The sequence below is a fragment of the Oncorhynchus kisutch genome, unplaced genomic scaffold, assembly GCF_002021735.2.
Source record: "Oncorhynchus kisutch isolate 150728-3 unplaced genomic scaffold, Okis_V2 Okis06b-Okis10b_hom, whole genome shotgun sequence".
In the NCBI taxonomy this organism is placed as follows: domain Eukaryota; kingdom Metazoa; phylum Chordata; class Actinopteri; order Salmoniformes; family Salmonidae; genus Oncorhynchus; species Oncorhynchus kisutch.
The window spans coordinates 22,165,286-22,309,464 of NW_022261983.1; the positions used below are offsets into that span (position 1 = coordinate 22,165,286).

Genomic DNA, 144,179 nt, shown 5'->3' on the forward strand with positions numbered 1-144,179 from the left:
TTCAAACAGAGTAATATGACAATAATACAAACATTAAAGGTATTCAAATAGTATATTTAGTGTAAACCAGAGACAAGCGTCCAGACTCAATGGATGGTCATAAAAAAAAGGCGTTGATCACAAATCTTCATAGTAAAATAACACTTCCTTGGCTTTTCAGCCGCTCCCAGAACCTGAACGTAAAGGACCAGTGCACCTCTATGTGGCCTCCCACTGATGATGACCTCACAGCCTGATCCTCGGTGTTTGGCCCTCCACCTCTATGTGGCCTCCCACTGATGATGACCTCACAGCCTGAACCTCGGTGTTTGGCCCTCCACCTCTATGTGGCCTCCCACTGATGATGACATCACAGCCTGATCCTCGGTGTTTGGCCCTCCACCTCTATGTGGCCTCCCACTGATGATGACATCACAGCCTGATCCTCGGTGTTTGGCCCTCCACCTCTATGTGGCCTCCCACTGATGATGACATCACAGCCTGAACCTCAGTGTTTGGCCCTCCACCTCTATGTGGCCTCCCACTGATGATGACATCACAGCCTGAACCTCAGTGTTTGGACCTCCACCTCTATGTGGCCTCCCACTGATGATGACATCACAGCCTGATCCTCGGTGTTTGGCCCTCCACCTCTATGTGGCCTCCCACTGTTGATGACATCACATCCTGATCCTCGGTGTTTGGCCCTCCACCTCTATGTGGCCTCCCACTGATGATGACATCACAGCCTGAACCTCAGTGTTTGGCCCTCCACCTCTATGTGGCCTCCCACTGATGATGACATCACAGCCTGAACCTCAGTGTTTGGCCCTCCACCTCTATGTGGCCTCCCACTGATGATGACATCACAGCCTGATCCTCGGTGTTTGGCCCTCCACCTCTATGTGGCCTCCCACTGATGATGACATCACAGCCTGAACCTCAGTGTTTGGCCCTCCACCTCTATGTGGCCTCCCACTGATGATGACATCACAGCCTGAACCTCAGTGTTTGGCCCTCCACCTCTATGTGGCCTCCCACTGATGATGACATCACAGCCTGATCCTCGGTGTTTGGCCCTCCTCAGTCAGAATTACGAGAAGAGCATACAAATCATTTTGATCATGTTTTTGGTTTTGTTGTGCAGACCCTCGAAAAAATGAAACTCTCAAGGCGAACAGCGTCTAGTTAGCATCCATCTGTCGTAACTGTGGTGGGGACCGGAGAAGAGGAACACATAAATAACGGTACCCCCTGTATATAGCCTCCACATTGACCCCCTGTATATAGCCTCCACATTGACCCCCTGTATATAGCCTCCACATTGACCCCCTGTATATAGCCTCCACATTGACCCCCTGTATATAGCCTCCACATTGACCCCCTGTATAAAGCCTCCACACTGACCCCCTGTATATAGCCTCCACATTGACCCCCTGTATATAGCCTCCACATTGACCCCCTGTATAAAGCCTCCACATTGACCCCCTGTATAAAGCCTCCACATTGACCCCCTGTATAAAGCCTCCACATTGACCCCCTGTATAAAGCCTCCACATTGACCCCCTGTATATAGCCTCCACATTGACCCCCTGTATAAAGCCTCCACATTGACCCCCTGTATAAAGCCTCCACATTGACCCCCTGTATAAAGCCTCCACATTGACCCCCTGTATATAGTCTCCACATTGACCCCCTGTATAAAAGTTGTAATTCAGCATTTCACTGTGAGATCCTGTTGTAATTCAGCATTTCACTGTGAGATCCTGTTGTATTCAGCATTTCACTGTGAGATCCTGTTGTATTCAGCATTTCACTGTGAGATCCTGTTGTATTCAGCATTTCACTGTGAGATCCTGTTGTAATTCAGCATTTCACTGTGAGATCCTGTTGTAATTCAGCATTTCACTGTGAGATCCTGTTGTAATTCAGCATTTCACTGTGAGATCCTGTTGTATTCAGCATTTCACTGTGAGATCCTGTTGTAATTCAGCATTTCACTGTGAGATCCTGTTGTATTCAGCATTTCACTGTGAGATCCTGTTGTATTCAGCATTTCACTGTGAGATCCTGTTGTATTCAGCATTTCACTGTGAGATCCTGTTGTATTCGGAGCGTGTGCCAAATACAATTTGATTTGATGCTAGCAAGCACATGAATTCCCACTACTTTTAACAGTCGAGACAAAAGTAGTGAGATTAACCACAGAGATAATATATCTGTCTGGTTTCCCGGATATAGATTAAGCCTAGTCTAAAGGCTGTCTATATGAAGCAGATATAGATTAAGCCTAGTCCAAAGGCCGTCTGTATGGTCCAAAGGCCGTCTATATGAAGATGATATAGATTAAACCTGGTCTGGATGAAGATGATATAGATTAAGCCTGGTCTAAAGGCCGTCTGTATGGTCTAAAGGCTGTCTGTATGAAGATGATATAGATTAAGCCTGGTCTAAAGGCCGTCTGTATGGTCCAAAGGCCATCTGTATGAAGATGATATAGATTAAGCCTAGTCTAACGGCCGTCTGTATGAAGCAGATATAGATTAAACCTGGTCCAAAGGCTGTCTATATGAAGCAGATATAGATTAAGCATCGTCCAAAGGCTGTCTATATGAAGATGATATAGATTAAGCCTAGTCTAAAGGCCGTCTGTATGGTCCAAAGGTCGTCTGTATGAAGCAGATATAGATTAAGCCTAGTCCAAAGGCCGTCTGTATGGTCCAAAGGCCGTCTATATGAAGATTATATAGATTAAGCCTGGTCTAAAGGCTGTCTGGATGAAGCATCTTAAAGTAGGAGTGCTGATTGATGGTCAGCTTCCCCCTTTTTAGATCCCAATAAATACGGTTATATGGACAGGGGGACCTGATCCTAGATCAGCACTCCTACTCTGAGACACATGATACAAAGCCCCATGGAGCAACAATCGGTTTCCCTATTGAACATGCTATTTAAATGCAGTACTAGTCTTAAATCGGTGTCCGGGAAACTGGCCTTAAATGTTGTCAGCAACGTAGCGCTGGTTAAAGGAGCAGTCTGCAGTTCAAACTGGCCTTAAATGTTGTCAGCAACGTAGCGCTGGTTAAAGGCGCAGTCTGCAGTTCAAACTGGCCTTAAATGTTGTCAGCAACGTAGCGCTGGTTAAAGGCGCAGTCTGCAGTTCAAACTGGCCTTAAATGTTGTCAGCAACGTAGCGCTGGTTAAAGGCGCAGTCTGCAGTTCAAACTGGCCTTAAATGTTGTCAGCAACGTAGCGCTGGTTAAAGGAGCAGTCTGCAGTTCAAACTGGCCTTAAATGTTGTCAGCAACGTAGCGCTGGTTAAAGGCGCAGTCTGCAGTTCAAACTGGCCTTAAATGTTGTCAGCAACGTAGCGCTGGTTAAAGGAGCAGTCTGCAGTTCAAACTAGAGGTCGGCCGGTTAATTAGGGCCAATTTCATGTTTTCATAACAAATCGATAATCAGCATTTTTGGAGGCCGATTATGGCCGTGATTACATTCAATTCCATGAGGAGACTGAGTGGCAGGCTGACCACCTGTTACGCGAGTGCAGTAGGAGCCAAGGTAAGTTGCTAGCTAGCATTAAACTTATCTTATAAAAAAAACAATCAATCTCCACATAATCACTAGTTAACTACACATGGTTGATGATATAGGCTAGGTTAACTAGTTAACTAGGTTAACTAGCTTGTCCTGCGTTGCATATAATCAATGCCGTGCCTGTTAATTTATCATCGAATCACAGCCTACTTCGCCAAACATGGGATGATTTAACAAAAGCACAATCGTTGCACGAATGTACCCAACCATAAACATCAATGCCTTTAATAAAATCAATACACAGAAGTATATATTTTTAAACCTTCATATTTAGTTAAAATAAATTAATGTTAGCAGGCAATATTAACTAGGGATATGGTGTCACTTCTCTTGCGTTCATTGCACGCAGAGTCAGGGTATATGCAACCGAGTGGGCCGCCTGGCTCGTTGCCAACTAATTTGTCAGAATTTTACATAATTATGACAGAACATTGAAGGTTGTGTAATGTAACAGCAATATTTAGACTTAGGGTTGCCACCCGTTTGATAAAATACGAAACGGTTTCGTATTTCACTGAAAGAATAAACATGTTGTTTTCTACCTGATAGTTTCTGGATTTGTTAATGACCAAAGGCTCGTATTTCTGTGTTTATTATATTATAATGAAGTCTATGATCTGATATTTGATAGAGCAGTCTGACTGAGAGGTGGTAGGAGGCAGCAGGCTCGTAGGCATTCATTCAAGCTTTACTGCTTTTTACCAGCAGCTCTTAGCAATGCTTGAACCACAGAGCTGTTTATGACTTCAAGCCAATCAACTCCTGAGATTAGGCTGGCAATACTCAAGTGCCTATTAGAACATCCAATAGTCAAAGGTATATGAAATACAAATGGTATAGAGGGAAATAGTCAACACGTCATAATTCCTATAACTGGGAATATTGAAGAACTGGGAATGTTGAACCACCAGCTTTCATATGTTCTCATGTTCTGAGCAAGAAACTTAAACGTTAGCTTTCTTACATGGCACATATTGCACTTTTACTTTCTTCTCCAACACTGTGTTTTTGCGTTATTTAAACCAAATTGAACATGTTTCACTATTTATTTGAGACTAAATAGATTTTATTGATGTATTATATTAAGTTAAAATAAGTGTTCATTCAGCATCGTTGTAATTGTCATTATTACAAATATTACCACACTCATATATATATATAAAAATCGTCCGATTAATCGGTATCGGCTTGTTTTGGTCCTCCAATAATTGTATCGCCGTTGAAAATGGAAGATTTCCCATTTAAAGGTGCCAGTACTGCCAGTGAGGTCTCTCCAGATCGCTCTCAACTCTAGGTAGGCCTAGAGGTATGGGTCTCTCCAGATCACTCTCAACTCTAGGTAGGCCTAGAGGTATGGGTCTCTCCAGATCACTCTCAACTCTAGGTAGGCCTAGAGGTATGGGTCTCTCCAGATCACTCTCAACTCTAGGTAGGCCTAGAGGTATGGGTCTCTCCAGATCACTCTCAACTCTAGGTAGGCCTAGAGGCATGGGTCTCTCCAGATCACTCTCAACTCTAGGTAGGACTAGAGGCATGGGTCTCTCCACTCTGGGTAGAGGCATGGGTCTCTCTACTCTAGGAGCTGGCCTGGGCCTTCCCGTCCTGGGTGATTGGTTCGGTATGTCCGCGCTGGACGACTGCTTAGGCCTGCCTAGCTGGCGGGTCGGTCCGATGGGCTTGGGAGCGTGGGTCCTCTGGTGCTGCCGGAGCCCCTGTAGATAGTAGAAACTCTTCCCGCACTCCTCACACTGATGGGGCTTCTCTCCCGTGTGGACTCTGAGGTGAACCTTGAGGTCAAATTCTCTGAAGTAACTCTTCCCACAGACAGAGCAGAGGTGGCTCTTCTGTCCGGTGTGCATACGGAAGTGACATGTAAGTTGGGACTGTTGCTTGAATCTCTTTCCGCACTCGGGGCAAAGGTGAGGTCTCTCTCCCCGGTGAGCGCTCTCGTGCTTCTTCAGCCCTTCTTCTGTGATGAAGCCCTTCCCACACTCAGTGCATTGGTAAGGCCTCTCCCCAGTGTGCATTCGCATGTGGATCTTAACGTAGTAATTACTGCGGAACCTCTTGCCACAGTCAGGGCAGGGGAAAGGCTTCTTGTTGTTGTGAGCCAACCGGTGTTCTTCCAACTGTGCCTTCTCAGAGAACTGCTCCCCACACAGCGAGCAGAAGAAAGAGGCCTTCTCTCCGCTGTCCTGAGACGTCATGTGTTTCTGCGCTGGCGGTAGATCTGGACAGTTGAAGTTCTCCTGAGCTGCTGATGCGGCGACGGTGTGATTCCCCTGGTGGTGTTCAGGACCTCTTGATGTAGAGGGACCTAACCCACCAGCGGACAACAAACTGGGGTTCCCGTCTGCAGGGACGATAAAAGGTTGACATTTAGGTTGTGGCACCAAACCGGACCCCTATTCCCTATATCAGGGCTCTCCAACCCTGTTCCCAGAGAGATACCCTCCTGTAGGTTTTAACTCCAACCCTGTTCCCGGAGAGATACCCTCCTGTAGGTTTTAAATCCAACCCTGTTCCTGGGTAAAAGCTGCAGGAGGGTAGCTCTCCAAGAACATGGTTGGAGTTAAAACCTACAGGAAGGTAGCTCTCCAGGAACAGGGTTGGAGTGAAAACCTACAGGAAGGTAGCTCTCCAAGAACATGGTTGGAGTGAAAACCTACAGGAAGGTAGCTCTCCAAGAACATGGTTGGAGTGAAAACCTACAGGAAGGTAGCTCTCCAGGAACAGGGTTGGAGTGAAAACCTACAGGAAGGTAGCTCTCCAGGAACAGGGTTGGAGATAAAACCTACAGGAGGGTGTCTCTCCAGGAACAGAGTTGGAGTTGTACCTTCAGTACAGTGCCTTCAGTACAGTGTCTTCAGTACAGTGCCTTCAGGAAGTATTCACACCACCCCAACATCAACATACAGTACAGTGCCTTCAGTACAGTGCCTTCTGGAAGTATTCACACCCCCTTCGACTTTTCCCACATGTTGTTGTGTTACTGCCTGAATTTAAAATGGAGACACGTGAGATGTTGTGTGACTGGCCTACACACAACACCCCATGATGTCAGAGTAATGACGTCATGTTTTTAGAAGTTCTTATAAATTCATTAAAAATGAAAAGCTGAAATGTCTTGAGTCAGTGAAGTGTTCAGTCCCTTTGTTATGCAAGACTAAATCAGTTCAGGAGTAAAAATGTGCTTTAACAAGTCCCATAATACATTGCATGGACTCCCTCTGTTTGCAATAATAGTGTTTAACATGATTTTTGAAGGACTACCTCATCTCTGTACCTCACACATACAATTATCTGTAAGGTCCCTCAGTCGAGCAGTGAATTTCAACCACAGATTCAACCACAAAGACCAGGGAGGTTTTCCAATGCCTCGCAAAGAAGGGCCCCTATTGGTTGATGGGTAAACATCAAAAAGCAGACACTGAATATCCCTTTGAGCAGGGTGAAGTTATGAATTACACTTTGAATTTTTTGTGTGTTTTTTTTAGTATTTTGTGTTTTTAATTAACCATAAAAAGAAAAGAAAAATTAAACCCATTTCAATCCCACCTTGTAACACAATGTTGGAAAAAGGTCAAGGGGTTTGAATCCTTTCTGGAGACACTGAACGTGGACCACAACATCAGCATCCGCTCTCACCTCTGTGTGTTTTCATGTGTGTTTTCAGGTTTCCTGGCTGAGTGAAACCCTTTCCGCACAGGGAGCAACAGTACGGTTTCTCCCCGGTGTGGATTCTCACGTGCAACTTCAGCTTGGACGCGTCGGATAGTTCTTTGCCACAGGTCGGACATCGGTGAGTCCTCTTCCCTCTCCCTCGCCTCTGTCCTGTAGTTGGACCTGCTGTCTCACCAGAGAACACACCCAGACTCTCCTCTGGAACAAACACACAGTCTATCTCAAACGGGACCCTATTTTTTTAACCTTTATTTAACTAGGCAAGTCAGTTAAGAACAAATTCTTATTTTCAATGACGGCCTAGGAACAGTGGGTTAACTGGTCTAGGAACAGTGGGTTAACTGGCCTAGGTACAGTGGGTTAACTGGCCTAGGAACAGTGGGTTAACTGCCTGTTCAGGGGCAGAACGACAGATTTGTACCTTGTCAGCTCGGGGATTTGAACTTGCAACCTTTCGGTTACTAGTCCAACTCTCTAACCACTAGGCTACCCTGCCGCCCCAGGGTGCACTACCTTTGACAAGAGCCTATGGGCCCCTAGTGTGCACTACGTAGGGAATAGGGTGCCATAGGGCCCTGGTCTAAAGTAGTGCACTACAGAGGGAATAGGGTGCCATAGGGCCCTGGTCTAAAGTAGTGCACTACGTAGGGAATAGGGTGCCATTTGAGGCACAACCTACTCACAGTGAATTCACTAGTAGCCCGTCAGAAAGGCTATATAATAGTGCTACAGTCATGACGTAAGACGTTGTGCGTCTCCATCACAGGCTCTCTTACCGGCGTGCTCCTCCTGATGTCTCCGCAGCAGCTCTCTTACCATCTACTGTATCTTGCCTATGCCGCTCTGTACCATCACTCACTCATATATCTTTATGTACATATTCTTTATCCCCTTACACTTGTGTGTATAAGGTGGTAGTTTTGGAATTGTTAGCTAGATTACTTGTTGGTTATTACTGTCATTGTCGGAACTAGAAGCACAAGCATTTCGCTACACTCGCATTAACATCTGCTAACCATGTGTATGTGACCAATAAAATTTGATTTGATTTGATTTGTTACCCGCGTGCTCCTCCTGATGTCTCTGCAGCAGCTCCTGGTTGTCGAACGGCGTTCCACACACGTAGCAGTTGTAATCTAGATGTGTCTGCAGGTGTAGCAACAGCTCATATTCCCGGGGGAATCCCTCTCCACATTTAAAGCAGCGACGGTTGTTAAACCTCTTGGCTTTCGGTCGCTTCTGTTTGCCTTCTTTGATGCTGGTCTTCCGTTTGACCGGTTGTTTCTTCTGGTGTTTTCTCTGTGGTCCTGATGCAGAGGGACCACCGCCACCGGTCTTGGCTGTGTGACCAAAGAGAATGGGTTTAAAGGTCAAATACATTGTCCGTCGCCCCAAATGGCACGCTATATTCCCTATTTAGGGCACTACCTTTTGAACAGAGCCCTATATAGGGGACAGGATGCAATTTATAACGCAGCCAAAGTAACAGGCTATAGTTGAATGATGTTCTGTTGACAGGGTGCCATTTTAAAACCTATCCAAATTACCAGGCTATATAGTTGAATGATGTTCTGTTGACAGGGTGCCATTTTAAAACACATCCAAATTACCAGGCTATATTGTTGAATGATGTTCTGTTGACATTCTACCTCCACTTACCAAGACGAAGAGCAGGTTTCCAACTGGCGTCGTCTTCTTCAGAATTACCCGAACCATCAACGTTCACCTCTTCTTCTTCCTCCTCCTCCTCTTCCTCCTCTTCTTCTTCAGCTCTGGCCTTCAACCGAGGTGTTTGACTGAACGCCTTGCTGCCATGGCTTGGATCAGGACCCTGGGCCTCTATAGCTTTGGGTCTGGATTGGTCACCAGGATCCTACAATGAAAACACAAGTCATTCTTGGTTAACAGTCAGTAGTAACATAATGTTTGTTGTGGGGTTTCCCAGGGCAACGTTCAACCTCGGCTGCCTTTCTGTTCCTTGTCAAACAGGAAGTGGAGATTTTGAGTGGCGGTTGGCTAAATCAAATCAAAGGTATTTATATAGCCCTTCGTACATCAGCTGATGTCTCAAAGTGCTGGACAGAAACCCAGCCTAAAACCCCAAACAGCAAACAATGCAGGTGTAGAAGCACGGTGGCTAGGAAAAACTCCCTAGAAAGGACTCCCTAAAACTCCCTATAAATCTATGCCTAACTTTAACCTAACCCCTATCCATTCTAACCATAAACCCAAACCAATTCCATAAACGTCTAGATTTTAAAGTGACCCCCCCCCCCCCCCCCCCCCCCCCCAAGACAAAACCTGAAAGCGACAGCATCAGCTCACAGCAAACCAAAGCACATACCTTTCTGATGAGGGATGTAGGAAGACCACTTCCTCCACTGCCGTAGCGAGGACCTGTGGGGATGGGTGGGGTTGGTTCCACTATAGGCTTCCCAGGGTGCAACTGCTGCATGTGTGACCGGATGCCTGCTCTGTACCTGTAGCTCTTGCCACACTCGTGGCACTGGTAGGGCTTCTCTCCAGAGTGGACTCTGAGATGCACCCGGAGGTCGAACTCTCTGGCAAAACTCTTCCCACACAGGAAGCAGAGATGGCTCCTCTCTCCGGTGTGGATCTTGAAGTGACAGGTCAACTGGGATTGTTGTTTGAAACACTTGCCACACGCAGGGCATCGGTACGGTCTCTCTCCTCGGTGAGCGCTCTCGTGCTTCTTGAGCCCCTCCGCTGACAGGAAGGTCTTATCACACTGGGCGCAGTGGTAAGAGATCTTCCCACTGTGGATCTTCCGGTGGATCTTGATGTAACTCTTGCTGGAGAATCTCTTCCCACAGTCTGGACAGGGGTAAGGTTTCTCTGGTTTCTCATGGGAGTGGGCGATCATCAGGTGATCATCCAGAAGGCCTTTCTGAGAGAACTCTGCCCCGCAGAGAGGGCACTGCGGATTAGACTGGTTCTCTACAGTGTGAGTTCTCATGTGTATCTGTAGAGTTGATGGAGTTTGGCATTCCTCTCCTATTGGCTTAGCTGTGTGGTTGTCATGGTATTGGTCAGGGACTCCTATTGGTTTAGCTTTGCGGTTGTCATGGTATTGGTCCAGGACTCCTATTGGCTTAGCTGTGTGGTTGTCATGGTATTGGTCAGGGACTCCTATTGGTTTAGCTGTGCGGTTGTCATGGTATTGGTCCAGAACTCCTATTGGCTTAGCTGTGTGGTTGTGATGGTATTGGTCCGGGACACCTATTGGCTTAGCTGTGTGGTTGTCATGGTATTGGTCCAGAACGCCTATTGGCTTAGCTGTGTGGTTGTCATGGTATTGGTCTGGGACACCTATTGTAGGAAGCCTCTCCACGATGTCAGGCCAGAAACTGGGATTCCTGACTTCTCCTGCATGGGAGAAGATAGTGTTAGTTCATGTTAAGTCTAAACAGACAATGACTGGGGTCAGGACAATACCAGTATCACCCTACTCAGATAATGACTGGGGTCAGGGCAATACCAGTATCACCCTACTCAGATAATGACTGGGGTCAGGACAATACCAGTATCACCCTACTCAGATAATGACTGGGGTCAGGACGATATTTATTAATTATTCACACTTCTTTAGTCACACCTTCTGTCTGACACCTCTTCTCTTTAGTCACACCTTCTGCCCACACTGACACCTCTTTAGTCACACCTTCTGCCTGACACCTCTTTAGTCACACCTTCTGTCTGACACCTCTTCTCTTTAGCCACACCTTCTGCCTGACACCTCTTTAGTCACACCTTCTGCCTGACACCTCTTTAGTCACACCTTCTGCCTGACACCTCTTTAGTCACACCTTCTGCCTGACACCTCTTTAGTCACACCTTCTGTCTGACACCTCTTCTCTTTAGTCACACCTTCTGCCTGACACCTCTTTAGTCACACCTTCTGCCTGACACCTCTTTAGTCACACCTTATGCCTGACACCTCTTTAGTCACACCTTCTGCCTGACACCTCTTTAGTCACACCTTCTGCCTGACACCTCTTTAGTCACACCTTCTGCCTGACACCTCTTTAGTCACACCTTCTGCCTGACACCTCTTTAGTCACACCTTCTGTCTGACACCTCTTCTCTTTAGTCACACCTTCTGCCTGACACCTCTTTAGCCACACCTTCTGTCTGACACCTCTTTAGTCACACCTTCTGCCTGACACCTCTTTAGTCACACCTTCTGCCTGACACCTTTTTAGCCACACCTTCTGTCTGACACCTCTTTAGCCACACCTTCTGTCTGACACCTCTTTAGCCACACCTTCTGCCTGACACCTCTTTAGTCACACCTTCTGCCTGACACCTCTTTAGTCACACCTTCTGCCTGACACCTCTTTAGTCACACCTTCTGCCTGACACCTCTTTAGTCACACCTTCTGCCTGACACCTCTTTAGTCACACCTTCTGCCTGACACCTCTTTAGTCACACCTTCTGCCTGACACCTCTTTAGTCACACCTTCTGCCTGACACCTCTTTAGTCACACCTTCTGCCTGACACCTCTTTAGTCACACCTTCAGTCTGACACCTCTTCTCTTTAGTCACACCTTCTGCCTGACACCTCTTTAGCCACACCTTCTTTCTGACACCTCTTTAGCCACACATTCTGTCTGACACCTCTTTAGCCACACCTTCTGCCTGACACCTCTTTAGCCACACCTTCTGTCTGACACCTCTTTAGTCACACCTTCTGCCTGACACCTCTTTAGTCACACCTTCTGCCTGACACCTCTTTAGTCACACCTTCTGCCTGACACCTCTTCTCTTTAGTCACACCTTCTGCCCACACTGACACCTCTTTAGTCACACCTTCTGCCTGACACCTCTTTAGTCACACCTTCTGCCTGACACCTCTTTAGTCACACCTTGTGCCTGACACCTCTTTAGTCACACCTTCTGCCTGACACCTCTTTAGTCACACCTTCTGTCTGACACCTCTTCTCTTTAGTCACACCTTCTGCCTGACACCTCTTTAGCCACACCTTCTGTCTGACACCTCTTTAGTCACACCTTCTGCCTGACACCTCTTTAGTCACACCTTCTGCCTGACACCTTTTTAGCCACACCTTCTGCCTGACACCTTTTTAGCCACACCTTCTGTCTGACACCTCTTTAGCCACACCTTCTGTCTGACACCTCTTTAGCCACACCTTCTGCCTGACACCTCTTTAGTCACACCTTCTGCCTGACACCTCTTTAGTCACACCTTCTGCCTGACACCTCTTTAGCCACACCTTCTGTCTGACACCTCTTTAGTCACACCTTCTGCCTGACACCTCTTTAGTCACACCTTCTGCCTGACACCTCTTTAGCCACACCTTCTGTCTGACACCTCTTTAGCCACACCTTCTGTCTGACACCTCTTTAGCCACACCTTCTGTCTGACACCTCTTTAGCCACACCTTCTGCCTGACACCTCTTTAGCCACACCTTCTGTCTGACACCTCTTTAGTCAAACCTTCTGTCTGACACCTCTTCTCTTTAGTCACATCTTCTGTCTGACACCTTTATTCCACTAGGCAAATCAATTTCCAGAGTTGGGTCAACTGGGCAGATGTACGACTTCCCACCTTTTAAAGAGGACAAAGATATTTCCAGAGTTGGGTCAACTGGTCAGATGTACGACTTCTCACCTTTTAAAGAGGACAAAGATATTTCCAAAGTTCGGTCAACTGGGCAGATGTACGACTTCTCACCTTTGTGCACACTCTGGTGTATTTTCAGGTTTCCTTTCTGAGCGAATCTCTTCCCGCACACAGAGCACTGGAAAGGCTTCTCTCCCGTGTGTATCCGCTCGTGCATCATCAGTTTATGTGCATCGGATGCTTCGTATCCACACGTTGAGCAGCGGTGAACCTTCTTGGTTTTGAACATGGTCGTTCCATCTATATGAATGGTCTGGTGTAAGAGCATGTCGTAGACGCGGGAGAATCCCTCTCCACATTTAAAGCAGCGGTGGGTCATCTTGGCTTTCTTCTGCTTCGGATTCTTTTCCTTCTTCGGTTTCTCTTTTTTCTTCGGTTGCTTTTGTTCTGGACTCTTCTTCCGTTTGGTCGCCCGTGTCTTCTCTTTCTCCTGGTGTTGTCGTTCCACCGCTCCTGGTGTTGAGGTAGTTCCCTCACTACCGTGGCAGGAATTAGGACTCATTCCTGTGGAGAGAAGAGAGTTCAGTGGGTCAGTATGGGTAGAGTTCCCTCACTACCGTGGCAGGAACTAGGACTCATTCCTGTGGAGAGAAGAGAGTTCAGTGGGTCAGTATGGGTAGAGTTCCCTCACTACCGTGGCAGGAGGTAGGACTCATCAGTATGGGTAGAGTTCCCTCACTACCGTGGCATGAGGTAGGACTAATCAGTACGGGTAGAGTTCCCTCACTACCGTGGCAGGAGGTAGGACTCATCGGTATGAGTAGAGTTCCCTCACTACCGTGGCAGGAGGTAGGACTCATCAGTATGGGTAGAGTTCCCTCCCTACCGTGGCAGGAGGTAGGACTCATCAGTATGGGTAGAGTTCCCTCCCTACCGTGGCAGGAGGTAGGACTCATCAGTATGGGTAGAGTTCCCCTCTACCGTGGCAGGAGGTAGGACTCATCAGTATGAGTAGAGTTCCCTAACTACCGTGGCAGGAGGTAGGACTCATCAGTATGAGTAGAGTTCCCTAACTACCGTGGCAGGAGGTAGGACTCATCAGTATGAGTAGAGTTCCCTAACTACTGTGGCAGGAGGTAGGACTCATCAGTATGAGTAGAGTTCCCTCCCTACCGTGGCAGGAGGTAGGACTCATCAGTATGGGTAGAGTTCCCTCCCTACCGTGGCAGGAGGTAGGACTCATCAGTATGGGTAGAGTTCCCTCACTACCGTGGCAGGAGGTAGGACTCATCAGTATGGGTAGAGTTCCCTCCCTACCGTGGCAGGAGGTAGGACTCATCAGTATGGGTAGAGTTCCCTCCCTACTGTGGCAGGAGGTAGGACTCATCAGTATGAGTAGAGTTCCCTAACTACCGTGGCAGGAGGTAGGACTCATTACACTACCGTGGCAGGAAGTAGGACTCATCAGTATGGGTAGAGTTCCCTCACTACCGTGGCAGGAGGCAGGACTCATCAGTCTGGGTAGAGTTCCCTCACTACCGTGGCAGGAGGTAGGACTCATCAGTATGGGTAGAGTTCCCTCACTACCGTGGCAGGAGGCAGGACTCATCAGTACGAGTAGAGTTCCCTCCCTACCGTGGCAGGAGGCAGGACTCATCAGTCTGGGTAGAGTTCCCTCACTACCGTGGCAGGAGGTAGGACTCATCAGTATGGGTAGAGTTCCCTAACTACCGTGGCATGTAGCGTACATGCTAATGTGTGAAAACAGTGACCACGCATTCCCTATAAAGGGGATAGGGTGCCATTTGGGATGAACATGTTCTTTAACTCACCTTTCTGTCATCACTTGTAAACAGGATATGTTTACATATCTTACATTACTCATCTAATATGTATCTACTGTATTCTATTCTACTGTACTCTATCCTACTGTATCCTATTCTACTGTATCCTATTCTACTGTATTCTATTCTACTGTATTCTATTCTACTGTATCCTATCCTACTGTATCTTAGTCTATGTATTACTCATCTCATATGTATCTACTGTATTCTATCCTATCCTACTGTATCTTAGTCTATGTATTACTCATCTAATATGTATCTACTGTATTCTATCCTACTGTATCCTATTCTACTGTATCCTATTCTACTGTATTCTATTCTATGTATTACTCATCTCATATGTATCTACTGTATTCTATTCTACTGTATCCTATTCTACTGTATCTTAGTCTATGTATTACTCATCTCATATGTATCTACTGTATTCTATTCTACTGTATTCTATTCTACTGTATTCTATTCTACTGTATCTTAGTCTATGTATTACTCATCTCATATGTATATACTGTATTCTATCCTACTGTATTCTATCCTATTCTACTGTATCTTAGTCTATGTATTACTCATATCATATGTATCTACTGTATTCTATCCTACTGTATCCTATTCTACTGTATCTTAGTCTATGTATTACTCATCTCATATGTATCTACTGTATTATATCCTACTGTATTCTATTCTACTGTATTCTATTCTACTGTATTCTATTCTACTGTATCTTAGTCTATGCATTACTCATCTCATATGTATCTACTGTATCCTATTCTACTGTATCTTAGTCTATGTATTACTCATCTCATATGTATCTACTGTATTCTATCCTATCCTACTGTATCTTAGTCTATGTATTACTCATCTCATATGTATCTACTGTATTCTATCCTATCCTACTGTATCTTAGTCTATGTATTACTCATCTCATATGTATCTACTGTATTCTATCCTATCCTACTGTATCTTAGTCTATGTATTTCTCATCTCATATGTATCTACTGTATTCTATCCTATCCTACTGTATCTTAGTCTATGTATTACTCATCTCATATGTATCTACTGTATTCTATCCTATCCTACTGTATCTTAGTCTATGTATTACTCATCTCATATGTATCTACTGTATTCTATCCTATCCTACTGTATCTTAGTCTATACATTACTCATCTAATATGTATATACTGTATTCTATACTATTCTACTTTATTCTATACTATTCTACTGTATTCTATTCTACTGTCTTAGTCTATGCATTACTCATCTCATATGTATATACTGTATCCTATTCTACTGTATCTTAGTCTATGCATTACTCATCTCATATGTATATACTGTATTCTATTCTACTGTATATTAGTCTATGCCGCTCTGACATTGCTCGTCCATATATATATATATTCTTAATTCCATTCCTTTAGATTGTGTTAGATATGACTTGTTATATACTACTGCACTGTTGGGAGCTAGAAACACAAGCATTTCACTACACCTGCAGTAACATCTGCTAACCGTGTGTATGTGACCAATAACATCTGATAACCCTGTGTATGTGACCAATAACATCTGCTAACCCTGTGTATGTGACCAATAACATATTCTAACCATGTGTATGTGACCAATAACATCTGCTAACTGTGTGTATGTGACCAATAACATCTGCTAACTGTGTGTATGTGACCAATAACATCTGCTAACCGTGTGTATGTGACCAATAACATCTGCTAACCTTGTGTATGTGACCAATAACATCTGCTAACCATGTGTATGTGACCAATAACATCTGCTAACCATGTGTATGTGACCAATAACATCTGCTAACTGTGTGTATGTGACCAATAACATCTGATAACCGTGTGTATGTGACCAATAACATCTGATAACCCTGTGTATGTGACCAATAACATCTGCTAACCCTGTGTATGTGACCAATAACATCTGATAACCCTGTGTATGTGACCAATAACATCTGCTAACCCTGTGTATGTGACCAATAACATCTGCTAACCCTGTGTATGTGACCAATAACATATTCTAACCATGTGTATGTGACCAATAACATCTGCTAACCGTGTGTATGTGACCAATAACATCTGCTAACCTTGTGTATGTGACCAATAACATCTGCTAACTGTGTGTATGTGACCAATAACATCTGATAACCATGTGTATGTGACCAATAACATCTGCTAACCGTGTGTATGTGACCAATAACATCTGCTAACCATGTGTATGTGACCAATAACATCTGCTAACTGTGTGTATGTGACCAATAACATCTGATAACCATGTGTATGTGACCAATAACATCTGCTAACCGTGTGTATGTGACCAATAACATCTGCTAACCACGTGTATGTGACCAATAACATGTGATTTGACTTTGACTTTACCAAGATGAGGAGTATCCCAGGAAGCTTGTTCTACTACAGAATTCAACAGATCACCAACTTCCTCTTCCTCCCCTTCCTCCTCCTCTTCTTCATCTTCACCCTCTTCTTCCTCTTCCACCTCCCACTCTTCTTCTTCTTCCTCCTCTTCTTCTTCATCCTCTTCCTCCTCTTCTTCTTCCTCCTCCTCTTCAATATGAATGTTCATCCCAGGTGTTTGAGTGATGTCCTCCTCATGTCTTTGGTCAGGGCCCAGAGACTCGGTCGACCTCGATTGACCCCCAGGATCCTAGAAGAAAGACGGGACTGTTTCTAGTAAAGTTACCATGGAAACCATGTTGGAACAAAAACTGGTTCAATAGAACAGTGAAATCTATAATAATAATGTTTATAATGGTAACAATATCTCCTATTACAATGTTTGTTATTATTGTCTCCCACCTTGTTGATGTTTGATGTAGGGGGACTTCCTCCTTCACTACCAGAGTCACGGACAGGACTCTCACCTGTAGAGAGAGGTTGGTATTATGGGTTATAATGAGACTACCAGGACTCCTGTAGAGAGAGGTTGGTATTATGGGTTATAATGAGACTACCAGAGTCATGGACAGGACTCTCACCTGTAGAGAGAGGTTGGTATTATGGGTTATAATGAGACTACCAGGACTCTCTCCTGTAGAGAGAGGTTGGTATTATGGGTTATAATGAGACTACCAGGACTCCTGTAGAGATAGGTTGGTATTATGGGTTATAATGAGACTACCAGGACTCCTGTAGAGAGAGGTTGGTATTATGGGTTATAATGAGACTACCAGGACTCCTGTAGAGAGAGGTTGGTATTATGGGTTATAATGAGACTACCATGACTCCTGTAGAGAGAGGTTGGTATTATGGGTTATAATGAGACTACCATGACTCCTGTAGAGAGAGGTTGGTATTATGGGTTATAATGAGACTACCATGACTCCTGTAGAGAGAGGTTGGTATTATGGGTTATAATGAGACTACCAGAGTCATGGACAGGACTCTCTCCTGTAGGGAGAGGTTGGTATTATGGGTTATAATGAGACTACCAGGACTCCTGTAGAGATAGGTTGGTATTATGGGTTATAATGAGACTACCAGAGTCATGGACAGGACTCTCACCTGTAGAGAGAGGTTGGTATTATGGGTTATAATGAGACTACCAGGACTCTCTCCTGTAGAGAGAGGTTGGTATTATGGGTTATAATGAGACTACCAGGACTCCTGTAGAGATAGGTTGGTATTATGGGTTATAATGAGACTACCAGGACTCCTGTAGAGAGAGGTTGGTATTATGGGTTATAATGAGACTACCAGGACTCCTGTAGAGAGAGGTTGGTATTATGGGTTATAATGAGACTACCATGACTCCTGTAGAGAGAGGTTGGTATTATGGGTTATAATGAGACTACCAGAGTCATGGACAGGACTCTCTCCTGTAGGGAGAGGTTGGTATTATGGGTTATAATGAGACTACCAGGACTCCTGTAGAGATAGGTTGGTATTATGGGTTATAATGAGACTACCAGGACTCCTGTAGAGAGAGGTTGGTATTATGGGTTATAATGAGACTAACAGGACTCTTGTAGAGAGAGGTTGGTATTATGGGTTAGACCAGGGGTCTGTGTTAGACTCAGGCCCCCTGGGAGGGGGGGGGCATTTCCAGCATTGGGGGGGACCCCTCCCCCGGACACGCCATGTCTATTTCTATGGGCACCAGCACTGTTCATGACACACACCGTTCACACACCTCTTGGTGGTGGAGAGGATTTTGCAGGTTTAAAGTGTATTTCCTGCAGTTCTACACATTTTGTCATCGGGGAGCAGGGAACATTTTGCAGTATTGAAGTCATGTCTAATGTGTATTCATGTGATTTCTGAGTGACTCAAACATGGCATCAAAATCTATGAGCTAAAAAATCGTTAGCTGACATGGGCTAGTTGACCAGGACATTTCAGACCAGTTATAAATATCTCTCTAAGGTCTATAATGACTAACATGACAAGAGGAACTGAACGATGAACTGCCCAGTTTCTACATTGCACCCTGTGCATTCTACTATTACAACTTTCAAGAGTACGTTTAAAGCCGGACTGAGTTCCTTAAAACCACCGGGTTAGATAATGAGTCAGACTATTACTGTGTAACTGGAGAACAGTCAGCGTTCTACCTCCACTTACTATGTTGAACAGAACCCCAGTCAACTAAAGAACAGAGATCTACATCCACTTACTATGTTGAACAGAACCCCAGTCAACTAAAGAACAGAGTTCTGCCTCCACTTACTATGTTGAACAGAACCCCAGTCAACTAAAGAACAGAGTTCTGCCTCCACTTACTATGTTGAACAGAACCCCAGTCAACTAAAGAACAGAGTTCTGCCTCCACTTACTATGTTGAACAGAACCCCAGTCAACTAAAGAACAGAGTTCTACCTCTACTTACTATGTTGAACAGAACCCCAGTCAACTAAAGAACAGAGTTCTGCCTTCACTTACTATGTTGAACAGAACCCCAGTCAACTAAAGAACAGAGTTCTGCCTCCACTTACTATGTTGAACAGAACCCCAGTCAACTAAAGAACAGAGTTCTACCTCTACTTACTATGTTGAACAGAACCCCAGTCAACTAAAGAACAGAGTTCTACCTCTACTTACTATGTTGAACAGAACCCCAGTCAACTAAAGAACAGAGTTCTACCTCCACTCACTATGTTGATCAGAACCCCAGTCAACTAAAGAACACTACCTCTACTTACTATGTTGAACAGAACCCCAGTCAACTAAAGAACAGAGTTCTACCTCCACTTACTATGTTGAACAGAATCCCAGTCAACTAAAGAACAGAGTTCTACCTCTACTTACTATGTTGAACAGAATCCCAGTCAACTTCTTCTCCATCAGAATTAATCAGCCCTCCAACTTCCTCTGCATTATCCGTCGCCCCTTCTCCATCCTCCTCTTCCTTCTCCTCTTCCTCCTCCTCTTCCTTCTCCTCTTCGACTTTAGCCTTCAGCCCCAGTGTTTGACAGAGGTCCTGTAGGTTATCAGATACCATCTGCTGCCCCTGTGATGTGTTCTCCTCCTCAAAGTGGATGGGTTTCTCTGCTTCTGTTGTGTGTGACCTCTGGTGCAATTTCAAACTTATTTTTGTCGCAAAATTCTTCCCACAGTCGGGGCAGGGGTATGGCTTCTTTCCCGTGTGGATTCTCACGTGGATCTGTAGAGACGATGAATTTTTAAAATGTTTCCCACATTCTGAGCAGCAGTGAGACGACGTCTTAGTTTTGTGATTCTCCTGGTGTTGTTCAGGTTCTGCTGCTGATGCAGAGAGACTCTCCTCTACTTTTTTGCTGTGCGATTGCTGGTGTATTTCTTTACAACTTAGCGAGTCCGGTTTCTCTCCTGTGTGTTGCAGCTGGTGTCTTTTCAAGGATGTACAGAAGGTGAACCTTTTGTCACACTCGGAGCAGGCGTACGGCTTCTCTCCAGTGTGCAGTTTCTGGTGTTGTTTAAGATATGCTTTCTGAGTGAAGCCCTTCCTACAGACGGAACAGGAGAAAGGCTTCTCTCCTGTGTGGGAGAGCTGGTGGGCAGTCAGGTTGGCTTTCTGGGTGAAGCACTTGCCACAAACAGAGCAGGAGAAAGGTTTCTCACCAGTGTGCACTAGCATGTGTTGGTTCAAATTTCCCTTTTGGTTGAAGCTCTTCTCACACACGGAACATTTGTAAGACTTCTCCCCGGTGTGTTTCAGCTCATGTGATTTCAAGGTGTGTAGATAAGTATAACTCTTCCCACACACGGAGCAAGAGTGAGGTTTTTCTCCCGTGTGTGTCAGCAGGTGTCTGCGTAGTTTGTAAGCGCTAGAGAACTCTCTTCCACACTCCAGGCAGCAGTTCTTTGCCTGTTCAGGATCTCCCGATATAGAGGGACTGCCCTCCCCATTAGAACAGTGGAACCGCTGGTGTGTCTTCAGATGTTCCTCCCGAGTGAAACTCTTCCCACAGTCAGAACAGAAGCAGGGCCTCTCTCCTGTGTGAGTCAGAAGGTGTCGTTGTAGTTTAGATGGACATGGGAACTCCTTCCCACAGTCCAGGCAGCTGTAGCTCTTCCTGGGTTTGGGACTGGTCTTCTTCTCTCCTGTGTGTGTTGTGTTACGATGTTTTCTTAGATAATGCTGGGTAGGGAACTCCTCTCCACACTCTCTGCAGCTGTGTGTGTTCTTGGCTGTGTGATTGTCCTCCTGTTGTTCAGGTTCTCCTGAGGTAGAACTTGTCCCCTCACTGTCAGAGTGACGGCTGGAACTCTCTCCTGTCTCTCCTGTGGGGATATAGGAAGAGTCTGATCAGGTTTGCTCGAGTGGAAACCAAAGGGGTGTATTCATTAGTGTACACTGAAGCAAACAAAAACAAGTGTTTCTTATAGTCTCTTTCCCTGTTTCGGCCATTAGGCTCCTGGTGAGTACATCCCAGCTTGTAAGTGTTGCACTGTTTTGTTAAAACTGTACATAAACAACACAGTCAGATCATTTAAACATTCAGTCTGCCTCATCCTCCACCTACTAAAGTTAACGAAAATCTCTCAACCCGACTTACCTCTCAATCTTAGAAAGTCACTGAAGTAGTCAAGGCTCCTAGGTACCATCTCTGGGCCGCTGGTTCTCTGGTCACCATGGACACAGTCAGGAACCAGTAGGTTTGGCTGGGGTTCATCAAAATCCTGATTTTAAAATGTACAGTCAGAGATAGGCCTAGAAGATAATGTGATGTCATTGGTTTTGGTTTTGGTCTTAATAACGAACTGACTTGATAAAATAGTCCTTACTACTTGACAAATGTATATCAACTTCTACAAATGACAAGCTAACCTTGAACAAGACATTGACAATGGAGTTTACTAAAGCAGAGCTATGTATTTACATAACTAGCTAACCAGCTATATCTATACCTGCTGTATATATGGCTTTGGGCTCAAGCAAAACATGCTTTAGTTTCAGGGCAACTAGCTAGCTTAAGCTCACTTCTCACCTCATACATTGTGTGAGCCGAAGCGACAACAAAAAAATAGCCGAGAAAACGTGGTTCTCTGGCTGTAACAAGCAATCAGTTCAAATGTTGCTTTGCTAAGAGAAATCACAGCTGTTTTGCAAAAATAGATAGCAGGCTAAGTTAGCATAGCATACTGAGCTAGCTAACGGTCCTTAGCTAGCTAATAATGTTAGCTTAACTTGTCGTTTGTAACTTCACGTCTGTCTGGTTTAATAGTTCCATATCTACGTCACAGGATGGAAATAATCTACGCCAATTATAGGGAAGATATATTTGTAAATAACTACAGCTACAATGCTTTTGAGTAAGGTTTATCTATGCAGGCTAGCTAATGTTGACAGAACCGCCTAGAACTACTGCCGGGGCAGCAGCTAACCCGGAAGTTGATGCCGTCACTGGACGCCATTCCACATAGTTTGGATATGGCCATTCTTTGATTGCGTTAACGGTGAGGGGAGAATGGGGAAATGTTTCAATAAATCAGGTCATTAAAACATTAGGTATTGGCTTTGTCCAAACGGTGTAGTTAGCTAGTTGTTACGGTTGCATAACTGTTAGCTAGGTAACGTTTCATCATCAGACAGCTTCATTTTTAGCTTGGTACTGTTGGCTAGCTAATAGCTCCTGCGAACTAATTTGAAGCTCTGCTCAAACAGAGTCGATGTAGGAGTAAAACGACGATAGTTTTCTATTTGGTAAATAAAGGCAGAGTGACTGTACATATAATCAATGAGTTACTGTTGTACCTAATGTTCGTGTTACACTAGTCAACGTTAGTTCGCTTCAATACAAGCCCTCGTTGTGGGAACCTTGACATTTCATGTATATCTTACAAAAATATTTTTATTGTCATTAATATTTGTTTTATTATATTGTTCTATTAAGTAAAAATGAAATAGTGACAGTTAAAAGTCAACGTTTCACGGACTTGACAAATATAGAATGTCACTATACATAATGCACGCCTGTATAAAATGTTTTTGTTTTACACCATATGTCCTATTTACACAGGTGACCTCACAAGGGATTCCACAGATGACCTCACAAGGGATTCCACAGGTGACCTCACAAGGGATTCCACAGGTGACCTCACAAGGGATTCCACAGATGACCTCACAAGGGATTCCACAGGTGACCTCACAAGAGATTCCACAGGTGAACTCACAAGGGATTCCACAGATGACCTCACAAGGGATTCCACAGGTGACCTCACAAGGGATTCCACAGATAACCTCACAAGGGATTCCACTGTTCTGGTGACAGGACCCTGAAATTGTCTTTGACAGAGACTCATAATGCAGCACTTCCCGAGGCTCCCAGTGTGGAAGGAGATATAGGAGACCTGTGAATACACAGGAGAGAGACACACCTCACACTAGTGACAGCTCCATTCAATAGCAAGTTGTCATTTTTATTTTTACAACAAAAACAAAAAAACATTCTAACTCTGCTGAGACAAAATGAGTTCAGAGAAGGAAGCGTTGATGGATGAAATCGAAAAGAGTTTATGGAATTTAACTGAGGACAATTTACGTTACCTGTGTGAACGTCATGGCAAAGATGGATCTGAAATTAAAGGGATGAATCATCGCTTATTAAGGCGTAAGGTCATGGAGGAAATGTGGGACAATACGGATTCAATGAAATCAGAGGAGCAGGGAATGTCTTGGTTAGTCCAACTGAAAGAGGACATCAGGAGGACACAGGAGGAGGGTAGCAGTGCACTCATGAGTCCCAGCCAATCGGAGGATGTAGACCGCAATGAAGAACACAACAAGGGGGGCAGGGATTGGTTGCCGAGCAATGGACTGACAGCGGAACCCTTGCATCCCAGCCAATGTGATGATGATGCTGTAGACTGCGATGAAGAATGGAATGAAGAGGGAGGAGCTGGGTTGCTTAGCAACACACCAGACCAGAGTAAATTAAAGAGGCACATCAGATCGCACACTGTTGAACAACACACAGTGAATCCCTCAGTGAAACCTCACCACTGCTCAGATTGTGGGAAACAGTTCATTGTCAAATCAAGCCTTAAACATCACCGGCTAGTTTTTCACACAGATCACCCTCACCGCTGTGGTCAATGTAAGAAGAGCTTCATAACTGCAGGAAGGCTAGAATCGCACACAAAAACACGACACCCACCAAGTGATCCTCTGAAGAACCCACACGTGTGCTCTAAATGCGGTAGGGCATTCCCTGTGGCTGCCAGTCTTAAGAGACACCTGAGAACTCATACTGGGGAGAAACCGTACGTCTGCCCCCAGTGTGGAAAGGACTACAGTGACTGTGGAAACTTGAGGAAACACATGAGAAGAACTCACCCAGTAGAGGAGATGGTTGTGGAGAGTTTCGCCACTCAGAGGAGCATCCCTACAGGGAATGTGGAGGAAATGCAGGACAATACGGATTCAATTAAATCGGAGGAGCAGGGAACATCTTGGTCACTCCAACTGAAAGAGGACCTCAAAGGGATACAGGAGAATGGTAGCGTTGTACCCATCAGTCCCAGCCAATCCGATGACGATGGTGCTGATGACGACGATGATGATGACGATGATGCTGTAGACTGCAACGTTAAGGACAGGGATTGGTTGCCTAGCAACGGACTGAAGGCGGAGCCCATGAGTCCCAGCCAATCCGATGACGCTGTAGACTGGGACGAGGAGGACAGGGATTGGATGGCTAGCGATGGGCTGGAGGTGGAGTTGTCTCCAGAGAGACACACACCAGAGCAGAGAGTGAGAGAGGTGAGTACTTAAATTCCTGTTAAACATTATCTTTTAGAAATCAGCATTCTTTTAAAACACAGACCATAAAGTGTTTTAAACCATTTCCCCATTTGTGTTTTTATATTGAAAGTCAACCGTTTTTTAAACCATTTCCCCTGCTTTTTATATTGAAAGTCAACCGTTTTTTAAACCATTTCCCCTGCTTTTTATATTGAAAGTCAACCGTTTTTTAAACCATTTCCCCTGCTTTTTATATTGAAAGTCAACCATTTTTTAAAACAATTCCCCTGCTTTTTATATTGAAAGTCAAGTGTTTTTTCTTCAACATAGTGATCAATAGACATGCAACTACAGTTTTAATTCACATGCATTCCATCAGATGCCAACTGAAGCTATTTGGCTTCAGCAGCCACACAAGTAAATGAGCTTACACTAAAAAAACAAGGTATATTTTACCAAAACGATGCACGGCCAACATATTTATAATGTTTATCATAGAAAGAATGGAGCCAGATACATTTCCTGATGTTTTGCTTTGAAGTTCATCTTTAAGCATTGTAACTGAACTGAAGCACACAGCAGTCAGAGTGGTGGAATGTAATTGGTCAAGACGAGAGAACGAAGAAATTTCATCCGATTGCAGAAGTGCAACTTTAAGCACAAAAAAATGTGTCCGTTTTTTTAAATTCATGATTTGGAGTGAAAGTTTTACAAAAAAAAACGCAAAACGAGATATTTTTTTCTGCGTTTTTATCTTTCCTTTTATGCGTGAAGAACGGCGTTAATGCGACCTCTGCTTGAAGTGTGTTTCAGTTTTCCTTGAATCCTCGTTGATTCCTGGACCTCCTCCTGTAAATGCATTGGAGAAGGTTCTAGGTTATTTCTCTTTATCCTCCAATGTATTTTAAGAAGGATGCCGAGTCGACAGATGAGAGGACTCAAGGAAAGACGGTTGATTTTCTCTGAAAAAATGACTTGACTGGCTGGAGAGTGTTTCCCGCCTTGATTCATTCCATCTCTATTTTTTATGATTTTCTAGGACAAACCTCCCCCGCCCCCCTTTGCCCTCCCAGAGTCCCCGGTAGCGGTCCCCGGTGCCTCTCCCGGTAGCGCCTTATTGTGCGGTCTGAAGAGGGTGTCCGTGCGGCTGGTCGACTGCAGGAAGACACCGGGGCAGAGTAGTCATATAATACACAAGACAACACAGACGGGAGAGAAACCCCACAGCTGGTCTAATGCTGAACAACACAAAACCCTCTCAGGAGACAGGCCTGGCTCCCATATCTGTGATCACTGTGGGAAGAATTTTGTCACAGCTACAAATCTGAAAACACATTTACCGTGTCTGTCTGGAGAGAAACCTTACATGTGCTCTGAATGCGGAAAGAGATTCACGCAGGCCGGCTGTCTTAAGAGACACCTGAGAACTCATACTGGGGAGAAACCGTACGTCTGTCCTATGTGTGGGAAGGCTTGTACTGATTCTGGAAACTTAAAGAGACACATCAGAAAAACTCACCCAGGAGAGGAGGTCATTGTGAAGAGACTTGCCTATCAGAAGAGCGTTCGTAATGCTAAAGAATACAAACAAGCCCACTCCGGAGATGGCTCTCATATCTGTGATCACTGTGGTAAGAATTTTACCACAGCAAGAAGTCTAAAACTACACATACAGTCCCTGCAGAGAAGGAGAGAGAACTTGACTGCAGAGAAAGCTCATGTGTGCTCTGAATGTGGAAAGGGCTTCCATCAGGCTGGAAGTCTTAAGAGACACCTGAGAACTCATACTGGGGAGAAACCGTACGTCTGCCATCATTGTGGGAAGGCTTGCAGTGATTCTGGAAACTTACAGAAACACATCAAAAGTCACATGGGTAAACAACACACAGTGAAACCTTACCTCTGCTCTGAATGTGGGAAACAGTTCATTGGAAAACAAAGCCTTGAACATCACCGGGAGGTTTTTCACACAGATCACCCTCACCGCTGTGGTCAATGTAAGAAGAGCTTCATAACTGCAGCAAGATTGGAATCGCACATAAAAACACGACACCCGCCAAGTGATCCTCTGAAGAATCCACACGTGTGCTTGGAATGCGGAAGGGGATTCCCTGTGGCCGCCAGTCTTAAAAGACACCTGAGAATCCATACTGGGGAGAAACCGTACTCCTGCCCTCAGTGTGGAAACAGTTACAATGATCGTGGAAATTTAAAGAAACACATCAGAACTCACACAGAAGAGAAACCCTACCACTGCTCGGTGTGTGGGATGAAGTTTCGTCATACAAAAACGTTACAACGGCATCACCAGGAGAACCACAAGGGGGAGACACTGGGTCCCATCCACAGACACCAAGACCCTCTTCCATGCCCCCACTGCGGGGAGGAGTTCTCATCCAAGGCTCTTCTGAAGGATCATCTACGGACCCACTCTAGCCGGGTTCACTGCTCCCGATGCGACAAGACCTTCTCCACTAAAAGTAACTTACTGGTTCATCAGCGGATACACACTGGAGAGAGGCCTTACCTTTGCCCTCAGTGTGGGAAGAGTTTTTCTCTGGCAGGGAGTTTAAAACTTCATCTCCGGATTCATGCAGGTGAGAAACCTTACTGCTGTACTTACTGTGACAAGAGATTCACAAGTAAGAGTCACTGCAATCTTCATCTGCGAATCCACACTGGAGAGAAGCCGTACCAATGCCCTGACTGCGGGAGGTGTTTCGCTGACGGGAATGTCCTGAAAAACCACAGGCGGACCCACACAGGAGAGAAACCGTTCCAGTGCCGCTTGTGTGATAAAGCCTTCGCCCAGTTGAGCAGTCTGAAGAAACATCAGGAGACACACAGGCAAACTCAGCCTGTCTCTGTCCCAAGACTCCCTAATCCCTACCCACCACCCAATCAGCATGTCCCTTATCCCTACCCATCACAGATTCAATGGTAACCTGGTTTACACCTTACCAAGTTGTCCGGTGTCCTGTTACCTAGTGACCTATCTGTTACCTGGTGACCTATCTGTTACCTGGTGACCTATCTGTTACCTGGTGACCTATCTGTTACCTGGTGACCTATCTGTTACCTGGTGACCTATCTGTTACCTGGTGACCTATCTGTTACCTGGTGACCTATCTGTTACCTGGTGACCTATCTGTTACCTGGTAACCTATCTGTTACCTGGTAACCTATCTGTTACCAGGTCCCAGATAGGAAGGATGCATTTCTAACGTATTGGGACAGGATCCTAGACTCAGTCTGTCCCAAAACCCAACCTACTCATGCACTCAGTGAATGGTAAGCTTGCTTAAACCTGTCCAATCCCTTGTAGATAACTAGATGGAAATGAATTGAAGGATCCATTTTCTTTTCTTTTGTTATGATTTTATTGAGGCAGGTTTGCAGTCAGGCCAACTAACCTAAGGCCAGTCTCCTGGGTTGGAGACGGTGAGTAGAGAGATGTGTGGCACATGCAGTCATTGAGGATTGCTATGCTGTATATAGAGCTTGGAATAGAATGGTATTTTGTCCATCTGTCTCAAAATAATGATTTTGATCAAAGTTCATATTTTATCTCCAGAGTTTTTTGTATTCACAGTTGATATTTGGATATGTTGTTCATTTTTAAAAAGTGTTTAAAAATCATGGCCGAACCTCAACTGGTGGAAATAAAATGGTGACAAGGATATGTTGTTGGGGTAATTATTTTTCTAATTCTTTGAGTAGTTAGTTTTATGCATAAATAAGGGTCCTAGGCAGGGGTCAAAGTTAGCCGGTGTGCTCTGGTACCGCGACCTGGAAAATAAATAGTGGGGGTACACCGTACCGGTAAAATGTGAACCAATCACAATCATTTCTAAGAAATGCCAAGAAAATTACACCATTATTTAACAATACCGCATGTCAGCTGCATGAAAATGAGTGATTTGACTTGAAAACTGGCAGTAAAACCCTCAAAATTGCATTGTAATTCCGCGAGAACACTAAAATGTTGCCGAAGCGGCACGTACAACAGTGGATGCATCAATTCAGGCGACAGGTGTCCTGGGCCTAATGACCACAACTGATTAACTCTTTATATTCTTCAAATTGTGGCTGTTTGGATGCTGGAATTCTTTTGTGAAAATCAAATTTTATTTATCACTTGTGCCGAATACAACTTGACAGTGAAATGCTTTAATTACAAACCTTTCCCAACGATGCAGAGTTTAAAAAATAAATAACATAGTAACAAGGAATAATAGATAAGCTACAGTTTATACAGGCAGTACTAGATCAATGTGGAGCTATATACAGGCAGTACCAGATCAATGTGGAGCTATATACAGGCAGTACTAGATCAATATACAGGCAGTACTAGATCAATGTGGAGCTATATACAGGGAGTACCCGACCAATGTGGAGCTATATACAGGCAGTACCAGATCAATGTGGAGCTATATACAGGCAGTACCAGATCAATGTGGAGCTATATACAGGCAGTACCAGATCAATGTGGAGCTATATACAGGGAGTACCAGATCAATGTGGAGCTATATACAGGCAGTACCAGTACCAGATCAATGTGGAGCTATATACAGGCAGTACTAGATCAATATACAGGCAGTACTAGATCAATGTGGAGCTATATACAGGCAGTACTAGATCAATATACAGGCAGTATTAGATCAATGTGGAGCTATATACAGGCAGTACCAGATCAATGTGGAGCTATATACAGGCAGTACTAGATCAATATACAGGCAGTACTAGATCAATGTGGAGCTATATACAGGCAGTACTAGATCAATGTGGAGCTATATACAGGCAGTACCAGATCAATGTGGAGCTATATACAGGCAGTACCAGATCAATATACAGGGAGTACTAGATCAATGTGGAGCTATATACAGGCAGTACTAGATCAATGTGGAGCTATATACAGGCAGTACCAGATCAATGTGGAGCTATATACAGGCAGTACCAGATCAATGTGGAGCTATATACAGGCAGTACTAGATCAATGTGGAGCTATATACAGGCAGTACTAGATCAATGTGGAGCTATATACAGGCAGTACCAGATCAATATACAGGCAGTACCAGATCAATGTGGAGCTATATACAGGCAGTACTAGATCAATGTGGAGCTATATACAGGCAGTACCAGATCAATATACAGGCAGTACCAGATCAATGTGGAGCTATATACAGGCAGTACCAGATCAATATACAGGCAGTACTAGATCAATATACAGGCAGTACTAGATCAATGTGGAGCTATATACAGGCAGTACTAGATCAATGTGGAGCTATATACAGGCAGTACCAGATCAATATACAGGCAGTACTAGATCAATGTGGAGCTATATACAGGCAGTACTAGATCCATGTGGAGCTATATACAGGCAGTACCAGATCAATATACAGGCAGTACTAGATCAATATACAGGGAGTACCAGATCAATGTGGAGCTATATACAGGCAGTACTAGATCAATGTGGAGCTATATACAGGCAGTACCAGATCAATATACAGGCAGTACTAGATCAATGTGGAGCTATATACAGGCAGTACTAGATCCATGTGGAGCTATATACAGGCAGTACCAGATCAATATACAGGCAGTACTAGATCAATATACAGGCAGTACTAGATCAATGTGGAGCTATATACAGGCAGTACTAGATCAATGTGGAGCTATATACAGGCAGTACCAGATCAATATACAGGCAGTACTAGATCAATGTGGAGCTATATACAGGCAGTACCAGATCAATATACAGGCAGTACTAGATCAATATACAGGCAGTACTAGATCAATGTGGAGCTATATACAGGCAGTACCAGATCAATGTGGAGCTATATACAGGCAGTACTAGATCAATATACAGGGAGTACCAGATCAATATACAGGCAGTACTAGATCAATGTGGAGCTATATACAGGCAGTACTAGATCAATGTGGAGCTATATACAGGCAGTACCAGATCAATGCGGAGCTATATACAGGCAGTACCAGATCAATGTGGAGCTATATACAGGCAGTACCAGATCAATGTGGAGCTATATACAGGCAGTACCAGATCAATGTGGAGCTATATACAGGCAGTACTAGATCAATGAGGAGCTATATACAGGCAGTACTAGATCAATGTGGAGCTATATACAGGCAGTACTAGATCAATGTGGAGCTATATACAGGCAGTACTAGATCCATGTGGAGCTATATACAGGCAGTACTAGATCAATATACAGGCAGTACTAGATCAATATACAGGCAGTACTAGATCAATGTGGAGCTATATACAGGCAGTACCAGATCAATATACAGGCAGTACTAGATCAATATACAGGCAGTACTAGATCAATGTGGAGCTATATACAGGCAGTACCAGATCAATGTGGAGCTATATACAGGCAGTACCAGATCAATATACAGGCAGTACTAGATCAATATACAGGCAGTACTAGATCAATGTGGAGCTATATACAGGCAGTACTAGATCAATGTGGAGCTATATACAGGCAGTACTAGATCAATGTGGAGCTATATACAGGGAGTACCCGATCAATATACAGGGAGTACCAGATCAATGTGGAGCTATATACAGGGAGTACCAGATCAATATACAGGGAGTACCAGATCAATATACAGGCAGTACTAGATCAATGTGGAGCTATATACAGGCAGTACTAGATCAATGTGGAGCTATATACAGGCAGTACTAGATCAATGTGGAGCTATATACAGGGAGTACCCGATCAATATACAGGGAGTACCAGATCAATGTGGAGCTATATACAGGGAGTACCAGATCAATATACAGGGAGTACCAGATCAATATACAGGGAGTACCAGATCAATGTGGAGCTATATACAGGGAGTACCAGATCAATATACAGGGAGTACCAGATCAATATACAGGGAGTACCAGATCAATATACAGGGAGTACCAGATCAATATTCAGGGAGTACTAGATCAATGTGGAGTTATATACAGGGAGTACCCGATCAATATACAGGGAGTACCAGATCAATATACAGGGAGTACTAGATCAATGTGGAGTTATATACAGGGAGTACCCGATCAATATACAGGGAGTACCAGATCAATATACAGGGAGTACTAGATCAATGTGGAGTTATATACAGGGAGTACCCGATCAATGTGGAGCTATATACAGGGAGTACCCGATCAATATACAGGGAGTACCAGATCAATGTGGAGCTATATACAGGGAGTACCCGATCAATATACAGGGAGTACCAGATCAATGTGGAGCTATATACAGGGAGTACCCGATCAATATACAGGGAGTACCAGATCAATGTGGAGCTATATACAGGGAGTACCCGATCAATATACAGGGAGTACTAGATCAATGTGGAGCTATATACAGGGAGTACCCGATCAATATACAGGGAGTACCAGATCAATGTGGAGCTATATACAGGGAGTACCCGATCAATATACAGGGAGTACTAGATCAATGTGGAGCTATATACAGGGAGTACCAGATCAATATACAGGGAGTACCAGATCAATGTGGAGCTATATACAGGGAGTACCCGATCAATATACAGGGAGTACCAGATCAATGTGGAGCTATATACAGGGAGTACCCGATCAATATACAGGGAGTACCAGATCAATGTGGAGCTATATACAGGGAGTACCCGATCAATATACAGGGAGTACCAGATCAATGTGGAGCTATATACAGGGAGTACCCGATCAATATACAGGGAGTACTAGATCAATGTGGAGCTATATACAGGGAGTACCAGATCAATATACAGGGAGTACCAGATCAATGTGGAGCTATATACAGGGAATACCCGATCAATATACAGGGAGTACCAGATCAATGTGGAGCTATATACAGGGAGTACCCGATCAATATACAGGGAGTACCAGATCAATGTGGAGCTATATACAGGGAGTACCCGATCAATATACAGGGAGTACCAGATCAATGTGGAGCTATATACAGGGAGTACCCGATCAATATACAGGGAGTACCAGATCAACGTGGAGCTATATACAGGGAGTACCCGATCAATATACAGGGAGTACCAGATCAATGTGGAGCTATATACAGGGAGTACCCGATCAATATACAGGGAGTACTAGATCAATGTGGAGCTATATACAGGGAGTACCCGATCAATGTGGAGCTATATACAGGGAGTACTAGATCAATGTGGAGCTATATACAGGGAGTACCAGATCAATATACAGGGAGTACCAGATCAATGTGGAGCTATATACAGGGAGTACCCGATCAATATACAGGGAGTACTAGATCAATGTGGAGCTATATACAGGGAGTACCCGACCAATGTGGAGCTATATACAGGGAGTACCAGATCAATGTGGAGCTATATACAGGGAGTACTAGATCAATGTGGAGCTATATACAGGGAGTACCAGATCAATGTGGAGCTATATACAGGGAGTACCAGATCAATGTGGAGCTATATACAGGGAGTACTAGATCAATGTGGAGCTATATACAGGGAGTACCAGATCAATATACAGGGAGTACCAGATCAATATACAGGGAGTACCAGATCAATATACAGGGAGTACTAGATCAATGTGGAGTTATATACAGGGAGTACCCGATCAATATACAGGGAGTACCAGATCAATATACAGGGAGTACTAGATCAATGTGGAGTTATATACAGGGAGTACCCGATCAATATACAGGGAGTACCAGATCAATATACAGGGAGTACTAGATCAATGTGGAGTTATATACAGGGAGTACCCGATCAATATACAGGGAGTACCCGATCAATGTGGAGCTATATACAGGGAGTACCCGATCAATATACAGGGAGTACCAGATCAATGTGGAGCTATATACAGGGAGTACCAGATCAATATACAGGGAGTACCAGATCAATATACAGGGAGTACCAGATCAATATACAGGGAGTACCAGATCAATATTCAGGGAGTACTAGATCAATGTGGAGTTATATACAGGGAGTACCCGATCAATATACAGGGAGTACCAGATCAATATACAGGGAGTACTAGATCAATGTGGAGTTATATACAGGGAGTACCCGATCAATATACAGGGAGTACCAGATCAATATACAGGGAGTACTAGATCAATGTGGAGTTATATACAGGGAGTACCCGATCAATATACAGGGAGTACCCGATCAATATACAGGGAGTACCAGATCAATGTGGAGCTATATACAGGGAGTACCCGATCAATATACAGGGAGTACCAGATCAATGTGGAGCTATATACAGGGAGTACCCGATCAATATACAGGGAGTACCAGATCAATGTGGAGCTATATACAGGGAGTACCCGATCAATATACAGGGAGTACTAGATCAATGTGGAGCTATATACAGGGAGTACCCGATCAATATACAGGGAGTACCAGATCAATGTGGAGCTATATACAGGGAGTACCCGATCAATATACAGGGAGTACTAGATCAATGTGGAGCTATATACAGGGAGTACCAGATCAATATACAGGGAGTACCAGATCAATGTGGAGCTATATACAGGGAGTACCCGATCAATATACAGGGAGTACCAGATCAATGTGGAGCTATATACAGGGAGTACCCGATCAATATACAGGGAGTACCAGATCAATGTGGAGCTATATACAGGGAGTACCCGATCAATATACAGGGAGTACCAGATCAATGTGGAGCTATATACAGGGAGTACCCGATCAATATACAGGGAGTACTAGATCAATGTGGAGCTATATACAGGGAGTACCAGATCAATATACAGGGAGTACCAGATCAATGTGGAGCTATATACAGGGAATACCCGATCAATATACAGGGAGTACCAGATCAATGTGGAGCTATATACAGGGAGTACCCGATCAATATACAGGGAGTACCAGATCAATGTGGAGCTATATACAGGGAGTACCCGATCAATATACAGGGAGTACCAGATCAATGTGGAGCTATATACAGGGAGTACCCGATCAATATACAGGGAGTACCAGATCAACGTGGAGCTATATACAGGGAGTACCCGATCAATATACAGGGAGTACCAGATCAATGTGGAGCTATATACAGGGAGTACCCGATCAATATACAGGGAGTACTAGATCAATGTGGAGCTATATACAGGGAGTACCCGATCAATGTGGAGCTATATACAGGGAGTACTAGATCAATGTGGAGCTATATACAGGGAGTACCAGATCAATATACAGGGAGTACCAGATCAATGTGGAGCTATATACAGGGAGTACCCGATCAATATACAGGGAGTACTAGATCAATGTGGAGCTATATACAGGGAGTACCCGACCAATGTGGAGCTATATACAGGGAGTACCAGATCAATGTGGAGCTATATACAGGGAGTACTAGATCAATGTGGAGCTATATACAGGGAGTACCAGATCAATGTGGAGCTATATACAGGGAGTACCAGATCAATGTGGAGCTATATACAGGGAGTACTAGATCAATGTGGAGCTATATACAGGGAGTACCAGATCAATATACAGGGAGTACCAGATCAATATACAGGGAGTACCAGATCAATATACAGGGAGTACTAGATCAATGTGGAGTTATATACAGGGAGTACCCGATCAATATACAGGGAGTACCAGATCAATATACAGGGAGTACTAGATCAATGTGGAGTTATATACAGGGAGTACCCGATCAATATACAGGGAGTACCAGATCAATATACAGGGAGTACTAGATCAATGTGGAGTTATATACAGGGAGTACCCGATCAATATACAGGGAGTACCCGATCAATGTGGAGCTATATACAGGGAGTACCCGATCAATATACAGGGAGTACCCGATCAATATACAGGGAGTACCAGATCAATATACAGGGAGTACTAGATCAATGTGGAGTTATATACAGGGAGTACCCGATCAATATACAGGGAGTACCAGATCAATATACAGGGAGTACTAGATCAATGTGGAGTTATATACAGGGAGTACCCGATCAATATACAGGGAGTACCCGATCAATGTGGAGCTATATACAGGGAGTACCCGATCAATATACAGGGAGTACCAGATCAATGTGGAGCTATATACAGGGAGTACCAGATCAATATACAGGGAGTACCAGATCAATATACAGGGAGTACCAGATCAATATACAGGGAGTACCAGATCAATATTCAGGGAGTACTAGATCAATGTGGAGTTATATACAGGGAGTACCCGATCAATATACAGGGAGTACCAGATCAATATACAGGGAGTACTAGATCAATGTGGAGTTATATACAGGGAGTACCCGATCAATATACAGGGAGTACCAGATCAATATACAGGGAGTACTAGATCAATGTGGAGTTATATACAGGGAGTACCCGATCAATATACAGGGAGTACCCGATCAATGTGGAGCTATATACAGGGAGTACCCGATCAATATACAGGGAGTACCAGATCAATGTGGAGCTATATACAGGGAGTACCCGATCAATATACAGGGAGTACCAGATCAATATACAGGGAGTACCAGATCAATGTGGAGCTATATACAGGGAGTACCCGATCAATATACAGGGAGTACCAGATCAATGTGGAGCTATATACAGGGAGTACCCGATCAATATACAGGGAGTACCAGATCAATGTGGGAGCTATATACAGGGAGTACCCGATCAATATACAGGGAGTACTAGATCAATGTGGAGCTATATACAGGGAGTACCCGATCAATATACAGGGAGTACCAGATCAATGTGGAGCTATATACAGGGAGTACCCGATCAATATACAGGGAGTACCAGATCAATGTGGAGCTATATACAGGGAGTACCCGATCAATATACAGGGAGTACCAGATCAATGTGGAGCTATATACAGGGAGTACCCGATCAATATACAGGGAGTACCAGATCAATGTGGAGCTATATACAGGGAGTACCCGATCAATATACAGGGAGTACTAGATCAATGTGGAGCTATATACAGGGAGTACCCGATCAATATACAGGGAGTACCAGATCAATGTGGAGCTATATACAGGGAGTACCCGATCAATATACAGGGAGTACTAGATCAATGTGGAGCTATATACAGGGAGTACCAGATCAATATACAGGGAGTACCAGATCAATGTGGAGCTATATACAGGGAGTACCCGATCAATATACAGGGAGTACCAGATCAATGTGGAGCTATATACAGGGAGTACCCGATCAATATACAGGGAGTACCAGATCAATGTGGAGCTATATACAGGGAGTACCCGATCAATATACAGGGAGTACCAGATCAATGTGGAGCTATATACAGGGAGTACCCGATCAATATACAGGGAGTACTAGATCAATGTGGAGCTATATACAGGGAGTACCAGATCAATATACAGGGAGTACCAGATCAATGTGGAGCTATATACAGGGAGTACCCGATCAATATACAGGGAGTACCAGATCAATGTGGAGCTATATACAGGGAGTACCCGATCAATATACAGGGAGTACCAGATCAATGTGGAGCTATATACAGGGAGTACCCGATCAATATACAGGGAGTACCAGATCAATGTGGAGCTATATACAGGGAGTACCCGATCAATATACAGGGAGTACCAGATCAACGTGGAGCTATATACAGGGAGTACCCGATCAATATACAGGGAGTACCAGATCAATGTGGAGCTATATACAGGGAGTACCCGATCAATATACAGGGAGTACCAGATCAATGTGGAGCTATATACAGGGAGTACCCGATCAATATACAGGGAGTACCAGATCAATGTGGAGCTATATAAAGGGAGTACCCGATCAATATACAGGGAGTACCAGATCAATGTGCAGAGGTACTTGGTAGATACAGTGGGGCAAAAAAGTATTTAGTCAGCCACCAATTGTGCAAGTTCTCCCACTTAAAAATATGAGACCTACACCAGGCTGGGAAGACTGAATCTGCAATAGGTAAGCAGCTTGGTTTGAAGAAATCAACTGTGGGAGCAATTATTAGGAAATGGAAGACATACAAGACCACTGATAATCTCCCTTGATCTGGGGCTCCAGGCAAGATCTCACCCCGTGGGGTCAAAATGATCACAAGAACGGTGAGCAAAAATCCCAGAACCACACGGGGGGACCTAGTAAATTACCTGCAGAGAGCTGGGACCAAAGTAACAAAGCCTACCATCAGTAACACACTACGCCGCCAGGGACTCAAATCCTGCAGTGCCAGACGTGTCCCCCGGCTTAAGCTAGTACATGTCCAGGCCCGTCTGAAGTTTGCTAGAGAGCATTTGGATGATCCAGAAGAAGATTGGGAGAATGTCATATGGTCAGATGAAACCAAAATATAACTTTTTGGTAAAAACTCAACTCGTTGTGTTTGGAGGACAAAGAATGCTGAGTTGCATCCAAAGAACACCATACCTACTGTGAAGCATGGGGGTGGAAACATCATGCTTTGGGGCTGTTTTTCTGCAAAGGGACCAGGACGACTGATCCGTGTAAAGGAAAGAATGAATGGGGCCATGTATCGTGAAATTTTGAGTGAAAACCTCCTTCCATCAGCAAGGTTATTGAAGATGAAACGTGGCTGGGTCTTTCGGCATGACAATGATCCCAAACACACCGCCCGGGCAACGAAGGAGTGGCTTCGTAAGAAGCATTTCAAGGTCCTGGAGTGGCCTAGCCAGTCTCCAGATCTCAACCCCATAGAAAATCTTTGGAGGGAGTTGAAAGTCTGTGTTTCCCAGCAACAGCCCCAAAACATCACTGCTCTAGAGTTGATCTGCATGGAGGAATGGGCCAAAATACCAGCAACAGTGTGTGGAAACCTTGTGAAGACTTACAGAAAACATTTGACCTCTGTCATTGCCAACAAAGGGTATATAACAAAGTATTGAGATAAACTTTTGTTATTGACCAAATACTTATTTTCCACCGTAATTTGCAAATAAATTCATTAAAAATCATACAAATTGATTTTGGGGATTTTTTTTTCTCTCATTTTGTCTGTCATAGTGTAGTGTACCTAAATTACAGGCCGTGATGGTTTGAGGACCAGATTGGGAATTTAGCCAGGACACCAGGGTTAACACCCCTACTCTTGCAATAATTGCCATAGGATCTTTAATGACCTCAGAGAGTCAGGACACCCGTTTAACGTCCCATCCAAAAGACATCACCCTACACAGGGCAGTGTCCTGGGATATTGTTTAGACCAGAGGAAAGAGTGCCTCATACTGGCCCTCCAACACCACTTCCAGCAGCATCTGGTCTCCCATCCAGGAACTGACCAGGACCTACCCTGCTTGGCTTCAGAAGCAAGCCAGCAGTGGTATGCAGGGTGGTATGCTGCTGGCTGCATACGAGTAAATTAAGGAACAGCAGCGTGCCTATGTAGTGTTTGTGTTTGTGAATGTGGGAGGGTTTTGTGTGGGAGTGTAGTGTGTGTATATGGTGTACATACAGTACCAGACAAAAGTTTTAGAACACCTACTCATTCAAGGGGTTTAGAACACCTACTCATTCAAGGGTTTAGAACACCTACTCATTCAAGGGTTTAGAACACCTACTCATTCAAGGGTTTAGAACACCTACTCATTCAAGGGTTTAGAACACCTACTCATTCAAGGGTTTAGAACACCTACTCATTCAAGGGTTTAGAACACCTACTCATTCAAGGGTTTAGAACACCTACTCATTCAAGGGTTTAGAACACCTACTCATTCAAGGTTTTAGAACACCTACTCATTCAAGGGTTTAGAACACCTACTCATTCAAGGGTTTAGAACACCTACTCATTCAAGGGTTTTAGAACACCTACTCATTCAAGGGTTTTAGAACACCTACTCATTCAAGGGTTTTAGAACACCTACTCATTCAAGGGTTTAGAACACCTACTCATTCAAGGGTTTAGAACACCCACTCATTCAAGGGTTTAGAACACCTACTCATTCAAGGGTTTTAGAACACCTACTCATTCAAGGGTTTAGAACACCTACTCATTCAAGGGTTTAGAACACCTACTCATTCAAGGTTTTAGAACACCTACTCATTCAAGGGTTTAGAACACCTACTCATTCAAGGGTTTAGAACACCTACTCATTCAAGGGTTTTAGAACACCTACTCATTCAAGGGTTTTAGAACACCTACTCATTCAAGGGTTTTAGAACACCTACTCATTCAAGGGTTTAGAACACCTACTCATTCAAGGGTTTAGAACACCCACTCATTCAAGGGTTTAGAACACCTACTCATTCAAGGGTTTTAGAACACCTACTCATTCAAGGGTTTAGAACACCTACTCATTCAAGGGTTTAGAACACCTACTCATTCAAGGGTTTTAGAACACCTACTCATTCAAGGGTTTAGAACACCTACTCATTCAAGGGTTTTAGAACACCTACTCATTCAAGGGTTTTAGAACACCTACTCATTCAAGGGTTTAGAACACCTACTCATTCAAGGGTTTAGAACACCTACTCATTCAAGGGTTTTTTCTTTATTTGTACTATTTTCTACATTGTAGAAAAATAGTGAAGACATCAAAACTATGAAATAACACATGGAATCATGTAGTAACCAAAAAAATGTAAAACAAATCTAAATAGATTTTAGATTCTTCAAAGAAGCCACCCTTTGCCTTGACGACAGCTTTGTGATAGGAGAAAACTGAGGATGGAAACATTTGGAAAAGCTCCAGTGCCCTCCACTAAGTTGTGCTTTGGATCATTGTCCTGCTGGAAGATCCAACCACGGCCCAGTTTAAGCTTCCTAGCAGAGGCAGTCAAGTTTTGATTTAATATCTGCTGGTACATGAGGGAGTCCATGATACCATGTATCCTAACAATTAGTCCTGGGCCTTTGGAAGAAAAACAAGCCCAGAACATCAAAGAGCCACCACCAGACTTCACAGTGGGGTTGAGGTACTTTCTGCATGGAAATCTTTCTGTCTACGCCAAGCCCACCTCTGGTGATTGTTTCCTAAAAGCTCTAGAACCTGGTATAGAACCATAGAACCCAGTCCCACTGAAAGTTCCAGTAACGTTTGGTCAACTGTAGGCGCTTGAGTTTGTTGTTTGATGACAGCTGTTTGTTGTTTGTGGTTTCATGGCAACCCTCCCAAACATCTTGTGGTTATGTACAGTAGGTGGCGTCGGATCGTAGTTTTGGAGACTTTCTGACCCCAAGACCCAACTAACATCTACATTTCTTCAGCTGTGATCCTTGGACATTTTTGGGCCACTCGAACCATCCTCCTCACGGTGCGTGGGGTCAATATAGAAACACGTCCTCTTCCAGGCCGATTTGTTAACATTTTCAGTTGCTTTAAACTTCTTAATTATCGCCCTGATAGTGGAAATGGGCATTTTCAACCGTTGAGCTATTTTCTTATAGCCATTTCCTGATTTGTGCAGCTCGACAACCTTTTGTCGCACATCATTACTGGATTCTCAGGTCTTTCCCATGGTGATGGTTGACTATGGGAACTTGGCCTCTGTGTCACCTCATATTTATACCCCAGTGAAACAGGAAGCTTACCTCTTAAGTGTTCCTAATCACCCAGGTGAACTTAAATGTAGCATATGAATGGGAACATACGTCAGTTACATTTTACTCATAAGAATTTCTAGGGGTGCCAATAATTGTGGCACACATATTTTAGAGAAAAATATATAATTAATTTATTTCACGTTTTTTTTCTCCAATCATTTTACTTCAATTAAAGGTTCGATTTTTGTGAATGTTTGAATGAAAGACCAAGAGGATAAACAGCCAATAAATGTTTTTTCACAGCCCGTTTTTTTCTCATATTTACCAAGGGTGTCAATATTAGTGGAGGGCACTGTATGAACCTTTGGTCCTGAATACAAACTGCTATGTTTGGGGGAAAATCCAATACAACACATTAATGAGTACCACTCTCCATATTTTCAAGCACAGTAGTGGCTGCATCATGTTATGGGTATGCTTGTAATCGATAAGGACTGGAGTTTTAGAATGGAGCCAAGCACAGGCGAAATCCTAGAGGAAAACCTGGTTCAGTCTGCTTTTCACCAGACACTGAGAGATGAATACACCTTTCAGCAGGACAATAACCTAAAACACAAGGCCAAATCTACACTGTAGTTGCTTACCAAGAAGACAGTGAATGTTCCTGAGTGGCTGAGTTATAATTTTGACTTAAATGTATATGAATATCTATGGCAAGACCTGAAAATGGTTTTCTTGCAATGATCAACAACCAATTTGACAGATTTTCAAGAATTTTGAAAAGAATAATGGGCAAATGTTGCGCAATCCAGGTGTGGATCGCTCTTAGAGACATACCCAGACAGGTGTGGAATGCTCTTAGAGACATACCCAGACAGGTGTGGAACGCTCTTAGAGACATACCCAGACAGGTGTGGAACGCTCTTAGAGACGTACCCAGACAGGTGTGGAACGCTCTTAGAGACATACCCAGACAGGTGTGGAACGCTCTTAGAGACGTACCCAGACAGGTGCTACTACAAAGTATTGACACAGGGGTATGAATACTTATGTAAACAAAATATTTCAGTATTTTAGTTTTCAATAAATTTGAACACATTTCTAAAAACATGTCACTATGTGTAATCTATGCATCTATATGTCATTTTATGAATAGACAAGTTAAAAAAAAACATGGTAGGACTCATACCGGTAACAAATTGAATTTCACCCCTGGTCCTAGGTACATGATGCCTTGTGTTATCTATATCATGTCCACCTAATAAACAGGTGATTGTTGATAACATGGTTCGGTCGTTTAATGAGGAAATAGCTTCTACTGTCTGGCACAACTTATCCTATCATTCACCGGAAGAGAGAGAAGGGATGGAGTGGGTGTGAAGGTTTGAAGAAATGTCAAGTCTTGAAATAAGGGCTTTTATTTAGAAGGATTTCTTATTACCATAACGGAAATGACGCCATCGACATGCTCCCGGAGGTCAAAAGGTATACATCAGAACACATCGGAAGGAAAGTCACAGACGATATAATAAACTATATTTAGAGTAATCAGGTATTTCGTATGCGTATATAGCGAAATTATATTCACTTTGTCGATAGGCATAGCCAGAACCATGTAGTCGTTAGCTAGCTAGGTCCACATGGATAGCTAGCTAAGTTAGCCCACGCTGATCTAGCTAGCTCCGCTAACGTTAGCTGTCTTGTACACCGCTAGCTATCTAGCTATAGCTGTTGTAGCGTGGACTGTAAAATAAACCCAATCTTACAGTCCACGCTATAACAGCTATTGGGTTTATTATGCTTGCTAGTTACGTCCCGACTGATTTGCTCCAATGTTGGGATTGATTTGGGTCCCCTACACTACATGAATAGAATAGCTATGTAACTAGCTAGCCAGCTAACTCATGCTAACAGAGCAATGGCCACGTTCCAGGCTGATCTCAAAACGGCTGGTTATATGGTTTAAATATCAGTTAATAATGACATGAAATTACAGATGAGTGTTTTGATGTATAAATCTTTTTTTACAGGTTCTCTAAAGTCCTGCCATTGACTGCATTGTCGTTGTTGCCGCACGAGAAGGACTATGAATCCACTCAGTTCAGAGAAGGAAACATTGATGGATGAAATCGAAAAGAGTTTATGGAATTTAACTGAGGACAATTTACGCTACATGTGTGAACGTTGTGGAATGGATGGCCCTGAAATTAAAGGGATGAATCATCGCTTATTAAGGCGTAAAGTCATGGAGGAAATGTGGGACAATACGGAGTCAATGAAATCAGAGGAGCAGGGAATGTCTTGGTTAGTCCAACTGAAAGAGGACATCAGGAGGACACAGGAGGAGGGTAGCAGTGCACTCATGAGTCCCAGCCAATCGGAGGATGTAGACCGCAATGAAGAACACAACAAGGGGGACAGGGATTGGTTGCCGAGCAACGGACTGACAGCGGAACCCTTGCATCCCAGCCAATGTGATGATGATGCTGTCGACTGCGATGAAGATTGGAATGAAGAGGGAGGAGCTGGGTTGCTTAGCAATGGACTGGAGGCGGAGTCAGCTCCAGAGAGCCACAGTTACGTGAGTATTTCCCAGGCAGAAAGTGTTTTTTTTCTCAACAGTCTTCCCCTTGATTCCTTGACTTCCTATAAATGCATTGAAGGAGAATATCTGAGGTTCCTCCTCTTGGGACTTTTATCCTCCAATGTATTTTAAGAAGACCAAGTAATCAAAGATGATGGGAATCAAGGAAAGACCTTTGAGATCACCTTTAAAAAATAAAAATAAACATTTTAGTCACTTAGCAGACACTCTTATCCAGAGAGACTTACATTTATTTAACTAGGCAAGTCAGTTAAGAGCAAATTCTTATTTGCAGTGACGGCCAAACCCTAACCCGGACGGCGCTGGGCCAATTGTGCGCCGCCCTAACATGAGCAATTTGGGTTAAGTGCCTTGCTTAAGGGCACTTTGACAGATTTTTCACTTTGTCGGCTTGAGGATTTAAACCAGCAACCTTTCGGTTATTTGTCCAATGCTCTTAATCAGTAGGCTACATTTTGAGACTTCACAATTCCTTGACAAGTACGAGAGTGTTTCTCACCCTGATTCTCTATTTTAATGATTTCCAGGACAAGCCTCCACCACCCCTCTCCCCTCTCCCAGAGTCTCCAGGTCATGCCTCTACCCACAGGGCCTTATTGTGCGGTCTGAAGAGGGTGTCTGTACGGCTCGACGACTGCAGGAAGACACCGGGGCAGAGTAGCCATATAATACACAAGACAACACAGACGGGAGAGAAACCCCACAGCTGGTCTCATGCTGAACAACACAAAACCCTCTCAGGAGACAGGCCTGGCTCCCATATCTGTGATCACTGTGGGAAGAATTTTGTCACAGCTACCAATCTGAAAACACATTTACTGTGTCTGTCTGGAGAGAAACCTTACATGTGCTCTGAATGCGGAAAGAGATTCACGCAGGCCGGCAATCTTAAGAGACACCAGAGAACTCATACTGGGGAGAAGCCGTTTGTTTGTCCTCGTTGTGGGAAAGACTACAATGATTCTGGAAACTTAAAGAAACACATGAGGTCCCATGCTGTTAAACAACACACAGGGAACCCCAAAGTGAAACCTTACCTCTGCTCTGATTGTGGGAAGCAATTCATTGGAAAACAAAGCCTTGAATATCACCGAGAGGTTTTTCACACAGATCACCCTCACCGCTGTGGTCAATGTAAGAAGAGCTTCATAACTGCAGCAAGATTGGAATCGCACATAAAAACAAGACACCCGCCAACTGATCCTCTGAAGAATCCACACGTGTGCTTAGAATGTGGAAGGGGATTCCCTGTGGCCGCTAGTCTTAAAAGACACCTGAGAATTCATTCTGAGGAGAAACCGTACTCCTGCCCTCAGTGTGGAAACAGTTACAGTGATCGTGGAAATTTAAAGAAACACATCAGAACTCACACAGAGGAGAAACCTTACCACTGCTCGGTGTGCGGGATGAAGTTCCGTCATACAAAAACGTTACAACGGCATCACCAGGAGAACCACAAGGGGGAGACACTGGGTCCCATCCACAGACACCAAGACCCTCTTCCATGCCCCCACTGCGGGGAGGTGTTCTCTACCAAGGCTCTTCTAAAGGATCATGTACGGACCCACCCTAGCCGGGTCCACTGCTCCCAGTGCGACAAGACCTTTTCCAATAAAGGTAACTTACTTGTTCATCAGAGGAAACACACTGGAGAGAGGCCTTACCTTTGCCCTCAGTGTGGGAAGAGTTTCTCTCTGGCAGGGAGTTTAAAACTTCATCTCCGGATTCATGCGGGTGAGAAACCTTACTGCTGTACTTACTGTGACAAGAGATTCACAAGGAAGGGCCACTGCAATAGCCACATGCGAATCCACACTGGAGAGAAACCGTACCAATGCCCTGACTGCGGCAGGAGGTTTGCTGACGGTAACGTCCTGAAAAACCACCGGCGTACCCACACAGGAGAGAAACCGTTCCAGTGCCGCATGTGTGATAAAGCCTTCGCCCAGTTGACCAGTCTGAAGAAACATCAGGAGACACACAGCCATAATCACACTGTAAGATAAAGCCTTGGCCCAGTTGAGCAGTATGAAGAAACATCAGGAGACACAAATCCAGCCCGTCTCTGTCGGGAATCGCTACGTACCACACAATCAGTCCATCCCTAATACTTACCCACCCTGTCCCTTCGCTACGTACCACACAATCAGTCCATCCCTAACACTTACCCACCCTGTCCCTTCGCTACGTACCACACAATCAGTCCATCCCTAATACTTACCCACCCTGTCCCTTTGGCCTTCACCATGTTGGCAGTTCTAGGGAGGGATTTGGGACCAGGGGACTGAAGTTACCAGAGACAAACAGCTGTAAATACAACTTTGTATTGCCGACTTCCTCTCATTAGGGGCCATCGGAAGGCATTGGATCAGGTGTCTTCTTGATCTCTGGTTTTAAAAGACTTGTCAGCAATCTTACCAACCATGACCAGTTCATTTTAAATGACAAATTTGGGTATCCTGTTAGCCTGACATCCAGACCTGTTTTGTGCTAACATTCCACTCTCCATGCCATGTTTGGCATATTAGAATGAGAAAAATGGATACTGTGTGGACTGTAAAGCACAACTAGACTGCTACCCAGGCTAGTATCTTGTATGTCTAACAACTAATCTTTTTTTCTGTCTCAAACTGAAATGATTCTGCTCGGCTCCCCGTTCACGTTGAGTTCACATTTTAGCCCGGGAGTTTTTGTAATAACTGGGGATGTTTAGATATGTTGTCCATTTGAATTTATTGCTGAACCCCAACTAGAGTTAATAAAAATGGTGACAGCAATGTGTTGTTGGAGTAGATTTTTGAGTAAGAATGTTTATGCATAACCTAGGGTCCTAGTATAACCTAGGGTCCTAGTATAATCTAGATTCCTGGCATAACCTAGGGTCCTAGCATAACCTAAGGGTCAAGCATAATCTAGGGTGCTAGCATAACCTAGGGTCCTAGCATACCCTAGGGGTCAAGCATAATCTAGGGTCCTAGCATAACCTAGGGTTCAAGCATAACCTAGGGTCCTGGCATAACCTAGGGTTCAAGCATAACCTAGGGTTCAAGCATAACCTAGGGTTCTGGCATAACCTAGGGTTCAAGCATAACCTAGGGTTCAAGCATAACCTAGGGTCCTGGCATAACCTAGGGTTCAAGCATAACCTAGGGTTCAAGCATAACCTAGGGTTCAAGCATAACCTAGGGTCTAAGCATAACCTAGGGTCCTGGCATAACCTAGGGGTCAAGCATAATCTAGGGTCCTAGCATACCCTAGGGGTCAAGCATAATCTAGGGTCCTAGCATAACCTAGGGTCCTAGCATACCCTAGGGGTCAAGCATAATCTAGGGTCCTAGCATAACCTAGGGTTCAAGCATAACCTAGGGTCCTGGCATAACCTAGGGTTCAAGCATAACCTAGGGTCCTGGCATAACCTAGGGTTCAAGCATAACCTAGGGTTCAAGCATAACCTAGGGTTCAAGCTGTAGTAGGATGTCCCTTGGGGGTATCCGTACCTATGTATGACATGCGAGGTTTAGGTTAGTAAACATGCTGGAGCTAGAACTTCGTTGTCGTGCGTCCTTATTTTAAATAATACTACATGGTGTCAGAAGTGGTTTTAAAATTCACATAAACGTGAAGGACGTCCCAAGTAAATCATATATTTTGCTAGCTAACGAGCAAGGACTAAGTTACTGCTAAGCAACATGTTGCAAGAGGAAGAAGCTGGCGGGATTTCAGGGTTTGCGACTCTCAAATTCAACGGCCTCCGGCGCAAACACGGACAGGCCAGTGGCTTGTGCTGACGCGATTTCAGGGGTTTGCGACTCTCAAATTCAACGGCCTCTGGCGCAAACACGGACAGGCCAGTGGCTTGTGCTGACGGGATTTCAGGGTTTGTAACGCCAAGTTCAAAGGGCTCTGGCGCAAACACGGACAGGCCAGTGGCTTGTGCTGACGGGATTTCAGGGTTTGTGACGCCAAGTTCAAAGGGCTCTGGCGCAAACACGGACAGGCCAGTGGCTAGTGCTGACGGATTTCGCATTAGTCCCCCAGAGAATTTTGCTTGTACGGACATTCAAAACCGGACAAAATGGATCAGGCGCTTTGAAAGATACAAGGTAGCATCAGGCTTAAACGTGGAAAATGAGGCATTTTAAGTTAATACACTGATCTACTCTATGGGTGATGAAGCCAAGGATATATTAAATGCTTCAACGTTGACCGAGGAAGAGAAACTTAACTACAGTGCCGTTTTAAAGACTGTTTTGAAACGCATTTTGTAGGGAGACACGACATTATTTTTGAGAGAGCTAGGTTTAATATACAGGAGCAGGGTGAAACCACCGACAGTTTTATCACAGCTGTTCACAAACTAGCAGAACATTGTCAGTTTGGCGCGCTCAGGGAAGAGCTGATCCGAGATCGGATTATAGTGGGAATAAGAAATATATCACTTTCTGAAAAGTTAGTTGGATTCCCAGCTTACCTTGTCCAAAGCTGTAAACCAGATTAGGCAGAGTGAGACAGTGAAAAGACAGCAGACGATACTGTGCGACAGCAGCTCCTTGCAGAACGAAGAGAGTGAGGAAATACATGCATTTTTATACAGAGCTAAAACAAACAGAGGGGAACAAATAACAGAGACAGACGTGGAGAAAACAATCACAGACAGCACCAGTAGCTAGTTCAAGTGTTTGTCGCAAATGTGGGAAGTCCCCCTTTCCACAGATGGTAAGGTTGCCCAGCAAAGGATGCTGGGATGCAGGACATGTCACAGGAGAGGACACTTTTCAGCTGTCTGTCGATTAAAGCAAATGCATGAGGTTTCAGAGGAGGTACAAGCAGGACAGCATCTTTCTGGGAGAAGTAAAGGAAAACAACGCTGGCTGGCATTCAGACATTAAACTCAATGGGGAGGTTGTGTCATTTAAACTAGACACTGGGGCAGCAGTGACAGCTATCCCAACTAGGCTGTATAGCTATAGCAGAGACGACCCTTTGCTCTCTACAAACAAAAAACTGTACGGGCCCAGTAATACGATTTTACCAGTGGTAGGGCACTTGGTGATTAAACTGGAGAGTAAAGACAAGTGTGCAAGTGCCATCCAGCCTGTCTTCGTCATTGACTCTCTAGCCAGACCGTTGCTGGGGCTACCAGCAATTGGAAGCATTGCAACTCATTGAGAGAGTGAGCAAACTGGAGGACCCAGGTGAGGTTTTCAAAAAGAAATTCCCAAAAGTGTTTTCTGGTCTAGGAAGGATAGAAGGTGACTACAAAATCCACCTGAAAGAGGATGCTGTCTCCTATGCCCTTACCACCCCCCGCCGGGTGCCTATCCCTTTATTGGCCAGAGTATAGGAAGAGTTGGGGAGGATGGAAGACATTGGGGCGGTGTCTAAAATAGAGAGTCCCACAGAGTGGTGTGCAGGGATGGTGGTGGTCCCAAAAGCCAATGGGGAAATAAGGATCTGTGTGGACATGACTCACTTGAATGAGGCACTCTGCAGAGAGAGACAGTGGAGCATCCATCAGTGGAGCAGTCACTGGCTCAGTTGGATGGCTCACAAGTCTTCACAAAGCTGGATGCCCGCTCAGGTTTCTGGCAGATACCGCTGTCATCACAGAGTAGGGCGCTCACAACGTTTATAACACCGTTTGGCCGTTACTGTTTTCATGTTTTGCCATTTGGAATCGCTTCCGGTCCTGAGCATTTCCAAAGACCCATGTCCCAGCTGTTGGATGGGCTGAGTGGCGTCATAATCCACGCGGACGATGTGCTCGTGTGCGGAAGGGACAGAGCAGAACATGATGTAAGGCTCACAGCAGTTCTGACCCGACTCCAGGAGACTAGCCTGACACTCAATGAAAAATTCACTTTTGCACAATCAGAGGTCTTGTTCTTGGGACACAAAATCAGTGCAGCTGGAATAGAGCCGGACCCAGAGAAGATCAGCGCCATCACAGATATGCCCAGACCCCAGAATGTGGCTGAAGTCAGAACCTTCTTAGGCACAGCCACATATGTGGGTAAGTTCCTCCCACAGTTTTCAGATACAACCAAACCTCTGAGAGACTTACTAGCCAAAGAGAATGACTGGTCCATGGGGTCACATGCAACAGGTAGCGTTTGACAAAAGCAAAGGAGATCTGGCCGCACAGAGAGTGCTGGCCCAGTACCTTCCCCACGCTAAGACAAAAGTATCAGCAGATGCATCATCCTTTGGGCTAAGGGCGGTCCTCACACAGATGCAGGACAACATGGAGTGGCGTCCAACAGCATACATCTCCCGAAGCTTATCCAACACAGAGCAAAGATATGCTCAAGTGGAGAAGGAGGCGTTGGCTATCACATGGGCATGTGAAAGTTGTGCAGTTTACAGCAGAGATTGACCACAAACCACTGTTGGCTCTGTTAGGGACAAAAGCACTGGACGACTTGCCTCCCAGAGTTCTGCGCTTCCGCCTCAGATTACTGAGGTTCACCTACAAGATGGTGTATGTGCCAGGGAAGGCACTGATCACAGCAGACGCACTCTCTAGGGCCCCAATTAAACATCCATTATCAGAGGAGGAGCAATGTCTAGAGGGGGAGGTACAGGTGTCCATTAATGCAATAAGGGACAGTCTACCTGCATCTCAGACCAAACTGCAGCAGATTGCAGAGGAGCAACAACAAGACCACATCTGCCAACAGATAGTGCATCAGTGCAAAAAGGGATGGCCCAGAACTGCCTCAACTGCTGAAGCCCTATTGGGTGCACCAACATGACTTCCACTGTAATGGAGACCTTCTCATGAAAGGACAACGGCAATGGCATTCGAAAGCATAATGTTAACTTTCACAGCTATAGGGACGACACATAGCTGTACATTTCGATGAAACATGGTGAAGCCCCCAAGTTGCCTACCCTGGAAGCCTGTGTTTCAGACATAAGGAAGTAGATGGCGACAATATTTTCACTTTTAAACTCGGACTTAATTAACAGAGATGCTGGTGCTAAAGTACCATGAAACAAAGATATCTTCTGTTGGATCTGACAATTCATCTTGATGGTTGTACTGTTAAGGTTGTGTACTTAAAAAAATTAAAAACATTTTTTTAACACTCTACTCAACACTTTGGATGCAGTTTATCACAGTGCCATCCGTTTTGTCACCAAAGCCCCATATACTACCCACCACTGCGACCTGCACGCTCTGGTTGGCTGGCCCTCGCTTCATACTCGTTACCAAACCCACTGGCTCCAGGTCATCTACAAGTCTCTTCTAGGTAAAGCCCCGCCTTATCTCAGCTCACTGGTCACCATAGCAGCACCCACCCACAGCACCCACGCTCTCCAGCAGGTATATCTCACTGGTCACCCCCAAGCCAATTCTTCCTTTGGGATGAGTAATGCAAGATACGGAGACATTATTAAAGTGGCTAGTGTTTTAGCCTCAAAACTGCAGACCAGTCTAACCAAGCCAGCCCAGGAGCTTCACATCCAGCTTCTTCGCCTGTGATGTCCAACCAGCCTCAAAACTGCAGACCAGTCTAACCAAGCCAGCCCAGGAGCTTCACGTCCAGCTTCTTCGCCTGTTGGATTATCGGAGACCAGCCACCCAGACAGCTGATGAAATTGACGAGTATTTCTGCCTGTAATGAAGCCCTTTTGTGTGGAAAAACTCATTTTGATTGGCTGTGCCTGGCTGCCAAGTGGGTGGGCCTGGATACCCAGTGGGTGGGCCTACACACTCCCAAGCCCACCCATGGCTTCACCCATGCCCAGTCATGTGAAATCCAGAGTCCTAATGAATTTATTTCAATTGATTGATTTCCTTATATGAACTGTAACTCTGTAAAATCACTGAAGATTGTTGCATATTGCGTTTATATATTTGTTCAGTATATTTCGCCGCCATTGTGACTTGTCTTTTTTGTCATCTCGGCCTTACTGTAATATCACGGCGGCGTATGACTGAATGGGTTTATAGAGCAATCAACGCAATTATCACAACATAGGTTGTAATATGGCTTTTTTTACTGGCCCCAGTGATTTTACCCGCTCACCGCTACTGCTTTATGAGCCGCAAAACGAGCAGCAACGCTCCTCAGGGTGTAAACTCTGTGGATTTGGAAAGTAGAAGTGCTCCTGAGTAGAATGGATCCCCTTTTACTGTGACACAACGTACAGACAATTATGTGCAGTCCAATAAATGATAAGAGTACACACACACACACCAAAAAAACATTGTTGACCATTTAAATATCAACAATTGTACACATTTTCCATTTATTTTCGCCCAAATTATTCATTTACAAAGTATACAGGACTGGACTCTTATTCTGAAAGATTCCAAAACTCGTGACACGGAAGTGCTTAGTTATGCCAGAGCTATTGTAGAATGAGGAGATAAGAATCTCAGCAGGATCTGAATGTCGACCAATATGCAGTGGTGTAAATAAAGTACTTTAAAATACCATTTAAGTCGTTTTGGGGGGGGGGGGGGGGGGGGGGGTGTATCTGTACTTTACTTTACTATTTATATTTTTCACAACTTGCATTTTTACTCCCCTTCAGTCCTAAAGAAGATCGTGTACTTTTTACTCCATACATTTTCCCTGACACCCAAATACATGCTGAATGCTTAGCAGTTCAGTAAAATTGTCAAATTTACCCACTTTATCAAGAGAAAGTCCATGATCATCCCTTCTGCCTCTGATCTGGCAGACTCTCTAAACACAAATGCATCGTTTGTAAATTATGTCTGAGTGTTGGAGTGTGCCCCCTGGCTATCCATACACTTAAAAAACAAGAAAATGGTGTCTGGCTTGCTTCATATAAGAAATTTGAAATTATTTTATAATTTTACTTTTGATACTTAAGTATGTGTAAAAACAAATACTTTTAGACTTTTACTCAAGTAGTATTTTACTGGGTGACTTTCACTTCTACTTTTCTATTCGGGTATTTAAACTTTTACTGAAGTTTGACAATTGGGTAGTTTTTAGATCTCTGCCAATATGAATGTCGATCAATGTGTTGCGTCACGTGGTTGTAAAAAACGAATCGGCAACGCAATTCCTTCTTAAAAGTCAGGGAATGGGTCGAGACACCTGCCTATTTTCCTCAATAGTACGTAAATGTCATGATTTTAAAGCTATACGATATCACAGGGAACAAGTTAATTATCTCACACCCCGATAAAAAAATTTTTTTGAATGTTGTACTTCTTGTTCACGTAATTCATGCTAATGTTGGGCTTTTGAGCTGGAGCCCAATGGACTCCCATTCACTTCCTTAAAGGAGTGAGCGCGTTGTCAAATAATCACCCAGAATGCACCACGCCGGCCCATTGACGAAGCATGGGCAACATAACCAATGGTCCTTAACACGATTACACTGGAGTGTCTCATCTCCATAACTGTATCTCTGGTTATTCTTGCCCGCTTCACAACGGGATCAATACCAAAGATGGTGGACGCAATTCTTCTTTGATTGAAGCAAGAATGGGACAATTTTGGAATATAAGCTGGTCAGTAAAGCATTAGGTATCGGGGTTGTTCAAACGATGTAGTTAGTTCGTCGTTAGGGTTGCATAGCTTAGTTACTGTTATGTACCTGCTCTTCAGATTGCTACTTTTTTTACTTGGGTTGCTAGCTGCTCAATAGCTCCTGTTAACTCATTTGAATCTCTGCTCAAACATAGTCGATACAGGAATAAAACGGCAATTGTTTTCTGTATGGTACGAACAGGCAGGGGACTCTACATATAATTAATGAGCTGTTGTACATAATGTTCCTGTTATGTTATTTTCGCTAGCTAGCTTCTAAAATTCCAAATTGTACCCTTCAAAATAAAAGTCCTCATTTGTGGGAAACCTTTCAATTGAAATGGTATTAAAGATCACTAATATTGTTCTATTATATTGTTCTATTAAGTAAACATGAAATGGTGACGGGGAAATATAGAACATTGAAACATTTGATGGACTTGACAGAAATAGAATGTCACGACATATTTGACGGTACAAATGGCTTTTGTCCCCATTAGGACGGGGGTTCGTTATACTGGGGGAGATGGCGTAAAGTAATTATGCGCACGAGCACAGAACTCAACTAACCTCATTTTTTCCCCCGTGCGAATCTGGCATGTCCAGTCATTTTCACATGGAGGGGAGAATAATAATTCCAGCCGGAATAACCTAAATTTTTTTGTGTTTTTTTGGGGGCAAACTCCAAGATCCTCTGATAGTACTTATCCTGAGCGAATCGACATCACTGTGTTTTGAGCGCTACAGTGTTTAACAGGTGCTGCTTGCAGTTTGGCCAAGAACATGGGAACAAAGGCAGTGCAGTGCTAGATATGTACATAGCCTACAGATTAATTCAATGTGTCTGTCATATATAAACCTTCCTAGTGCCTATTTCTCTTTTTAAAAGATTAAACGCATGATATTGTGCCAATGAATTGATAAATGTCCAAATGCAACAGCTTGAAATAGATGTCAGCGTTCAGTTCACGGTTCTTATTGGTATTATTTACATTTTCTCCCATCTTAAAGCAAGTCAATATTATATTAGGCTATCCATAGACACGTTGCAATATCTGCACGCCTAGAACAGCCTCCAGGCTTCTATCATAACGGTCAAGTTTGAACGAGGAAAAACATAAATAAATTACAGGGGGCAGTTTGGTCAAAAACTGATCTCGTCCGACTTGACCTTTACACCATGTCTGCCTATTTTTACACAGGTGACCTCACAAAGAGATTCCATTGTTCTGGTGACAGGAAGAAGATCTGGTGTTCTGAAAGAACGCTCACCCTGGATTAACTGGCAAAACAGCACCTCCTGAAGCTTCCTGTGTGGTGCAGCGGTCTAAGACACTGCATCTCAGTGCTAGAGGTCGTCACTACAGACCCTGGTTTGAGTCCAGGCTGTATCACAGCGGTCTAAGACACTGCATCTCAGTGCTAGAGGTCGTCACTACAGACACCCTGGTTCTATTCCAGGCTGTATCACAACCGGCCGTGATTGGGACTCCCATAGGGTGGCGCACAATTGGCCCAGTGTCGTCCGGGTTTGACCCGGTGTAGTCCATCATTATTAAATAAGAATTTGTTCTTAACTGACTTGCCTAGTTAAATAAAAACTACAACTCCCAGTGTAACGGGAGACATAGGAGACACCTCACATTAGTGACAGCTATGGTCAATAACCAGTTGTTGTAGATTTTTTTTTAAACCAAGAAACATTCTAACTCTGCTGAGACCAAAATGAGTTCAGAGAAGGAAACGTTGATGGATGAAATCGAAAAGAGTTTATGGAATTTAACTGAGGACAATTTACGTTACCTGTGTGAACGTCATGGCAAAGATGGCTCTGAAATTAAAGGGATGAATCATCGCTTATTAAGGCGTAAAGTCATGGAGGAAATGTGGGACAATACGGATTCAATGAAATCAGAGGAGCAGGGAATGTCTTGGTTAGTCCAACTGAAAGAGGACATCAGGAGGATACAGGAGGAGGGTAGCAGTGCACTTATGAGTCCCAGCCAATCAGATGACGTAGACTGGAATGAAGAGGGAGGAACTAGGTTGCCTAGCAACAGACTGGAGGCTAAATCTGATCTAGAGAGGCACACACCAGAGCAGAGGGAGAGTGATGTGACTACTTCCCAGTCTGAAAGTGTTTTTCTCAAACCACACTTGTGCACTAAATGTGGAAAGGGATTCCATCAGGCCGGCTGTCTTAAGAGACACCTGAGAACTCATACGGGGGAGAAACCATTTGTTTGCCCTCGTTGTGGGAGGGCTTGGAGTGATTCTGGAAACTTAAAGAGACACATGAGAAAAACTCACCCAGGAGAGGAGATGGTTGTTAAGAGGGTCGACACTCAGAGGAGTGACCCTACAGAGAGTAGGGAGGAAATTAATGTGGATTCAATTAAATCGGAGGAGCAGGGAACGTCTCGGTCACTCCAGCTGGAAGAGGAGGATGCTTGCGGTGCGCCCGTGAGTCCCAGCCAGGCTCATGCTGATGATGTAGACTGCAATGTTGAGGACAGGGATTGGTTGTCTAGCATCGGACTGAAGGTGGAGCCCATGAGTCCCAGACAATCCGATGATGACGCTGCAGACCGCAAAGAAGAATGGAACGAAGTGGGAGGCGCTACGTTGCCTAGCAATGGACTGGAGTCGGAGTCAGCTCGAGAGCGCCACAGTTGCGTGAGTATTTCCCAGTCATTATGTATTTTGTTTCCCAACAGTCTTTCCTTGATTCCCCAACCTTATTTTTATAAATGCATTGGGAGGAGAATAACTGAGGCTCCACCTCTTGGACTTTGTCTTCCAATGCATTTTGAGAAGGAGGCAGAGTCATCGAGGATGAGAGTCATCGAGGATGAGAGTCATCGAGGATGAGAGTCATCGAGGATGAGACTAATCGAGGATGAGAGTAATCGAGGATGAGATTAATCGAGGATGAGATTAATTGAGGATGAGAGTCATCGAGGATGAGAGTCATCGAGGATGAGAGTCATCGAGGATGAGATTAATCTAGGATGAGATTAATCTAGGATGAGAGTAATCTAGGATGAGAGTCATCGAGGATGAGAGTCATCGAGGATGAGATTAATTGAGGATGAGAGTCATCGAGGATGAGAGTCATCGAGGATGAGAGTCATCGAGGATGAGAGTCATCGAGGATGAGAGTCATCGAGGAAAGACTCTTGAGACTTCAAAATTCCTTGACGGGAAGGAGAGAGTTTCCCACACTAAGGGTTTTTCTGGATAAAAAATGGACTTAGGGGGTGGGTGTGGCATGGGGGCGTGGCGTGGGGGTGTGGCATAGGGGTGTGACATGGGGGTGTGGTGCGGGGGCGTGGCATGGGGGCGTGGCAATGGGCGGGTTTGGCCCATTGGCTCAGTTGAATTTTGGACAGCATTTTAGAGGCCCCCCATCTTGGCGGTCGACAGAATTCTTAGCATTTTTAAGACAATTATCTGCAACTCTACGAATTTCTCCATGGAGCTGAGAGAGATTTTTAACACATTTTTAATAGCAGCATTTTTTTTTTGCGTTTCTACGTATTCTGCCATGGACCTGAGAGAAGATTTTGCAGTTTGAAGCTAATTTCCTTGAACTCTATGCATTTTGCCATGGTTAATGCTGTTTTATTTTGCTCAAACAAAAAAAATTGAAATCAATTCTGCTAAATTAATTGTTTTGGGCATTGTTTATTCTCCCTGACTGTCTAGTTTTTATTTTGATGATCGTTAGTTCGCAGATTACATTATTGATACATGTATCATTCTGTTATCTTTTCTACATACTTTCTATCTAGTTTTAATCCTTTACCCTGAAAGTGTTTTTTCAGAACTTCAATGGCAGAAAAATCCCAGCACCCTGATTTTTGATTTCATGTCTATTTTTCTAATTTCCAGGACAAGCCTCTCTTGCCCTCCTCCACCCTCGCAGAGTCCCCGAGTCGTGCCTCTCCCGGTGGCACCTTATTGTGTGGTCTGAAGAGGGTGTCTGTGCGGCTTGTCGACTGCAGGAAGACACCGGGGCAGAGTGGCCTTCAAATGCACAAGGCAACACAGACGGGAGAGAAACCCCACAGCTGGTCTAATGCTGAACAACACAAAACCCTCTCAAAAGACAGGCCAGGCTCCCATATCTGTGATCACTGTGGGAAGAATTTTACCACAGCAACCAATCTGAAAAGACACTTCCTGTATTTGTCTGGAGAGAAACCATACATGTGCTCTGAATGCGGAAAGAGATTCACGCAGGCCGGCAGTCTTAAGACACACCAGAGAACTCATACTGGGGAGAAACCGTACATTTGCCCTCGTTGTGGGAAGGCTTGGAGTGATTATGGAAACTTAAAGAGACACATGAGAAGGCATACTGTTAAACAATACATGGTGAAACCTCACCACTGCTCGGATTGTGGGAAACAGTTCATTGTCAAATCAAGCCTTAAACATCACCGGCTAGTTTTTCACACAGATCACCCTCACCGCTGTGGTCAATGTAAGAAGAGTTTCATAACTGCAGAAAGACTGGAATCACACACAAAAACACAACACCCGCCAAGGGATCCTCTGAAGAACCCACACGTGTGCTCTGAATGTGGAAAGGGATTCCATCAGGCCGGCTGTCTTAAGAGACACCTGAGAACTCATACGGGGGAGAAACCGTTTGTTTGCCCTCGTTGTGGGAGGGCTTGGAGTGATTCTGGAAACTTAAAGAGACACATGAGGAAAACTCACCCAGGAGAGGAGATGGTTGTTAAGAGGGTCGACACTCAGAGGAGTGACCCTACAGAGAGTAGGGAGGAAATGAATGTGGATTCAATTAAATCGGAGGAGCAGGGAACGTCTCGGTCACTCCAGCTGAAAGAGGACATCAGAAGGATACTGGTGGATGCCAGAGGTGCACCAATGAGTCCCAACCAAGCCGATGATTATTCTGAAGACGGTGACGAGGGAGGAACTTGGTTGCCTAGCAACAGACCGGAGGCGAAATCTGATCTAGAGAGGCACACGCCAGAGCAGAGGGAGACTGATGTGACTACTTCCCAGTCAGAAAGTGTTTTTCTCAAACCACACTTGTGCACTAAATGCGGTAAGGGATTCAAAAAAGCAGGCTGTCTTAAGAGACACCTGAGGACTCATACGGGGGAGAAACCATTTGTTTGCTCTTGTTGTGGGAAGGCTTGGAGTGATTCTGGAAACTTAAAAAGACACATGAGAAAAACTCACCCAGGAGAGGAGATGGTTGTTAAGAGGGTTGACACTCAGAGGAGTGACCCTACAGGAAGTAGGGAGGAAATGACTGTAGATTCAATTAAATCGGAGGAGCAGGGAACATCTCGGTCACTCCAGCTGAAAGAGGAGGATGCTTGCGGTGCGCCCGTGAGTCCCAGCCAGGCTCATGCTGATGATGTAGACTGCAACGTTGAGGACAGGGACTGGTTGCCTAGCATCGGACTAAAGGCAGAGCCCATGAGTCCTAGCCAATCCGATGATGACACTGCAGACCGCAAAGAAGAATGGAACGAAGAGGAAGGTGCCCTTCGTTGTGGGAAGGCTTGGAGTTATTAAAGAGACCCATGAAAAGAGCTCAACCACCACCCAATCAGCATGTCCCTTATCCCTACCCACCACCCAATCAGCATGTCCCTTATCCCGACCCACCACCCAATCAGCATGTCCCTTAACCCTACCCACATCAGACACCATGGTAACCTGGTTTACACCTGTCCAATCCATTATAGGTGTGTTTACTACTTCAAGGAAACAAGATGTGAAGCATGTGTTTTTTTGGGGTGGTATATTTGATGTTGTAATTGTTTTTAATGGAGACAGGTTAGAAGTAGAGGGGGAGACAGATGAGGAGGGAAGACAGTGAAGAGTAGATGCAGGGATTGAACCCTGGTCACCATTGGGGAGGCTGAGGCATACATAGAGCATCCAGCTGTGCTACCACAAGACTACAGGCTATGTACAGAAGGACGCATTTCTAAAAGTATTGGAACACTGCCCTAGACTCAGCCTGTCCCAAATAACACCTTATGCTCTACATAGTGCACTACTTTTGACCCCTGCCCATCGGGGTGCCATTTTGAATTCAGGATGTCCCAAACCCCAACCTACCACATGCCCTTGCTTGGCCCTCACTAGTGCTGTGGCGGTCAGCAGGTGATTGGCAAGCAAATAACTGCCGGTCTCATGGCAATTGAATGTTTAATTGTCATAAACATGTTTAGCCTACAAGCCACTGATGCGGACCTTTGGGCTCCCGAGTGGCGCAGCGGTCTAAGGCACTGCATCTCAGTGCTACAGGCGTCACTACAGACCCTGGTTCGATTCCAGGCTGTATCACAACTGGCCTTGATTGGAAGTCCCATAGGGCGGCACACAATTGGCCCAGCGTAGTCCGGGTTTGGCCCGGGGATAGGCCTCATTGTAAATAAGAATTTGTTCTTAACTGACTAGCCTAGTTAAATAAAAATAATATATATATATATTTTTTTTAAAGTATAAACATTTAATATAATATATCACAATTGAACATAGCTTAATAAAATAGCAAAGGAAGTGCACGCATGCGGCTATTCTGTGTTGAGAGGTTAACAAAGAAACCGGTTCTCTCATATGCTTCATTCAGAGTTATTTATTCGACTTTAATTGTGATACGAACGTTGAGATATGTTCTCATTCTTAATATATTAATAAGGCTGCATGATGGGACTCTGATGATTTGAGAATAAAAAGTCTCAAGCTGAACACACTTCATCGGTCTCTCATTCACAATTTGGACAAGCACTTGACAATATTCTCAGCAGGCCTCGAGTTTCCCGGTGGCATCCCCCTTGTGTGGCTGTAATGCCCCATAAAAAAATCGGTACCTTTTACGGCCTATGTGGGTGTTATAATAATTATAATTACTCTCACTCACATGGTTCCTTCAGATGTAGCCAATGCCCGTCACGTGATTGGTCCATCTCACAGTCATTTCAGCTAAGAAGTAATGAAGACAAATACATCGGGGGGCGTAACTGCGCACGTTCAATTCCGAGGCGCATATTGAAAATGTTAGAACTGTCCACATTTTACTTTTCGTCAGCCAATCAGATGAGTCGGTCTAACCAACAGCACTAGCTTATGTCCAATGTACTATCCCCCAGAGTGCAACAGTTGACCTATGCTATTGGTCAACTGTTCTTCTGTGCAATAAATAAATAAATATACTGTAGGACAGTTGTGGGATGCGATAGATCCCAATTGAATACAGCAACACGCATCCATTTTTTTTCTTTTTTTAAAGCAGTGAGGCTGATGCAACAGATCAGAACGTTTAGCTTACAATGTTGATAAATTATTAAGGCTATTTCTATTGGACTTTTTCTTCACATTAGAAGCGTATCAATGTGCACACGGTGGCACACGGTGGTAGGCTATTAGTGCGAATGTTCCAACATGCAATCGATTAGCAGGAAAACACTGTTCCCGAAAGTGAAGGCAAATGTGATTGTGCATTTAATAGTTTATTTTAAAAAGGTGCATTTAATAGTTTATTATAAAAAGGTGCATTTAATAGTTTATTTTAAAAAGGTGCATTTAATAGTTTATTTTAAAAAGGTGCATTTAATAGTTTATTTTAAAAAGGTGCATTTAATAGTTTATTTTAAAAAGGTGCATTTAATAGTTTATTTTAAAAAGGTGCATTTAATAGTTTATTTTAAAAAGGTGCATTTAATAGTTTATTTTAAAAAGGTGCATTTAATAGTTTATTATAAGAGGTGCATATTTATTGTGAAAATGATCTTCCCCAAACGTGAAACTCACACAGCTTATGTCTGCCAGTTAGGCTCTACACCGGCTATAAAGCGGTTTAATATTTATTATCATTATCCTTTATTTAACCAGGCAAGTCAGTTAAGAACAAATTCTTATTTTCAACGACAACCTAGGAACAGTGGGTTAACTGCCTTGTTCAGGGACAGAATGATAGATTTTTACCTTGTCAGCTCAGGGGATTTGATCTTGCAACCTTTTGGGTTACTGGCCCAACGCTTTAACCACCAGGCTACCTGCCGCCCCTACACTCTAACCACTAGGCTACCTGCCGCCCCTACCCTCTAACCACTAGGCTACCTGCCGCCCCTACACTCTAACCACTAGGCTACCTGCCGCCCCTACCCTCTAACCACTAGGCTACCTGCCGCCCCTACACTCTAACCACTAGGCTACCTGCCGCCCCTACACTCTAACCACTAGGCTACCTGCCGCCCCTACACTCTAACCACTAGGCTACCTGCCGCCCCTACGCTCTAACCACTAGGCTACCTGCCGCCCCTACGCTCTAACCACTAGGCTACCTGCCGCCTCTACGCTCTAACCACTAGGCTACCTGCCGCCCCTACACTCTAACCACTAGGCTACCTGCCGCCCCTACACTTTAACCACTAGGCTACCTGCCGCCCCTACACTCTAACCACTAGGCTACCTGCCGCCCCTACACTCTAACCACTAGGCTACCTGCCGCCTCTACACTCTAACCACTAGGCTACCTGCCGCCCCTACACTCTAACCACTAGACTACCTGCCGCCTCTACACTTTAACCACTAGGCTACCTGCCGCCCCTACGCTCTAACCACCAGGCTACCTGCCGCCCCTACACTTTAACCACTAGGCTACCTGCCGCCCCTACACTTGAACCACTAGGCTACCTGCCTCCCCTACACTCTAACCACAAGGCTACCTGCCGCCCCTACACTCTAACCACTAGGCTACCTGCCGCCCCTACACTCTAACCACTAGGCTACCTGCCGCCCCTACACTCTAACCACTAGGCTACCTGCCGCCCCTACCCTCTAACCACTAGGCTACCTGCCGCCCCTACACTCTAACCACTAGGCTACCTGCCGCCCCTACACTCTAACCACTAGGCTACCTGCCGCCCCTACACTCTAACCACTAGGCTACCTGCCGCCCCTACACTTTAACCACTAGGCTACCTGCCGCCCCTACACTCTAACCACTAGGCTACCTGCCGCCCCTACACTCTAACCACTAGGCTACCTGCCGCCTCTACACTCTAACCACTAGGCTACCTGCCGCCCCTACACTCTAACCACTAGACTACCTGCCGCCTCTACACTTTAACCACTAGGCTACCTGCCGCCCCTACGCTCTAACCACCAGGCTACCTGCCGCCCCTACGCTTTAACCACTAGGCTACCTGCCACCCCTACACTTGAACCACTAGGCTACCTGCCTCCCCTACACTCTAACCACAAGGCTACCTGCCGCCCCTACACTCTAACCACTAGGCTACCTGCCGCCTCTACACTCTAACCACTAGGCTACCTGCCGCCCCTACACTCTAACCACTAGGCTACCTGCCGCCCCTACCCTCTAACCACTAGGCTACCTGCCGCCCCTACACTCTAACCACTAGGCTACCTGCCGCCCCTACACTCTAACCACTAGGCTACCTGCCGCCCCTACACTCTAACCACTAGGCTACCTGCCGCCTCTACACTCTAACCACTAGGCTACCTGCTGCCCCTACACTCTAACCACTAGGCTACCTGCTGCCCCTACACTCTAACCACTAGGCTACCTGCCGCCCCTACACTCTAACCACTAGGCTACCTGCCGCCCCTACACTCTAACCACTAGGCTACCTGCCGCCCCTACACTCTAACCACTAGGCTACCTGCCGCCCCTACACTCTAACCACTAGGCTACCTGCCGCCCCTACACTCTAACCACTAGGCTACCTGCCGCCCCTACACTCTAACCACTAGGCTACCTGCCGCCCCTACACTCTAACCACTAGGCTACCTGCCGCCCCTACACTCTAACCACTAGGCTACTAGGCCACTTTTAGTTGTGATAAAAAACCTTATCAAAACATATAGGCCTATGGGCTGGGCTACATACGGTGTGCGACCTATGATTTGAAGAAGTCGCAAAAAAACACACAAGTTATTCCTCGCCTCACTGCACAAGCTGGGCGTCATTCACAAGTGATAATACATAATCCACAAGTGATAGGCTAATATTGTCACCCATCAGACTATTCTTAATTTAATCTTGTCTTTACATATACTAAATAATATGTGTGTGAAATTAGTTTTGATTTAGAATGGACCATTATCATGCACCTGTATCGAAACAGGGGTATGGGGGGGGGAAAATGTCAACTATGCACTTAAATAGCAAAATGGAGGACGCTTTTCCCCGTGGTTCATTTTCATGCCAGCCAGGTAGGCTATACTCCTGTTGTAAAGAGAAGCAATGTGCTTAATATTAGGAAAGTTTATAAATATAATAGGCCTAGCCTATAGAAAGCTGATGGGATCCTCCTCTTTTTAATAGAGGCCATCACTCTGTTTTCTCACGCAGTTACATAGCCTATAGAAATGTTGCGCAACATGAGCTCATGGGCTCTCATGAAGTGTTTTGATGAGATGTTTTAATACATTTACATTGATGTCAGAGTGATTTAAAGGGACGATACAGTGCTGAGTACCAGGCAGTTAGTTTGGTAGGTTACTAATGACCATCAGTAGCATCAGAGAAGCCTAATTACCGTGTCTAAACTGTCACGTGGAATTTGACTGTCTTCATGACTAGTGACCTCTGGTCTGGTGGTAATACCGTCACCTTGACAACCCCTCCATGTTGGCAGATCTAGGGACAAGATGACTGAGGTTACCAAAGACAAAACGGCTGAATGTAGAACTATATACAGCTGACTTCCTATCATTGGACCATTGGAGAAGGGCCCAATCCCAAATTGACATCTAGACCTTATGCACTTGTGGAGATGTAAGATCATCTAATTGGTTGTAAGCAATATGGGTTTACTTCCACCTAGCCTATCATTGAGTGGTAGAGCTGTTACCATATTGCTTACACCTGACAAAACCTCTCTGATCTCCACAAGTGCATATGGCATAGGGTCTAGGGGGCGTTTAGGATTGGGCCCATTGGGTCAATGTGTCTTGATTTCTGGTTTTAAAAGACTTGTCAGCGATCTTACCACCATGACTAGTTCATTCTAAATTCACAATGCCATGCTGTTGTATCCTGTATGTATAACTTGGAATATAATTATATTTTGTAAATCTATCTCAAACTGAAATTATTCTGCCTGGCTCCCCTGTTCAAGTTGAGTTCACATTTTAGCCGGGGAGTTTTTGTATTAAGAGTTGATGTTTAGATATTTTTGTATATGTAGTGGATATGAACACCCCTTCAAATGAGTGGATTGGGCTATTTCAGCCACACTTGTTGCTGACAGGTGTATAAAATCGAGCACACAGCCATGCAATCTCCATAGACAAACATTGACAGTATAATGCCCTTACTGAAGAGCTCAGTGACTTTCAATGTAGCATCGTCATAGGATTCCACTTTTCCAACAAGTCAGTTCATCAAATTTCTGCCCTGCTAGAGCTGCCCCGGTCAACTGTAAGTGCTGTTATTATGAAGTGGAAACATCTCGGAGCAACGATGTCTCAGCCACGAAGTGGTAGGCCACACAAGCTCACAGAACGGGACCGGCGAGTGCTGAAACAACCAGTGTGTAAAAATCATCTGTCTTTGGTTGCAAAACTCACTACCGAGTAGCAAACTGCCTCTGGAAGCAACATCAGCACAATAACTTAAGTTGGGAGCTTCATGAAATGGGTTTCAATGGCTGAGCAGCCGTACACATGCCTACGAAAAGTAATGGTCTGTGGCTGTTTTTCATGGTTCAGGCCCTTTAGTTCCAGTGAAGGGAAATTGTAACACGACAGCGTACAATGACATTCTAGATGATTCAACTTTGTGGCAACAGTTTGGGGAAGGCCCTTTCCTGTTTCAGAATGACAATCCTCCTGTGCACAAAGTGAGGTCCATTCAGAAATGGTTTGTCGAGATCGATGTGGAAGAACTTGACTTGCCTGCACAGAGCCCTGACCTCCATCAGCCAGGCCTAATCGCAAGCCAGGCCTAATTACAAGCATCAGTGCCCGACCTCACTCATGCTCGTGCCTGAATGGAAGCAAATCCCCGCAACGATGTTCGAAAGCCGTCCCAGAAGAGTGGAGGTTGTTATAGCAACGGGGGGGGGGATCGTTTTAGCCATGTAGTGTATGTTGTCCATTTCAAAGAATGTTTTGAATTTATTGCTGAACACCAACTAGAGTTAATAAAAATGGTGACAGCAATGTGTTGTTGGAGTAGATCTTTGAGTAAGAAGGTTTATGCATAACATAGGGTCCTAGCATAACCAAGGGTCCTAGCATAAAGGGTCCTAGCATAACCAAGGGTCCTAGTATAACCAAGGGTCCTAGTATAACCAAGGGTCCTAGCATAACCAAGGGTCCTAGTATAACCAAGGGTCCTAGCATAACCAAGGGTCCTAGCATAAAGGGTCCTAGCATAACCAAGGGTCCTAGTATAACCAAGGGTCCTAGCATAAAGGGTCCTAGCATAACCAAGGGTCCTAGTATAACCAAGGGTCCTAGTATAACCAAGGGTCCTAGCATAAAGGGTCCTAGCATAACCAAGGGTCCTAGCATAACCACGGGTCCTAGTATAACCAAGGGTTCAAGTGTCACAGGCAAAGTGTATGTATGTAGTGTCACATCAACATTTTGTGAGGACAGAAATGTAAGAAAATCTTAGATTTGTAATTATTTGTTAATTGATCAATAATGACAAAGGTGAAACTCTAGCTTCAGTTAGATAACAATGGTCATATGTGTAATTTTAACATAAACACACATTAATCCGGATAAGATTGCTATACTACCATTCTTTGACACCTATCTAAAAAATGTGGATCTTCATTTTAGTCTGTCTTACATGGCTTTTGCATTGGGTGACCGTTGATAGCGTGAAAATACCAATTAAAATTGCTGGTCAAAATGGGGGGGGGACACCCATTATAACATGTTCAGTTATGCTCACCGCACGACTGATAAACCCACACTACATTCGAGCTAGAAAGCGCGTAATCGTGATTCGTGCATCGTACGGCTTTTATTTTGTCTTAGCCATATTTTGATTGACGTCGTGTCAAAAACGTCACTACGCCGGAAGTGTTGGAAAGATTAAAATCCTCTTGAGTGACAGCAGCCGTTTGGTACATTGTATTTTTTGTCTTTCTGTAGGGATGGAGGTGACACGAACAAGTAATTCACCTCTTTATGCACCCTTATAGATAATATACACAGATATTATAGTCATATGCTATTAGATACACAAACTTAGTTGTGGTTTCTCACCGCACAATCATGATTCTGTTCATTTCCGCGAGGTTGTGAATGCTAACCCGCTAACTAGCATTAATAGCTAGCTTGCGTGTTGAGTAAACCACCAACGCATGTTGGCTGATTGTTGTTTTTGTATTACAGATTTCAAAGACAGTTTAAGCACTGTGTACAGCGCAATAGAGGAAGCAGACTTTCTCGCAATCGATGGGGAATTTTCAGGTAAGTCATTGTTAGCTAGCTATTTAACTGGCAAACGTGTATAGTTACATTTTAACTAGCTCGCTCGCCAACCCGTTTCCGTGGCTGCTACAAGCCACACACACGAATTCGGTGTTGAACTCTTGACATCTTCATCATTATCTAGTTAATACAGTAGAAAATACACTCTATTCGGTTTCAGGTATTAGCGATGGGCCCAACGTCAGCGCACTGACTAACGGGTTGGACACGCCAGAGGAGCGCTACATGAAGCTAAAAAAGGTAACAGTCAAGAGATACATGCGTTTAGAGTTGGGGGGCAATGCGGTTTCCTGCATTATGCTGCATTTACTTGACACTACAACGTTTTATGGCAGCCATGTTGGTTCCCCGTTAGTTTAACATGGAGAATATTTAACAATGTAATGGAATGTCTAGAATGAGAACGATATTCAAAACTCTAACATAAACAAAACACTAAATATTTGGCCCTGGTTAAAACTGTCGGTGTCGGTCCAGCACTGAGTGAGTCGCTACAGTTGAAGTCAGAAGTTTACATACACCTTAGCAAAAGATTTAAACTCCTGACATTTAATCCTAGTAAGATGTCCCGGTCTTAGGTCAGTTAGGATCAGTTAGGATCACCACTTTATGTTAAGAATTTGAAATGTCAGAATAATAGGAGAGATTTTTTTTCTTTCTCCCAGCTTTTCTTTCTTTCATAACATTCCCAGTGGGTCAGAAGTTTACAAACTCAAATAGTATTTGGTAGAATTGCCTTTAAATTGTTTAACTTGGGTCAAACGTTTTGGTTGGCCTTCCACAATCTTCCCACAGTAAGTTGGGTGAATTTTGGCCCATTCCTCCTGACAGTGCAGGTGTAACTGTGTCAGGTTTGTAGGCCTCCTTGCTCGCATATGCTTTTTCAGTTCTGCCCACAAATGTTCTATCGGATTAAGGTCAGGGCTTTGTGATGGTCACTCCAATACCTTGACTTTGTTGTCCTCAATCCATTTTGCCACAACTTTGGAAGTATGCTTGGGGTCATTATCCATTTGGAAGACCCATTTGTGACCAAGCTTTAACTTCCTGACTGAGGTCTTGTGATGTTGCTAAAATATATCCACATACTTTTCCCTCATGCCATCTATTTAGTGAAGTGCACCAGTCCGTCCTGCAGCAAAGCACCCCCACAACATGATGCTGCCACCTCCGTGCTTCATGGTTGGGACGGTATTCTTTGGCTTCTTAGCCTCACCCATTTTCCTCCAAACATCACGTTGGTCATTATGGCCAAACAGTTCTGTTTTTTGTTTCATCAGACCAGAAGAGATTTCTCCAAAAAGTACGATATTTGTCCCCATGTGCAGTTGCAAACCGTAGTCTGGCTTTTTTATGGCGGTTTTGGAGCAGTGGCTTCTTCCTTGCTGAGCGGCCTTTCAGGTTATGTCGATATAGGACTCGTTTTACTGTGGATGTAGATACTTTTGTACTTGTTTCCTCCAGCATCTTCACAAGGTCCTTTGCTGCTGTTCTGGGATTGATTTGTTCTTTTTCGCACCAAAGTACGTTCATCTCTAGGAGACAGAACGCGTTTCCTTCCTGACTGGCTTGACCGCTGTGTGGTCCCATGGTGTTTATACTTGTGTACTATTGTTTGTACAGATGAACGTGGTACCTTCAGGCGTTTGGAAATTGCTACCAAAGATGAGCCAGACTTGTGGAGGTCTACAATTGTTTTTCTGAGGTCTTGGCTGATTTCTTTTGATTTTCCCATGATGTCAAGCAAAGAGGCACTGAGTTTGAAGGTAGGCCTTGAAATACATCCACAGGTACACCTCCAATTGACTCAAATGATGTCAATTAGCCTATCAGAAGCTTCTAAAGCCATGACATTTTCTGGAATTATCCAAGCTGTTTAAAGGCACAGGCAACTTAGTCTATGTAAACTTCTGACCCACTGGGATTGTGATACAGTGAATTTATAAGTGAAATAATCTGTCTGTAAACAATTGTTGGAAAAATTATCATTGTCATGCACAAAGTAGATGTCCTAACCGATTTGCCAAAACTATAGTTTATCAAGAAATTTGTGGAGTGGTTGAAAAACAAGTTTTAATGACTCCAACCTAAGTGGATGTCAACTAGTTTTAATGACTCCAACCTCAGTGTATGTCAACTTCCCATTGTATATAACTAATATAGCTCGCATAACTTTTTATATCATGGCTGAATTTGATCATGGTTTTCGGGTGTTTTTGATTCCTGGAGTCTGTATGTATGGGTCACAACAAGGCCATGTGCTATCGGTCCTGCTTTAAATGTACACGTTTGAGACTCTCTCCACTCCTCTGGCTCCCCCCCCCCCCCCCCCCCCACTCCACTCCCCCCTCCTCCCCTCCTCCACCCCCCCCCCCTCCACTCCTCTGCGCCCCCCCCCCCTCCACTCCTCTGCCCCCCCCCCCCCCCCTCTCCACTCCTCTGCCCCCCCCCCCTCTCTATCCAGCACTCCATGGACTTCTTGCTGTTTCAGTTTGGACTGTGTACGTTCACATATGACCAGGCAGAGTCCAAGTGAGTAGGATTTATCTCTCTGATTTAACATTTAACACGCAGTCGGTTTTGAACTGAGTTACATCTGCGTAACATGAAGCTTCTCAGAGTAGGAGTGCTGATTTAGGATCTGTTTTTAGCCTTTCAGATTGTTCTGAATGAGACTCCATATGGACCTGATCCTATATCGGCCCGTGACTTGACCCCAGATCAGTTAGTGATTTAGCCAACTCTTCTCTACTGTGGTGTTACACTGTCATAACAAATGGGTTGTGTCTGAAATACTGATCTGGGACCAGCTGATATAGGCTGATACACTTTATTTAACACTATAAGTCAGCTATATGTGATCTCTATGCAGGCTATAGGAATGTTTAACCTAGCTGACCTGGTGTTCTTGTCCCCACAGGTACGTCATCAAGACTTTTAATTTTTATATATTCCCAAAGCCGTTCAACAGAACCTCCCCAGACACCAAGTTCATCTGCCAGGTTAGGAAACTGTTGGTCTGTCTTATCTTATCCGGGTGGTACAAGCATTTCTTATTGGTGCTTCGACAACCTGCATCGCTTGCTGTTTGGGGTTTTAGGCTGGGTTTCTGTACAGCACTTTGAGATATCAGCTGATGTAAGAAGGGCTATGTAAATACATGGGGAGTGACGACCTAAACCTGTCCAATCAAATCACGTTTCAGCCCGTTATATAAATACACGTGATTTGATTGGACAGGTTTAGGTTGTCACTCCCCATTTCAGCCCGTTTGCTTCCTTTCCATCCCTGGAGAATAGGACCCATGTTGCCCCTGGTGGTGCTTTGGTAAATATGTCTGTTTTGTTATTTCAGAGTTCCAGCATAGACTTCCTGGCCAGTCAGGGTTTTGACTTCAACAAAGTGTTCCGTCACGGTAGGTGGCATTCTGTCTGGTTGCCGTAGAAATCCCAACTAGGACAATAAATCGTTTTGATGGATTGAAGCTACTCTAGTTAACCCCCTTCCCTGTTCTGGATGCTCTAGGAATTCCAACTAGGTCAATAAAGATGACGAAGTGATTGATTTAAGCCAACCAACACTCCGCCATCTAACCCCGCCTCCTTTTCTGGTTGCCGTAGGGATCCCGTACCTGAACCAGGAAGAGGAAGTGCAGCTGCGAGAGCAGTATGAGGAGAGGCGGAGTCAGAGTAACGGATCAGGAAACCCCTCCTACATCTCCCCCAACTCAAACAAAGGCCCCGGTAGCATCCCCGAGGAGCACAGGGAGTACATCGGGCGGGTGGTGTAAGTTTAAACCTGACTTCTAGTTACAACTTTAGACTGTAGTTGCATGTGGTGAGAGAGATGACAGCCTGGTCCCAAATCTGCCCCTTTCCCTCCTGCTGACACTAGTTCCTCCAGCCGCCACTAGCCCCTTTCCCTCCCTAGCCACCCTCTGACACTAGTTCCTCCTACCGCCCCTTTCCCTCCCTAGCCACCCTCTGACATTAGTTCCTCCTACCGCCCCCTCCCTCCCTAGCTACCCTCTGACACTAGTTCCTCCTACTGCCCCTTTCCCTCCCTAGCTACCCCAGACACGACCATTCAGCTCCAGCCCAGAACGCATCCCTGTCGTCGTTTTGTTAAGTCTTCCTCCTGCCTCTTGTCCCTTGCAGAGAGAAGGTGGAATCTCTGTTCACTACCTCAGAGAAGACTGTGGACCTGGAGCCCTGCACTGGGTAAAGAAACGCGTGTGTTGTGTGTGTGAGAAAAATGTGCATTTATACGACACTTTTATTTCAGTCTCAAAGGGCTTTACCCCCCCAGCAAGATTTACCAGTGTTTTGTTTATTAAACCTCCATTCCCCCTGTTCTGTTCACTGCTCCACTCCAGGTTTCAGAGGAAGCTGATCTACCAGACTCTCAACTCCAAGTAAGTACGTTCTGTCCTTCAAGAGCAGCAATGTTCTAGAACTCTGCAGATATAATTCAGTGTTCCATCCCAAGAACACAGGGAGATTAATGAAATCCACTTTTTGAATTGTTACCATTCTGCTATTTCTAAAACAGATGAATTGGGGTTTTTATCTGTAGTTTTAACGCTGCTTCGTGACAGTTAATGTTTATAATAAAATGTTTATATAGTTCTAGTACTGAGTGTGTATATTGTACAGAGATGACATATCTTTATAGAAGGATAATGTTGATCTACTCTCCTATAGGTTCCCAAAGGGTCTTCATGTGGAGACCTTGGAGACAGAGAAGGTCAGCCTGCCAGCTAGATGAGGTTCTCAAAACCTCTCCTCAGGGGGATCCCCAGCCAGTCCATGTATTTGAACTATTCCAGAGCCCTACGCGACTCGTGATCACGGCTGGTTGTGATACTGCCCGGGATCGAACCAGGGTCTGTAGTGACGCCTCTAGCACTTTCGATGCAGTGCCTTAAACCGCTAGCACACCTGATTGAACTAATCATTAAGACCTTTATACTAGGAATAAGGCTCCTGAATGGCACAGCGATTTAAAGCACTACATTGAAGTGCTAGAGACGTCACTACAGACCCTGGTTCGATCCTGGGCTGTATCACAACAGGCTGTGATCAAGAGTCCCGTAGGGCAGCGCACAATTGGCCCAGCATTAACCGGGTTAGGGGAGGGGTAGGCCGTCATTGTAAAATAAGAAATAGTTCTTAATTAACTGACTAGTTAAATAAATCCATTAAGCTAGAGGATGTAATGAGTGATACCAGTTTCAACTTTAGTTTAGGGCTCCATTTTAACTGTCTTCATACCAATGGATTTACTCAGGGATCTTCTACGTTAGTAATCTGGAGTTACTCAGGGATCTTCTACGTTAGTAATCTGGAGTTACTCAGGGATCTTCTACGTTAGTAATCTGGAGTTACTCAGGGATCTTCTACGTTAGTAATCTGGAGTTACTCAGGGATCTTCTACGTTAGTAATCTGGAGTTACTCAGGGATCTTCTACGTTAGTAATCTGGATTTACTCAGGGATCTTCTACGTTAGTAATCTGGAGTTACTCAGGGATCTTCTACGTTAGTAATCTGGAGTTACTCAGGGATCTTCTACGTTAGTAATCTGGAGTTACTCAGGGATCTTCTACGTTAGTAATCTGGAGTTACTCAGGGATCTTCTACGTTAGTAATCTGGAGTTACTCAGGGATCTTCTACGTTAGTAATCTGGAGTTACTCAGGGATCTTCTACGTTAGTAATCTGGAGTTACTCAGGGATCTTCTACGTTAGTAATCAGGTTTAATGAAATTATTTTATTTTCTCTGCAGTATAACTGTTTAGAGTAACTTTTGTCTCCAGTCAGTGTGAGGTGTATGTTTGTATACCTTATAAACACATGTATGTTTTATATTATATATGATGTTCCAGAAAGAGCAACACCTCCTGATCTAGAAGGAACAACACAATGAAATACTATCCTCCCGGTGTTCTAGTCTGACCTCCTGCCGGTGTTCTAGTCTGACCTCCTCCCGGTGTTCTAGTCTGACCTCCTCCCGGTGTTCTAGTCTGACCTCCTCCCGGTGTTCTGGTCTGACCTCCTCCCGGTGTTCTAGTCTGACCTCCTCCCGGTGTTCTAGTCTGACCTCCTCCCGGTGTTCTGGTCTGACCTCCTCTCCTCCCGGTGTTCTGGTCTGACCTCCTCCCGGTGTTCTGGTCTGACCTCCTCCCGGTGTTCTGGTCTGACCTCCTCCCGGTGTTCTGGTCTGACCTCCTCCCGGTGTTCTGGTCTGACCTCCTCCCGGTGTTCTGGTCTGACCTCCTCCCGGTGTTCTGGTCTGACCTCCTCCCGGTGTTCTGGTCTGACCTCCTCCCGGTGTTCTGGTCTGACCTCCTCCCGGTGTTCTGGTCTGACCTCCTCCCGGTGTTCTGGTCTGACCTCCTCCCGGTGTTCTGGTCTGACCTCCTCCCGGTGTTCTGGTCTGACCTCCTCCCGGTGTTCTGGTCTGACCTCCTCCCGGTGTTCTGGTCTGACCTCCTGCCGGTGTTCTGGTCTGACCTCCTCCCGGTGTTCTGGTCTGACCTCCTGCCGGTGTTCTGGTCTGACCTCCTGCCGGTGTTCTGGTCTGACCTCCTGCCGGTGTTCTGGTCTGACCCCCCCCCCCCCCCCCCCCCCCCCCCCCCCCTGCCGGTGTTCTGGTCTGGGGTCGGCTCCGGTCAGTAGGTGGGGTCGGCTCCGGTCAGTAGGTGGGGTCGGCTCCGGTCAGTAGGTGGGGTCGGCTCCGGTCAGTAGGTGCTGATGTACATTAATAGAAGGGTGTATTATGTGATGATATAATGGGGTTTCAGAAAGAGCGGTACATCCAGATCAGCAAGGTGGACGACGAGGAGAGGAAGAGGAGAGAACGGCAGAAACAGGAGAGAGAACAGGTGACGTTCCTTCTACGGTTTTTTTTTCCAACAAAAAAAGAAGCAAACCCAACATTCCAGAACATTCCTCCCTGTGGTGTTCTAGATGGAAGCAGTCTAAACACAGTAACTCCAGAATGACACGACCAGTTTAATTTTCTTCTACTGTATCTAAAAAGCAGACGGCACATTTCTTCTTAATGTTCCAAATCTTTACCCCCCCCCCCCCTTTCAAGAAACATGATCAGGAGGCAACGTTTTGAATCTGGGAGATGACTTGTCCAATAAGAGACATTCCTTTGTAGTTTCTTTGCAATGTTTTGCTACGTTTCCTACTGAACGTGACCCTCGTCAATCCTTCCAGGAGGAGCTGAATGACGCTGTGGGATTCTCCAGGGTCATACACGCCATCTCCAAATCTGTGAGTTACCCTGACAACCTGTTATCAAATTGTTTAGTTTTAATCTGTATGTTACGATGTACCAGTATATACCAACTGCCTTTGCAATCCACCACTGAAACGATAAGGAATATTGTAGTTGAGTGAGTTCTCCTTGATCTCTTGGGCGCCATACCTTTAGGTTGGGACTCAACTCTTTCCCCCCTCTCTCCAACCCAGGGAAAGTTGGTGGTTGGCCACAACATGCTGCTAGACGTCATGCACACCATCCATCAGTTCTACTGCGTACTGCCAGAGGTACAAAACACGCACCATTTATATATGAACACAGTGGTTTAATTTTAAATTTCACCTTTATTTAACCAGGTAGGCTAGTTGAGAACAAGTTCTCATTTACAACTGTGATCTGGCCAAGATAAAACAAAGCAGTGTGACACAAACAACAACACAGTTACACATGGGATAAACAAACATAGTCAATAAAACAATGGAAAAGTGTATATACAGTGTGTGCAAATAAGGTAAGACAAGGGTGGTAGGCAATAAGTAGGCCATAGTGGTGAAATAATTACAATTTAGCAATTAAACACTGGAGTGAATAGATGTGCAGAAGATGAATGTGCAAGTAGAGATACTGGGGTGCAAAGGAGCAAAATAAATAAATACAGTATGGTGATGAGGTAGATTGGATGGGCTATTTACAGATGGGCTATGTACAGGTGCAGTGATCTGTGAGCTGCTCTGACAGCTGGTGCTTAAAGCTAGTGAGGGAGATATGAGTCTCCAGCTTCAGCGATTTTTGAAATTCGTTCCAGTCATTGGCAGCAGAGAACTGTAAGGAGAGGCGTCCAAAGGAATTTGCAGTGACCAGTGAGATATACCTGCTGGAGCGTGTGCTACGGGTGGGTGCTGCTATGGTTACCAGTGAGCTGAGATAAGGCAGGGCTTTACCTAGCAAAAAACTTATAGATGACGTGGAGCCAGTGGGTTTGGCGACGAATATGAAGCGAGGGCCAGCCAACGAGAGCATACAGGTCGCAGTGGTGGGTAGTATATGGGGCTTTGGTGACAAAACGGATGGCACTGTGATAGACTGCATCCAATTTGTTGAGTAGCGTGGTGGAGGCTATTTTATAAATGACATCGCCGAAGTCGAGGATTGGTAGGATGGTCCGTTTTACAAGGATATGTTTAGCAGCATGAGTGAAGGATGCTTTGTTGCGTAATAGGAAGCATATTCTAGATTTAATTTTGTGAGTCTGGAAGGAGAGTTTACAGTCTAACCATACACTTAGGTATTTGTAGATGTCAGAACAGTCCCGAGTAGTGATGCTGGATGGGCGGGCAGATGCTGGCAGCGATCGGTTGAAGAGCATGCATTTAGTTTTACTTTCATTTAAGAGCAGTTGGAGGCCACGGAAGCAGAGTTGTATGGCATTGATGCTTGTCTGGAGGTTTGTTAAGTGTCCAAAGAAGGGCTAGAAGTATACAGAATGGTATCGTCTGCGTAGAGGTGGATCAGAGAATCACCAGCAGCAAGAGCTACATCATTGATGTATACAGAGAAGAGAGTCGGTCCAAGAATTGAACCCTGTGGCACACCCATAGAGACTGTCAGAGGTTCGGACAACAGGCCCTCCGATTTGACACGCTGAACTCTTTCTGAGAAGTAGTTGGTGAACCAGACGAGGAAATCATTTGAGAAACCAAGGCTGTTGATTCTGCCGATAAGAATGTTGTGGTTGACAGAGTCGAAAGCCTTGGCCAGGTTGATGAATACGGCTGCACAGTATTGTCTCTTATCAATGGAGGTTATGATATCGTTTAGGACCTTGAGCGTGGCTGAGGTGTATCCATGACCAGCTCTGAAACCAGAATGCATAGCAGAGAAGGTACGGTGGGATTCGAAATGGTCGGTGAGCTGTTTGTTAATTTGGCTTTTGATGACCTTAGAAAGGCAGGGTAGGATGGCTATAGGTCTGTAGCAGTTTGGGTCTAGATTGTCTCCCCCTTTGAAGAGGGGGATTACCGCGGCAGCTTTTCAATCTTTGGGGATCTCAAACAATACGAAAGATGTTTAACAGGCTAGTAATAGGGGTTGCAACAATTTCGGCTGTAATTTTAGAAAGAGAGGGTCCAGATTTTTTTTTGGGGGGGGGGGGGGTCCTGATTTTGCAGCTCGTTCAGAACATCAGCTTTATGGATTTGGGTGAAGGAGAAATGGGGGGGGCTTGGGAAAATTGCTGTGGGGGGTGTTGACCAGGGTAGGAGTGGCCAGGTGGTAAGCATGGCCAGCTGTAGAAAAATGATTATTGAAATCCTCAATTATCGTGGATTTATAGGTGGTGACAATGTTTTCTAGCCTCCGTGCAGTGGGCATCTGGGAGGAGGTGCTCTTATTCTCCATGGACTTTAGTGTCCCAGAACTTTTTGGCGTTTGTGTTGCAGGATGCAAATTTCTGTTAGGAAAGCGAAGGCTTGCTTTTTCAAAGTGCCTGTGTATATTGGTTCCTAACTTCCCTGAGAAGTTGCATATCGCAGGGTCTATTCGATGCTAATGCAGGATGCTAATGCAGGATGCTAATGCAGGATGCTAATGCAGGATGCTAATGCAGGATGCTAATGCAGGATGCTAATGCAGGATGCTAATGCAGGATGCTAATGCAGGATGCTAATGCAGGATGCCTTTGTGCTGGTCAAGGGCAGTCAGGTCTGGAGTGAACCAAGGGCTATATCTGTTCCTGGTTCTACATGTTTTTAACGGGGCATGCTTATTTAAGATTGTGAGGAAAGCACTTTTTAAAGAATAACCAGTTATATTCTACTGACGGAATGAGGTCGGAAACACAGTGGTTTAGAGCAACCTTGTTTCTTTTCTATTTGACAGTCTTTTCTTTCTTCTCCACAGGACCTGAATGACTTTAAAGAAGTCACTCAGTGTGTCTTCCCCAGGTAAATACATACTGCTGCGTCAGGGTTTCGGTGGGTCTTCCCTGGGTAAATACATTCTGCTGTGTCAGGGTTTCTGTGGGTCTTCCCTGGGTAAATGCATTCTGCTGTGTCAGGGTTTCGGGGGGTCTTCCCCGGGTAAAGGACATACTGCTGCGTCAGGGTTTCGGTGCGTCTTCCCCGGGTAAAGGACATTCTGCTGCGTGAGGGTTTCGGAGGGTCTTCCCCGGGTAAAGACGTACTACTACTATATCTCTATGGGCCGTTCTGGCTCCGACAAGGCTTACCACTACTTTGACCTAACCTCTCTGGGACTCAGTCTATTTATCTGGTGCACTGTTAATCTAGAAACCTCTCCAGTAGCCCAGAGGTTGGAGAGGGGGACCAGCAGCTGGACGAGCCGGCGACACACATGGGAATGAACTGGCAGCTGGAAGGCTGCTGCTCTGATCCCATGTACCATCTCCTGCCGTTGTGCAAGGCACTTAACCCACCAGGTTTTTCACCCAGGAGCTCTGCTCTGCGTCTGACCCGGTGCCCCTCCCCCTCAATGTGGTGCCCCTCCCCCTCAACGCGGTGCCCCTCCCCCCAATGCGTGTGTATATTTGGTGCTGTTGGTAAAGATAGATGTTCCTCTCTAACCAACGGACCAAGTATCTTCTCTATTGTTTCCTCAGGCTGTTGGACACCAAGCTCATGGCCACTACGCAACCGTTCAAGGTAATACTATTTCAGGTATTTAGATGTCAGGTTAAAGGATGTCATAGCCTCCCGGGTGGTGCAGTGGTTCAGGGCTGTGCCACCAGAGACTCTGGGTTCGCGCCCAGGCTCTGTCGCAACTGGCCGCGACCGGGAGGTCCTTGGGGCGACGCACAATTGGTCTAGCGTCGTCCGGGTTAGGGAGGGTTTGGCCGGTAGGGATATCCTTGTCTCATCGCGCACCAGCGACTCCTGTGGAGAGCCGGGCGCAGTGCGCGCTAACCAAGGTTGCCAGGTGCACGGTGTTTCCTCCGACACATTGGTGGGGCTGGCTTCCGGGTTGGATGTGTTAAGAAGCAGTGCGGCTTGGTTGGGTTGTGTATCGGAGGACGCATGACTTTCAACCTTCGTCTCTCTCGAGCCCGTACGGGAGTTAAAGCGATGAGACAAGATAGTAGCTACTAACAATTGGATACCACGAAATTGGGGAGGAAAAAGGGGGTAAAATTCAACAACAAAAAAAGGATGTCATGAAACCCCCTGTGGAAGTCTGAAGAATATTCATTGTGCCTTTTTGTTTTTTTGATCCCTTCTAGGAGTTGATCAACATCACGTCTCTAGCAGAGCTGCAGAAACAGCTGAAAGAGAGCCCCTTCAAATCTCCTAAAGTTGGTAAGAGAACATGACGACGACTACGCCACGTTTAAGGAACAGGAAGTTATTTCAGAAGCTTATCTAACAAAATAACTACATCACATGAACAAAATCATATAGCTTTTAACATAATGGAAATGGTGGTACATTTTGTGTAAAAAAATTCTAACTTAACCTTATATTGTCTATAGTTGAGGACAAGATTCTATAGCAGTGGTTCTCAACCAAGGGTACTAAAGAGCCCCTGGTGGTACTAGACCTATCCACATGGGGTGCTTGAGAAGACTCCTAATACCATAGGCTTACTGTTAAAATGCAAGAGGGAGTACTTCAGGTGTACTCCGGACAGAGGAAATTATACTTGGTATTTTAACCGAGGTTGAACCATTTGATCTATAGGACCTATGTAGATACTGTGATGCAGTGGTATTCAAAGTCGGGGAAGTGACTGCAGTGGGGTCACTTTATTTAGGAGTACAGATTATTGTATGGGACCGTATACTAACAAAAATCTAAGTTTTTATAGTCATTATATTTTGGCGTCGTAAGCAGTAGCAGTGTGGACAAAATCTATGGAAGCAGAGACAGAAAATAATGAGACCTATAACCCTGTTAGCATTTCCCAAACTCAACCCTCGGGACCCCAGGGGGTGCACGGTTTGATGGGTGCACGGTTTGATGGGTGCACGGTTTGATGGGTGCACGGTTTGATGGGTGCACGGTTTGATGGGTGCACGGTTTGATGGGTGCACGGTTTGCTTCATGGTTTTTGGCTTCATGGTTTTTGGTTCTCACCCCTACCATAGACTTACACAGTAATTATGACAACTTCCAGAGGACGTCCTCCAACCTATCAGAGCTCATGTATGAAGTGAGCTGACATGTTGTCCATCCAATCAAAGGCTCAGAGAATGTCAGAATCTAGTACTGAAAGTAGAAGCTACAGCTAGCACTGCGGGGAATTTTTGACTCAGAGAAATACAATAGTTGAACGTTTTTGAAGTAATTTCTTCCAAAATAAAGCTAGAGATGAACTATTTTCAGTTTTACTCACATTGCTAGCGAATGCAGTTACCTAGTTTTAGCCTACTGAAACACACTGCTCAAATAGAGGGATGCTATGTTAGCTAGCTGGCTAGGACTTTCCAACACAACACTGGAACTCTTCCAAGTCAAGGTAAACTTTGTTTTACTAATTTATTTGCCACTGGGGCCCGCCAATGTAAGTGCTAAACTGCTTAATGGCTGTACACTGTATCGTTACTGCATGATTGTAGCAGGTTTACTAACGCATTAGTTCTATTGGCTGTGTTGACTATGACGTTACTTAAGCTAATATGGTGACGACGACGAAGTCCTTGTGTAGCGGTTATATGGTATGGCTTGAAGTTTTTTTTTTTGTCGCCTGGTCACACAGCGCATGTGGTGTGCATTGTCCACAAGTGAAGGGATACGGTGAGAGGAGGAGAGCACATCGATGTGAGAAGGAAAACAACGTGGCTGCTATGAAAGTCAACACGTGATAAGGGGGTGTATTCATTAAACTGATTCTGTCGAACTTTTCTTAAACTGAAGCAAGTGGAACAAAACGAGGTTACAATATACCTGGATTTGTCCAATAGAAACTCTCGTTTGCAACTTGGACTAATGATTACACCCTATATCAGCTTAGATGCAGGCAAGAGTGTGCAAGGCGGTATTGAATGTGTCACGGTCACCTCCAAATGTTTATCTCGACCTGTGTTGCACCTACGTTATAAACTTTAATTCATAGGCAGCAGCGGTATGAGAACCAGCACATTCTTGAGCAATACGTCTTTCCTCAGTAGGAAATCCTCGTCGACCCGCTGTGCTGTGAAACTCGGCATGCTCATGGGGCTGACATCGCTGGTCCAAATGTCGGTCGTGACGCCCATAGCAAGTAGCATACATCATGATGGGTACAGGGACCATTTTGAGTATCATGTCGTAGCCTTGACCTCTCGCTGTTACATAGAACAGGGTGAATGGAAAATGACTGCTAATATGGTGTAATAGAAATAAGGTCAAGCTCATCGGGGGAAAAAACTCTGACTCGTGATAATGGCTTTGTTTGCTCCATAACCTGTTAGTTCATATGCCTCGCCACCGTGCTATTGTAAAGGATGTGAAACGGCTAGCTTAGTTAGCGGTGGTGCTATTGTAACGGATGTGAAACGGCTAGCTTAGTTAGCGGTGGTGCTATTGTAACGGATGTGAAACGGCTAGCTTAGTTAGCGGTGGTGCTATTGTAACGGATGTGAAACGGCTAGCTTAGTTAGCGGTGGTGCTATTGTAACGGATGTGAAACGGCTAGCTTAGTTAGCGGTGGTGCTATTGTAACGGATGTGAAACGGCTAGCTTAGTTAGCGGTGTTCGCGCTAAATAGCGTTTCAATCGGTGACGTCACTTGCTCTGAGACCTTGAAGTAGTGGTTCCACCTTGGTCTGCAAGGGTCGCGGCTTTTGTGGAGTGATGGGTAACGATGCTTCGAGGGGTGACTGTTGTTGTGTGCAGAGGGTCCCTGGTTCGCGCCCGGGTATGGGCGAGGGGACGGTCTAAAGTTATACTGTTACACTATATAGGCCGAGACAAGACGGTGGCAGAATGAATTCAAACACCTTTTTTGTTTCATCACAAAACCGGACAGCAACATCTGTCTGATGTCCACAAATAATGTTGTATGTAACAAACAGTTGCTTGACCATGCTGTAGGTCATGTAAGTTAATGTTTCCGACATTTTTTTAACGACTATCGATGTCGAAGCACGGAGCGTTACCGCAAGTCTAAAAGAAATCATGAGCTTTCCATCGTGTCCAGCTGTGTATGTAACATTTCACGTAAACCCTGTTTCCCGTCTGCATCGAAGTACCTAGCATCGAGCATGGTGGCAACACAGTAAAGAGGCTCAGAGAGAATGCCACTGAATCGCTTGTTCACAGCCTCGAGTACTGTAAATTAACCCCACGGTCTGTCGGCAGTTTTGTTGAGCAGACGCTTCAATGCCATGACAGAGGGTATCACGTCTACTGCAGACAGGTGATGAGCTTATTTCTCCAGTCAGTAGTTTGAACGGCGCAAGGAGGGTGTTCATGTTTACATGTTCTCAAATGCCATTGAAATGGCTGCAGCGGTATGAGAACCAGCACATTCTTGAGCAATACGTCTTTCCTCAGTAGGAAATCCTCATCGACCCGCTGTGCTGTCAGACTCGGCATGCTCATGGGGCTGACATCGCTGGTCCAAATGTCGGTCTTGACGCCCATAGCAAGTAGCATAATGAATCCCATTATCTTGGCTTTAATGGATTTCGCCTTTGCGTTGTCTCGCTGAAATGTAAATACTCTTTCAAATGTCTGCTCGACTTGAACTTGTTGTGTTGTTGGAAGTGTCCACTTACTGTTCTGCTGTATTCTTCGTGGCGTCGAATAGGACAGGTCTCCATCCATGGCTAATGTAGTGTCTGATTAGAGTAGAATAGGACAGGTCTCCTTCCATGGCTAATGTAGTGTCTGATTACAGTAGGACAGGTCTCCGTCCATAGCTAATGTAGTGTCTGATTACAGTAGAATAGGACAGGTCTCATCCATGGCTAATGTAGTGTCTGATTACAGTAGAATAGGACGGGTCTCGTCCATGGCTAATGTAGTGTCTGATTACAGTAGAATAGGACAGGTCTCATCCATGGCTAATGTAGTGTCTGATTACAGTATGGCAGGTCTCATCCATGGCTAATGTAGTGTCTGATTACAGTAGAATAGGACAGGTCTCATCTATGGCTAATGTAGTGTCTGATTACAGTAGAATAGGACAGGTCTCATCCATGGCTAATGTAGTGTCTGATTACAGTAGAATAGGACAGGTCTCATCCATGGCTAATGTAGTGTCTGATTACAGTAGGGGAGGTCTCATCCATGGCTAATGTAGTGTCTGATTACAGTAGAATAGGACCGGTCTCATCCATGGCTAATGTAGTGTCTGATTACAGTAGAATAGGACAGGTCTCATCCATGGCTAATGTAGTGTCTGATTACAGTAGAATAGGGCAGGTCTCGTCCATGGCTAATGTAGTGTCTGATTACAGTAGAATAGGGCAGGTCTCGTCCATGGCTAATGTAGTGTCTGATTACAGTAGAATAGGACAGGTCTCATCCATGGCTAATGTAGTGTCTGATTACAGTAGAATAGGACAGGTCTCCATCCATGGCTAATGTAGTGTCTGATTACAGTAGAATAGGGCAGGTCTCGTCCATGGCTAATGTAGTGTCTGATTACAGTAGAATAGGGCAGGTCTCATCCATGGCTAATGTAGTGTCTGATTACAGTAGAATAGGACAGGTCTCATCCATGGCTAATGTAGTGTCTGATTACAGTAGAATAGGACAGGTCTCATCCATGGCTAATGTAGTGTCTGATTACAGTAGAATAGGGCAGGTCTCGTCCATGTCTAATGTAGTGTCTGATTACAGTAGAATAGGGCAGGTCTCATCCATGGCTAATGTAGTGTCTGATTACAGTAGGGCAGGTCTCATCCATGGCTAATGTAGTGTCTGATTACAGTAGAATAGGGCAGGTCTCGTCCATGGCTAATATAGTGTCTGATTACAGTAGAATAGGGCAGGTCTCGTCCATGGCTAATGTAGTGTCTGATTACAGTAGAATAGGGCAGGTCTCATCCATGGCTAATGTAGTGTCTGATTACAGTAGGACAGGTCTCATCCATGGCTAATGTAGTGTCTGATTACAGTAGAATAGGACAGGTCTCATCCATGGCTAATGTAGTGTCTGATTACAGTAGAATAGGACGGGTCTCGTCCATGGCTAATGTAGTGTCTGATTACAGTAGAATAGGACCGGTCTCATCCATGGCTAATGTAGTGTCTGATTACAGTAGAATAGGGCAGGTCTCGTCCATGGCTAATGTAGTGTCTGATTACAGTAGAATAGGGCAGGTCTCATCCATGGCTAATGTAGTGTCTGATTACAGTAGGACAGGTCTCATCCATGGCTAATGTAGTGTCTGATTACAGTAGAATAGGACAGGTCTCGTCCATGTCTAATGTAGTGTCTGATTACAGTAGAATAGGGCAGGTCTCATCCATGGCTAATGTAGTGTCTGATTACAGTAGGACAGGTCTCATCCATGGCTAATGTAGTGTCTGATTACAGTAGAATAGGACAGGTCTCATCCATGGCTAATGTAGTGTCTGATTACAGTAGAATAGGACGGGTCTCGTCCATGGCTAATGTAGTGTCTGATTACAGTAGAATAGGACAGGTCTCATCCATGGCTAATGTATTGTCTGATTACAGTATGGCAGGTCTCATCCATGGCTAATGTAGTGTCTGATTACAGTAGAATAGGACGGGTCTCATCCATGGCTAATGTAGTGTCTGATTACAGTAGAATAGGACGGGTCTCGTCCATGGCTAATGTAGTGTCTGATTACAGTAGAATAGGACAGGTCTCATCCATGGCTAATGTATTGTCTGATTACAGTATGGCAGGTCTCATCCATGGCTAATGTAGTGTCTGATTACAGTAGAATAGGACGGGTCTCGTCCATGGCTAATGTAGTGTCTGATTACAGTAGAATAGGACAGGTCTCATCCATGGCTAATGTAGTGTCTGATTACAGTATGGCAGGTCTCATCCATGGCTAATGTAGTGTCTGATTACAGTAGAATAGGACAGGTCTCATCTATGGCTAATGTAGTGTCTGATTACAGTAGAATAGGACAGGTCTCATCCATGGCTAATGTAGTGTCTGATTACAGTAGAATAGGACAGGTCTCCGTCCATGGCTAATGTAGTGTCTGATTACAGTAGAATAGGGCAGGTCTCGTCCATGGCTAATGTAGTGTCTGATTACAGTAGAATAGGGCAGGTCTCATCCATGGCTAATGTAGTGTCTGATTACAGTAGGACAGGTCTCATCCATGGCTAATGTAGTGTCTGATTACAGTAGAATAGGACAGGTCTCATCCATGGCTAATGTAGTGTCTGATTACAGTAGGGCAGGTCTCATCCATGGCTAATGTAGTGTCTGATTACAGTAGAATAGGACAGGTCTCATCCATGGCTAATGTAGTGTCTGATTACAGTAGAATAGGACAGGTCTCATCCATGGCTAATGTAGTGTCTGATTACAGTAGAATAGGACAGGTCTCGTCCATGGCTAATGTAGTTTCTGATTACAGTAGGACAGGTCTCGTCCATGGCTAATGATGTGTCTGATTACAGTAGAATAGGACAGGTCTCATCCATGGCTAATGTAGTGTCTGATTACAGTAGAATAGGACAGGTCTCCATCCATGGCTAATGTAGTGTCTGATTACAGTAGGACAGGTCCCGTCCATGGCCAATGTAGTGTCTGATTACAGTAGGACAGGTCCCGTCCATGGCCAATGTAGTGTCTGATTACAGTAGAATAGGACAGGTCTCATCCATGGCTAATGTAGTGTCTGATTACAGTAGAATAGGACAGGTCTCATCCATGGCTAATGTAGTGTCTGATTACAGTAGAATAGGACAGGTCTCGTCCATGGCTAATGTAGTGTCTGATTACAGTAGGACAGGTCTCATCCATGGCTAATGTAGTGTCTGATTACAGTAGAATAGGACAGGTCTCATCCATGGCTAATGTAGTGTCTGATTACAGTAGGACAGGTCTCGTCCATGGTTAATGTAGTGTCTGATTTATCCCTGCTTCTTTCCTCCGTGGCCCAGTGACGGCGGAGGGGTTCCCCAGCTACGATACAGCCCAGGAACAGCTCCACGAGGCGGGCTACGATGCCTTCATCACTGGTCTCTGCTTCATCTCCATGGCCAACTACCTAGGTACTGCCTTTTACACTGTGTACTGCTATGGGTACTGCCTTTTACACTGTGTACTGCTATGGGTACTGCCTAATACACTGTGTACTGCTATGGGTACTGCCTAATACACTGTGTACTGCTATGGGTACTGCCTTTTACACTGTGTACTGCTATGGGTACTGCCTAATACACTGTGTACTGCTATGGGTACTGCCTAATACACTGTGTACTGCTATGGGTACTGCCTTTTACACTGTGTACTGCTATAGGTACTGCCTTATAAACTGTATACTACCTAGGTACTGCCTTCTACACTGTATACTACCTAGGTACTGCCTTCTACACTGTGTACTGCTATGGGTACTGCCTTTTACACTGTGTACTGCTATGGGTACTGCCTTTTACACTGTGTACTGCTATGGGTACTGCCTAATACACTGTGTACTGCCTAATACACTGTACTGCTATGTGTACTGCCTTTTACACTGTGTACTGCTATGGGTACTGCCTAATACACTGTGTACTGCCATTTACACTGTACTGCTATGTGTACTGCCATTTACACTGTACTGCTATGTGTACTGCCTTTTACACTGTGTACTGCTATGGGTACTACCTGCTACACTGTACTGCTATGGGTACTACCTGCTACACTGTACTGCTATGGGTACTACCTGCTACACTGTACTGCTATGGGTACTGCCTTCTACACTGTGTACTGCTATGGGTACTGCCTTTTACACTGTGTACTGCTATGGGTACTGCCTTCTACACTGTGTACTGCTATGGGTACTGCCTTTTACACTGTGTACTGCTATGGGTACTGCCTTCTACACTGTGTACTGCTATGGGTACTGCCTTCTACACTGTGTACTGCTATGGGTACTGCCTTCTACACTGTGTACTGCTATGGGTACTACCTGCTACACTGTGTACTGCTATGGGTACTACCTGCTACACTGTGTACTGCTATGGGTACTGCCTTCTACACTGTGTACTGCTATGGGTACTGCCTAATACACTGTGTACTGCCATTTACACTGTACTGCCATTTACACTGTACTGCTATGTGTACTGCCATTTACACTGTGTACTGCTATGGGTACTACCTGCTACACTGTGTACTGCTATGGGTGCTACACTGTGTACTGCTATGGGTGCTACACTGTGTACTGCTATGGGTGCTACACTGTGTACTGCTATGGGTGCTACACTGTGTACTGCTATGGGTGCTACACTGTGTACTGCTATGGGTGCTACACTGTGTACTGCTATGGGTGCTACACTGTGTACTGCTATGGGTGCTACACTGTGTACTGCTATGGGTGCTACACTGTGTACTGCTATGGGTGCTACACTGTGTACTGCTATGGGTGCTACACTGTGTACTGCTATGGGTGCTACACTGTGTACTGCTATGGGTACTGGGTGCTACACTGTACTGCTATGGGTACTGCCTTCTACACTGTGTACTGCTGGCCTGTGGCGCTAACCCTACGGCGCTGGCCAAAAGTCTGCTCTCCTTCGTTCTCTCCTGTGGTCAAAGATGTCAATTGATGTCAGATGTCAGCCACCTTTTGAGGATAGTGAAGTGTATCCTACCCTAAGTCCTTCATGGAGGAGTCGATCTGCCACCACAGCTTTTTGAGTCAGGTGTTGTCGGAGGAGACGAGCATGTTCTCACTTAAAAACAATAAGTAGCATGTTTTTATCGATAAAAAGTATTGCGCAACTTAATTTGTTTTCATCACATACATTTTTCTTTTGAGATCCATCCCATGTAAACGTCATTTGCCAAATGTGGTGCTACTGGAGGACTCAATTTCCATCCACGTTCCCTCATCGCTGCCTCTCCTCGATTTTGACCTCAGACCTTTTTTCAAAAGGAGGCGTGAGAGGAGGCGGGAGTTGAGAAAAGGCCATCTCCATGGTAACACTACTGGGGGAACAGTTCCATGGACAGCTTTGAATCTCTCTGATGCCGTGTAGACTATAGCAGTAGCTGCTGTGATATGCCTATGGTCATCGTGGCTGTTTCTCAATCTTTTAAAACTTTCTCTTTCCTTCTCAAGGTACTTTCCTGACTCCCCCCAGAGCCCACATCCCATCCCAATCGAAACTCATCCAACCCTTCGTCAACAAGTAAGATCTCGGTTCTCTCCCCTTCAGTTTCTTTACCTCTCCTACGGGGGGACTCGTGTATATATCCCTTACCTCAGCATGTCTTAGTGTAGTTAAAACACATCTGTCAGCTGTATGAAGCGTTATAATGCTTCGTTGACGTCTCGTGTTTTCGCCAGACTGTTCCTGATGAGGATCATAGATATTCCCTACCTCAACATCAGTGGACCAGACCGTGAGTAGTTCAATGGGATACTATATAACACAGTATTAGTAGTTCAATGGGATACTATATAACACAGTATGAGTGGTTCAATGGGATACTATATAACACAGTATGAGTGGTTCAATGGGATACTATATACTGTACAACACAGTATTAGTGGTTCAATGGGATACTATATACTGTACAACACAGTATTAGTGGTTCAATGGGATACTATATACTGTACAACACAGTATTATTAGTGGTTCAATGGGATACTATATACTGTACAACACAGTATTATTAGTGGTTCAATGGGATACTATATACTGTACAACACAGTATTATTAGTGGTTCAATGGGATACTATATACTGTACAACACAGTATTAGTGGTTCAATGGGATACTATATACTGTACAACACAGTAGTATTAGTAGTTCAATGGGATACTATATACTGTACAACACAGTAGTATTAGTAGTTCAATGTGATACTATATAGTGTACATCACCATGTCCTACAGCACAGTAGTATTAGACACTACCTCGTCTGCATATAGTCGGCAGCCGAAGGAAAACGGAGAGGATTTATTAAAGATGGCATGTAGAAATGGGCCGTGGCAATGATGTACACAAACCATCGGTCAGTGGTGACTGAGAACGTTCCTTGTTCCCCTCTTTTTCTCCCCCTCTGCACCCCCCCCTCTCCTCTGCCTCTCCTCCTCTGCCCCCCCCCCTTCTCCTCTGCCTCTCCTCCTCTGCCCCCCCCCTTCTCCTCTGCCTCTCCTCCTCTGCCCCCCCCCCCCCCTGCAGTCCAGCCCAAGAGGGATCATGTTCTGTACGTTACCTTCCCTAAGGAGTGGAAGACCAGTGACCTCTACCAGCTGTTCAGTGCCTTTGGTAAGACCCACCACATAATATGATGATGATCTATATCACTACTGACCGGGCCAGGTCACTACCGCCGACTGGGCCACCACACCAGGACACCTTTTTAATTTCCATGTCTTCCCGCATGTCTCCTAGGTAACATCCAGGTGTCGTGGATTGATGACACGTCAGCGTTTGTATCTCTGAGTCAGACGGACCAGGTACAGATCGGTGAGTACTGGCCTATCCATAAGCCTCTTCCCTCGGCCCTGTTCCCTATATAGTGCGCTACGTTTGACCCAGAGACCAGCCCTGTTCCCTATATAGTGCGCTACGTTTGACCCAGAGACCGGCCCTGTTCCCTATATAGTGCGCTACGTTTGACCCAGAGACCGGCCCTGTTCCCTATATAGTGCGCTACGTTTGACCCAGAGACCGGCCCTGTTCCCTATATAGTGCGCTACGTTTGACCCAGAGACCGGCCCTGTTCCCTATATAGTGCGCTACGTTTGACCCAGAGACCGGCCCTGTTCCCTATATAGTGCGCTACGTTTGACCCAGAGACCGGCCCTGTTCCCTATATAGTGCGCTACGTTTGACCCAGAGACCGGCCCTGTTCCCTATATAGTGCGCTACGTTTGACCCAGAGACCGGCCCTGTTCCCTATATAGTGCGCTACGTTTGACCCAGAGACCGGCCCTGTTCCCTATATAGTGCGCTACGTTTGACCCAGAGACCGGCCCTGTTCCCTATATAGTGCGCTACGTTTGACCCAGAGACCGGCCCTGTTCCCTATATAGTGCGCTACGTTTGACCCAGAGACCGGCCCTGTTCCCTATATAGTGCGCTACGTTTGACCCAGAGACCAGTACTTGACTTTGGCCGGAGCTCACATGATGGGAGTACCGGGCCAGCAGCACCTCAAATGTTCCACATCTTTATTCTGACCCCGACTCCCGTTCCCCCTCTGTGACCAGCGATGAACACCAGTCGCTATGCGGAGAGCTACCGTATCCAGACGTATGCAGAGTATGTCCAGGGCAGGCAGCAGGTCAGGGAGAGCCAGGGCCATTCTACCCAGTCCTGGGACGAGGACGGCTGGGTTAAACCGCACTACACCTCCCCCTCTACAGTTGGTGCTGGTCCTACTGGCTACAGCTACGGTCACAACAGGTACACGCCTTTCACACACACACACAGACACACTGACACACACACACTGAGACGCGCGCGCACACACACACACACACTTCATTCGATGGACTTTTAATGGAAGAGGGTTGTTGAAAGGCGTCTTGTCCATTAAAATGTCCCTGTTCTCTTATTAAAAGAAGTTAAGGATGTTCTACAAGGTCACCATGGAGTCTCTAAGGCAGGTTGATGTTTTAAATGTGGCTGCCGGTCCATGTGTTGTGGGCGTCAGGCCGTCGTTGGGGAAACGCTGCGTCAGTCCGATCCAGGAGGAGCAGCCTACGGAGGGAGAGGCTCAGAGATCACACGCTGACGGATGGAGTGGCTACACGCACTCTCACACACACCCCGACACGGGCAGCAAGAAGATCAGGACCGACGGTAAGGACACACACACACACACACACACACTCCGACACGGGCAGCAAGAAGATCAGGACCGACGTCTCTAGGGGTTTGTGGGTTTGATCTGGTGTCTCTAGGGGTGTGTGGGTTTGATCTGTGGTGTCTCTAGGGGTGTGTGGGTTTGATCTGTGGTGTCTCTAGGGGTGTGTGGGTTTGATCTGTGGTGTCTCTAGGGGTGTGTGGGTTTGATCTGTGGTGTCTCTAGGGGTGTGTGGGTTTGATCTGTGGTGTCTCTAGGGGTGTGTGGGTTTGATCTGTGGTGTCTCTAGGGGTGTGTGGGTTTGATCTGTGGTGTCTCTAGGGGTGTGTGGGTTTGATCTGTGGTGTCTCTAGGGGTGTGTGGGTTTGATCTGTGGTGTCTCTAGGGGTGTGTGGGTTTGATCTGTGGTGTCTCTAGGGGTGTGTGGGTTTGATCTGTGGTGTCTCTAGGGGTGTGTGGGTTTGATCTGTGGTGTCTCTAGGGGGGGTGGGTTTGATCTGTGGTGTCTCTAGGGGGGGTGGGTTTGATCTGTGGTGTCTCTAGGGGGGTGTGGGTTTGATCTGTGGTGTCTCTAGGGGGGTGTGGGTTTGATCTGTGGTGTCTCTAGGGGGGTGTGGGTTTGATCTGTGGTGTCTCTAGGGGGGTGTGGGTTTGATCTGTGGTGTCTCTAGGGGGGTGTGGGTTTGATCTGTGGTGTCTCTAGGGGGGTGTGGGTTTGATCTGTGGTGTCTCTAGGGGGGTGTGGGTTTGATCTGTGGTGTCTCTAGGGGGGTGTGGGTTTGATCTGTGGTGTCTCTAGGGGGTGTGGGTTTGATCTGTGGTGTCTCTAGGGGGGTGTGGGTTTGATCTGTGGTGTCTCTAGGGGGGTGTGGGTTTGATCTGTGGTGTCTCTAGGGGGGTGTGGGTTTGATCTGTGGTGTCCCTAGGGGGGTGTGGGTTTGATCTGTGGTGTCTCTAGGGGGGTGTGGGTTTGATCTGTGGTGTCTCTAGGGGGGTGTGGGTTTGATCTGTGGTGTCTCTAGGGGGGTGTGGGTTTGATCTGTGGTGTCTCTAGGGGGGTGTGGGTTTGATCTGTGGTGTCTCTAGGGGGGTGTGGGTTTGATCTGTGGTGTCTCTAGGGGGGTGTGGGTTTGATCTGTGGTGTCTCTAGGGGGGTGTGGGTTTGATCTGTGGTGTCTCTAGGGGGGTGTGGGTTTGATCTGTGGTGTCTCTAGGGGGGTGTGGGTTTGATCTGTGGTGTCTCTAGGGGGGTGTGGGTTTGATCTGTGGTGTCTCTAGGGGGGTGTGGGTTTGATCTGTGGTGTCTCTAGGGGGGTGTGGGTTTGATCTGTGGTGTCTCTAGGGGGGTGTGGGTTTGATCTGTGGTGTCTCTAGGGGGGTGTGGGTTTGATCTGTGGTGTCTCTAGGGGGGTGTGGGTTTGATCTGTGGTGTCTCTAGGGGGGTGTGGGTTTGATCTGTGGTGTCTCTAGGGGGGTGTGGGTTTGATCTGTGGTGTCTCTAGGGGTGTGTGGGTTTGGTCTGTGGTGTCTCTAGGGGTGTGTGGGTTTGGTCTGTGCTGTCTCTAGGGGTGCGTGGAGCTGGTCTGTGGTCTGTCTCTAGGGGTGTGGATCTGGTCTGTGGTCTGTCTCTAGGGGTGCGTAGAGCTGATCTGTGGGTCTGTGTTGTCTCTAGGGGTGCGTAGAGCTGATCTGTGGGTCTGTGTTGTCTCTAGGGGTGTGTGGAGCTGATCTGTGGGTCTGTGTTGTCTCTAGGGGTGTGTGTACGGACGTATGCAGGAGTAGTGGACAGTAAGACGTCAGAAGGCTGGCTGAAAACTCAGTAAGTAAACATGTGTACAGTTGAACTCCAGTACTTTCAGTCCTTCAGTCCTTAACTTGGAAAAACTACCTGGGTGTTCATTGAAGGAAGTTACGCCTGTGATTTGGTTGCTGTTTCCTGTAGGTCTGAGTCTGATTCGTCGAGCATGAGTCCGATCCAGGAAGAGGCGGGGTCGGAGGCGGGAGACGACGCTAGTGATCCGGCGGCGGGCGAATGGCAACAGCCTTCAACCATTCAGAGCAAGAAGAGCCGCAAGAACAACAGGATGAGGAAGACTGATGGTGAGACGAGTGAGAGCCACGCTTGTGTTCTAACGACCGAACGACTAAAAAGCACCTTAAGGAAATGCAGAGCTACAAAAAATGTCCAGTTTCGTCCCCCTCAGGTTCTCTAGCAGGTTATTCCAGAGGCTGGGGTATAGTTACTACAGGCTGCCTCTCCATGCCTCTTGGTCCCCCTCAGGTTCTCTAGCAGGTTATTCCAGATGCTGGGGTATAGTTACTACAGGCTACCTCTTGGTCCCCCTCAGGTTCTCTAGCAGGTTATTCCAGATGCTGGGGTATAGTTACTACAGGCTGCCTCGCCATGCCTCTTGGTCTGAGGCTTTGGGAGAGTTAAAAGGCCAGAGGACCTGAGGGACCTGCTGTGGGTACATCACTTAAAAGCATGTCTGATCTGTATTGAGGTGCACAAATCATGGATTGATTTTAAAAATCAATAGAAGAATCTGAAAGTTTTTAATAAACTCGCAGCCAGTGCAGAGACTCTTTTAAACCGGTGTAAAGTGTGTTCTCCTCAGTACCCACGCTGCAGAGACCTTTTAAACCGGTGTAAAGTGTGTTCTCCTCAGTACCCACGCTGCAGAGACCTTTTTAAACCGGTGTAAAGTGTGTTCTCCTCAGTACCCACGCTGCAGTGTTCTGTATATGGTTTTGCAGTTGACCAATGTCTTTCTCGGGTCGACCAGACAGGAGAGCATTACAGGAGTCAAGCCTGCTGGTAATAAAAAGGATTAAAAATAAAAAGGATATCTCTTATATCAAGGTTCCTTTACTGCTGGTGAATTCAAAATGTGTGGCCAGATTTTCTCTTGTTTTCGGCTCCAGTAATAAGAACTTCGGGTCTTGATTTATCTGGAGGAAGTCGAACTGTCTAAATTATTTCAAAATCACTAAATAGTCGAATTTATCTGTGGAGGGAACATCCTCTGGTGCCAGACCCTGATAAGTTGGAACCTAACAGCTTGGCTGTGCGTTTGCTATCTGCTCTATATTGGAACAGTGGTCCGTATCATCACCAGGACAACGAAACACCAGTGGTGTTCCTCAGGTTGACTGACTGGGAACTGTCTCTCTCGTCTTTCCCTCCCTCTAGGTGCAGAGACGACGTCTACTCTGTTCGACGTACCTCAGGTCTGGTAGCGATGGAACCCGAGATCCTGGCTCCTTACCACCTGGGTTCCTACTTCCTACCCCTGGCCACTTGACTCCTACCCCCTAGGACCGGGTTTGGAACGAGGCCTGAAGTTTCAACCAGCTGCACTTATCTGACTGGCTGAGAGAAACGAAGCCATAAATCATGATGATAGGAGTCCGCAGCATGTGGTATAGCAGGATATTCTTTAGGAAAGAAAAAAACGGTCCCAAATGGCACCCTAATCCGTATATAGTACACTACTTTTAACTACGGCCAATAGAGCTCTGGTTCAAAGTAGTGCACTATGGATATGTCCCAAATGGCACCCTAATCCGTATATAGTACACTACTTTTAACTACGGCCAATAGAGCTCTGGTTCAAAGTAGTGCACTATGGATATGTCCCAAATGGCACCCTAATCCGTATATAGTACACTACTTTTAACTACGGCCAATAGAGCTCTGGTTCAAAGTAGTGCACTATGGATATGTCCCAAATGGCACCCTAATCCGTATATAGTACACTACTTTTAACTACGGCCAATAGAGCTCTGGTTCAAAGTAGTGCACTATGGATATGTCCCAAATGGCACCCTAATCCGTATATAGTACACTACTTTTAACTACGGCCAATAGAGCTCTGGTTCAAAGTAGTGCACTATGGATATGTCCCAAATGGCACCCTAATCCGTATATAGTACACTACTTTTAACTACGGCCAATAGAGCTCTGGTTCAAAGTAGTGCACTATGGATTGTTGTGTCCCAATTATTTTTCACTGCTTTTTTTGTTGTTGCTCGCACTGTTTTTCATTTCTGATTGATTGATAAATCCCCTGTATCGTGATGGATTAGGTAGTTACCACTCTGCATGTTGTGGCGCTACTGACAGCTGTTCAGTACGGAGAGAGAGAGAGAGAGAGAGAGAGAGAACTCACACCCAGGCTCTACTCGCCTAACCCACCAGGCTCTGAAATGGCAGCTTGATCTCTGTTCCACTACTCTTAACCAGGGTCTAGATCGCTCTGGTCAAAACTAGTGCTCTATATAGGGGGATGGGGGCCATTTGGTTCACAGCCTGATCTCTGTTCCACTACTCTTAACCAGGGTCTATATCGCTCTGGTCAAAACTAGTGCTCTATATAGGGGGATGGGGGCCATTTGGTTCACAGCCTGATCTCTGTTCCACTACTCTTAACCAGGGTCTATATCGCTCTGGTCAAAACTAGTGCTCTATATAGGGGGATGGGGGCCATTTGGTTCACAGCCTGATCTCTGTTCCACTACTCTTAACCAGGGTCTATAGCGCTCTGGTCAAAACTAGTGCTCTATATAGGGGGATGGGGGCCATTTGGTTCACAGCCTGATCTCTGTTCCATTACTCTTAACCAGGGTCTATAGCGCTCTGGTCAAAACTAGTGCTCTATATAGGGGGATGGGGGCCATTTGGTTCACAGCCAGGGTCTGTGTTCCATGAGTATCAACGTTTATAGAATATTCATCTAGAAATACACTATCTAGATTTGATGCGTGTCTTTGTCCTATAGAAGAGGGAATCGTTTCATGGTGTGGTGTGTGTATTTTCTACGTTGTATCATCCTGAACACCAGGCCAGGCTCGTTGTTCCACGACCTCCTAGTTACTGTCACCGAGTCTGAAATCTTTCCCCTCACTGTGTCTGTTACTGGTGCCAAACCGGTTTAGTTTTAACCGTAAAAAAATGTTGCCTCCGTGACCCGTTCATCGTGAACCATCATTAAGTGTCTCTTAAACCCCCCCCCCCCCCCCCCCCTCCCCAATGCCACTGGACTGATGCTAGTGTAACACTGTCCTGGTGCTGTAGCCCTCCCCTCCCCCCTCCCCAATGCCACTGGACTGATGCCAGTGTAACACTGTCCTGGTGCTGTAGTAGGATTTTAAATATAGTTTAAATAACTTCCTTTTTAAAAGAAATATGTATAAAGGTAAAGCCCCTCCCCTCATTTTATAGATCCTGCTAGAACCTTCTCTAATGGTGTGTCCTAAATGGCTCCCTGTATAGTGCAGTGTCCTAAATGGCTCCCTGTATAGTGCAGTGTCCTAAATGGCTCCCTGTATAGTGCAGTGTCCTAAATGGCTCCCTGTATAGTGCAGTGTCCTAAATGGCTCCCTGTATAGTGCAGTGTCCTAAATGGCTCCCTGTATAGTGCAGTGTCCTAAATGGCTCCCTGTGTAGTGCAGTGTACTAGGGAATAGGGCCCTGTGTAGTGCAGTGTACTAGGGAATAGGGCCCTGTGTAGTGCAGTGTACTAGGGAATAGGGCCCTGTGTAGTGCAGTGTACCTGGGAATAGGGCCCTGTGTAGTGCAGTGTACTAGAAAGGGAATAGAGAGCCATTTTGTGAAACAACAAGAGGTGTGGTTGGTCTTTTCCCTACAACAGACAGTCTAGTGGCATTATTATTTTTGTATGGACGACTTTTTTGTTGTGGCGTTTAAATGTCTTTTATTTTTGGGGTCTTTACTTTCCCCTCGTTGTAAACGTCCTCCCTTTGCAACTGTGTCAAATATTGTATCAATGCAAAACGTGTCAACGTTAAAGAATACGCTGTTTTTGTATGAAAAATGTCGCAACAAATATTTCCTTATGAACAGGAACAATTAAAGAACGTTTCTTAGTAATCCAGTGTTTTTCCTTTTTTCATCTATTTAGTAGTGTTCTGTATCCATGGCAACGTTACAGTACTAAATAGATCCGACAGCGACGGCTGAGATGTAACGTTGCCGTGGATACAGAACAGTACTAAATAGATCCGACAGCGATGGCTGAGATGTAACGTTGCCGTGGATACAGAATCTCAGCTGTCGGTGTAGGATCTATTTAGTAGTGTTCTATATCCTTGGCAACGTTGCAGTACTAAATAGATCCTACACGATGGCTGAGATGTAACGTTGCCATGGATACAGAACAGTAATGTCATGTCTCAGCTGTCGGTGTAGGAGTTTTCTTATGGTTCAGTTTTTGTATTTTTTTTCCCCAACACAAACATGTATAGACAGATCCACATCACCTACGTCTTGACAATTATAATCAAACCTTAAGGTATCATGTGTTTTTTTTATTAGAAATGAGCTCCAGTCAGTTTATCCTTCAATTTCTAGAAGTTGTAGATGTTTTTTCTAAATGTCTTGTCAGTTTGCCTGTGAAGTGTCAACCCTGGTCATGGATATGCTGGCGCAGACCAGATCACAATTTGAATGTTTCTTACGTCGTTGCCAATGAAGGCGCCCAACTGCCTGGCATTTCAGGCTAGAACGCCAGGAGCAATTATATCTGGACAGTGTTAGTCTGAATGACATGTATATAATTATACAACTGCCTGGCACTTCAGGCTAGAACGCCAGGAGCAATTATATCTGGACAGTGTTAGTCTGAATGACATGTATATAATTATACAACTGCCTGGCACTTCAGGCTAGAACGCCAGGAGCAATTATATCTGGACAGTGTTAGTCTGAATGACATGTATATAATTATACAACTGCCTGGCACTTCAGGCTAGAATGCCAGGAGCAATTATATCTGGACAGTGTTAGTCTGAATGACATGTATATAATTATACAACTGCCTGGCACTTCAGGCTAGAAAGCCAGGAGCAATTTTATCTGGACAGTGTTAGTCTGAATGACACGTATATAATTATCTAACTGCACCTCCAATTAATACGCTTCATGTCAAATTCAAATCAAATGTATTTATATATCCCTTCGTACATCAGCTGATATCTCAAAGTGCTGTACAGAAACCCAGCCTAAAACCCCAAACAGCAAGCAATGCAGGTGGCTAGGAGAAACTCCCTAGAAAGGCCAAAACCTAGGAAGAAACCTAGAGAGGAACCAGGCTGAGGGGTGGCCAGTCAATAAATAATAAGAATTTATCATTTTATTTTATTAATAATATTAACAAATAATAATCACAGGCAGAACTGTTTAAACTGGAGCAGCAGCACGGCCAGGTGGACTGGGGACAGCAAGGAGTCACCATGCCAGGTCGTCCTGATGTCCATATTGATCATCTCTGGCTCTGCTGTAAAACTCTCCACTGACCAGACAGTCAAATAACTGAAGACAAAAACTACAACATCAGCATTCAGTTCAAACAGGTTTACTGTCAAGGTTTCCATGATGTTTTTCCATAAGACTCAAACAGCCTTTTGAAACACACACAACATTCATCAATATCATCTGCCAAAGTATTTGACACTTAGGCCTAGATTCAATGAGATCGTCAACCGACATAGCAGATGTTTTGGTGGCTTCTGAGAGGGAACTGTTGGAGCTGTCGACTATACATAGAAAGAATACACTCAGATTTAAAAATCATTCAACTGGCTGTAGATCACATCACATTTCAGTGTTCCAAGGGCTGCGTGGGATTTCTGTGACTGTGCAAAACCGATTGCAATGTCCGCTTGAGGTATAATGCCAGGAGACGCTTATGGATTTGACAGCTCTAACGCAGTTCTACCTCCGACACCACTAAAGTGGATCTGATCGAAATAGAGTCCAAAAAATTTAAACCCAAAAAATTATTTGCTATACACAACTGTGAAACATGTCAATATACTATTAATTCATTGAGTCTCTTAGGTATGTGTGTGGTGGATGGGCGCTTGTTTCTAATTGTCTTGTTTCTTGGTGTGTAACTAAAGAGTTGTGGAAATGTTATCTTGAAGGACAAAGAACAGTCAATCAATAAATGAATCCATTTTTAAATCCAATGGTTGTAAACGGTAGCTGTGTAAAATGCTATGGGCAGCTTTCTGTTGCCATGTCTATGAATTTGAGGTTGTTTTCCCCCCATTCCCATCCCTCAGCTTTCTGTTGCCATGTCTATGAATTTGAGGTTGTTTTCCCCCCATTCCCATCCCTCAGCTTTCTGTTGCCATGTCTATGAATTTGAGGTTGTTTTCCCCCCATTCCCATCCCTCAGCTTTCTGTTGCCATGTCTATGAATTTGAGGTTGTTTTCCCCCCATTCCCATCCCTCAGCTTTCTGTTGCGGTCCAGTCTTGGTCTGAGTCTTTATAAAGAGGTCCAGTCTTGGTCTTGGTCAGAGTCTGAGTCAGTATTAGAGTGTTGCGGGTCTTGACTCCATCGCTGCAGTATACCGGACCAATAGGGGGCGCTGTCTCTCCGGTGTGTCTTCTGGTGTTTCGTAAGAGCTCTTTTCTCTGAGAAACACTTGCCACAGTCAGGGCATTGGTACGGCTTTGCTCGAGGGCTCCGGTCTTGACTCAATCTCTGTTTTTTACCAGGCAAAGAGAAAGCAGAGTTGTGTGCCCCTGACCCGTGTGTGTTGCTGTGTGTCTCTGTTCCGTGTGTGTTGCGCTGGTGTTTCTTCATGGCTTTCTTTTCAGTGAAACGCTTCCCGCAGTCGGGGCACTGGTACGGTTTCTCTCCGGTGTGCGTTAGTATGTGTGTTTTCAGCGTATTTGACTGAGAGAAACTCTTGTCGCAGTAAGTGCAGTGGTACGGTTTCTCACCTGAGTGTATTAGCCGGTGCCGTATTAAAGATGCACCATGCGAAAACTTCATGTCGCAGACGGAGCATTGGAAAGGTTTATCTCCCGTGTGCACCGTCTGGTGACGTTTCATGTATGACTTCTCAGTGAAGCGTTTGTCGCAATGGGAGCATTGGTAAGGCTTCTCTCCTGTGTGCTTTCGCTCGTGGATTACCAATCTATGCTTTGAATTGAATTCCTGGCCGCAAGTAAGGCACAGGAACGGATTCTTCTCTCTTACTTCCTTGTTCGTTTTTTGATGCTTGGTTCTCTGATGATTTGACAAGGCCTGAACCACCCTGAAGGTCTTCCCGCAGTCGGGGCAAAGGTGCTGTTTCTCCTCGTGAGTCACCACATGTTTCTTCAGCGCTCCAGATTCCATAAAACCTTTTCCACAGACAGAGCAGACGTGCGGCTTCGCTACTTGCTCTCCGTGCTGCGTTTTCTGATGTCTTCTCAAAGCTGAGTGGAAGCCGAAGCTCTTGCCGCAGTCGGCGCAGAGGTGAGGTTTCTCTCCAGTGTGGGTCCGCAGGTGCGTCTCTAACCCTGCCTTAGAAGCCAGCCTCTTCCCACATTGAGGGCATGGCTCAGAGACCTGTGTCTTGCCTACCTTCTCTCCTTTATGTCTTCTAACATGTGTTCTAAGATTCGAAGAGTCGTTAAATTGCTTCCCGCAAAGGGGGCAAATGAAGGGTTTCTCCCCAGTGTGCATACGAAGGTGCCTTTGATAACTACTTGAGTGAGAGAAGCGTTTGTGGCATTGGGAGCAGCGAAATGGTTTCTCCCCGGTATGCGTTCTCTGGTGGCTTGTCAGCCTTTCCTTTGTTGGGAAATGGCGCTTGCATTCAGGGCATTGGAATTGGTCTCTGTTTAAACGATGCAATTTGGAATGATTCGTTAAGGTAAATAAGGATGCAAAAGTCTTTCCACAATCAGAACAGAGGTGAGGTTTCTCTTCCGAATGGATGGCTTGATGTTTTATTAAGTATCCAGAATCTCTAAAGCCTTTCCCACAGACAGAGCACATGTGGGGCTTCGCACTACCTGCTGCGTGAAGTGCCTGATGTCTTTTCAGAGATGACTGAAAAGAGAAACTCTTCCCACAGTCAGCACAGAGGTGGGGTTTCTCTCCAGTGTGGGTTCTTTGATGGGACCTCAAGGCTCCTGGTTGATTAAAGACTTTCCCACACACTGAACATTCGTGCCGTTTCACTCCTCCGTGCTCTGAATGACTAAGTTTCTGATGTTTGGTCAAGGAGGGACGGAAAGCAAAGCTCTTCCCGCAGTCGGGGCAGATGTGAGATTTCTCTACAGTGTGGGTCTTCAGGTGAATCTTTAGTCTTGTCTTGGTTGACAACTTCTTCCCACAGTGAGAACATGGATGAAGGACTGGCTTCTTTACGGTCTCCTCCTGTTCTGAAGAACCAACATTGTTTTTGGAAGGTTTCTCTTTGGAATGTTCTCCGGAGTGAGTTCTTTTCATGTGTTTCTTCAAGTTTCCTGGATCATTAAAAGGCTTGCCACAACGAGGGCAAATGTATGGTTTCTCCCCAGTATGAGTTCTCAGATGCCTCTTAAGACTAGACAATTCCTTGAATCCCTTCCCGCAGTCAGAGCACTGGTGAGGTTTCTCTCCTGTGTGGGTTACCAGGTGCTCCTCCAAAGCCTTCTTTGTGGGAAACTTCTCCCCACAGTGAGGACACGGTTCACGGTAGAGCCTCTCCACACCCAACTTATCTCCTGGGTGAGCTCTCCTAAGGTGTTTCTTCAAGTTTCCTGGATCATTGAAACCTTTCTTACAACGAGGGCAAACGTACGGTTTCTCTCCAGTGTGAGTTAGCAGATGTCTCCTAAGACTGGAATGTGTACTGAATGTCTTTCTGCATTCAGAGCATGTGGTTTCAGAAACATGACATTTCTCTCCAGTATGAGTTTTCAGATGCCTGGTAAGGCTGGAAAATGTACTGAATACGTTTCCACATTCAGCGCATATATTTTCCTGTTTCTCTCCAGTGTGAGTTAGCAGATGTCGCTCCAGAATGTCTTTTGTGGCAAAACTCTTCCCACACTGAGGACAGGAGTGGGTTTTCTTGGAGGTTTTCTGCCCTGGTGTTTTCCTGCAGTCCATCAGCTGCACAGACACCCTCTTCAGACCCCAAATTAAGGCGGTACCGGGAGAGGCACGACACAGGGTCTTCGGTGGGTGACGTTTGTCCTAGAAATCAGAAAAAAAAGACTTAATTAATCAGGATGGGAAACCCATTCTCCTGCCTCTCAATGAACTTTGATGTCTTTCAGTACCTTGATTACTCAACCTCATCCTTCTCAATAAAGGAGAAAGTCTAAGAGGAAGAACAACCAATATTCTCCCAAAGCCTTGCATAAGTTGTTGAGAAATCAATGAAAGCAATTGAGAAACAAACTAAATACTCACTTTCTGACTGTGAAAAATAAATACTCACTTTCTGACTGTGAAAAATAAATACTCACTTTCTGACTGGGAAAATAAATATTCACCTTCTGCTCTGGTGTATGCTTCTCTGGAGATAACTCCACCTCCAGCCCATCCCTGACCTCCCTGTCCAATTCTTCATCGCAGTCTGCAGCATCACAATCATCGGACTGGCTGGGACTCGTGGACTCTGCCTCCAGCCCATTGTTAGGCAACCAATCCGTGTCCCCTGCGTCACAGTCTGCAGCGTCATTATCATCATCAGATTGGCTGGGACTCATGGGCTCCACCTCCAACATGTTGCTAGGTAACCCAGCCCCTCCCTCTCCATTCCATTCTCGATCGCAGTCTACAGGATCATCTTCATCGGCTTTGCTGGGACTCACGGGTGCACCACTAGCATCCTCCAGCATCCTTCTGATGTCCTCTTTCAGTTGGACTAACCAAGACATTCCCTGCACCTCTGATTTCATTGAATCCGTATTGTCCCACATTTCCTCCATGACTTTACGCCGCAACGAGCGGTGATCGATTCCTTTAACTTCGGATGCATCTTGGCCATAACGTTCACAAAGGGAGCGTAAATTGTCCTCCGTTAAATTCCATAAACTCTTTTCGATTTCATCCATCAATGTTCCCTTCTTTTGACTCATATTGTCTGTCGAGTTAGAATGTTTCTTGGTACAAAAAAAACAGCAATAATAAATAAACCTAGTTATTGAATGGAGCTGTCACAAGTTTGAGGTGTCTCTCCTCCCGCTGGGCACAGACGTCAATTCAAGGTCTATTCCATGTTGGTTCAAAGTAATTGAATTAAAATGATGTGAAAACAACGCCGATTCAATCAGTGTGTGCCAAGAGGGCTGTGTTTATTCACAAGTCTTCTAGAACTGGAGTCTCATAACACCAGATCTTGTATGGTCACCTGTGTACATAGGAGGATATGGAGTGAAACAACTGTTTGTACCATTCAATATCTACATGTATATTTCGATTCTATTTTTGTCAAGTGTGTCAAATATTTACCTTTTGTATAATGAATTTGTATCTTTAGTTAATAGAACAATATCAGTGACACATTTATTTACCGATTTAATGACATTTCAATGTTCCCATGAGGGATTTTATTTTGAAGGATCCAACCCGGAAGTATTATTCCGCTAGCTAACGGGCTAAGAAAAGAGGAACATCAAGTACAACAGTAACTAATTGATTATGCATAGCTACAATCGTTCTGCATGTAGCTACCAGTCAGCAGAAAACAATGCTTGTATTATTATATCGACTCAATTTGAGCACAGCTTCAAATTAGTTAGCAGGACCAATTAGCTAGCTAGCTACCAAGCTAAACAGAGCAGGTAGCTAGCCAAGCTAACGGTTATGCAAACCTATCAACTAATTACAACGTTTAGACGACCTTTATGACTGTTGGTAGATACCTAATACTTAACTTACCAGCTCGATTTAAGAAAAAATATTTCCCTGTATTTAGCAGTGTAATATTGGCTAGCTTTTCAAACGCGACCTGTTCACGTTCGAGGAGAAAAGAAACAAAGGGGCGGGGACAACAAAGTACGGAGGCTGAGAAAGGACATGACATGAGAGGAGAGCAGTGGTTCTCAAACAGGGGTACTAGGACCACTCCTGCGTTGTCTTGGCTGTGTGCTCAGGGTCGTTGCCCGGTTGGAAGGTGAACCTTCGCCCCAGTCTGAGCTCATGAGTGCTCTGGAGCAGGTTTTCATCAAGGATCTCCCTGTACTTTGCCTCGAGCCTGACTAGTCTACCAGTCACTGCCGCTGAAAAACTTGCCCACAGCATGATGCTGCCACCCTCATGCTTCACCTTAGGGATGGTGCCAGGTTTCCTCCAGGCGTAATACTTGGCATTTAAGCCAAAGAGTTCATTCTTGGTTTCATCAGACAAGAGAATCTCGTTGCCTTTTGTCTGTCATGTGACTTTTTACTGAGGAGCTGCTTCTGTCTGGCCACTCCACCATAAAGGCCTGATTTAGCAGAGTGCTCCAGAGATGGTTGTCCTTCTGAAAGTTTCTCCCATCTTCCACAGAGGAACTCTGGAGCTCTGTCAGAGTGACCATCAGGTTCCTTTGTCACCTCCCTGACCAACGCCCTTCTCCCCCAATTTCTCAGTTTGGCTGGACGGCCAGCTCTAAGAAGAGTCTTGGTGGTTCCAAACTTCTTCCATTTAAGAATGATGGAGGCCACTGTGTTCTTGGGGACCTTCAGTGCTGCAGACATTTTTTGGTTCCCTTCCCCAATCCACCTTGTGACCACAGGTGGACTCCAATCAAGTTGTAGATACATCTGACGGATGAGCAATGGAAACAGGAAACAGCACACAAACTCAATTTAGAGTCTCATAGCAAAGGGTCTTAATACGTATGTAAATACTGTATTTCTGTTTTTGCTTAGTCAATATGGGGTATTGTGTGTAGATTGATAAGGAAAACTATTAATTTAATCAATTTTATAATAAGGCTGTAATGTAACACAATGTGGAGAAAATCGAGGGGTCTGAATACTTTCCGAATGCACTGTATATGCTTATAATTGCTTAGATTACCAGTAAAATTTACATGTACTGAATGATATTGTGAAACATACTGAAGATAACAGGGAGACTGCAAATATTTGGATTTGAAAGTATTTTTGAACTTTGCACAGACAAAAACATCCCATAACGATATTTCTCCGTTGTCCCATTATCACCAGTTTTGACTTAATAGCATTCCTTTAATGGGCAACTCAACCACCTGGTAGAGCATATTTTAAAGAATTCTTTACCAATATGTTGTTTTACAACATATTACAATTTGTTTTACAATTTTAATTTAATCATCCTTAAATTACATTACAACCTTGTAATTTCCCTTTTTTTATATATATATACACAATTAGTACAATTGGTTTTGCTCACGTTCACTTCCTGGTTTTCAACCACCTTTGAATGGGGTGTTTTAAAAATATGTGAGTCTGATAAATAGCTTTGTTTGAGATGATAAAATATGCCAAACAAAATGCATATGTTTCATTTCATAAATGTGCTGTTCAAATGATCTCAACTGCAGGTTTGAGATGCCTGTTAAAGGGTCCCTAGCAACAATGAACGCGGCCTCAGGATACGCGGTTTCCAGTTTGCAAATAGTCCAGTGTCGTTCCTTGAGAGTCGTTGCGGCGTCGGCTCGGGGAGGGGATATACACGGCAGTGACGATGACCAAATAAAACCATTTTCATGAAGTGATGCAGTCGGTATGTGATGGTGAGGTATTTCAGATCAGGAGAACAGAAGCACTTGAGTTGCTGTACATTACCACAATCACACCATGAGTTGTTAATCATGAAACAAACCCTTCCGCCTCACTTTAATAAGAGAACACAGTCATATATACATACGGTATTCTATTCAACTATTGCTGTACATGTACTATTCTATCCTACAGATATTACAAAATGTTCTTTCCACATACTGTCCATAATATCTGTACATCCCACCACTTATACATCTTTTACTTTTAGATTCATGTTTATTACTGTTAGATATTACTATGCTGTTGGAGCTAGGAACACAAGCATTTTGCTACACCCACAATAACATCTGCTGAATATGTGACCAATAAAATGTGATTAGATTTTTCCTGAGGAATTCTTTCTTCCTGTCGGAGCGATGGACGGGCTGAATGGATGGGAGACAATATATCCAGAGAGAGACACTACTCCGTAAAACAGAGTATGTTACAGTGCCTGATGTCTCTCTGGAAGGAGATCCTCGCCCCGAGCTTGTCTTCTTTATTGTCCAGGGACTGAACGTTAACGAGTAATGTACTCTGAAGCGGTGGATGGTATGCACGCCACCTGTGTCTGACTAGGGCTCCTTCTTCTCCGGCGTCAGTGTTTTAGTGCAGCTCCCGGGATGAAAATAATTACCTGTCTCAGAAAGTTCAAATAAAGAATACAGGTCGAGAAGTCAAATTCATGTTCATCTAATATCCAAAATTATTTTCGGCAGTAGATAATAATACAAAAAAAAATTCTGAGCAAATAATGTTACAAAATTAAAAATATTGCAAAGTTAGAAGCTCATAGCTTTTCCTGGTTAAATAAATAAAATAAAATAGCCAACTATGAGCTAGGGTGACCATGTCTGTTGGCGCCATCTTGTGTCAACAGTTATGTAAACCTAGCTACCAAATACATCATGTGGATGACCCCTTTATTGGTAGATGCTTTACTCACCAGCTCGATTTTAATGCTGTTGTCTTGTAGCTAGCTTTTCTTCTTCTATGGTATTATGGCGGTCCGCAAACAAACAGAGATGCACGCCACCACCTACTGTGTGGGATGAAAACAAAAATATCTTACAAAACAGGAGCATTGTGGGTGTTGGGGGGGTGGGGAGAAATCCATACAGACTACCAACAGCAACAACAAAAAACTGAACAAAAACATCCTATTTTATTCTGTTAAAAACAGCAAAGCCAATCACTACTGAGGCTCAGGAACCTGGGAGGGTGGAAAGTCTTCCGTACCCGCCAGTAGCATTTTTAGGTCTTCAGCTATGAACTCTCGCGAACCCAGCAACCTTTCTGCCGCAGGGACAATATGTCCAGTTTCTTCCTATTCTTGTGCTGTACAATTATTTACTGGGGCAACGAGCATAAAATACACCTTTTTCCACACACATCGTCCCCGGTTCTCTCGACAACAAACAACAAACATGCTCAATGTATACCTTAACTAGCCTAGCTTCATATGTAGGGAGGTGAATGGATACCTTACCTAGCCTAGCTTCATATGTAGGGAGGTGAATGCATACCGTACCTAGCTTCACATGTAGGGAGGTGAATGCATACCGTACCTAGCTTCACATGTAGGGAGGTGAATGCATACCTTACCTAGCCTAGCTTCACATGTAGGGAGGTGAATGCATACCGTACCTAGCCTAGCTTCATATGTAGGGAGGTGAATGGATACCTTACCTAGCCTAGCTTCACATGTAGGGAGGTGAATGCATACCTTACCTAGCATAGCTTCACATGTAGGGAGGTGAATGCATACCTTACCTAGCATAGCTTCACATGTAGGGAGGTGAATGTATACCTTAACTAGCCTAGCTTCACATGTAGGGAGGTGAATGCATACCTTACCTAGCTTCACATGTAGGATGGTGAATGCATACCGTACCTAGCCTAGCTTCACATGTAGGGAGGTGAATGCATACCTTACCTAGCCTAGCTTCACATGTAGGGAGGTGAATGGATACCTTACCTAGCCTAGTTTCACATGTAGGCAGGTGAATGCATACCTTACCTAGCCTAGCTTCATATGTAGGGAGGTGAATGGATACCTTACCTAGCCTAGCTTCACATGTAGGGAGGTGAATGCATACCTTACCTAGCCTAGTTTCACATGTAGACAGGTGAATGGATACCTAGCCTAGCTTCACATGTAGGGAGGTGAATGGATACCTTACCTAGCCTAGCTTCACATGTAGGGAGGTGAATGCATACCATACCTAACCTAGCTTCACATGTAGGGAGGTGAATGCATACCTTACCTAGCCTAGCTTCACATGTAGGCAGGTGAATGGATACCTAGCCTAGCTTCACATGTAGGGAGGTGAATGCATACCTTACCTAGCCTAGTTTCACATGTAGGCAGGTGAATGGATACCTAGCCTAGCTTCACATGTAGGGAGGTGAATGGATACCTTACCTAGCCTAGCTTCACATGTAGGGAGGTGAATGCATACCATACCTAGCCTAGCTTCACATGTAGGGAGGTGAATGCATACCTTACCTAGCCTAGCTTCACATGTAGGGAGGTGAATGCATACCTTACCTAGCCTAGCTTCACATGTAGGGAGGTGAATGCATACCATACCTAGCCTAGCTTCACATGTAGGGAGGTGAATGCATACCTTACCTAGCTTCACATGTAGGGAGGTGAATGCATACCTAGTCTAGCTTCACATGTAGGGAGGTGAATGCATACCTAGCCTAGCTTCACATGTAGGGAGGTGAATGCATACCATACCTAGCCTAGCTTCACATGTAGGGAGGTGAATGCATACCTTACCTAGCCTAGCTTCGCATGTAGGGAGATGCTCTTTATCAAAAAACAATAGAACCATTGACTTCTTCTTTTTTCCTCCGTTCACCAATCATCTCAGGCAACGGGCACCAACCACACCTTAGATTATTTTCTTGAGGTATTCATTCTCAACTGCCATAGACACCCCGGAGATGACTTGAGGTATTCATTCTCAACTGCCATAGACACCCCGGAGATGACTTGAGGTATTCATTCTCAACTGCCATAGACACCCCGGGGATGACTTGAGGTATTCATTCTCAACTGCCATAGACACCCCGGAGATGACTTGAGGTATTCATTCTCAACTGCCATAGACACCCCGGAGATGACTTGAGGTATTCATTCTCAACTGCCATAGACACCCCGGAGATGACTTGAGGTATTCATTCTCAACTGCCATAGACACCCCGGAGATGACTTGAGGTATTCATTCTCAACTGCCATAGACACCCCGGAGATGACTTGAGGTATTCATTCTCAACTGCCATAGACACTCCGGGGATGACTTGAGGTATTCATTCTCAACTGCCATAGACACCACAGAGATGGCTTGAATCAGAACCAGCTCACTTCTTGTCAGCCTGGCCGCATAGATTAGAAGTACCATAGTGAACGTAAACCCGGGGACACTCAAATTAGTATGATATGTTAAGTTTTGGTATGGTTACATAAGACAGGATACTTAAGGCAAAAATGTACGCAAACATCTAGCAACTCAAAGGTTGCGTGTTCGAATTTCATCACAGACAACTTCAGCATTTTAGCAACTTTGCATGTTAGCTAACCATTACCTAACCTTAAAGGGTTAGGTTAAAAGGTTAAGAAATTGGAATTCGTAGTGTATCATACATTTTGAAAATGTATACCATATCGTGCAAATGAACATTTTTAACTTATTGTACTAATTTCCTTTCGGAATATATCGTACGGATTTTAATTCGTGACATATCGTAAGAAATGGATAACGGACATCCACAAATTAATATGCACCATATCATACTAATTGGACCGTTTCCATTTACTATGTTACGTCTACCCATGAGTCCAGGTTGCATCATCTGGTCACTCTGATTGACTCCACTTTTCATGTACAACAGGGATGGGCAACTGGTGGCCCATCAATTTCCAAAACAGATGTTTTTATTTAAGTTTTGTTTGGGGGGGGGGGGGGGGGGGACTCAGTCGGGGTGTCAACTTACTGTTGAGAGTTAGAATAGTAGAATACACAAGGTGACATTTCAATATGTTGCAGGTATTTTATAAACTGCAGTTTTTCTCTCGTTATGTCAGTCCCTCAATTAGTCCATGTCAGCTTACATTTTTTTAAATCCGTAAATTAGTCTAACCAGCTATCTAAACTTCTTGTAATCACGGGTGAATGACATACGCCCTGGGCCCCCCATTGATTTTGTTAGTCACTCAAATATTATATTAAAAACAGCAAACCTTTCTCTCCACCCCATGGTAAAATGTGTAGAAGGGAATTTGCTGTAAAACGGCAAGTGGTTTTCTCTGTCCCATAGCAAGATGAGTAGAATTCCATGTAATTAGATATCAAATTGCAAAATCTTCTCTCTGTCCCATGTCAAAATGTGTAGAATTGCAGCAGGGGGGGTATGGATGAGGGTATGCAGACCCTTGAGCAACTCTGGAACCCTTTATGATGTTCAGGTTGTTTGTGGCCCCCACCCCCATCCAAGTGGCCCCCACCCCCATCCAAGTGGCCCCACCCCCCATCCAAGTGGCCCCCATCTCCATCCAAGTGGCCCCCACCTCCATCCAAGTGGCCCCCACCTCCATCCAAGTGGCCCCCACCTCCCATCCAAGTGGCCCCCACCCCCCATCCAAGTGGCCCCCACCCCCCATCCAAGTGGCCCCCACCCCCCATCCAAGTGGCCCCCACCCCCCATCCAAGTGGCCCCCATCTCCATCCAAGTGGCCCCACCCCCCATCTCCATCCAAGTGGCCCCCACCTCCATCCAAGTGGCCCCCATCTCCATCCAAGTGGCCCCCATCTCCATCCAAGAGGGCCCCACCCCCCATCCAAGTGGGCCCCACCCCCCATCCAAGTGGGCCCCACCCCCCATCCAAGTGGCCCCCACCCCCCATCCAAGTGGGCCCCACCCCCCATCCAAGTGGGCCCCACCCCCCATCCAAGTGGGCCCCACCCCCCCATCCAAGTGGCCCAGAACATCCTTAGATACAGTCTCCAATCTTTCCAGTCTCTCTCCTACTGACCACACTGCATCAGTGTGGTCATCAGAAATATCAATATATAAATCCATGTTTCTATCCACTTGAAACCACTTTAGCTTCCAGAGGATTAATCTACACAGCTAAACATACGAAAATAAACATCACCATTCAAGACCAGAAAATGTTCTGAGCTCAAATTCATGACTGTATCCAAACCAGACTCACAGTTGGGGCCAAGTGGAGAAAAAACTAACTATTTTAAAAAGCACATGTTTATTTTAAAACATTCTCAAACCTTCAGATCAAAATGAAACAATAATAACAAGAGCTCTTTTCTCCGAGAAACATTTTCTTCAGTCAGGACATTGGTAGGGCTTTGCCCTTGACTCAATCTCTATGAGAAAGCAGTGTGTTGCTGTGTGCTCCTGTCCCGTGTGTGTCGTTTCGGTGTTTCTTAATGGCTTTCTTTTCAGTGAAACCCTTCCCGCAGTCGGGGCACTGGTACGGTTTCTCTCCGGTGTGGGTTAGTATGTGCGTTTTCAGCGTGTTCGACTGAGAGAAACTCTTGTCACAGTAAGTGCAGTGGTGCGGTTTGTGACCCGAGTGTATTAGCCGGTGCCGTATTAAAGAGGCGACTTGAGAGAACTTCATGTCACAGACGGAGCATTGGAATGGTTTCTCTCCTGTGTGCACTGTCTGGTGACGTCTCATGTTAGTCTTATCAGCGAAGCACCTGCCACACAGAGAGCATTGGTAAGGTTTCTCTCCTGTGTGCTTTCTCTCGTGGATTACCAATCTATGCTTCGAATTGAATTCCTGGCCGCAAGTAAGACAGAGGTATGAATTGTTTTCTCTTACTTGCTCATTTGTTTTCTGATGCTTGGTTCTCTGATGAATCGACAAGGCCTGAAGCACCCTAAAACTCTTCCCGCAATCTGAGCAAAGGTGCTGTTTCTCCTCATGGGTCACCACATGTTTCTTCAGCGCTCCAGACTCCACGAAGCCTTTCCCACAGACAGAACAGACGTGCGGCTTCGCTACTTGCTCTCTGTGCTGCGTTTTCTGATGTCTTCTCAAGGCGGAGAGGAAGGTAAATCGCTTGCCGCAGATGGCACAGAGGTGAGGTTTCTCTCCAGTGTGGATCCGCAGGTGGGTCTCTAACCCTGCCTTAGAAGCCAGCCTCTTTCCACAGTGAGGGCATGGCTCAGAGACCTGTGTCTTTCCTACCTTTTCTCCTTTATGTCTTCTAACATGTGTTCTAAGGTTCGAAGAGTCATTAAATCGCTTCCCACAGAGAGGACACACAAAGGGTTTTTCACCGGAGTGCATACGAAGGTGCCTTTGATAACTATTTGAATGAGAGAAGCGCTTGTGGCATTGGGAGCAGCAGAACGGTTTTTCACCAGTATGCGTCCTCCGGTGGCTTGTCAGCCTTTCCTTTGTTGGGAAATGGCGCTTACATTCAGGGCATTGGAATTGGTTTCCATCTAGACGATGTGATTTGGAATGATTTGTCAAGCTAAGGAAGGACGTGAAAGTTTTTCCACAATTGGAGCAGAGGTGAGGTTTCTCTCCTGAATGGATGGATTGGTGTTTTTTTAAGTATCCAGAATCTCTGAAGCCTTTCCCACAAACAGAGCACACGTGGGGCTTCGCACTGTCTCCTGCGTGGAGTACCTGATGTCTTCTCAGAGACGAACGAAAACAGAAACTCTTCCCACAGTCGGAGCAGAGGTGGGGTTTCTCTCCAGTGTGGGTTCTTTGATGGGACCTCAAGGCTCCTGGTTGATTAAAGACTTTCCCACACACTGAACATTCGTGCTCTGAATGACTAAGTTTCTGATGTTTAGTGAAGGAGGGAAGGAAAGCAAAGCTCTTCCCGCAGTCGGGGCAGACATGAGGTTTCTCTCCAGTGTGGGTCTTCAGGTGAATCGTTAGTCTTGTTTTGGTTGACAACTTCTTACCACAGTGAGCACATGGATGAAGGACTTGTTTTTTTATGGCCCCATCATGTTCTGAGGAACCAACATTGTTTTCGGAAGGTTCCTCTTCAAAATGTTCTCCTGAGTGAGTTCTAAAGATGTGTTTCTTTAAGTTGCTTGGATCATTTAAATTCTTCTCACGAGGACAAACGTACGGTTTCTCTCCAGTGTGAGTTAGCAGATGTCTCCTAAGACTGGAATGTGTACTGAATGTCTTTCTGCATTCAGAGCATGTGGTTTCAGAAACATGACATTTCTCTCCAGTATGAGTTTTCAGATGCCTGGTAAGGTTGCAAAATGTACTGAATACGTTTCCACATTCAGCGCATATATTTTCCTGTTTCTCTCCAGTGTGAGTTAGCAGATGTCGCTCCAGAATGTCTTTTGTGGCAAAACTCTTCCCACACTGAGGACAGGAGTGGGTTTTCTTGGAGGTTTTCTGCCCTGGTGTTTTCCTGCAGTCCATCAGCTGCACAGACACCCTCTTCAGACCCCAAATTAAGGCGGTACCGGGAGAGGCACGACACAGGGTCTTCAGGAGAGTGGAGGGGGGCGGGAGAGACGTGTCCTGTAAATCACAAAAATAGAGACGGAGTTAATCAGGGTGGGAAATGCTCCTCTACCTGTCAATTAATTTGGAAGTCTTTAAATTCCCCTCATCCCCGATGACGTAAGGTCAAGAGGAGGAACCTCAGATATTCTCCTCCAATGTCTTTTATAGAAGGAAGTTGAGGAATCAATGAAGGACTGTTGAGAAACACTGACTGGGATAATAAATACTCCCTTTCTGACTGGGACAATAAATACTCCCTTTCTGACTGGGATAATAAATACTCCCAGTACATAATAAATACTCCCTTTCTGACTGGGATAATAAATACTCCCTTTCTGACTGGAATAATAAATACTCCCCTTCTGACTGGGATAATAAATACTCCCTTTCCGACTGGGACAATAAATACTCCCTTTCCGACTGGGATAATAAATAAATACTCCCTTTCCGACTGGGATAATAAATAAATACTCCCTTTCCGACTGGGACAATAAATACTCCCTTTCCGACTGGGACAATAAATACTCCCTTTCCGACTGGGACAATAAATACTCCCTTTCCGACTGGGATAATAAATACTCCCTTTCCTACTGGGATAATAAATACTCACGCCTCTCACTCTTTTCTCTAGTGTGTGCCTTTCTGGAGAAAACTCCGCCTCCAGTCTGTTGCTAGGTAACCAATCCTTGTCCTTCACGTCGCAGTCTGCAGCGTCGTTGGATTGTCTGGGACTCATGGACTCCGCCTCCAACCCGTTGCTAGGTAACCCAGCCCCTCCCTCTCCGCTCCACTCTTCATCACAGTCTACAGCATCCTCAGCCTGGAGGGGACTCGAGGGTGCACTGCTAGCATCCTCAGCCTGGAGGGGACTTGAGGGTGCACTGCTAGCATCCTCAGCCTGGAGGGGACTCGAGGGTGCACTGCTAGCATCCTCAGCCTGAAGGGGACTCGAGGGTGCACTGCTAGCATCCTCAGCCTGGAGGGGACTCGAGGGTGCACTGCTAGCATCCTCCAGTATCCTTCGGATGTCCTCTTTCAGTTGGACTAACCAAGATATTCCCTGCTCCTCTGATTTCATTGAATCCGTATTGTCCCACATTTCCTCCATGATTTTACGCCGCAACGAGCGATGATCCATTGCTTTAAGTTCAGATCCATCATGTCCATGATGTTCACACAAGTAACGTAAATTGTCCTCAGTCAAATTCCATAAACTCTTTTCGATTTCATCCATCAACACTCCCTCCTCTCGATTCATTTTGTCCCCGCAGAGTTTGAATGTTTCTTGGTAAAAGGAGCAATAGCAACTTGTTATTGAATGGAGCTGCAACAAGTGTGAGGTGTCTCTCTCCTGTGTCAAATCAAATGTTATTTTTTCACATACGCCAAATACAACATGTGTAAACCTTACAGTGAAATGCTTACTTACAAGCCCTTGCCACTCATTATTCTTAAAACTGCATTGTTGGTTAAGTAAAAAATAGAGAACTCATATGTGGAGTTGTCATAACACCAGATCTTCTTCCTGTCACCAGAGCAGTGGAATCTCCTTGTGAGGTCCCTTGTGAGGTCCCCTGTGGAATCTCCTTGTGAGGTCCCCTGTGGAATCTCCTTGTGAGGTCCCCTGTGGAATCTCCTTGTGAGGTCCCCTGTGGAATCTCCTTGTGAGGTCCCCTGTGGAATCTCCTTGTGAGGTCCCCAGTGGAATCTCCTTGTGAGGTCCCCTGTGTTATCTCCTTGTGAGGTCCCCTGTGTAATCTCCTTGTGAGGTCCCCTGTGTAATCTCCTTGTGAGGTCCCCTGTGGAATCTCCTTGTGAGGTCACCTGTGGAATCTCCTTGTGAGGTCACCTGTGGAATCTCCTTGTGAGGTTACCTGTGGAAACAGGAGAACATGGTGAGAGAACAGAAACAACAGTTTTGACCATCTATGTAGATGTGTAGCGGCATTCAGTTTTGCGGAATCTGTCAAATCAAAACATTTTCTACATTGACAATCTAATCTTACATTTTTTTACTTAAAGCACCGATCAGCAGTTAAAACAATAACAAAGCGTCATCCCCGCCCCTGTTTTGATAAAAAGCGGAGGGATGGGGCAGGAGAAATCTAACCACTCTCAAATTCATTGACAGAGCTATAGATGCAAGGACTGACCATCCATGAAATCTAAATTACACAGTTTTAACTATATTTTGAGACTATACCGTGTTTGTTTACATTTATTTTGTTTACAAACAATCACCTGACCTCAACCCAATTGAGATGGTTTGGGATGAGTTGGACCGCAGAGTGAAGGAAAAGCAGCCAACAAGTGCTCAGCATATGTGGCAACTTCTTTAAGACTGTTGGAAAAGCATTCCTCATGAAGCTGGTTGAGAGAATGTTAAGTGGCTACTTTGAAGAATCTCAAATATAAAATATATTCTGATTTGTTTAACACTATGGTTACTTCATGATTCCATGTGTGTTACTTCATAGTTTTGATGTCTTCACTATTATTCTACAATGTATAAAATAGTAAAATAAAGAAAAACCCTTGAATGAGTAGGTGTTCTAAACCCTTGAATGAGTAGGTGTTCTAAACCCTTGAATGAGTAGGTGTTCTAAACCCTTGAATGAGTAGGTGTTCTAAACCCTTGAATGAGTAGGTGTTCTAAACCCTTGAATGAGTAGGTGTTCTAAAACCCTTGAATGAGTAGGTGTTCTAAACCCTTGAATGAGTAGGTGTTCTAAACCCTTGAATGAGTAGGTGTTCTAAACCCTTGAATGAGTAGGTGTTCTAAACCCTTGAATGAGTAGGTGTTCTAAACCCTTGAATGAGTAGGTGTTCTAAACCCTTGAATGAGTAGGTGTTCTAAACCCTTGAATGAGTAGGTGTTCTAAACCCTTGAATGAGTAGGTGTTCTAAACCCTTGAATGAGTAGGTGTTCTAAACCCTTGAATGAGTAGGTGTTCTAAACCCTTGAATGAGTAGGTGTTCTAAACCCTTGAATGAGTAGGTGTTCTAAACCCTTGAATGAGTAGGTGTTCTAAACCCTGGAATGAGTAGGTGTTCTAAACCCTTGAATGAGTAGGTGTTCTAAACCCTTGAATGAGTAGGTGTTCTAAACCCTGGAATGAGTAGGTGTTCTAAACCCTGGAATGAGTAGGTGTTCTAAACCCTTGAATGAGTAGGTGTTCTAAACCCTTGAATGAGTAGGTGTTCTAAACCCTTGAATGAGTAGGTGTTCTAAACCCTGGAATGAGTAGGTGTTCTAAACCCTGGAATGAGTAGGTGTTCTAAACCCTGGAATGAGTAGGTGTTCTAAACCCTGGAATGAGTAGGTGTTCTAAACCCTGGAATGAGTAGGTGTCCAAACTGTTGACTGGTACTGTAGTATGTCGTGACTCGCCCATCAGTTTAAAGGAAAGTAGTGGGCGTGTAGAAAGGAAAGTAAGTGGGCGTGTAGAAAGGGGTGGGCGTGTCGAAAGGAAAGTAGTGGGCTTGTCGAAAGGGGTGGGCGTGTCGAAAGGAAAGTAGTGGGCGTGTCGAAAGGAAAGTAAGTGGGCATGTCGAAAGGAAAGTAAGTGGGCGTGTAGAAAGGGGTGGGTGTGTGGAAAGGAAAGTAAGTGGGCGTGTAGAAAGGGGTGGGCGTGTCAAAAGGAAAGTAGTGGGCGTGTCGAAAGGAAAGTAAGTGGGCGTGTCGAAAGGAAAGTAAGTGGGCGTGTAGAAAGGGGTGGGTGTGTGGAAAGGAAAGTAAGTGGGCGTGTAGAAAGGGGTGGGTGTGTTGAAAGGAAAGTAAGTGGGCGTGTAGAAAGGGGTGGGCGTGTGGAAAGGGGCGGGCGTGTGGAAAGGGGTGGGCGTGTAGAAAGGGGTGGGCGTGTAGAAAGGGGTGGGTGTGTCGAAAGGAAAGTAAGTGGGCGTGTAGAAAGGGGTGGGTGTGTCGAAAGGAAAGTAAGTGGGCGTGTAGAAAGGGGTGGGTGTGTAGTAAGTGGGCGTGTAGAAAGGGGTGGGTGTGTGGAAAGGGGTGGGCGTGTAGAAAGGGGTGGGCGTGTGGAAAGGGGTGGGTGTGTAGAAAGGGGTGTGTGTGTAGAAAGGGGTGGGCGTGTAGAAAGGGGTGGGTGTGTAGAAAGGGGTGTGTGTGTAGAAAGGGGTGGGCGTGTAGAAAGGGGTGGGCGTGTAGAAAGGGGTGGGTGGAAATCGCTCCCCTTTTTCCCCCTTCCGTTTCTTAAAACGCAGCGACCGTACATTGAGATACCGCGAGAGTTTGGACTTCTGTTCTGAAGCCAGAGGATGAGGCAGTCGTATTTCATTGTTAGTTTTACACAAATAATTACACATTTTCAGTTATAAAACTGACGATTGTTTATTTTTGATTGTACTGTTGCTTCATGAGTTGTATGCTTGCGCTTACTGTGACTGTCACCCTGCTATTGGCTACTTCCCAGGTCGTTGCTGGAAATTAGTGCTCCTCAAGAGGGCGCAAAGGGCACTGTGTCCCTTGTTGCTGTGATACCCAGTAGGAAGCACTTCAAGTCGGCAGACAGACCGATACAACACTGGTCGCTGGCTTATCGATTCGCTGTGCAGCCCAATCAGCCACACAAAAACGTTCTTGAGTGGCAACAAATCCGCCCAATTAGCTGATTCGCTTTCCAGACGCCCACTCCTTCCGACACACCCACTCCTTCCGACACACCCACTCTCCCATACTCCAGTCGCCATATTGGGCTGCAGCGACCCATATACTTGTTTTTATTTGGAAGGATCCAACAGCTACGACAAGCTATCCTGTGGCGAGGACAGCCGAGTTCGGGCCTCGTCAAGGGGATGAAAAGGGATGATTCTGGCCCAGTGGGAGTGAGATTTGTGGAGAAAAATGGATCCATATGTGCTGTCAGGTTTGGTGGAGAAGAGGTGCTGAGAGTAACTAGGATAAGTGATGATTTACTGTGTTTCTTCAGTCCAGGGGGAGCGGGCGCTACAGATCACGCCATTAGGGACATGTGATGTGCTTTGCTCTATGGAGCAGGGTATCTTTGAAAGGAGTGATTCATGGGCTGGCATTAAGTGTTGAGGAGGATCAGTTGAAGTTGCCCAGTGTTTATAACCGCCGCCGTTTGGTGCGACGCAGACCTGGTGGAGAGCGTGGAGAAAACAGAGAGTGTTGAGTGGTAGTGTTCTGTTCTGTTCTCTCAGACCTGGTGGAGAGGGTGGGGCAAACAGAGAGTGTTGAGTGGTAGTGTTCTGTTCTCTCAGACCTGGTGGAGAGCGTGGAGAAAACAGAGAGTGTTGAGTGGTAGTGTTCTGTTCTCTCAGACCTGGTGGAGAGCGTGGAGAAACAGAGAGTGTTGAGTGGTAGTGTTCTGTTCTCTCAGACCATTGGTCTGGAGTAGAGTTAGGAGAGGGTTAAATAGTGGATTGGGGTGGTGTTTTTCTTTATAGATGGCTAATAGTTGGCAGGGCAATTTTCCTTTTCCCTCATTTTGAATTACCATATCAATTAACGTACGTAGGCAGAATGGCCTCACACACCAGTACAATAGGTGGCGCTGTGCGCCCCTAAAAGTTGGATGCGATTCGCCAACCAAATCCTAAAGAAGAAGCAGCTAACGTTAGCTAACATGGCTAATACAGACAGAAAATACAACGGTAACTCGTTGATGATTTCATATAGCTACAATCGATATGCCTGTAACTACGAGTCAGAAAACAATCATTTTATTCGAATATCGATTCAGTTTGACTACAGCTTAAACATTGTTTACAAGAGCAATTAGCTAGCTAGCTACTAAGCTAAAAAAAAAATCAACAGCTAGTCTGAAGAGAAGCTATCCAGCTAAATTAGCGGTTATGTAAACCTAACAACTTGCTAATTACATATTTTTGGACGACCCCCTTCTGGCCGTTAGTAGATACCTTAATGATTTACTCACCGGTTGGATTGTAAACATAATCCTTTCTTAGTTTTCAGTCGTCTCCTAGCTACCTGTTCAAACGCAAGCGGCCTGTTCACGTTCCAGATGAGAACAAAACAAAGGGGCGGGGCGAGCAGGAAGGACCTGAGAGCAGGATGCGGAGGGCAGAGAGAGTCTCGAGAACAGTAATACAACTACGCTCATTGTGGGGACATAGATACACTATATTGCGTCATAGCTAAATTCGAAGAACAATTACTCAGTACACGAACAAATGAGTACATGTATTATCCCACGTGCCTATGTCAAATCAAATGTATGTTTCTAGCCCTTCTTACGTCAAATGATTTCTCAAAGTGTTGTACAGAAACCCAGCCTAAAATCCCAAACAGCAAGCAATTCTACACAGCACAGAGAGAAAGAGTGTTCAGTGAGTTTACTGGTGATTTTCACTAGTATTGTTTATGATTGAGTAATTTACCAAATGGGGCGATGAAAGCAAACGTGAAAGTAGTTTTATGAAATGATCTATACATTAATACATTGGGTGTATTTACTCGGGATTTGTCCAAACGAAACTAGTTTTCATTGCATAACATTTTATGTTGCAAAACTGTTTACTATGACCTGCAACTAATGAATACATCCCATTTTCAATCCACTTCAAACCGCTTTAGTTTCCGCGGGATTAAGTCAGCGTTTCCCAAACTCGGTCCTCGGGACCCCAAGGGTTGCCACGTTTTGGTTTTTGCCCGAACACGACACAGCGGATTCAAATGGTCAAATCTTGATGATTAGTTGATGATTGGAATCAGCTGTGAAGTGGGGGGTGGGGGGGGGGGGTTGGTTGGGAAACACTGGATTAATCAAGATAGATACAAGACCGAAAAATGAGGTCAACTTCATGACTCAGCATCCAAACCAGTCTCACCACTGGGGCCAAGCAGGAACAAACATGACTTATTATTTGGAAAAACACGTTTAATTTTTAAACATAAAAAAAACCCATATCAAAATGAAACATTAGATGAACAACTGTGTGAGACATGTCAACATCTGTAACTTCCCCCTCCAGTCAACGGATGGAACGGAGAATCACCTTTATTCGCCAAACACATTTGCATGTACAGACATTTGACTCGGTGATATGTTGCTGACACAATAAACAGAATATAGGCTACAGACAGACAACAAACAGAATATACGGACAAGATATACACAATTCACATACAGTATGTACACTATGAACAGTGTAAGCTAAAAACTACACTATGAACAGTAAGATAAAAACTACAGAGTACACTATGAACACTATAATCTACATTATGAATTGTGCATGTATTGATGTAGAATTAAAAGATGACTCCTGGAAGTCAAGGGGAAAGGGGGGATACCTAGACAGTTGTACAACTAAATACCTTCAACTGAAATGCATTTAACAACTCCTCTGAATCAGAGAGGTGCTGGGAAGGCTGCTTTAAATCGACGTCTTCGGCGCCCGGGGAACATAACGTGGGTCTGTTAAAAATATCATTCATTAGTTCTTAAGCAATGACACATTACAAGAAGCGGATAGAGAGACACTCATTCAGAAGAATTGGAGCCTATACCTTTAAATAAATATATAAAACACATGTGGCTAGTTGCTTCTTCAGACTTCTTCTAAACTGCCATGTAATTAATGTAATGTAATCTAATGTAATGCTATGTAATTAATGTAATGTAATCTAATGTAATGCCATGTAATTAATGTAATGTAATCTAATGTAATGCCATGTAATTAATGTAATCTAATGTAATGCCATGTAATTAATGTAATGTAATGTAATTAATGTAATGTAATCTAATGTAATGCCATGTAATTAATGTAATGTAATCTAATGTAATGCCATGTAATTAATGTAATGTAATCTAATGTAATGCCATGTAATTAATGTAATGTAATGCCATGTAATTAATGTAATCTAATGTAATGCCATGTAATTAATGTAATGTAATCGAATGTAATGTCATGTAATTAATGTAATGTAATCTAATGTAATGCCATGTAATTAATGTAACGTAATCGAATGTAATGCCATGTAATTAATGTAATGTAATCGAATGTAATGCCATGTAATTAATGTAATGTAATCTAATGTAATGCCATGTAATTAATGTAATGTAATCTAATGTAATGCCATGTAATTAATGTAATGTAATGCCATGTAATTAATGTAATGTAATCTAATGTAATGCCATGTAATGTAATGTAATGCCATGTAATTAATGTAATGTAATCTAATGTAATGCCATGTAATGTAATCTAATGTAATGCCATGTAATTAAATGGATATTATTATTAATAATAATAGTAATAGAACCTCATTTATTGCGATAACATAATGTTGCCAGTAGCTAGCTAATGGAGGAAGCATTTAGTGTTCAGTAACTCTGGCTGATCGTTTTTTGTTGCTCCAATGCAGCGTGTAAACTGCGTCTTAATCAAGGCAATATCGGTCACAACAGACAGTAAAGCCTTCACATATGTACAGTGCCTTGCGAAAGTATTCGGCCCCCTTGAACTTTGCGACCTTTTGCCACATTTCAGGCTTCAAACATAAAGATATAAAACTGTATTTTTTTGTGAAGAATCAACAACAAAAGTGGGACACAATCATGAAGTGGAATGACATTTATTGGATATTTCAAACTTTTTTTAACAAATCAAAAACTGAAAAATTGGGCGTGCAAAATTATTCAGCCCCTTTACTTTCAGTGCAGCAAACTCTCTCCAGAAGTTCAGTGAGGATCTCTGAATGATCCAATGTTGACCTAAATGACTAATGATGATAAATACAATCCACCTGTGTGTAATCAAGTCTCCGTATAAATGCACCTGCACTGTGATAGTCTCAGAGGTCCGTTAAAAGCGCAGAGAGCATCATGAAGAACAAGGAACACACCAGGCAGGTCCAAGATACTGTTGTGAAGAAGTTTAAAGCCGGATTTGGATACAAAAAGATTTCCCAAGCTTTAAACATCCCAAGGAGCACTGTGCAAGCGATAATATTGAAATGGAAATCTACCAAGACCTGGCCGTCCCTCTAAACTTTCAGCTCATACAAGGAGAAGACTGATCAGAGATGCAGCCAAGAGGCCCATGATCACTCTGGATGAACTGCAGAGATCTACAGCTGAGGTGGGAGACTCTGTCCATAGGACAACAATCAGTCGTATATTGCACAAATCTGGCCTTTATGGAAGAGTGGCAAGAAGAAAGCCATTTCTTAAAGATATCCATAAAAAGTGTCGTTTAAAGTTTGCCACAAGCCACCTGGGAGACACACCAAACATGTGGAAGAAGGTGCTCTGGTCAGATGAAACCAAAATTTAACTTTTTGGCAACAATGCAAAACGTTATGTTTGGCGTAAAAGCAACACAGCTCATCACCCTGAACACACCATCCCCACTGTCAAACATGGTGGTGGCAGCATCATGGTTTGGGCCTGCTTTTCTTCAGCAGGGACAGGGAAGATGGTTAAAATTGGGAAGATGGATGGAGCCAAATACAGGACCATTCTGGAAGAAAACCTGATGGAGTCTGCAAAAGACCTGAGACTGGGATGGAGATTTGTCTTCCAACAAGACAATGATCCAAAACATAAAGCAAAATCTACAATGGAATGGTTCAAAAATAAACCATGGATGCTCTCCATCCAACCTCACTGAGCTCGAGCTGTTTTGCAAGGAGGAATGGGAAAAAATGTCAGTCTCTCGATGTGCAAAACTGATAGAGACATACCCCAAGCGACTTACAGCTGTAATCGCAGCAAAAGGTGGCGCTACAAAGTATTAACTTCAGTTTGTGATTTGTTAAAAAAGTTTGAAATATCCAATAAATGTCGTTCCACTTCATGATTGTGTCCCACTTGTTGTTGATTCTTCACAAAAAAAATACAGTTTTATATCTTTATGTTTGACACCTGAAATGTGGCAAAAGGTCGCAAAGTTCAAGGGGGCCGAATACTTTCGCAAGGCACTATATATATTTTGGGAATATTCTTTCAAATCGCCACAGAGTTTATATATTCCAGCCGTTCAGAAATATGAGGCTACAGCCCCATGTCGATCACATTGGTCGAGGGTTCAGAAATATGAGGCTACAGCCCCATGTCGATCACATCGGTCGAGGGTTCAGAAGGAGTAAAGTATCGATGAAAGAGAGAAACTTGAATGTGTGTGTGTAAAATAACACAAAACATGATTTGTATCCTTCGTTTTGAGAAAAATGTTTCTAAAGGAGAGGAACGGAGGCGGGGGAGAACACTTTATATTCGTAGCCTCGGCCTATAAATTAACTGGAGACCGCATCCAAAATGGAAAACTGTTTTCAACGTAACCTACTCACGTTCGCAAAACGCTGACTTGTGGACGGTCTATATAAAACATTTAGCAGACGCTCTTATCCAGAGTGACTTACAGGAGCTATTAGAGTTAAGTGCCTTGCTCAAGGGCAGATTTTTCACCCATTCGTCTCAGGGATTCGAACCAGTGACCTTTCGGTTAACCGCTCTTAACCGCTAGGTTACCTGTCGCACTGTATATCTCCGGGTTGCATCCTTTTCACGGGGGCAAACTCACATGCACACTCAATGTGCACAGGGAGCACCACGACTTGCCTAGTTAAATAACATATAAATATTTATTTATTTGATTTAACTAGGCAATATTTATTTGATTTAACTAGGCAAGTCAGTTAACAAACAAATTCTTATTTACAATGGCGGCCTCCCCCCCAGGCTTATTAAATCAGCCTGTTTTGACAAATAAATTTACTTCACTTCAGTATTATTTTTTAACATTATAACAGCCCATTGTAGGCGGAGTCCTTTTGATCAACTCTATGCAAAAGATACGAGGCAGATCAGTGCAGGTGTGTTCGTTACCTCGGGAATAAGATGTCATAATGTATTTATCTAGTTGCTTCGTTCAGATTTGTACAGTTGTCTTGGCAGACTTCGTCTAAAACGGCCATAGCGCGAGCCAACCATAGTAGAAGACAACTGAAGCAACCTCACAACATAAAAAAAAAAAAAAACAGGCAAGTGGTGTCCTTTTTGTGTCCACATTGGTACTGCACCATACACTGCTATATACATGCCAAAATGGGAGTCATATATACATTTATATATACACACACATATTAGCACAAAACAGGTTCTGGATTCAGGCTAGATAGAACAGTTCAAAGCAAGCAGACAATTCATAAACAGAACACCCAGACACAAAATAACTAGTTAATGGTCGTTTCTTGGTAAGTCTTTTCAGAGAAAATAAGAAAGAAATGAACTATCACGTGGGAGTCGGGAAGGCAGCGGTGTACAATATCTACGTTTTATTTAAAAATGTTTTAGTAATTTAGCAGACGCTCTTATCCAGAGCGACTCATTCTAAATGGCAGTTATTTATGCTCTTCAACCCCAGCGTGTGATCTCCGGGTGCTGAGTTACATTCTCACAGACATTGGAACGTTGGAGCGGTTTCTCTCCCGTGTGTGAGCATGTGATTCTTCAGAGCTCTCTTCTCTGAGAAACCTTTCCCACATTCAGGGCAGTGGCAGGGTTTCACTCCAGTGTGCGTTTGCAGGTGTGATTTCAGACCAGATGAAGAAATGAAACTCTTTACACAATAGGTACATCTGTAACGTCTCTCACCTGAATGCACCCTGAGATGCTTTTTAAGATTTTGTGAAAGAGCGAAACTTTTCCCACACTGGGAGCAAAGGTAGGGCTTCTCTCCAGTGTGTACACGCTGATGACTTTTCAATTTCTGCTCATTAACAAAGCGCCGGTCACACTGAGAGCAGTGGTAAGGCTTCTCTCCCGTGTGCATTCTCTGGTGAAATATCAGGTTGCGCTTTGTTGAGAGACACTGATTGCAGACAGGGCAAGGGAAAGATGGCTTTGCTTCGACATGCTGCTTCTGGTGTGTTGTGAAGTGTCCTAATGTTCTGAAACTCTTCCCGCATTCAGCGCAGAGGTAAGGTTTCTCTCCGGTGTGAATACTCTGATGTGACTTCAAGGACGAAGCTGCTGTAAAGCCCCTCCCACAGACGGGACACACATGCGGCCTTTCCCTGTGTTCAGCATGGACCCTCTGGTGAGATATCAAGTGTGCCTGAGTATAGAAGGTCTTCCCACAGTCAGGGCAGAGGTGGAGCTGCTCCCCAGTGTGTAGCCTCTGGTGTTTCCTCAGGGCGTAGGTGCTAGAGAATCTCTTGCCACATTCAGAGCAGAGCTGAGTTTTCTCAGTGTGGCGGATTCTCAGATGATCCTTTAATTCTTTCTTCGAAGCTAGCATCGTCCCGCAGTGAGGACACGGATGAGGGACTTTGACTTTCTTCGTCCCTCTAACCTCACCAGTGTGAAGTTTCTGATGTTTTTTAAGGCTTCTTAACAGACGGAACGTCTCCCCACACTCGGAGCACTCATGAGGTTTGTCTTCGGTATGAACGCGCATGTGGCTTTTCAGGCTTTTTTGACTTCCTAAATTCTTCCCACAGTGATCACAGATATGGGAGCTGGGCCTGTCTCCTGGGGGAGTTTTCTTGCATCGTTTAGCGCTAGACGGGCTGTGAGATTTCTCTCCTGTGCGAGTTGTCTTGCTGTCGTCTAGCTGCACAGACACCCTCTTCTTCAGACAGCGCAGTAGGGCGCTACCGCGGGACGCACGACCCGGGGACTTCGAGGGGGTGGCGGGGGGCCGGGGAGGCTTGTCCTGGAAACGGTAAAAATACCAAATGAAACAGGTTGGGACACCATCTCCTACCCGCCAAGTCTCTCATCAATTATTCAAACTACTTCTCAAAATCCATTGCATGAGAAAAGGCCAAGAGGAGGAACATCAGGGGTGTATTCACAAGAACACAAACAGAAGTCAACGGAATGAAAACGGGGAGGGACCTACCCGACTTTGTCTTATATAAAACACCCCCCGTTGTAAAACGTTTTAAAACTGTTTGGAATAATGATTACACCCCAGATGTGGAGAAAGACCAAGAGGAGGAACATCAGATCTTTTTTTTTATAAAGGGGAGGTCGAGGAATCAAGGAAAGACCTGCGAAACAAAATGTAAGAAATCAAGTACTCACCTCTCTGACTCTCTGCTCTGGTGTGTGCCTCTCTGGAGACAACTCCACCTCCAGCCCATCGCTAGCCATCCAATCCCTGACCTCCTCGTCCCTTTCTTCATCACAGTCTACGTCGCCATCATCATCAGATTGGCTGGAACTCATGGGCTCCACCTCCAACCCATTGCTAGGTAACTGAACCCCGGCCCTCTCCCCGTTCCATTCTTCGTCACAGTCTACAGCATCATCATCATCATCATCATCAGCACTGCTACCCTCCTCCTGTATCCTCCTGATGTCCTCTTTCAGTTGGACTAACCAAGATATTCCCTGCTCCTCTGATTTCATTGAATCCGTATTGTCCCACATTTCCTCCAGGATTTTACGCCGCAACGAGCGGTGATCCATGCCTTTGACTTCGAAGCCATCTTTCCCACCGTGTCCATGACGTTCACAAAGGTAACGCAGATTGTCCTCGGTTAAATTCCATAAACCCTTTTCAATTTCATCCATCAACATTCCCTTCTCTCGATCCATTTTGTCCCAGAAGATTCTCAAATGATCCTATTCTGGTGAGTTACAATGTGTCTTGGTCACAAAAAGAATAGGGTGAGGTGTCTTTCCTTTCGTATGGATTCAAAGGTCTCCTAGATCTCTCCTCCCACACTGGGAGTTTCAGGAAGTGCTGCTTTTGTGAGTCTCCGACCAAGACAAGTTATTCCAGGTTCTGAGTTGTCATGACACTGGATCTTCTTCCTCCCACCAGAGCAGGAGGGGAATTCCTTGTGAGGTCACCTGTGTAGATAGGAGGATGTTGTGTAATACAAAAACACTCTGTACCATCCAATATCTACAGTCAGATTCCATTGCTGTCAAGTGTGTCAAATCGTTACATTTTCTATCATTCATTTGAAATATTTTGTTTTTACTAAATAGAACAATATCAGGTGACCATTAATTAATGAAAATATTCCTATGACGGCTTTTATTTTGAAGGATCCAACCTGGAAGCATAATTCCGCTAACTAACAAGCTAACTAACATAGCTATTCTATACAGCTAAAAATCTTTCGGCATGTAGTTACCAGTCAGAAAACAATAATTGTATTTGTGTATCGACTGAGTTTGAGCACAGCTTCAAATGGGTTAGTAGGAGCTATTAGCTAGCTAGCTACCAAGCTAAACAGCAGCTGGTCTGAAGAGCAGATAGCTAGCTAGTGGTTATGCAAACCTAACGACGTCTGGGCGACCCGTTATGACCATTGGTAGATATCTAATGCTTTACTCACCAGCTCAAGTTTTATGTTTCCCTTTCGAAGTGTTCAATAGTCTTCTAGTTAGCTATCTAACTAGCTTTTCAAAGAGCGGCCTGTACGCTTTCGAGAAGAAGCAACAAAGGGGCGGGGCCAGCAGAAAGTACGGCGGCTGGGAAAGGACATGAAAGGAGAGCAGTCGCGAAAGGGTGAGAGTTTCGAGCGAAAGGGTTAGAACTAGGTTATACATTTGCGCAAACCAAAATCTGAAAATATATTTGCAACAACAAAATGTTAAGGTGTGTATCAATTGAACCGTTTGTAAAAAAAAAAAAAATGTTTTTAAAAGATGCAGATATGAAAGATAAGGTCCTACTGTTTTCAAAACCTAATCGCAAGCGATGCTTGTTAATGTTCAGACCGAGCATTGTGGCTCTTATTTAACAATACTTCCCCATTCAGAAGACGCCTTCGTCCAATTTCTCTTCTGTGTAATGTAATGGAACTGAAAATCATGATCAAGGGCAATACAAGAGTCTAACGAGGTAATTGAGGTAAACTTGCTAGCTTATTTCAATCACGGGTTGAACAACGTTGTTTCCATGTCATTTCAATGAAATGACATTGAACCAACGTGGAATAGACGTTCAATTGACGTCTGGGCCCAGGGGAACTGGATTCTATTATTAGCCAAGATTTGACGTGATGTTGACAAAAATCTCTGTCCAGACCAACAAGAGTGACAGGATGTCCACCAAGAAGAGGGGAACTTGTAGCGTGACACACTGTGAGGAGGTACAGTTTTTTTTTTTACAGAAACTACCTCAGGTTTTCATTGTTGCTTGTTTTATTATTATTTATTATTTTGCATGGGATGTCATTTTGTGGCAAATTTTTCTGTTCACTATATGACTTTACATGTAAGAAATGTAAAACTGGACATGCAAATGTGAACGTTCTGTTTACATGTAAACACATTGCTACAAAAATATATTTACTGTAAACATACAAATGTGCATTTCCTTTTTTCTGTGTACTACAATATTGACTCTTCCCAGCAAACTTTGACCTACTGTTGAAATCGGTATCTAAAAAGCTCCGTGTGATACACAACAGCATTCAGCTAGAGGGAACTGACATTCTGGTATAGTATCGTAAGCAGTCAGTGTCAACAAAGAAGTAGAAAACAGAACTGAAATGTGTATATAAAACATTTCCAGGGTTGACTGCCATGGTGAATAAACATCTAAACATTTCCAGGGTTGACTGCCATGGTGAATAAAACATCTAAACATTTCCAGGGTTGACTGCCATGGTGAATAACATCTAAACATTTCCAGGGTTGACTGCCATGGTGAATAACATCTAAACATTTTGTTTCATTTTGGTGGCATTGGCCAATTTACTGAAAAATAACTAGATTTTGAAGCATGAATTAAATGTTTTAGGGGGAGTTCCTACATTTTGCAGACGTGCAATAGAGTTGCACAAATCATTCACTAAATCCTAAACCTCAACTTAATCTTGTAATAAATAAATGTGTAAATTGGTCAAATTGCGGTGATTAAACTGCTTGGAGTAACCCTGGATTGTAAACTGTCATGGTCAAAACATATTGATACAACAGCAGCTAAAATGGGGAGAAGTCTGTCCATAATAAAGCACTGCTCTGCCTTCTTAACAGCACTATCAACAAGGCAGGTCCTACAGGCCCTAGTCGTGTGGCCAGGTGCCATATATAAGGCTGGCCCTTGGATGTACACAGAGAGCTAACATTCATAATATGCATTTCAATCTCTCCTGCCTCAAAGTGGAGGAGAGTTTGACTTCATCACTACTTGTAAACTCAGAAAAAAAAGTATTTCAAAGATCATTCATAAAAATCCAAATAACTTGACAGATCTTCATTGTAAAGGGCTTAAACACTGTTTCCCATGCTTTTTCAATGAACCATAAACAATTACTGAACATGCACCTGTGGAACGGTCGTTAAGACACAAACAGCTTAAACGGTAGGCAATTAAGGTCACAGTTATGAAAACGTAGGACACTAAAGAGGTCTTTCTACTGACTCTGAAAAACACCAAAAGAAAGATGCCCAGGGTCCCTGCTCATCTGTGTGAATGTGCCTTAGGTATGCTGCAAGGGGGCATGAGGACTGCAGATGTGGCCAGGGCAATAAATTGCAATGTCCGTACTGTGAGATGCCTAAGACAGCCCTACAGGGAGACAGGACGGACAGCTGATCATCCTCAAAGTGGCAAATCACGTGTAACAACACCTGCACAGGATATTTTTCTACTGTATTATTGACTGTATGTTTTGTTTATTCCATGTGTAACTCTGTGTTGTTGTATTTGTCAAATTGCTATGCTTTATCTTGGCCAGGTCGCAGTTGCAAATGAGAACTTGTTCTCAACTAGCCTACCTGGTTAAATAAAGGTGAAATAAAGGGTGTTGGTCCATCTGATTGGAGAGACTAGGGACAGATAGGGAGGGTGTTGATCCATCTGATTGGAGAGACTAGGGACAGATAGGGAGGGTGTTGAATTCATCTGATTGGTTTAAGAGATGTCTGGATACTGTTTATCAGGATGTTGTGGCCATATACACAGATGGTTCAAAAGATCCAAGGACAGGATGTTCTGGGTCAGCATTTGTAGTGCAGGATGGTGGGGTGGAAGTCAGGAAACGCATTACAGATCATCTGGCTGTATATTCGGGGGAGATGATGGCCATACTGTTGGCCTTGCAGTGGGTGGAGGATGTTAAGCCATGTTAAGAGTAGTTATTTACTCTGATTCATGTGCAGTGTTGATGAGTCTTCAGTACTTTATATCACGTAGCAGACAAGACCTGCTTTATGAGGTGCTACAAACCCATGGCAGGATTAGACAAATATATATCCAGATAATATTTACATGGGTCCCAGCTCATATGGGAGTGGAACGAGGTAGTTGATATACTGGCTAAACAAGCACTTAGTAGTGGGGATGTTGTAGTTTCAATGAGCAAGGCAGAGGCAGTAAGCCTGATATGGACAGTGATGGTGGAGAAATGGCAGGAGCAGGGGAATATAGATACTAATGGCAGGGGAATAGAGATACTAATGGCAGGGGAATAGAGATACTAATGGCAGGGGAATAGAGATACTAATGGCAGGGGAATAGAGATACTAATGGCAGGGGAATAGAGATACTAATGGCAGGGGAATAGAGATACTAATGGCAGGAGAATAGAGATACTAATGGCAGGCGAATAGAGATACTAATGGCAGGAGCAGGGGAATAGAGATACTAATGGCAGGAGCAGGGCAATAGAGATACTAATGGCAGGGGAATAGAGATACTAATGGCAGGGGAATAGAGATACTAATGACAGGGGAATAGAGATACTAATGGCAGGAGAATAGAGATACTAATGGCAGGAGAATAGAGATACTAATGGCAGGAGCAGGGGAATAGAGATACTAATGGCAGGAGCAGGGGAATATAGATACTAATGGCAGGGGAATAGAGATACTAATGGCAGGAGCAGGGGAATAGAGATACTAATGGCAGGGGAATAGAGATACTAATGGCAGGAGCAGGGGAATAGAGATACTAATTGCAGGGGAATAGAGATACTAATGGCAGGGGAATAGAGATACTAATGGCAGGGGAATAGAGATACTAATGGCAGGAGCAGGGGAATAGAGATACTAAGGGCAGGGGAATAGAGATACTAATGGCAGGGGAATAGAGATACTAATGGCAGGAGCAGGGGAATAGAGATACTAATGGCAGGGGAATAGAGATACTAATTGCAGGGGAATAGAGATACTAATGGCAGGGGAATAGAGATACTAATGGCAGGGGAATAGAGATACTAAGGGCAGGGGAATAGAGATACTAATGGCAGGGGAATAGAGATACTAATGGCAGGGGAATAGAGATACTAATGGCAGGAGCAGGGGAATAGACATACTAATTGCAGGGGAATAGAGATACTAATGGCAGGGGAATAGAGATACTAATGGCAGGAGAATAGAGATACTAATGGCAGGAGAATAGAGATACTAATGGCAGGAGAATAGAGATACTAATGGCAGGAGAATAGAGATACTAATGGCAGGAGCAGGGGAATAGAGATACTAATGGCAGGAGCAGGGGAATAGAGATACTAATGGCAGGAGCAGTGGAATAGAGATACTAAGCGAAGGAGCAGTGGAATAGAGATACTAATGGCAGGAGAATAGAGATACTAATTGCAGGAGCAGGGGAATAGATACTAATGGCAGGAGCAGGGGAATAGAGATACTAAGGGCAGGAGCAGTGGAATAGAGATACTAAGGGCAGGAGCAGTGGAATAGAGATACTAATGGCAGGAGCAGGAGAATAGAGATACTAATGGCAGGAGCAGTGGAATAGAGATACTAATGGCAGGAGCAGGAGAATAGAGATACTAATAGCAGGAGCAGTGGAATAGAGATACTAATGGCTGGAGCAGTGGAATAGAGATACTAAGGGCAGGAGCAGTGGAATAGCGATACTAATTGCAGGAGCAGGAGAATAGAGATACTAATGGCAGGAGCAGTGGAATAGAGATACTAATGGCAGGAGCAGTGGAATAGAGATACTAATGGCAGGAGCAGGAGAATAGAGATACTAATGGCAGGAGCAGTGGAATAGAGATACTAATGGCTGGAGCAGTGGAATAGAGATACTAATGGCAGGAGCAGAGGAATAGAGATACTAATGGCTGGAGCAGTGGAAGAGATACTAAGGGCAGGAGAATAGAGATACTAATGGCAGGAGCAGGGGAATAGAGATACTAATGGCAGGAGCAGTGGAATAGAGATACTAATGGCAGGAGCAGGGGAATAGAGATACTAATGGCAGGTGCAGGGGAATAGAGATACTAATGGCAGGAGCAGGGGAATAGAGATACTAATGGCAGGAGCAGTGGAATAGAGATACTAATGGCAGGAGCAGGAGAATAGAGATACTAATGGCAGGAGCAGGGGAATAGATACTAATGGCAGGAGCAGGGGAATAGAGATACTAAGGGCAGGAGCAGTGGAAAAGAGATACTAATGGCAGGAGCAGGAGAATAGAGATACTAATGGCAGGAGCAGTGGAATAGAGATACTAATGGCTGGAGCAGTGGAATAGAGATACTAATGGCAGGAGCAGGGGAATAGAGATACTAATGGCAGGAGCAGGGGAATAGAGATACTAATGGCAGGAGCAGGGGAATAGAGATACTAATGGCAGGAGCAGTGGAATAGAGATACTAATGGCAGGAGCAGGGGAATAGAGATACTAATGGCAGGAGCAGTGGAATAGAGATACTAATGGCAGGAGCAGGAGAATAGAGATACTAATGGCAGGAGCAGGGGAATAGATACTAATGGCAGGAGCAGGGGAATAGAGATACTAAGGGCAGGAGCAGTGGAATAGAGATACTAATGGCAGGAGCAGGAGAATAGAGATACTAATGGCAGGAGCAGTGGAATAGAGATACTAATGGCTGGAGCAGTGGAATAGAGATACTAATGGCAGGAGCAGGGGAATAGAGATACTAATGGCAGGAGCAGGGGAATAGAGATACTAATGGCAGGAGCAGGGGAATAGAGATACTAATGGCAGGAGCAGTGGAATAGAGATACTAATGGCAGGAGCAGGAGAATAGAGATACTAATGGCAGGAGCAGGGGAATAGATACTAATGGCAGGAGCAGGGGAATAGAGATACTAATGGCAGGAGCAGGAGAATAGAGATACTAATGGCAGGAGCAGTGGAATAGAGATACTAATGGCTGGAGCAGTGGAATAGAGATACTAATGGCTGGAGCAGTGGAATAGAGATACTAATGGCAGGAGCAGGGGAATAGAGATACTAATGGCAGGAGCAGGGGAATAGAGATAATAATGGCAGGAGCAGGGGAATAGAGATACTAATGGCAGGAGCAGGGGAATACAGATACTAATGGCAGGAGCAGGGGAATAGAGATAATAATGGCAGGAGCAGTGGAATAGAGATACTAATGGCAGGAGCAGTGGAATAGAGATACTAATGGCAGGAGCAGGGGAATAGAGATACTAATGGCAGGAGCAGGGGAACAGGTTCAGGGGAATAGAGATACTAAGGGAAGGAGCAGTGGAATAGAGATACTAAGGGAAGGAGCAGTGGAATAGAGATACTAATGGCAGGAGAATAGAGATACTAATGGCAGGAGCAGGGGAATAGATACTAATGGCAGGAGCAGGGGAATAGAGATACTAAGGGCAGGAGCAGTGGAATAGAGATACTAATGGCAGGAGCAAGAGAATAGAGATACTAATGGCAGGAGCAGGGGAATAGAGATACTAATGGCAGGAGCAGTGGAAGAGATACTAATGGCTGGAGCAGTGGAAGAGATACTAATGGCAGGAGCAGGGGAATAGAGATACTAATGGCTGGAGCAGTGGAAGAAATACTAAGGGCAGGAGAATAGAGATACTAATGGCAGGAGCAGGAGAATAGAGATACTAATGGCAGGAGCAGTGGAATAGAGATACTAATGGCAGGAGCAGGAGAATAGAGATACTAATGGCAGGAGCAGTGGAATAGAGATACTAATGGCAGGAGCAGGGGAATAGAGATACTAATGGCAGGAGCAGGGCAATAGAGATACTAATGGCAGGGGAATAGAGATACTAATGGCAGGGGAATAGAGATACTAATGGAAGGGGAATAGAGATACTAATGGCAGGAGAATAGAGATACTAATGGCAGGAGAATAGAGATACTAATGGCAGGAGCAGGGGAATAGAGATACTAATGGCAGGAGCAGGGGAATAGAGATACTAATAGCAGGGGAATAGAGATACTAATGGCAGGAGCAGGGGAATAGAGATACTAATGGCAGGGGAATAGAGATACTAATGGCAGGAGCAGGGGAATAGAGATACTAATTGCAGGGGAATAGAGATACTAATGGCAGGGGAATAGAGATACTAATGGCAGGAGCAGGGGAATAGAGATACTAATTGCAGGGGAATAGAGATACTAAGGGCAGGGAAATAGAGATACTAATGGCAGGGGAATAGAGATACTAATGGCAGGAGCAGTGGAATAGATACTAATGGTAGGAGCAGGGGAATAGAGATACTAATGGCAGGAGCAGTGGAATAGAGATACTAATGGCAGGAGCAGGGGAATAGAGATACTAATGGCAGGTGCAGGGGAATAGAGATACTAATGGCAGGAGCAGGGGAATAGAGATACTAATGGCAGGAGCAGTGGAATAGAGATACTAATGGCAGGAGCAGGAGAATAGAGATACTAATGGCAGGAGCAGGGGAATAGATACTAATGGCAGGAGCAGGGGAATAGAGATACTAAGGGCAGGAGCAGTGGAATAGAGATACTAATGGCAGGAGCAGGAGAATAGAGATACTAATGGCAGGAGCAGTGGAATAGAGATACTAATGGCTGGAGCAGTGGAATAGAGATACTAATGGCAGGAGCAGGGGAATAGAGATACTAATGGCAGGAGCAGGGGAATAGAGATACTAATGGCAGGAGCAGGGGAATAGAGATACTAATGGCAGGAGCAGGGGAATAGAGATACTAATGGCAGGAGCAGGGGAATAGAGATACTAATGGCAGGAGCAGGGGAATAGAGATAATAATGGCAGGAGCAGGGGAATAGAGATACTAATGGCAGGAGCAGGGGAATAGAGATAATAATGGCAGGAGCAGTGGAATAGAGATACTAATGGCAGGAGCAGTGGAATAGAGATACTAATGGCAGGAGCAGGGGAATAGAGATACTAATGGCAGGAGCAGGGGAACAGGAGCAGGGGAATAGAGATACTAAGGGAAGGAGCAGTGGAATAGAGATACTAAGGGAATGAGCAGTGGAATAGAGATACTAATGGCAGGAGAATAGAGATACTAATGGCAGGAGCAGGGGAATAGAGATACTAATAGCAGGGGAATAGAGATACTAATGGCAGGAGCAGGGGAATAGAGATACTAATTGCAGGGGAATAGAGATACTAATGGCAGGAGCAGGGGAATAGAGATACTAATGGCAGGAGCAGGGGAATAGAGCTACTAATTGCCGGGGAATAGAGATACTAAGGGCAGGGAAATAGAGATACTAATGGCAGGGGAATAGAGATACTAATGGCAGGAGCAGTGGAATAGAGATACTAATGGCAGGAGCAGTGGAAGAGATACTAATGGCTGGAGCAGTGGAAAAGATACTAATGGCAGGAGCAGGGGAATAGAGATACTAATGGCTGGAGCAGTGGAAGAGATACTAAGGGCAGGAGAATAGAGATACTAATGGCAGGAGCAGGGGAATAGAGATACTAATGGCAGGAGCAGTGGAATAGAGATACTAATGGCAGGAGCAGGGGAATAGAGATACTAATGGCAGGAGCAGGGGAACAGGAGCAGGGGAATAGAGATACTATGGGAAGGAGCAGGGGAATAGATACTAATGGCAGGAGCAGGGGAATAGAGATACTAAGGGCAGGAGCAGTGGAATAGAGATACTAATGGCAGGAGCAGGAGAATAGAGATACTAATGGCAGGAGCAGGGGAATAGAGATACTAATGGCAGGAGCAGTGGAAGAGATACTAATGACTGGAGCAGTGGAAGAGATACTAATGGCAGGAGCAGGGGAATAGAGATACTAATGGCTGGAGCAGTGGAAGAAATACTAAGGGCAGGAGGATAGAGATACTAATGGCAGGAGCAGGAGAATAGAGATACTAATGGCAGGAGCAGTGGAATAGAGATACTAATGGCAGGAGCAGGAGAATAGAGATACTAATGGCAGGAGCAGTGGAATAGAGATACTAATGGCAGGAGCAGTGGAAGAGATACTAATGGCTGGAGCAGTGGAAAAGATACTAATGGCAGGAGCAGGGGAATAGAGATACTAATGGCTGGAGCAGTGGAAGAGATACTAAGGGCAGGAGAATAGAGATACTAATGGCAGGAGCAGGGGAATAGAGATACTAATGGCAGGAGCAGGGGAATAGAGCTACTAATTGCCGGGGAATAGAGATACTAAGGGCAGGGAAATAGAGATACTAATGGCAGGGGAATAGAGATACTAATGGCAGGAGCAGTGGAATAGAGATACTAATGGCAGGAGCAGTGGAAGAGATACTAATGGCTGGAGCAGTGGAAAAGATACTAATGGCAGGAGCAGGGGAATAGAGATACTAATGGCTGGAGCAGTGGAAGAGATACTAAGGGCAGGAGAATAGAGATACTAATGGCAGGAGCAGGGGAATAGAGATACTAATGGCAGGAGCAGGGGAATAGAGATACTAATGGCAGGAGCAGTGGAATAGAGATACTAATGGCAGGAGCAGGGGAATAGAGATACTAATGGCAGGAGCAGGGGAACAGGAGCAGGGGAATAGAGATACTATGGGAAGGAGCAGGGGAATAGATACTAATGGCAGGAGCAGGGGAATAGAGATACTAAGGGCAGGAGCAGTGGAATAGAGATACTAATGGCAGGAGCAGGAGAATAGAGATACTAATGGCAGGAGCAGGGGAATAGAGATACTAATGGCAGGAGCAGTGGAAGAGATACTAATGACTGGAGCAGTGGAAGAGATACTAATGGCAGGAGCAGGGGAATAGAGATACTAATGGCTGGAGCAGTGGAAGAAATACTAAGGGCAGGAGGATAGAGATACTAATGGCAGGAGCAGGAGAATAGAGATACTAATGGCAGGAGCAGTGGAATAGAGATACTAATGGCAGGAGCAGGAGAATAGAGATACTAATGGCAGGAGCAGTGGAATAGAGATACTAATGGCAGGAGCAGTGGAAGAGATACTAATGGCTGGAGCAGTGGAAAAGATACTAATGGCAGGAGCAGGGGAATAGAGATACTAATGGCTGGAGCAGTGGAAGAGATACTAAGGGCAGGAGAATAGAGATACTAATGGCAGGAGCAGGGGAATAGAGATACTAATGGCAGGAGCAGTGGAATAGAGATACTAATGGCAGGAGCAGGGGAATAGAGATACTAATGGCAGGAGCAGGGGAATAGAGATACTAATGGCAGGAGCAGGGGAATAGAGATACTAATGGCAGGAGAAGGGGAATCGAGATACTAAGGGCAGGAGCAGTGGAATAGAGATACTAATGGCAGGAGCAGGAGAATAGAGATACTAATGGCAGGAGCAGGGGAATAGAGATACTAATGGCAGGAGCAGGGGAATAGAGATACTAACGGCAGGAGAAGGGGAATAGAGATACTAATGGCAGGAGCAGTGGAATAGAGATACTAATGGCAGGAGCAGGGGAATAGAGATACTAATGGCAGGAGCAGGAGAATAGAGATACTAATGGCAGGGGAATAGCGATACTAATGGCAGGAGCAGGAGAATAGAGATACTAATGGCATGAGCAGGGGAATAGAGATACTAATGGCAGGAGCAGGAGAATAGAGATACTAATGGCAGGAGCAGGAGAATAGAGATACTAATGGCAGGAGCAGGGGAATAGATACTAATGGCAGGAGCAGGGGAATAGAGATACTAAGGGCAGGAGCAGTGGAATAGAGATACTAATGGCAGGAGCAGGAGAATAGAGATACTAATGGCAGGAGCAGTGGAATAGAGATACTAATGGCTGGAGCAGTGGAATAGAGATACTAATGGCAGGAGCAGAGGAATAGAGATACTAATGGCTGGAGCAGTGGAATAGAGATACTAAGGGCAGGAGCAGGAGAATAGAGATACTAATGGCAAGAGCAGGGGAATAGAGATACTAATGGCAGGAGCAGGAGAATAGAGATACTAATGGCAATAGCAGGGGAACAGGAGCAGGGGAATAGAGATACTAAGGGCAGGAGCAGGGGAATAGAGATACTAATGGCAGGAGCAGAGGAATAGAGATACTAAGGGCAGGAGCAGGAGAATAGAGATACTAATGGCAGGAGCAGGGGAATAGAGATACTAATGGCAGGAACAGGGAAACAGGAGCAGGGGAATAGAGATACTAAGGGCAGGAGCAGGGGAATAGAGATACTAATGGCAGGAGCAGGGGAACAGGAGCAGGGGAATAGAGATACTAAGAGCAGGAGCAGGGGAATAGAGATATTAAGGGCAGACATTCATTTCAAGTACAGAGGTCAAGTTGGGGAGGGGAGGACAGCAGGAAGGGACAGAAGATGAGGTTATTTACAAGGTGGGACACAGCCAGTTGAGGAGGGGAGGACAGCAGGAAGGGACAGAAGAGGAGGATATTTACAAGGTGGGACAGAGCCAGTTGAGGAGGGGAGGACAGCAGGAAGGGACAGAAGAGGAGGATATTTACAAGGTGGGACAGAGCCAGTTGAGGAGGGGAGGACAGCAGGAAGGGACAGAAGAGGAGGATATTTACAAGGTGGGACAGAGCCAGTTGAGGAGGGGAGGACAGTAGGAAGGGACAGAAGAGGAGGCTATATTTACAAGGTGGGACACAGTCAGTTGAGGAGGGGAGGACAGCAGGAAGGGACAGAAGAGAGGAGGATATTTACAAGGTGGGACACAGCCAGTTGGTGAGGTGAGAACAGCAGGAAGGGACAGGAGAGGAGGATATTTACAAGGTGGGACACAGCCAGTTCAGGAGGGGAGGACAGCAGGAAGGGACAGAAGAGGAGGATATTTACAAGGTGGGACACAGCCAGTTGAGGAGGGGAGGACAGCAGGAAGGGACAGAAGAGAGGAGGCTATATTTACAAGGTGGGACACAGCCAGTTGAGGAGGGGAGGACAGCAGGAAGGGACAGAAGAGGAGGATATTTACAAGGTGGGACAGAGCCAGTTGAGGAGGGGAGGACAGCAGGAAGGGACAGAAGAGGAGGATATTTATAAGGTGGGACACAGCCAGTTGGTGATGGGAGGACAGCAGGAAGGGACAGAAGAGAAGAGGCTATATTTACAAGGTGGGACACAGCCAGTTGAGGAGGGGAGGACAGCAGGAAGGGACAGAAGAGGAGGATATTTACAAGGTGGGACACAGCCAGTTGAGGAGGGGAGGACAGCAGGAAGGGACAGAAGAGAAGAGGCTATATTTACAAGGTGGGACACAGCCAGTTGAGGAGGGGAGGACAGCAGGAAGGGACAGAAGAGGAGGATATTTACAAGGTGGGACACAGCCAGTTGAGGAGGGGAGGACAGCAGGAAGGGACAGAAGAGAGGAGGCTATATTTACAAGGTGGGACACAGCCAGTTGGTGAGGGGAGGACAGCAGGAAGGGACAGAAGAGGAGGATATTTACAAGGTGGGACACAGCCAGTTGAGGAGGGGAGGACAGCAGGAAGGGACAGAAGAGAGGAGGCTATATTTACAAGGTGGGACACAGCCAGTTGAGGAGGGGAGGACAGCAGGAAGGGACAGAAGAGGAGGATATTTACAAGGTGGGACAGAGCCAGTTGAGGAGGGGAGGACAGCAGGAAGGGACAGAAGAGGAGGATATTTATAAGGTGGGACACAGCCAGTTGGTGATGGGAGGACAGCAGGAAGGGACAGAAGAGAAGAGGCTATATTTACAAGGTGGGACACAGCCAGTTGAGGAGGGGAGGACAGCAGGAAGGGACAGAAGAGGAGGATATTTACAAGGTGGGACACAGCCAGTTGAGGAGGGGAGGACAGCAGGAAGGGACAGAAGAGAAGAGGCTATATTTACAAGGTGGGACACAGCCAGTTGAGGAGGGGAGGACAGCAGGAAGGGACAGAAGAGGAGGATATTTACAAGGTGGGACACAGCCAGTTGAGGAGGGGAGGACAGCAGGAAGGGACAGAAGAGAGGAGGCTATATTTACAAGGTGGGACACAGCCAGTTGGTGAGGGGAGGACAGCAGGAAGGGACAGAAGAGGAGGATATTTACAAGGTGGGACACAGCCAGTTGAGGAGGGGAGGACAGCAGGAAGGGACAGAAGAGAGGAGGCTATATTTACAAGGTGGGACACAGCCAGTTGAGGAGGGGAGGACAGCAGGAAGGGACAGAAGAGGAGGATATTTACAAGGTGGGACAGAGCCAGTTGAGGAGGGGAGGACAGCAGGAAGGGACAGAAGAGAGGAGGATATTTACAAGGTGGGACACAGCCAGTTGAATAAGACTTTACATGTGATTGGAAAGCATTTCAACAGGAAACTGTGAGTATTGCCAGGAAACAGAGACAGTGGACCATGTGCTGATACAGTGTGGGCAGTATCAGAGGGAAAGAGAGAGGATGTGATCTAGTGTGAGGGAGAAGGGGGATACAGGAATTGAGTTTAAAGAGTACACTGAGTAGAACGTCATTAAATATAGTCTCAAATATTTTATATTTTTTAAGAGCAACGGGCTGGCAGGTAGGATTTAGTTTCTCCCCGTCTCTGGCCCACACTTCAGGACAGTAGGTGGCGGTAACGCACCATAAGGTTGGATGCCAACTGCCGATAAACCCCACCAAAAATACGTCCCATCTGTGATATTTTTTTCCTGCAGTCAAATGACCAAATCGCCCTCTAGTGGCCTCATGGGTGGAATGTTATTCATATCTTTCACTATTTCATTATTACACTTTTTTTTTTTTTACCCACAGAAATCTGGTGTTTCTATGTCAAAAAGTTTTGTAATATTTCAGTCTTCCGTGATGTATATTTAGTGTAATATTGGGATGCAAACTCAAAATAGAATACATTTAAACTCTATAGAAGCCCATAACCATGTGTGTGAGGTAGAGACTTTTGTTTCAAAGTAGATTTATTCAAGACTACCAAGAGACAATCTCTGTGACCCTGACAACAAATGAAATTAAACAATATACCACATTCATTATTACCAGTGATACATTTATTACATACATATATTATTTTTGTGTTTGTTTTGTCGGAGTACTTTTAGCAACAACAAAACATATTTGAGCTGGTCAAGAATCTGAGTGGCTGATAGATTTTTGTATACACCTGCCACAGTGGCCGGTGGACCAAAACGTTGGTGATCGTGTGCCCCCTGGAGCCGCTTGATCTTGTTTTTAGCTGATAGGAGTGGAATCCTGTGTTGCCGCCTGTTTCAAAAGCCTATCCGTGACAGGGACGAGTTGGGCGTTCTGAAATGCCGTTCTCCACACCACTGCTGTACCGTTTATTTGCCTGTTTGTGGCCCACCTGTTAGCTTGCATGATTCTTGTCATTCTCCTTCGACCTCTCATCAACGAGCTGTTTTCTCTCACAAGTCTGCCGATGACTGGATGTTGTTCTGTTTGTCTCACCATTCTCAGTAAATCCTAGATGCTGTCGTGCATGAAGAGCCCAGGAGGCCGTCAGTTTCTGCGGTATTGGAAACGGCGCGCCTGGCACTGACATTCATACCACGCTCAAAGTCGCTTAGAACACTTGTTTTGCCAATTCTAGCGTGTTGCCTTGTCACGAACATACAGTACAACAGTGTATTAAAGCATCTCATTAATTGAACAGTCGATCTGCCTGTAGCTACCAGACAAAAATCAATTGTAATTGTATTCTAATATTGACACTGAGCTTAAAATGTCTAGTTAGCACTTTCTAACGTTAGTTAGCTACCAAGCTAAGGGAGCTAACTAGTCTCTGAGAGCAGAGCTAACGTTAACTAACCTAATCCTAGCTAACGGTTATGTAAACCTAGTCTCTAATTACAACGTTTGAACGAACGGAGGTAGATAGAAACCTGACCAGCTCTTCTTCTTCGGGTTTTTATTGGCGGACAACATCCCAAAATGGTGTATTGCCGCGACATACTGGGTGTGGTGAAAAGTGAGAAGCTTTAAAGACAAAAAATAAATATAATAATCAAATAATCCCTACTCAGGCTCTGGGGGCCGAGAGGGTGGCACCGCACTAGAAAGTCCTCCAGTGTAGTTCTTCAAAAGTAAAATCTTTTAATCCCAGAAATTGTTCATCTGCAGAAACATTGATATCGATATTTATTGTCTTCCTTTCAATTTGTGCTGTGCCGTATATCACCACTGCTGTCAATGACAGGAGGTCCACTTTCTCTACATGAATTCGACTCGTCCCTTTAGAAGTATTCAGTAACTCGGTGGGCGGGCTTTGCGACATGGAATCCAATCAGATGTCCGTTCGGTCGGTATGCTGGGCCAATCCAAAACTACCGCGCCGTGCCTCACCGAAACTAGCCTGCAGGTTTACTCAAAACAAACCTCAACAGCCACACCAGAGCTTTGCAACAAAAAAAGTTGTTTTTATAAGTTAGTTAGCTAACGTTACATCGTCGGAGGGTAATTCTTAAACGGGTGAGTAAATGAACAAGGCAGAAAGGTGTGGGGTTCACTGATGATTTGTAAATAGCTAGTAGTTAGCTATGTTGATAGTAGCCTAGCTAGGTTGGCTAACTCGATTTCAGCTTGCAAGCCAGTAGCTCGGTCTTGTTTGTTTCTTTGTATGACTCTATATTCTCCCGATTCACACAGGCACGGACCTCTCACCAGACATGTCAGAGTATCTGAAGAGAGAAAACCACAGGTCTGGACTTCCCACCAGACATTTTTTGGCCTAAACCTCTTCTTGATGCATACACTAAACGTGTAAAAAAAGATTAGTCCAGGTAGTTGTACCATCCAGGTAGTTGTACCATCCAGGTAGTTGTACCATCCAGGTAGTTCTACCATCCAGGTAGTTCTACCATCCAGGTAGTTCTACCAGACTGGGATCCTCTGCTGTGACTATGAACACTACCATGGACCACTTTCCTGAATTGACACATCACACACCGACGAAAACAGGAGCCCCCCTGTCTTCGCCGGGGCCATCCGATGAGGCCCTCCCCCTCTCTTCGCCGGGGCCATCCGATGAGGCCAATAATAAATAATAAATAAAACAATGAAAAGACACCAAGAGATTCATTCAACACATCGGGTGAAGCCTCATGTTTGCACTACCTGTGGAAAGGGCTTTGCTCGACGTGAATACTTAAAAAGACACTGTACCATTCACACGGGAGGGAAACCGCATCAGTGCTCTGACTGTGGAAAGAGTTTCCGTCGGCTTGATCATTTAACACTGCACCAGAAAGAAGCACATGGAGAGATAGTTCTGATAGTTCATCAGAAAAAGCATACAAGACCTTACCACTGCTCCCTATGTGACAAGAGATATGCCGAAAAGGGGACTTTAAAAGTCCACCTGCGTGTACACACTGGAGAGAAGCCACACCTTTGCTCCCAGTGTGGGAAATGTTTCTCTGGTAAACGACAACTTAAATTACACCTCTTGGTACATTCAGGTGAGAAGTCTTATAAATGTTCTCACTGTGAAAGGAGTTTCGCTAATAGACCTATCCTGAAAAGACACATACGAACCCACACGGGAGAGAAACCGTACCACTGCTCAGAATGTGGGAGGAGTTTCGCCGATGGGGATTCACACACAAAACATCTGCGAACCCACACTGGAGAGAAGCCGTACCTTTGCTCTCTGTGCGGGAAACGTTTCTCCGTTAAACAACGTCTTAAAGTACACCTCTTGGTACATTCAGGTGAGAAGCCTCATACCTGTTCTCACTGTGAGAGGAGTTTCACTACTACATCTAACCTGAAAAGACACCTGCAAACCCACACTGTAGAGAAACCGTTCAAATGCCTTGACTGTGGGAAGGGCTTTCCTCGCTCGGCAACCCTCAAAAATCACCAGCGTATCCACAGGAGGGTCACCAAGGACCAAGATCCCAAGCACAAATAGCTGCAACCGAGAAATCTATATAGTAGCTTCACCACAACTGTCTGTCGTGTGTCTCGGTACCAGAAGTCCGAATGTCAGAAAAAGTATTCTCCGTAGGCTCTATTTCTCGTACATTATTTTAAGGGGTTTTAAGTAGAGATGCGCGATTATATCGGTGAACAGATCAAAATCGGCCGATGTCTAGTTTAACGCAGATGTTTAAAACCGATGTCAAAGCTACCGTGTATACCTATGCAACGTAGGTACATGGCGTAATGACGCCACGTAAAAGTTTGCGCTACACGTGCAACACAGCATTCCTAACCTAGCCCACAATGTCTGCTGTGTGGATCGAGCAGTCAACAAGTCGAGCAGGCAGGGTAGCCTAAATCAATTCAAATCAAATGTATTTATAAAGCCCTTCGTACATCAGCTGATATCTCAAAGTGCTGTACAGAAACCCAGCCTAAAACCCCAAACAGCAAGCAATGCAGGTGTAGAAGCACGGTGGCTAGGAAAAACTCCCTAGAAAGGCCAATACCTAGGAAGAAACCTAGAGAGGAACCAGGCTATGTGGGGTGGCCAGTCCTCTTCTGGCTGTGCCGGGTGGAGATTATAACAGAACATGGCCAAGATGTTCAAATGTTCATAAATGACCAGCATGGTCGAATAATAATAAGGCAGAACAGTTGAAACTGGAGCAGCAGCACAGTCAGGTGGAAGTTGAAACTGGAGCAGCAGCATGGCCAGGTGGACTGGGGACAGCAAGGAGTCATCATGTCAGGTAGTCCTGGGGCATGGTCCTAGGGCTCAGGTCAGTTGAAACTGGAACAGCAGCATGGCCAGGTGGACTGGGGACAGCAAGGAGTCATCATGTCAGGTAGTCCTGGGGCATGGTCCTAGGGCTCAGGTCCTCCGAGAGAGAGAAAGAAAGAGAAGGAGAGAATTAGAGAACGCACACTTAGATTAACACAGGACACCGAATAGGACAGGAGAAGTACTCCAGATAT

The 144,179-nt window shown here is 44.9% G+C and overlaps 8 protein-coding genes across 12 annotated transcripts; 4 read left to right on the forward strand and 4 right to left on the reverse strand.

Moving 5' to 3' along the window:
• Positions 1–3,775: 3,775 nt before the first annotated feature.
• Positions 3,776–22,532, reverse strand: LOC109880419 (zinc finger protein 850). Its single transcript, XM_031814010.1, has 11 exons — positions 22,145–22,532; positions 21,713–21,836; positions 19,983–21,437; positions 17,535–17,599; positions 17,097–17,382; positions 12,980–13,432; positions 9,605–10,647; positions 8,920–9,133; positions 8,322–8,600; positions 7,225–7,458; positions 3,776–5,929 (listed from the first exon to the last, which is right to left on the reverse strand). Exons 1-11 carry the CDS (start codon positions 22,151–22,153, stop codon positions 4,818–4,820), a joined length of 5,274 nt encoding a protein of 1,757 aa, XP_031669870.1. The 5' UTR covers positions 22,154–22,532; the 3' UTR covers positions 3,776–4,817.
• LOC109880422 (zinc finger protein 420) lies at positions 22,504–28,580 on the forward strand. Of its 4 annotated transcripts, XM_031814013.1 has the most exons (4): positions 22,548–22,649; positions 23,177–23,248; positions 23,393–24,918; positions 25,940–28,580. In XM_031814013.1, exons 3-4 carry the CDS (start codon positions 23,626–23,628, stop codon positions 27,842–27,844), a joined length of 3,198 nt encoding a protein of 1,065 aa, XP_031669873.1. In that variant the 5' UTR covers positions 22,548–22,649; positions 23,177–23,248; positions 23,393–23,625; the 3' UTR covers positions 27,845–28,580. The 4 variants fall into 4 exon arrangements, with proteins under 4 accessions (XP_031669874.1, XP_031669872.1, XP_031669873.1 ...); XM_031814014.1 differs by having other exon boundaries at positions 22,504–22,613; positions 23,177–24,918; XM_031814012.1 differs by lacking the exon at positions 23,177–23,248 and having other exon boundaries at positions 22,513–22,613; positions 23,249–24,918.
• Positions 28,581–42,797: 14,217 nt separating this feature from the next.
• On the forward strand, positions 42,798–46,930 carry LOC116352712 (gastrula zinc finger protein XlCGF26.1-like). Of its 2 annotated transcripts, none has more exons than XM_031814358.1 (3): positions 42,798–42,847; positions 43,393–43,943; positions 44,495–46,930. In XM_031814358.1, the coding sequence occupies exons 2-3, from the start codon at positions 43,449–43,451 to the stop codon at positions 45,971–45,973; spliced, it is 1,974 nt and encodes a 657-aa protein (XP_031670218.1). In that variant the 5' UTR covers positions 42,798–42,847; positions 43,393–43,448; the 3' UTR covers positions 45,974–46,930. The 2 variants fall into 2 exon arrangements, with proteins under 2 accessions (XP_031670218.1, XP_031670217.1); XM_031814357.1 differs by having other exon boundaries at positions 42,827–42,914.
• An 8,077-nt stretch (positions 46,931–55,007) lies between these two features.
• Positions 55,008–59,807, forward strand: LOC116359902 (zinc finger protein 135-like). The gene is made up of 2 exons (XM_031813839.1): positions 55,008–56,164; positions 57,383–59,807. The coding sequence occupies exons 1-2, from the start codon at positions 55,214–55,216 to the stop codon at positions 59,048–59,050; spliced, it is 2,619 nt and encodes an 872-aa protein (XP_031669699.1). The 5' UTR covers positions 55,008–55,213; the 3' UTR covers positions 59,051–59,807.
• A 6,621-nt stretch (positions 59,808–66,428) lies between these two features.
• On the forward strand, positions 66,429–96,040 carry LOC109885688 (poly(A)-specific ribonuclease PARN). The gene is made up of 26 exons (XM_031813840.1): positions 66,429–66,649; positions 66,872–66,949; positions 67,131–67,210; positions 69,435–69,502; positions 69,891–69,972; positions 70,325–70,385; positions 70,591–70,756; positions 71,128–71,190; positions 71,346–71,384; positions 71,674–71,716; positions 73,774–73,854; positions 74,198–74,254; positions 74,453–74,530; positions 77,142–77,185; positions 77,860–77,902; positions 78,478–78,553; positions 85,285–85,395; positions 87,447–87,516; positions 87,675–87,730; positions 88,515–88,601; positions 88,728–88,802; positions 89,549–89,744; positions 89,995–90,143; positions 91,900–91,966; positions 92,090–92,247; positions 93,341–96,040. The coding sequence occupies exons 1-26, from the start codon at positions 66,631–66,633 to the stop codon at positions 93,385–93,387; spliced, it is 2,094 nt and encodes a 697-aa protein (XP_031669700.1). The 5' UTR covers positions 66,429–66,630; the 3' UTR covers positions 93,388–96,040.
• A 1,467-nt stretch (positions 96,041–97,507) lies between these two features.
• Positions 97,508–102,939, reverse strand: LOC116359901 (zinc finger protein 420-like). The gene is made up of 3 exons (XM_031813838.1): positions 102,829–102,939; positions 101,439–102,298; positions 97,508–101,136 (listed from the first exon to the last, which is right to left on the reverse strand). Exons 2-3 carry the CDS (start codon positions 102,024–102,026, stop codon positions 98,443–98,445), a joined length of 3,282 nt encoding a protein of 1,093 aa, XP_031669698.1. The 5' UTR covers positions 102,027–102,298; positions 102,829–102,939; the 3' UTR covers positions 97,508–98,442.
• A 6,721-nt stretch (positions 102,940–109,660) lies between these two features.
• Positions 109,661–118,290, reverse strand: LOC109885690 (zinc finger protein 665-like). Its single transcript, XM_031814378.1, has 3 exons — positions 118,131–118,290; positions 112,826–114,089; positions 109,661–112,230 (listed from the first exon to the last, which is right to left on the reverse strand). The coding sequence occupies exons 2-3, from the start codon at positions 113,471–113,473 to the stop codon at positions 110,068–110,070; spliced, it is 2,811 nt and encodes a 936-aa protein (XP_031670238.1). The 5' UTR covers positions 113,474–114,089; positions 118,131–118,290; the 3' UTR covers positions 109,661–110,067.
• Positions 118,291–123,468: 5,178 nt separating this feature from the next.
• LOC116360018 (gastrula zinc finger protein XlCGF26.1-like) lies at positions 123,469–126,680 on the reverse strand. The gene is made up of 3 exons (XM_031814462.1): positions 126,515–126,680; positions 125,247–126,020; positions 123,469–124,872 (listed from the first exon to the last, which is right to left on the reverse strand). Exons 2-3 carry the CDS (start codon positions 125,760–125,762, stop codon positions 123,610–123,612), a joined length of 1,779 nt encoding a protein of 592 aa, XP_031670322.1. The 5' UTR covers positions 125,763–126,020; positions 126,515–126,680; the 3' UTR covers positions 123,469–123,609.
• Between the last annotated feature and the right edge of the window lie 17,499 nt (positions 126,681–144,179).

Coding starts and splice junctions, on each gene's coding strand:
- LOC109880419 (XM_031814010.1), bottom strand. Junction 21,438..21,712: donor TGACTTTCTAAGATTGAGAG/GTAAGTCGGGTT, acceptor ATATCCCCACAG/GAGAGACAGGAGAGAGTTCC. Junction 5,930..7,224: donor ACACATGAAAACACACAGAG/GTGAGAGCGGAT, acceptor TCGTCCCTGCAG/ACGGGAACCCCAGTTTGTTG.
- LOC109880422 (XM_031814014.1), top strand. CDS start 23,626: ATGAGTTCAGAGAAGGAAGCGTTGATGGATGAAATCGAAAAGAGTTTA. Junction 24,919..25,939: donor CAGAGCAGAGAGTGAGAGAG/GTGAGTACTTAA, acceptor ATGATTTTCTAG/GACAAACCTCCCCCGCCCCC.
- LOC116352712 (XM_031814358.1), top strand. CDS start 43,449: ATGAATCCACTCAGTTCAGAGAAGGAAACATTGATGGATGAAATCGAA. Junction 43,944..44,494: donor CTCCAGAGAGCCACAGTTAC/GTGAGTATTTCC, acceptor AATGATTTCCAG/GACAAGCCTCCACCACCCCT.
- LOC116359902 (XM_031813839.1), top strand. CDS start 55,214: ATGAGTTCAGAGAAGGAAACGTTGATGGATGAAATCGAAAAGAGTTTA. Junction 56,165..57,382: donor CTCGAGAGCGCCACAGTTGC/GTGAGTATTTCC, acceptor TCTAATTTCCAG/GACAAGCCTCTCTTGCCCTC.
- LOC109885688 (XM_031813840.1), top strand. Junction 67,211..69,434: donor GCTACATGAAGCTAAAAAAG/GTAACAGTCAAG, acceptor CTCTCTATCCAG/CACTCCATGGACTTCTTGCT. Junction 87,731..88,514: donor CAACATCAGTGGACCAGACC/GTGAGTAGTTCA, acceptor CCCCCCCTGCAG/TCCAGCCCAAGAGGGATCAT.
- LOC116359901 (XM_031813838.1), bottom strand. CDS start 102,026: ATGAGTCAAAAGAAGGGAACATTGATGGATGAAATCGAAAAGAGTTTA. Junction 101,137..101,438: donor AGCATACACCAGAGCAGAAG/GTGAATATTTAT, acceptor TCTGATTTCTAG/GACAAACGTCACCCACCGAA.
- LOC109885690 (XM_031814378.1), bottom strand. CDS start 113,473: ATGAATCGAGAGGAGGGAGTGTTGATGGATGAAATCGAAAAGAGTTTA. Junction 112,231..112,825: donor TAGAGAAAAGAGTGAGAGGC/GTGAGTATTTAT, acceptor TGTGATTTACAG/GACACGTCTCTCCCGCCCCC.
- LOC116360018 (XM_031814462.1), bottom strand. CDS start 125,762: ATGGATCGAGAGAAGGGAATGTTGATGGATGAAATTGAAAAGGGTTTA. Junction 124,873..125,246: donor CAGAGCAGAGAGTCAGAGAG/GTGAGTACTTGA, acceptor TACCGTTTCCAG/GACAAGCCTCCCCGGCCCCC.